The sequence below is a fragment of the Arachis ipaensis genome, chromosome B6 (assembly GCF_059453495.1).
Source record: "Arachis ipaensis isolate K30076 ecotype BB chromosome B6, ASM5945349v1, whole genome shotgun sequence".
Lineage (NCBI taxonomy): Eukaryota > Viridiplantae > Streptophyta > Magnoliopsida > Fabales > Fabaceae > Arachis > Arachis ipaensis.
Window position 1 is genome coordinate 146,641,649 of NC_142441.1, and position 144,179 is coordinate 146,785,827.

A 144,179-nucleotide genomic window follows, 5' to 3' on the forward strand; every position below is an offset into this window, starting at 1 on the left:
AACCGAAACGAATGACAACCTTACACCATAATCCCCTAATAAAAGATTTAAAAAATATACATATAACAATGCTTTCTAGAATGACATCCCAACTTCATTCAAAATTGACATGGAAATGAAAAAATAATCCAATCTCAGTAACCATCAATGAGCTATCAAAGCAGTATGGAGGGGGAGAAAATATAAAAAAAATGAAAAAAATCTCTGCAATCAAAGAGATACAATGTCATCATTGACATTATATAGATACAACTTAACAGAAAGGATTAGAAGAAAATAAAATATTGAATTATATGCACTATTATGCAATCCAACAGGAGTAACAAAGCCTTATTCTACTAGGCAGGTCGGTTATATCATGTAATCCGACAATGACCAAAAAACAAATCATCATGAATTATGTCATTTCAGAAGCCAATCCTATTTTGCAATCCCTGGTTTCTGCTTTATTCTTTCTGTTTGTGATTGATATTCTCTTATAATTTTCAATATGTAGACAACAATTACAAGGCCATGAAATTCCTCAAAATGTTTTCAGTTGGAGAAATAATACTATTCTTCCCCATAAGAAGCTTTTCAGTTAGTTGCGGAATACTTCCTAACATCTTACCAAAGCCTATTTCTCACACAATCTCCACATAAAAACAATTCAAATTTGAAATATGATGATCCTTCTCCCATAAATAATACTAAGCATGTCTTAGCTGACCTAACCTAACTGGAGTCTTATCAGTAACTCATATTGCTTCTTCAAAGAAATCTCAGGTAGTACTAAAGACAGCAGCATCAAATTATAATACAAGGAAACATGAACCTAAGCATTTGTCAACTAATCACAATTATCCAGTCAGTAATAGTTATTCTAAGGTCAATCACATGCACCCCATGTTTCCATACATGCGTCTCCAAAGCTTTGTTACTATCATTTCCACCACAAGAATACTTGTAAAAACATCTCTCAAGTTATGAATGGGAAAATTATCATTTCAACTTTGCAAGACAAAAAACACTTAATTTTCCTAGCAAAAGTAAAATGCAAATCTAGCATTTAATTACTAACGAAAGCAGAAGCATCATGCAAAGAAACTGGAGTATAAGCACAGTCTTACTTACCTGTCTTAGAGGAGGAGGAAGCCTTAAAAAATATGTAATAGACAAAACAGAAGCATTATATAATATATATGCTTCTAAACAACAACAAACTCTAAGTAAGAACACTCAAAATTGCTCCATGTCATGTAGTTTTGGAACACGCCGACGAAACAATGGTTCAAGTTGAAATGATGGAACATCAAATTGCCACCCATCATACATCTCATTCCATGCTGCACTATCTCGTCAATTTTGAACCCTGTGATTATTAAAATTTAAAAATGTGTTCTTAGTGCCCTGAAATAATTGAGACTCAAAATGGATGTGAGATGTAAACATGATGAATCATATTTTTGAATTACATACCTCCAAGTGCTGATGTATTAGAACTATGATTCTTTATCATGACACCTATGTCGGTCGAAGAAGCTCCAGCTAGTTCAAACTTTTCAACAGCAACCTCCAAGCATTCCTCCCATGTGGGTAGGCCTAGCTTATATTCCACAACAGAGCGCTCATACAACAACGTTCCCCATAAAAGATATACCTGTAACCTCATCTTTGAAGCCTGCTCTTCGGCTTCCTCCGGAGAAACATCCCGGAAAAGATTATGCAAATCCATTTTCTCTAACTGTTCTTTATGTTTGTTGAATTTGGATAATCCATTCAAACGCTGCTCCTCAATCTCTTCCCACATCAACATGCCTTTCTCCATGCTATCCTCTGCCTTGTTATAGTACTGCAAAACCTCTTCAGAAGCACCAATGTCCAGGTCCTTATTGGTTGCCACCGAATAACACCAATGAAGCTTTGCTTGCTCAAACTGCTGATACCCGAGTGCAAGAAGTCCTTCATAGAAGTCGGGTTTGATTCTCACAGCCTCTTCGTATCTCGTTTCTGCTTTTGTGTACTCATTTTGAGCCCAGTCATATGCAGACTTGATACTCTCCAAAGACTCTCTTGATCCATCCTCTGCAGAGGATACACGCTTCCTCGCCCTAGACATGTGAACATTCCCCCAATTAAACAATGCCAAAGCTGCCATTTCTTGAAATTTATCTGCTGCAATTTCAAACAGTTCTTGAGCATCATCATCCGATGCAGTATCCTCCATTGCTTCGGAATATAGCTTCATTCCAACCTCGTGAATATCTAGATATGCATCAGAGTCAAACCCAACATGGTTCTTGAACAGCCTTGCAAACTGGACAAGCCAGTCCTCCACAGTAATCACCCGGTTTGCTACCGGTTCGGCTCTTTGCCTAGCTACATTCTCTATATCCTCACCTGATTTGCTAACATAAGTTGGCACCCCACTCACCATGGTTTTATCATCATAAGATGGTTCCTGTGAAGGATCCACTTCTGTAATATAAAGTCGAATTGATCCCAGCACATTACCGGAACTTTCAGCTAGCCTTAAATCAGCAACATTGGTTATTGTAACAAAATCACCTTCTCCATCCTTATACTTCACAAGAACACCCTTCAATTGTGGAAACCGATCCTTTATTGTATCCCTTATCATCCTCAAACTACAATTCACCGGCAGCTGCGCCCATCTTATATCCTCTCCAAATATGAACTTCACTGTCCTTGTAACCGGCTTTTCTCGCCGCTTAACAGGTCTTGCTTCCAAATTGTCTTTCTCGATTGTGTTCTTGACCACTTCCTTATCCTTATCCTTAACATGACTCTTCACATTCTCCTGCACATGATCCTTTTGCACCACCTCCTTGTGCACAACCTCCTTATCCTCCTCCATCTTCTCGTCACTTTTCTGGTGATGACCTTTCTTCTTCTTTAGCTTCTCCCTCACCACTTTTCGCAACCGGGCACCTAGAGGCTCTGCGATTGTAGCCAAAGCAATCTCAGTCTCATCTATAGTGATACCCTTTTCTTCCATTGTAATTCTCAGACTATCCTGGATCTCCAATGCTGTAAGGTTATTAGGCTCCCAATTCAAAACAATCCTAACATCCCTCATTGCCAAATCCAACCGATTCAACGCTGCATAGCACTTTGCCCTCTTCAACAGAGCCCTGCTATATCTAGGCGAGACTTCTAACGCCATATTGCATTCGTTGATGGCATGAGGGTACTCCCCTAGTCCCATTTGCATGTAACAGACGGCCATACTTGTGTGAAGGTGTGCAGCATCAATGTGATTCTTCGGTAGGAGCTTCAAAGCCTTCTCAAACTTCAACATGGCAGCTTCATGATCCTTCTTCTGATATAGCCTGTTGCCTTCTTCCTTGAGCTCTTGTGCCATGTTGATGAACATGGCAGTGTCTTCATCAAGGACCTTTGAGGCGCTACGGTCCATAGTCTTATTAGTAGCAGGAACCTTAGCTTCTTTTTCCTTGGGACTTTCATGATCTTTCTTTTTCCCTGTTGGCTTCCCCATAATTGGTCACTCAAAAACCAGTAAAAAAGCAAAAAATAATCTGAGAGTGCACATTCCAGCTAAAAGTTTCTTGGCAGGTTAATTTCTTATCCATTCTCTGCTTTTTTGTGCCTCTTGAATCAAATATTGGTGACTCCATTTAGTCTCATATTGATTAGTTAATTATGGTGTATGAGTGGAAGGGATTCATCCTCTTTTACTTAAATGTTAATGGTTTGATCTTCTTTTTGGAAGTTGTATTTCTCTCCTTAACGATTGATGTTAATGCAGGGAATAGTTCATGCAAAATTGCCGCATCATTGTGTCATTATGATGAAAATGATGATGATGATTGTGTGAGTATTTCTGGTCTGAGCATGCATGTTGCTGCCAAGAGTGCTTCATCAAGTGTCTTCTCTAGTCCAGTCACTAGTCCACATGGATCAAACAACAATGCACAACATTTCTTTGATCATCACACCATCAATAATTTCCTTCAACAATTCAATGACAATGATTTGAATTTGGATCATCATCATCATCACCACCACCTACCACAAGCTAATAATAACAAAAATAATGTTCATTTTTGCCCTGCTAGCTTAAGTACTGCTTATTCTTCTAATCCCAAAAATAACCATGTTGATGCACATCCCTTGCCACTTCCTCCTAGAGTTTCATCATCAATGAAAGGCCAATGGCAGAAGGGGAAGCTAATTGGTCGCAGCACCTTTGGAAGTGTTTATCATGCAACCAACCTGTATACAATTCTCTGCTCATTCTTCATCTTCATACAATCCACTAATATGCTTGATTTTATAGCTATTAATGTGTACGATTTTATAGAGAAACTGGAGCTTCTTGTGCAATGAAGAAAGTGGATATAATTCCTGATGATCCTACATCTGCTGAGTGCATAAAGCAACTAGAACAGGTAAATTACATTAACCTCTCTACACACTACTGCTTAATATTTAAGTTATATGACATTCGCTGTCCTTGTGTAATCTATAAATTGTGTGACCGTGCAAAGCTTTCTATGCATCAAAATTAAACTCGTACCGTTATACTTAAAAATATATCAGAGAATCAACTCCACATAGCACTATCTATTTGGGCCCTGACTATGGCAATTGACATTACAGGAGATATGAACTATGCCATAAATATTCATAAAAACAGCTTCAAATAGTGTAGTTAATTTTTTGACATGTTTTAGCTTATTCCATCTTTGTCTCAGGAAATCAAAATCCTTCATCAACTACACCACCCAAATATAGTGCAGTATTATGGAAGTGAAATAGTGAGTGACTTCATTAATTTTTTCTTTATTTGTTCCAAGCTTGTGGTAACACCACACATCCAGGATAATTAATATTAAGGATAATTAATATTTTGTGAATTTGTGATCATTTGTACATATATATTTAGTATGTTCATCCAGGATCAGTTAATAAATTTATTAGGGAGCATTGTGGAGTTATGACAGAATCTGTAGTTCGAAATTTCACAAGAAACATTCTATCTGGATTGGCCTACTTACATAGCACCAAGACTATCCACAGGTCATGACATTCTTTGTTCAAAACAATTTTTGTTTGTGTTGTGTTGAATGAAATCAATGTGATGTGTTTAATGAGTAAAATGTCATTTTGATTTTCAAGAAATTTTACATCGAACAATTTAGTTATTCGGATAATTAATACTCTCCTACATGTGTATCAATTCTGATAAATAGTACAAGACAAATTTCTTGTTTTAAAATTTTGATAGATTATTTTGATGTAATTGACAAGTGATTTATAAGCTGAATCTTCCTATAAAGTAAAATTGATTTTATTTTTTTATTTTTTATTTTTATAATAAAGTCTAAATTGGAACTTGTTGACTTGTTCTTTAGGGATATCAAAGGTGCAAACTTGCTTGTTAATGAATCTGGCATTGTCAAGCTTGCAGATTTTGGGATGGCCAAAATTGTGAGTTTCTTTATATACATTGTAACTTCTTTTTTGGTTTTTAGTTGTGATTGTGGTGGTCATGATATCTGAAGAACAATAATGTAATGTGCTATTTGCAGCTTTCAGGGAATTCATATGAACTTTCTTTGAAGGGAAGTCCTTATTGGATGGCTCCTGAGGTATTTCATTCATTACTCTCATCATCATCAACTATATAATATAGTGATTTAGATTAATAATAAATACAATAAATACCCCCTTTTGAATTAATTGAAGGTGATGAAAGCTGCCATTAAGAATGAATCAAATCCTGATGTATGGAGCTTAGGCTGCACCATCATTGAAATGTTGTCAAGGAAAGCCTCCTTGGAGTGACCTTGAAAGGGTAACCAAACTACCTTACTATATATAACGCAATAATTATTTACGTGAAGATGATAACTGAAATCGTGGATAAGTTACTTAACATAAATATGTGTACGTCTTAACTATCAAATACATTTTTATAAGATCAAGTATTATTTTGGTCTCTAACGTTTGAGCTGAATCCTAATTTGGTCTCTAACGTTTCAAACATTCTATTTCAATTCTAAAAACTTTCAAACGTCTTATTTCAATCCCAAAAAAAGCGTTTAAGTGAGTTCAATGTTGTCCCACCATTGAATTTGACACAAACAATTTGCATATTGAAGAGCCAGTAGCATTTGACTTCAGTATGCAAGTGATTGTCAGTAAAATCAGAATTTGGTGTTTTGTACAAAAAGGAAATTGAAGAGAAGTATTACAAGAAAGTTTTAGTTATGTTTTTCTAACACATGAAAAAAGATATAACTTAACCAGTAATGTTATTAACGTCCACATCACTTATTCCGTTCACTATTAGTATCAAATTTAATGATAGCACCACAATGAACCTCTTTAAAACTTTTTGAAATAAAATAAAATGTTTGAAACGTTATAAATCAAATCAGAATTCGACCCAAATATTGGAACCAAAATAGTACTTTATCCAATTTTCATATTAGTATTCATCTAATAACATATAGTTTTTGGATTTTTGTATTTGATGAGTAGCCATCAGCAATGTTCAAGGTACTACAGAGCACACCACCAATACCAGAGAGTTTATCAACAGTGGGAATGGATTTCCTGCAGCAATGTTTCAGAAGGGACCCTGCTGATAGACCTTCGGCAGCAATGCTTCCTAACCATCCCTTTCTCCACAATTTTCATGATCGAGATAATCCTCTAATTCATCCTCATTTAAATTTGTGTCACAAAGGAGACCAAGGAGTAAGTGCTAATCACACTTCAATTCATCATCATTCATTCATTCATAATTTATTACATTTTCAATGGAATAACAACTATATTCAATTATTTGTAGGATACTTCGTCTAGTCCCAAAGATAATACCAAAAATAGACATGATGTATTGCCAGCCTCCATGAGCACAAAGATTTTCAACAAAACTCATGATAGAAGCTTAGTGTCTATTAAGCTAGTTTGTAAAACTGTTTCAAAAGAGAAGCAATGCAATGATTTTGCAAATAGGTTCAGGGAAGTTTGTTACTTATTATTTTGTTTCCCTTACAAGTGATTTACAGCATATCATTGTTGTTAAGTTAATGTACCTGAAAATATGTTAAGCCAGTTTGTTTCTGTAAATAAGTATCAAGTCACAGAATTAGTTTGTAGGCAACTGCATCAAACATTGGTACATTAAAATGCCTTATTTTCACAAATATACTATATTAACATTGTCACACAAGAAATGTTAGTTGAGCACCCATTTTACATTACCACTACCCATATCTTCAAAGTAGGTAATACAGATTACAAAGATTTTGAATATGTTAATGCAAGTTTGAAGGCATTGTAGATTGCTGTAGGATTCTTTGTCTTAGTGTTCAATAAAACTGTTTTTAATTTTGTACCTGGTAATGTCGGTTTTGATGTGATGACAAATTTTTGAGCACTCACTATTCAACTATAAGCTGTTGCTTGAATTTATTAAAAAGGTATCATACTTTTTGTAAGAAAAAAATGTGTATACATCTTAGTAATTGTGCTTATTTTGATTGATCTTGAATTATATATAGGCTATCATCAAGCCTCAGTATGTTGACCACATTCCAAAAGCAGTGCAAGGAAATGTGGGGCAGGTGCTTGATCAGAAAGATGAGAGAGATAAGAAGGCAGAGCTTTGTGCTGATCTAGAGCTTAACCAAGTTATAGATAGTAATGTTGGTGATCTTCCTGGTGGAGAGCTCTAAAGGTTTGCCATTGCAGTTGTTGCCATCCAAAATGCAGAGATATATATGTTTGATGAACCCTCTAGTTACCTTGATGTGAACCAGAGACTAAAATCTTGTTTAGGTTTTTAGGATTCCTTTCTTGTTATAAAAAGCCAAGGCCCTCAAGATACCAATTTAACATGTCTGGAGGAATTTAATATGGAATAGATTTACACTGTTTGGGTATGCTAAATTTATCGTCATAGTTGAAGAATGATAAGACATTCTAACTTCTACCTACTTTGTAACTTTTTGATTTGTCAAGGGAAATTCTGCAATTCCTTATAAACTGAATTCAATTCTCTTGAATACATCACTAAATAAAGCAGGTGATACAGCTGATATTGTATAGTGGAACAAAATTTATCAGTACTAAACTTATAAACTGAATTCAATAACTGCACTGTAAAGTACAGTAAAGTAACGTCCCATTAAAAAAATAAGGAACAACCTCTTGCTCAGGTTCCTGCCAATTCAGAGAACTGTTCCACTACCAATGCTCTCTAACAATAGTTTGCTATGAGAAGATCAACCCTTATGAAAGATCAAAAGGTAACATCAGATCAATGAAACTCTAGATCAAACATAGATAGATAGAGATAAATATAAACTAACCTTTTTTAAATGTTTTAAATGTCTAATCCTTCCACATATAAGTTAAATAAAGGAGTATTACTAAAAAAAACGAAAATAAAATAAGTTTAAAATAATAAGGAAAAAATTATAAATTAATTAGCACTTACTATGAATCATTGATACTATGTGCTGTCCCACAAATTGTATTCGTGAGCTCTATGGATGGTGACATGATTTCGTAATGCTGTACAAATAGCTCTTGAATCTTCAGAAGTGAGTTTGGCTGCAAATATATATATATATATATATATAATTAATTAATTAATTAATATATAATAAAAAAATCAAATAACATAAAATTTTAATTACCTTTTCATTTTGGATTTCCAGGAAATCTAAATGTTGCATGCAGTTTTTATAAACTCGTCAGGATATTTGTCTTTTGCATGATTGTAGACCGTAGACATCGCTGGATGTATATTTTCTTTAAATACCCATTGTCCAAATGCAGAGACAATATAATTATAAGTCAGCTTGGAAAGAAATCCATTTCTATAAACCAGCTAATACACATTGTTCAAAATTCTGATTCTCTTGGTGAGGCTCCAAAACAAAACTGAATTCAGCGTTCATCTTAGTGTTAAGCCGGTTACATGGTTCCTAAATTGAAATAATTTCTGTTAAAAAAAAACAATCATAAAAAAAATCATAGAAGGCAAAAAAAAATTATACCGGTTTCTATATCTTTAAAAGAGAAAATCAAGTTGATGATAGCATAGCTTCTCAACTTCAACATTGTCAGGCTTGTCAATAAATGGACAATTAATGACTTGTGAAATTATTGGTCTCAGAGTCTGGACATCATGCATTTGTTTTTCATTAATATTAGTGGCATTCTGTCTTTCTATATCGTCAAAATACCACGAAACTGCCTAAAGCGGGATAATTCAACTTTAATGAAATCGATATTTAAATTACCATGGTATTCCCCTCCATGAACATCTTTTTCAAAACCGCCAAAACATGTTTGAAGATCAGTATAAATTCCACCCTTATGTACAACCACCAATCTGTTGCTGTTTGCTTCTGGAATTTCTCTTCCATCCAAATACTTAAAGCTCTGTTTATAATAGCCCGTGATTGCCTTTCCTTTGAAGAGATGCAAAAAATGCATTCGGAGGCAATTTTCATAGTTGATATTGCAGAAAATTTGTCTTTGATACCATCTTTTAACGGTATCAAAGTCAGCATTTTCACCAAATTCATGAACCACTCCCTTTTTCCTTCCACAAAAAGCAGTGGTTCATGGATTTGGTAAAAATGCTGACTTTGATACTGTTAAAAGATGGTATCAAAGATAAATTTTCTACAATACCAACTATAAAAATTGTCTTAGAAGGCATTGTCTGCATCTCTCCGAAAGAAAGGCAATCACGGACTATTATAAACAGAGCTTAAGTATTTGATTGGAAGAGAAATTCCAGAAACAACCAGCAACATGGTTGTACATAAGGGAGGAATTTATACTGATTTCAAACGTGTTTTGGCGGTTTTGAAAAAGATGTTCATGGAGGAGAATACCATGGTAATTTGAATATCGATTCCATTAAAGTTGAATTATCCCGCTTTAGGCAGTTTCGTGATATTTTGACGAATATGGAAAGCCAGAATGCCACTAATATTAATGAAAAACAAATGCATAATGTCCAGAATTTGAGACCAATAATTTCACAAGTCATTAACTGTTCATTTACAGACAAGCCTGACAATGTTGAAGTTGAGAAGTTATGCTATCATCAACTTGATTTCCTCTTTCAAAGATATAGAAACTGGTATAATTTTTTGCCTTTTATGATTTTTTTTTTTTTTATGATTGTTTTTTTTAACTAAAATTATTTCAATTTAAGAACACTGTAACCGGCTTAACACTAAGATGGACACTGAATCCAGTTTTGTTTTGAAGCCTTACCGAGAGGATCAGATTTTTCGACAATGTGTATTGGCCAACTTACAAAAATGGATTTCTCCCCAAGCTGACTTATAGTTATGTTCCTGGGTCGATGCTCGCTGGCGTGGCTAGGCGCGGCTGCTGGGAAGAACGCTGCTGGCTGCTGGGTCGGTGCTCGCTGGGAACTAGGAAGAAGTCTTCGGTGCTGGTGGCTGGTGGGAACTGAGAAGTGTAAAAGGCTTCGAGAAGAGCCTAAGAGCAGCAAATTGTATAAGCTTCAACTGACATCAAACTGCATAAACGAATACATTGAAAAACAAAATAAATTTAACACCAATTTACAAAATCAAGATCCTGATTACAAAATCAAGCAATTTACAAAATCAAGATCCTGTTTACAAAATCAAGCAATTTACCAAATCATTAAACAACCAGCAACAATACCAACAATAACTTAATTCAACAAAACTAATTCAACAATATCCTGTTTCTCGTAACATATACTAAATCATTCAACAATATCCTGTTTCAACAGAACAGCAAAACAAAACACAACAGAGACAGTTTCAGTAATTCAACGGAATAAAACAAACCAGAAGCAGTTGAAGTAATTGGAGATGAAGTAATGAACAACAAACAGAACAGCAATTTCAGTCAAGTTACATACCTGACTCGGTGGCTCGGGCTCCATAGACTTGAAACGGTGCTCTGTGTCCGCTGGGTGAGTGGGTGGTGCTGGGTGCGACTTGCGAGGATGGTGCTGGGTGGCGGGTGCTCTGTGCTACTGCTGGGTGCGACTTGTGAGGGAGGTCCTGGGCTGCTGGGCGCTGACTGTGGCTGGGTGTGTGCGGAGCTGCTCTGTCCACAAGGAGGTCCTGGAAGCAGTGGAAGGGTGGCGCTGCGAGGAAGGTCGGCGGCGCTGCAACGTGGTGGGAGGAACGGTCCCTCACCGGCGCTGGGAGGTGCAGAGAGCGAGGCTTTGAGACCTAGGGAGAGAGCGGCTAGGTTTCGTTCTTCGTTTGGGGGTGGGGCTTGGGGGTAAATGGGGTTAGGGTAGGCTAGGTTACGTTCATTTGGGGGTGGGATGGGCTTGGTAGGCTAGAGAGGCCGCTGCCTGTGTGGCTGTGTGGGTACGTGCTTCTGTGAGAGTGACAGACTGACTGAAGACGAGCACAGACTGGCGGCACACAGACAACACAGAGGCGCCCGCGAGAGGCGCGAAGAAGTGGCAGCGACCGTGCGGTGGCCGTGAGTGAGGTTCAAATTCAATTGAGATTTGAGAGGGAGAGCCGTGTTGTGGGAGTGACATGACTAGGGTTTTCGAGTTCCGGTTCGAGAGGTTCCTGGGTCTGATTTTCAAAAGTATGGGTTTTCGGGTTTTTCCATTTTTTTTATAATGAGAAATATAATCAGTTAAGATGGTAAGATGTTTAATTTCTTGTGTCAAATGGTTATATAACTCATGACTTGTGGCTTCAAAATTTAAAGTGAAAATTTTATTTTTAATAATTTTTAATGGATTGTCAATGTAGAAAAATAATTTATATATGATTTTTGTTATTATTATACGGTAATTGATTCAAATAATTTTGTTGAAGGATTGTGAGATGAGAATTTGTGGAGCAAGTATGGATTGTTGATATTTAATTTCTTCTCTTTTTTTATTTCATTTGGCTAATAAGTCCTTTTTTTTTGTATTTGTTCACTAACTTCTTTTAACAAGAAAGAAAATAATGATCCAAGGAGATAGAGACAGAAAGCAAGAGAGATTGTTAGAGAACGAGTCATAAACAAAGGGAGAAAGCATCCAAAAAAAATGAGACTGAGGTAGTAATAAGGGGTTGTGGTAATGGGTCTAAACGACAATAGAGGGGTCGCAGTAGTGGGGTGGAATGGGTTAGGACTTAGGATGGGAGAATGTTGGTGGGTAATTATGAAAATGGAAAGAGAGATATAGTGAAAGGGTAATTTAGTAATTTTATAACCGAATGTGAGGGTCATTTTGGTGTTATTATTTTTTGAAAATAGTTTTTGTTAAAATTTGAATCTTTTGGGTGTCAAAATGATTATTTACTTTTAATTTTATTATGAAGGAACAAAGATGATTAGTTTGGTTTCATGAGTTTTCAGTCGAAGAATAATTTGTATAGCTCAATCACAAACAGGGACAAAGAATTTCTTGTCCTTGTGGTCTCCCTTTAGAAAAGGCAAAATACAAAAATGAATTAACACCATGTTGGTAACTCTCAGTATGTTTTGGTAAATTAGTCCACCTTTTGTCCATTACTTTGTCAACTAAAATAAAAAACACGGCCATATGTTTTAGACTAACTATAAGTGATTTTTCCAATCAAAAGCTTATTACTTCTAAAGGATTTCTAGAAGTCATCCACAAATGTTTAAAAGAGAACATCTCAACCAATCATAAAACTAACAATTTGTATCTAACAAATTATGCAAAGAAGCTTAAGCAATCAATCAATCACTAAATATTCTTAACAATTAAATCTTCAAACAAATTTAAAAAAATAATATATTAAATGATTTACCGTAGTGCAACTCAATGTCTAAGATAGTGGCAGCTACCGAGAGACGCACTATTTGATTCCCTTTTTTCTGGTTTTAAAGAGACAAACTACAACAGCAACAAAGAATAAAAATATAAGCAATTCATAACCATAACTCTAATACTAATGTTACTATCACTTCCATGACTACACACTAGCATTAGCACCTATAAATCAAACAAAACCCACCAAAGACACTAGTTATCACGTAACAAAAGCACCTTCAACCTATCTACCGGCACAAATAGACAAATTCACTATACTTAGTGAACCAAAACACTTTTCTGATTTATGACATCCAAAAATTAACAACAAAATCAAACTTATTTGCATTGAACTGTTCAAGGAGACTCAAAATAATAGCACATGAGTAGAAGCCACCAAACCAATCAACCATATACAAATCTTCATAATTGTGGTAATATTTTTCTATTTTAAATCAATGACCAAAACAAAGCAATGACCAAAATCAATATTAAAAACAACACAAAATCAGAACAGCATTTTTAGATAACCAATTACCAAATCAAAATCAGAATAGCACTACACCAAATCAATATTAAAATCAAAATAGCATTTCCAGAGAACCAATTTCCAAATCAAAATCACAGAGTAAATCAATATAAAATTAATATTAAAATCAAAACAAAACCAGAACATTTTCAGAGAACTAATCATCAAGGTTCTGAAAACCGGATCAGTCATTAAACCGCTTTAGTCACTGGTTCATTGGTCCAATCGGTCCAACCGGAAAAACCATTTTAGAATAAAATAATAAATAAATTATAAAGGACCAAAGATGAGGGTACTCCAAGAACTCCTATTAGATGCAACAGCATTCAACATTATCACATATTCTCACACACACATACAAAGCCTTAACTCAAAGACCAACCACAGCAAGTGACTTGGAAAGAAAATGTAAACACCGAAACAATCACAAGCATACAGAACATGTGAATATTATTATAGCAAACATAATAATAAAATAGCTCTTCTAATGCGTCTCCGAAAATATACCAAATCAAGAAAACTACCTAATCTGATCCACTTGATTCAGAAAGCTACATATATTAGAAAAATTAAGAATCAGCTAAAAGAAAAAGAAAAGGAAGGCCTGGTTGATTCGATTCAATTGCCTGAGATGAAGAATCAAACAGGGCTGAGAAGCTGAGAGTTTAAATGTTAAACCTCAATATTCAAATAACATGACTCCATTATTGTTATTATTACACCATTCTAATGTCACAAACTCAATATATATTATAGTCCGTTGACACTTGTGTATTCACAACTTGGCTTCATCATTCTGATTCATACCTTAAGTAGAAGAAAAAGTCCCAATCAGCTTTCGTTACAATTTTATCCAGAGAGTTGGGGTTTTGGTTCGGAGTTCATGCCAATGATAATGACAAGAGGGATGAATCCGTGAATCAGTCACATAGGCAGGGCAAATTTTAACAAAGTTCATCACAATGATTAACAACAACAAAAAGCACCGAAGGAACACTCAGTAATATAGGTAGTGCAAATTTTAACAAAGCTCATCACAATGATTAACAACAACAAAAAGCACTAAAAGAACAGTGAATCAGTAACATAGGCAGTGCAAATTTAAAATTTAAAAGTTATCCATTTAAAATTTATCATCAAATACAATCAGTGAGCAAAGCCAATCAATCAAGCACTGACTGAGCATTCTGTTCTGATTCTGTGACTGGGAAGCAACAAATTCAGCAACAAATTTAACAAATCCTAGTAAAGTCCCGATTTACAGCAAAAAGGCAAATTTATTGATTACCAATTCAGCAATCAGAGTAAGTATTACTGACTAACAGAGCAATCAGAGTATAGTGAATACAAGACAGAGCAATCAGAAGTTCAGAACCATACATACAAATTTGCAAAATTCAAAATTTGTAACATTTCCACCATTAACCACCATCAAATACAAGGGAATACCAAACTGGAAACCAAGACGGAAGACCAAAGAAGAAGAATTGAAGAACCAAACTTCAAAGTTCAAACCAAGACCGAAGAAGAATTGAAGAAAAATGGAATAAAAATTGAAGAAGAAGACCGAAGATGAAGACGAGCCACTTACCTGGTTCCGTGCCGAGAAGCCAGCGAAGATGAAGAGTACCTGCCGAGTTACTGGGTTAGCGTTCGACGACCTGGGGACGGCGGCGGCGCTGACGACCTGGGGACGGCGGCAGCGCTGACGACCTGGGAACGGCGGCTTCCGATGGAGGGCTAGGGTTCCTTCGCTTTCAGAGTTCTCCAATCTCCAGTACAGGGAGTATAGTGACAAATGATGAAATGAATGAATGATTGGGGGAAGGGGTTGGTTCACGCGTGGTTCCCTCAAGGTTCTGAGAACCGGACCGGTCAATAAACCGGTAGAAGTACTGGTTCAACGGTTTAATGGTTAACCGTGGTTGAACCAGTTTAATTAAATATTAAAATAAATATATTAAAATTTTTAACTTGGTGATCACTGTCTCGTTATTCCATCTTCAAAATAAAAAATTCCTGAATAATTTTACTCAGCAACAAGTCAATAACTAATAAAGTCACCAAAAAGTCAATAACTAATAAATTAATTTAGCATCAGAACAAATACCAAGTCAGACAATAATAGTCCAAAAATCAGAACAACAACACAAAAATAACTCAGAACATTATATATAATTAACAATAATAGTCCAAAAGTCAGATCAAATACCAACAATCCAGCTCTCTTCACAACAACAATGAACAATGAAAAAACTTAAGTCACATAACAAGCATATAACCCAGAAAAACAACGATTCACGATCAACATATTCCAGAAAAACAGCAATCAACTCCCAGAAATCAAACTGAAGAAGCACTGGAGGAGCTTACCGTTGACGACGTCGAAGAAGCAAGCAACGAAAAATGGAGAGGCAACGATGGACAGAGAAACCCTAATCCCCAAATCAATTTGGTCACTCGACAGTGATCGAGGCGATCGTTCACCGCCGTTTATCGGATTTTTTTCCGCGACTGAGCGCCACCAATTCGAACCTTTCGTCTCGCCTGTAACCTAGTTCAGTTCGATCAATACCCTTTCTTCTTCACTTTCCAGTCGCCACCTCCAGTCCGCCACACTCCCAGAAGGCCAACACCGTCCCGTTCTGCAGAAGCCACCAGCGTCCAGTTCTTCTCTAGACTCCGCCGTCCTTTCTGTTCCGTCGTGATCGTCTCCCTCATCTCCGACGGTGCATGCGCTTCCTCTCCCAGAGATTGAAGCTGCGAGTTCCTCTGTCCCCCACTATGTGAGCTCTATCGTCGTCTTCTGCCTCTCGCCGCCTTCTCCTTCAGCGCGACTTTGGTGTGTGTTAGCAAGGTTTTGGCTTTAGGGTTGGATTTTGGTGAGAGAGAGAGAGAGAAGGGAAAGGGGGGTGTCTATCTCTCTGCCCGTTTGGGCTTTCTTTTCAGTTTTCCCCAATTTTTATTAATCAAAACGGTGCAGTTTTGGTTAGAAATAGCAAACCGGCACTCCTGAAAACCGAACTGGTTCACCCGGTTTACCGGTTAACCACCGGTTTGACCGGTTTTTTGCATATCGGTTTTTTGCCATCAACTGGACCGGTAAGAGGGCCGGTTTCCGGTTAATCCGGTCGAATCGGCCGGTCCAGTCCGGTTCTCAAAACACTGGGTTCCCTTTTTTTTTTACAAATTTAAAAACGATCTCGTTTTATCCGAATCGGCCAGTTACCGGTCCGGTCCAACCGACCGGTTCTCGGCCGGTTCGGCGATTCCTCAGCGGTTTTTTCAGGAGCAATTATGGGTGGAGGACCGGACTGTTTGCATCGTCGGTTTCTGATTGAACTGGTTCAACCGGCCGGTCCGGTCTATTTTTTAGAACTATACTAATCATAGTTGTCAGAATCGAACCGGTTAGATTATTGGGTCACTAGATTACTGGTTCAACTGGTGGGTCACTGGTTGAACCAGTCCCACATAAGTAAAACATATAAAATAGCTAAAAGCTTAAAAATTAACAGTTAAAAACATATCTCCAATAACATTTTAATAAACATTAAGTCTCAAATCCTAAATATAAGTAATATGAAAATAAACATACAATTTGTTAGTACTATTATATAAACAAATCAATTTAACACAATGAAAATAACAATTCATGGATTATATTCAAGGAGTAATTTCAAAGTCTGGATATCTTTCTTTATCAGACAAATCTGGAGCTACATCCTGATTGGTTTCATTCTAATTTGTATTTTCCACAGATCTTCAATGTTTTGATTGAATTGGTGTCTCACCACACCTGGCACCTTTCGACATGCCTCAATATCTCCGCTTTTTCCAGCCAAATGATGCTTAACCCGGTTAATTCCTCCACCCCTAATAAGCTTCTCGCAATAAATACATAGCAGAACAGTTTTTCCTTTATCCACAACTTGTTTACAATGGCCCCATGCAGGATCAGTTTTTCCTCTATTACTAATTTTTTTGGGTTCCAATTGTTGGATCAGGAGTTGATTCTTGTTCCTGAGAAGTTGGTGTTTCTAATGGTGTATTTGATGAAGCCATCCTAAATTCCTAATCAACCAAGACTAAATGACTAATCTCCAGGAATAATGTACAACAACAATCCACTAACAACTAAGAATAATATACAACAGCAACCAACATATATAACAGATAATCAACAATCAACAATCTAACAACAATGGATAATCAACAAACTGAACAGAAATCAAACATAAATCAATAATCAAGAGAAATCAAACAAAAATCAACATATATAACAAATTAACAACAATATGTTACAAAAAACTGAACAATCAACAATCTAAATTCTAACATAAATCAGACAGAAATCAACATACATAATGAATATCATTAATCAATTAATTCTAACTAAAGTATTAAATGATTGAAAATTTGTAATCCTGACTAACTTAAAAAAAATTAAAAATACATACCTGGAGGCTGGAGGGACGAGCAGAGAAGAGGGAGATCGGAGGTGACGAACAGTAGCAATATCAGTAGGCTGGTAGCAGTAGGCAACGAGCAGTAGGCGATAAGCAGTAGCAGTAGCAGGAGGCGACTTGAATCTTCGATGGAAGTGCTTCTTGGCTGTGGTGGGTGGCGCACTGGTGCGGTTGCCTCCTGTGAGCACGGTGAGCCGGGCGAGGTGGCGCTGCCGCGCTGGCTGAATGGGTCTCCCTCACAGCCTCACACTCTCTGTTTCAGGCTCTCAGCTCTCAGCTCTCAGGTGGTCTCTCATGGCCAAAAGGTTTGGGAAGGGAAACAGGGAAAGGGGATGGACTGATCGAGGCGTTAGGATTTCAGGTTTAGCAGCTCAGTTTACTGAGTTTGTTTTTTTTTTTTTAATTTTAATCGAAACGACGTCGTTTCAAGGAAGGAGAAAAAAAGAAAAAAAAAAAGAGTTCGAACCGGTCCGGATTAAATGAAACCGCCGGTTCACCGGGTTTGGCCAAACTCGACCGGTTCAAATCGGGTCTTTTTGGTTCAATTCCTTATCCGGTCAAAAAGCTCACTCGGACCGATTTTGTCACCGGTTCACCGATTTTCCGTTGTCTAAACTTATCTAAGAGAATGGTTTTAAGGCATTGTAAAATTTGGCGTTGCTAAAGGCCATATTTGTTGTAGTGGTAATACTTGAAACCAAGGTGGATTTGGGCCTAGAAGTAAGGTCTGGACTCATTTGGATGAAGAATCTGACTTGTTCTCTGGGATGGTGGATGTTCCAGCATCCTCGCTTAGACGGTGGTAGGAGTACTTGTAAAGAATTTTGATACTTAAGTTAGCACATGTTTAAAGCAGGTTTAAGTGAATTGAGATTAATACCTTATTTTGATGGGGTTATTTATAGAAATAGGTGATGACTTGGCTATCACTCCTAATTCTTTCCACTCATAATAGTGGGCAGTTTCTTCCTCGGTATATGGGGATTTATCCCACGTTGAGGTAGTGATTTAGCAGTGAATAATATCTGAAGTAGTGTTTGACATGGTCTTACTTGCCATGCAAATTGGGTGGGATTCGGGTTATGGCGCTCGTGTCCAAGTAGATTGGGTAGGTGGACCTATACGTCTAACTGGACTAGTATGGTTAGATCTGTTTGGCTCCTATGGATCCTTTGTGGAGTTGGATTAGTAAAATTGGGCCATGACTTTTCTTTTGGGTCATGGTATGAATAGTGCCCCTACTCATGAATGAGTTTATTGAAGTTGGATCTCGAGCAAAGAAGTTTGTCGAGCTATTACTTTAAGTCCGTTGAGAAGCCGTACAGGAGCAACACGTCTTACTTGAGTAGGTCGGTATTCTCGACGTGATTTCAAACAACGTAGATAGACAATTCGATGTTATTTAATTAGACTGGCGTTTTATTTTTCCATAACTGTTCGCGCGTCTTTTCAATTTTTTTGTAACCATAGACAACATTTAGAAAGGGTAGAGTTACCCTTTTACCCCTACTAATAGTTATATATACATAGTCTCATTCTTTTTCTTTCTTTTTCTTCCATTTCCCTTTTTTTTCTGTAAAAACTCCATATTTTTCTTTGATTTCTCCTTCTATCAAAGTTTCTAGAAGCACTCGTCCTTTTCATTCTTGTCTTGGTATTTTAGGTTGGCGTTTTTTCTTAGAACATCTTCTTTGATTTCTTATTTTTCTATGCATTTTATTGTTATTGTGCATGTGTTTGAATCCTAAAGTTAAGTTATTGATATTGTAGCCTTAAATTTTTTATGTTTTTCTTCTGAAAATGTAGATTTTTTATGATATTTTTGTCTTGTGTAAAATCTATAAAATAAATAAATAATTAGTCAATAAATTAATTATTATTTAAAAAATAAAAAATTAAATTTTATAAATTAAAAAAAATAATTAAAATATAAATTTTGGCTTAAAATTTGGTTAAACAAGACAAACCGATTGAACCGGGCCTATAATGAGCCCAAAGTCTAACTCAAACCCCATTTTAATGAAGAGCTCAGCTATTTCTTCTCCCAAAACCTAAGATTCTATTGTGACTCAAGAATATAATCTTAAGCTAAACGAGCGTAATTAGGGGAGAAAAAATTTATAAATGGATTACTCCTTATATAAATTGAGCTATTATTTTTTTATTGTACTTTGTTAGAACTATAACTTAATTATAATGTTGACTGCAAATTTGAATTCAAATTCTACTATAATCTGTCGTGTTCTTTTTTTCTTCAGTCATAAATCTGGCATGGTCACACTATGTAAAGGAGGTTCTATGCTTTTTATATTCCTAATTGGTTGTGTTAGTTTTACTTTTTTATATTTGAATTTGAATCTTTAATTTTGTTGTTTGTCTTGGGGCATTACTTTCAATGTAGTTTTCTTTATACACCAGTTTGGCGAATAAAATATAGATCATACTTTATGATTTGTTAATTATAGTATGCCATTAGTTATACATAATGATTATTATCAAATTCATCTTGCTTCTGACTTCTTTTGTATAGTATCACTTTTATTTTTCAATATTTTTACAATGGTCAATTAGTAATGTTTTGTTCAGTAATGTAATCGTAATTGTAGATCTTGCAATAATGACCAGAGTGTTCAGGAGTGGACTTCATCAATCTAGCTTTAATTTTGATAATAGATCGACTAACTTTAATAAAGTTGATATGTAACTAAAGCTGCACTAATAAAATTGATATGTAGTTGATTAACTATTGTATATTATCTCGTTCAAAATAATCTTTCATTTGGATAAATTGATATCTATTAATCTGAAAAACTCTTACCTGAATGCCATATATAATTCTCTTAGAATTGTGAGTTTTCTTTTTAGATTAATGATGAAAATGATGTCCATATTTCTATAGGTTTTTATAATTTTGTTGATAGATCCAGGCTAAAAGTTACTATATGTTAGGATAATGTTTAAGTTTAGGGATTGAATTTTATGTAATGTAAAAAATAGAAGTTTTATTATTTTTGTTATGGTTTTTAAAGAGTTTTGTATTTTGACTTTTGAACTTTTGTTTTGTGTTGGTTATTTATAAAAAAAATTTGTTTTATTTCATTGAGAATATAAAATATAGAGTACAGTACATAAATTAAAATAAATAAGAATAAATAAAAAAATTTAAAAAAGTAAGATGTTTAAAAGAAATTCATCTTTTTAGAGAATATTGATATTTATTTTTAATAAGATATTTATTTTTTGTTAAAATAAAAATTGGTAGTTATCTTAGATTAATGTCTTAAATTTAAATTATGCACGTCTAATATAAATTATAGTTGTTAAATAACGAATATTATACTGTTATATGCTTGAGTTTTTTCTATTACTATATCAATAATTTTTATATTATTGTAATTTTTTATTTTTTTTAATCATATTTCTTTACTAAACATCGTATTTCAAATTATATATACAATTTTTACTTGATATTATTTAATATAACTCAGATTTTTTTTAAAATTAATCTTATCCTTTTTAAATTTAAACAATAACATATGTTGTTGTACATTGCACAGACTACTCTATTATTAATATGAACTATTGTGGACCCCACGCGATGCGCGCGACTGTGTATCTAATCTATCTTATTATATTATTGTATGGTACATTTATAAAATGGGTAAAATATATTGAAATTACACTTGAATATTTTGTAATGCATTCGAATTTTAATATTGACAAAAAATATTTTTAAATAATTAAAAAATATAATAAAAATAATTAAAAATAATATTATTTATTTGTAAGTGATAAATAATTTTGCATTTAACGAACTGTTTATATATTTGATCTAAAATTTTATAAAAAATATTTAGATAACTTTAAAATATACATATATAAAATGGGATAAAATTTTGATCTCTCATTTTTATTTTATCTTTTAAATTTATTTTTGGATATTGATAAAAAAATCACCAAAAAAAATATAGACATAAAAATTATAAAATTTTAGGGATAAAAATATATCTTTTTTTAGTTATGCTTGCAAAAAAACGTATCAATATTTATTCTCTAAAGTATGTTTTGAGAATATATATTTAATGTTGGTAATTTTTGTTGCTTTTTTAGTTATTTAAAAAAATTTTGTCGATAATAAAATTTAAACGTATTTTTATCAACGATAAAATTATTAAGGTACATTTTTTATGGTTTATCTTTAAAAGAATTTGTAATATATTTTTTTAAAGGGCTAATTTACAAAGTATACATGTAATATATTAAAAAAATAAACCCGTTTGTTATATCGATATAATTTGTTAAAAAATAAATTTTATGTTTGATTAATTGAAATAGGATTATTCAACACCTTTATGTCCCTGAAAAATAAAATATATAAAAAAAAGACAAAATAAGAATTTGCATAATTGTAAATGGAAAATTGATTAATTTTAGTATCATTTTATTTTTTTTTTATTTGTATAATTTTATTTGTTAAAGTTAAGTTGCATAATTTTTCTTGTTGTCTAATTAATGACAATTTGTCAAATTAAAATCAATTTAGAGTAATACATATCATAAAATAAATATTAAGTACTGTTGTAAAATAAAAGAGATATATAAAATAAAGATGTATAAATAGATGACTCTAGTATTAAAATAATTAGTTCAATAATAATTTATATATATATAATAATATTATATGTTGTATTGTGTATATATATACAAAGATAGAAAGAAGTATTAAAAATAAAGAAAGAGAGAATCGCATTTGTTTATTGTTACAATCTCAATATAATAAAGATGATTAATATTGCTATTAATATTATATGTAAAGAGTAATAGAAAATAGAATTTAAAATACTTATAAAATAAAAGAAGAGAAAGAACTGTAGTAGAAATATAAAGAGAAGAGTATTTGATTGTAACATAAAGAGAGAGTATTTGATTTTTTATTATTGTTGTGTATATTCTCTTGCCTCAGATCATGCTTTTATAGGCAAAGAGAAGTTTACTTTTCAAACTACATTTATTTCTTTCATCCTAAGAACTTGTTCTCTTCAACGTAGAAAATGGGTTGCCCATTAAATGAACATCCATTCTTATCCTTTCCTAGTCACAACACTCCCCCTTGGATGTCCATTTAGGATTATTGCCTCGTTAAAACCTTACTGAAGGAAAACCCTGTGGGAAAAACCTTAGTGAAGGAAAAAGAGTACAATATCCTTTGTAATGGGGACTGCCTCATTAAAAACCTTGTCAAGAAAAACCCAATGGGAAAAAAACCTGACCAAGGGAAAAAGAGTACAGTCTCCCCCTCTTGCCGACATCATTTAATGTCTCGAAATCGGCGCATCCCAATCTCATGTACCAATCTTTCAAAGGAGGATTTTGGGAGTGACTTTGTAAATAAATCTGCCAAATTGTCACTTGAGCGGATCTGTTGGACATCAATTGTCCCTTGATTTTGAAGGTCATGAGTGAAGAAGAATTTGGGAGAAATATGCTTTGTTCTATCACCTTTGATGTATCCACCCTTAAGTTGAGCAATGCATGCTGCATTATCTTCAAACAGGACAGTTGGAGCTATCTTATGATCAATCAGTCCACATGATGATAGAATATATTGAATCAGACTCCTCAGCCAAAAACACTCGCGACTAGCTTCATGAATCGCCAGTATTTCAGCATGATTAGAGGATGTTGCAGCAATCGTCTGTTTCGTGGACCTCCAAGATATAGCTGTACCACCATATGTGAACAGGTATCCTGTTTGAGATCTCCCTTTATGTGGATCAGACAAGTATCCGGCATCTGCATAGCCAACTAGTTGTGACTTGGATCCATAGGGATAAAACAATCCCATATCAACCGTTCCATGAAGATATCGAAAAATTTGTTTGATTCCACTCCAATGTCTTCTGGTTGGAGAGGAACTATACCTTGCTAGTAAATTCACCGCGAATGATATGTCAGGTCGCGTATTATTAGCAAGATACATTAGCGCTCCAATGGCACTAAGATATGGTACTTCAGGACCAATGATATCATCATTTTCTTCTTTAGGACGGAATTGATCCTTTTTCACATCCAAAGATCTTACGATCATTGGTGTACTTAATGGATGTGACTTGTCCATATAAAATCTTTTCAAGATTCTTTCTGTGTATGTTGTTTGATGAATAAAGATCCCACCTTTTATATGCTCGATCTGCAGGCCGAGACAAAACTTAGTCTTTCCAAGATCTTTCATCTCGAACTCTTCTTTTAGAGTTTTTATAATTGTTGGAATCTCTTCAGGAGTCCCAATGATATTTAAATCATCAACGTACACAGCAATTATAATGAATCTAGAAGCAGTTTTCTTTATGAAAACACACGGGCATATATCATCATTCTTGAAACCGTTTTTGGCCAGATACTCAGTAAGACGATTATACCACATTCGTTCACATTGCTTTAGACCATATAAAGATCTTTGCAATTTGACTGAGTATAACCCTTGCGAATATTCATTGGATGGTTTAGATATCTTTAGTCCTTCGGGGACTTTCATATAGATATCCCGATCTAATGAGCCGTATAAATACGCTGTTACCACATCCATTAAATGCATATGCAGTTTATGATATGCAGATAAACTGACCAAATAACGCAATGTTATCGCATCCACTACTGAGGAATACGTTTCTTCATAATCTATACCGGGCCTTTGTGAAAAACCTTGTGCCACAAGTCGGGCTTTATAGCGCACAACTTCATTTTTCTCATTTCGTTTTCTCACAAATACCCATTTGTATCCAACAGGTTTTACATCTGCAGGTGTACGGACTACAGGTCCAAAGACTTCACGTTTTGCAAGTGAGTCTAATTCAGCCTTCATGGCTGCTTCCCATTTTGGCCAATCATTTCTTTGTCGACATTCTTCGACTGATCTTGGCTCAAGATCCTTACTTTCATGCATGATATCTAATGCCACATTATATGCAAATATTTCATTGACAATTGTCTTATTTCGGTCCCATTTCTCTCCTGTAAAGACATAATTTATCGAGATCTCGTCATTTTCACAATTTTCAGGTACCTGAACGTCTTCTGGCGTTATATCAGAATTTTGGACAACTGCAGGTGTCTTTACTATGTCTTTTTCAACAGGAATCATATTTACCTCTTTTCTCTTTCGAGGATTTTTGTCTTTGGAACCGACAGGCCTGCCACGCTTCTGGCGTGTATTTGCTTCAGTGGCTACTTGTCCTACTGGGACATCAATTCGAATTGGGACATTTTCCGCCCTGCCACGCTTCTGGCGTGAATTCGCTTCAGTAGCTACTTGTCCTACTGGGACATCAATTCGAATTGGGGCATTTTCCGCTGGTATATAAGATTTGGTTATCCTCTTTGTATCGGAAAATACATCAGGCAATTCATTTGCTATTCTTTGCAAATGTATAATCTTTTGAACTTCTAGTTCACATTGCGCTGATCGAGGATCTAAATGCATCAACGATGATGCATTCCAATTAAGTTCCTTTTCAGGAAGCTTATTCTCTCCCCCTAATGTTGGAAATTTTGATTCATCAAAATGACAATCCGCAAACCGGGCTTTAAACACATCACCAGTTTGTATCTCAAGATACCTCACTATAGAGGGAGAATCATATCCAACATATATCCCCAATTTTCTTTGGGGTCCCATTTTGGTGCGATTAGGTGGTGCAATGGGAACATATATTGCACACCCAAATATTCTTAAATGGGAAATATTTGGCTGCTGGCCAAAAGCTAATTGTATAGGAGAGAATTGATGATAACTCGTTGGCCTCAAACGAATAAGTGCTGCGGCATGTAAAATAGCATGCCCCAAACCGAGGTTGGGAGATTTGTTCTCATAAGCAAGGGTCTAGCAATTAATTGGAGGCGCTTAATAAGTGATTCTGCTAACCCATTTTGTGTATGAACATAAGCTACTGGATGTTCAACACTTATTCCATTAGCCATACAATAAGCATCAAAAGCTTGGGAAGTAAATTCACCAGCATTATCAAGACGAATTGCTTTAATTGGGTTTTCTGGAAATTGTGCTTTTAATCGAATAATTTGAGCCAATAATCTCGCAAACGCCAGGTTGCGAGAAGATAATAAGCACACATGTGACCATCTCGAAGATGCGTCTATTAAGACCATAAAATATCTAAAAGATCCACATGGTGGATGAATAGGTCCACATATATCACCTTGAATCCTTTCTAGGAATTCAGGAGACTCAAATCCAATCTTTACTGGTGATGGCCTTAAAATTAACTTCCCTTGAGAACATGCAGCACAACAAAATTCACTAGTTTTAAGAATCTTCTGGTTCTTTAGTGAATGTCCATGAGAGTTTTCAATGATTCTCCTCATCATGGTTGTTCCCGGATGACCCAATCGATCGTGCCAAGTTATGAATTCATTTGGGCTAATAAACTTCTGGTTTACAGTGGCATGTGATTCAATTGCACTAATCTTGGTATAATACAACCCAGATGAAAGAGAGGGTAATTTCTCTAATATAACTTTCTTATTTGAATCATGAGTTGTGATATATAAATACTCATGATCTCCCTCATTCATAATCTCAATATGATATCCATTTCGGCGAATATCTTTAAAGCTCAACAAGTTTCTTCGAGACTTGGTAGATAACAGTGCATTATTTATTATAAATTTTGTTCCTCCAGGAAACAAAATTATAGCTCTTCCGGAGCCTTCTATCACATTGCCTGAGCCAATAATAGTGTTAACATATTCCTCTTTTGGCACAAGATGGGTAAAATATATATCACTTTTGAGAATAGTGTGTGAACTCGCACTATCCGCAAGGCATACATCTTCATTACATATCCTTGCCATTCTTCAAAAACAAATAATAATAAAATGAGTAGTATGCACAGTTAAATTGAATACTTGATCAGAATTATTTTTCTAAGAAACACTGTACATAAAATAATGTCATATACTGAAATTTTATTTTAAAATTTGACACATTTAATAATTTCAAAATTTATTAATATTTTATTATTTATGTACATCACATTTGAAACTTAAATACATAGAAAATAAAACTTAACAATAAGTTTTTTTTTACATTATTTATTTACATATATACTTCACAATCCCACATATTAAACTATTCCATCATTGATCAAATGACCAATATTTCCTTCAGGGTCCTCAAAGAAATCAGATACATCATAATGAGTGGTGGAGTTCTCAGCATCATTTGAAACAAAATTTGTTTCCTTTCCTTTGTCGTTCTTTTTCAAAGATGCCTGGTAAAGATCGACTAGGTGCCTTGGGGTACGACAGGTACGTGACCAATGGCCCTTTCCACCACAGCGGAAACACTTCTCCTCGGTTGATTTATTCTGCCCGATATTCTTTTCTTTGTCCCACTTCTGGTGAGATCCTCTCTTTTGAACATAATTCTTTTTCCTTCCATAATTTTTCTTGTTATTAAAAGCTTGCCATTTACCTCTTCTGGGGTAATGATTTGCCGCATTTACTTCAGAAAATGGGGCGGCGCCAGCTGGGCGCGCTTCATGATTTTTCAATAACAACTCATTGTTGCGTTCGGCAACAAGAAGGCAAGAAATTAACTCAGAATATTTCTTAAACCCTTTCTCTCGATACTGCTGCTGCAGGAGCACATTTGAGGCATGGAAGGTTGAGAAAGTTTTCTCCAACATATCATGATCAGTTATTTTTTCCCCACACAATTTCATTCGTGAGGTGATTCGAAACATTGCAGAATTATATTCATTTATAGATTTAAAATCTTGTAAACGCAAATGCGTCCATTCATACCGGGCTTGAGGAAGTATCACCGTTTTCTGATGATTGTACCTTTCTTCAAGGTCTTTCCAAAGATCTGCAGGATCTTTTAATGTAAGATATTCATTTTTCAATCCTTCGTCAAGATGACGACGGAGAAAAATCATGGCTTTAGCTTTATCCTTCTGGGATGCATTATTTTCAGCCTTAATGGTATCTCCAAGATCCATTGAATCAAGATGGATTTCAGCATCTAATATCCATAATAAATAATTGTTTCCAGATATATCAAGAGCATTGAATTCAAGATGAGAGAGCTTCGACATAATGAAAATTTGTTACCTGAGTCTTCCTAAAAATTTGATCAGAGTCTCGTGCTGATAACGTGTTGTAAAATAAAAGAGATATATAAAATAAAGATGTATAAATAGATGACTCTAGTATTAAAATAATTAGCTCAATAATAATTTATATATATATAATAATATTATATGTTGTATTGTGTATATATATACAAAGATAGAAAGAAGTATTAAAAATAAAGAAAGAGAGAATCGCATTTGTTTATTGTTACAATCTCAATATAATAAAGATGATTAATATTGCTATTAATATTATATGTAAAGAGTAATAGAAAATAGAATTTAAAATACTTATAAAATAAAAGAAGAGAAAGAACTGTAGTAGAAATATAAAGAAAAGAGTATTTGATTGTAACATAAAGAGAGAGTATTTGATTTTTTATTATTGTTGTGTATATTCTCTTGTCTCAGATCATGCTTTTATAGGCAAAGAGAAGTTTACTTTTCAAACTACATTTATTTCTTTCATCCTAAAAACTTGTTCTCTTCAACGTAGAAAATAGATTGCCCATTAAATGGACATCCATTCTTATCCTTTCCTAGTCACAACAAGTACTGGATCAAATATATTCACGCGTATGATTATAATACAAAATAATAAACAAATAATTAAATACTTAGCTATTTAATAAATTTTGACAACAATGTCTTAAAATCTAACAATATTTAAATAATTATAACAATTTCATTGGGATGTTTTAATGGAATCTAAGACTGCATTAATAAATTTTGTTATTCAAATTTTACTTACAAATTTAACTTCTCTATTACTTTTGTTCATAGCATTGGGACCTCCTGAAGGAGCCACATGCCATGTGATGTGTCAATTTCTCACATTGCGTCTCAACACTTGTCTCCACATCAAAGAGACACTTTTAGTATTTTTTCACTCATCTAACCTTTTATAAATTCAGCAACTGAAAGCAAAAAACAGTAAACGCTAATTATTTATCAAGTAATTTGTAAAACTTCTTTTTAGTGTTCTTCTTTGTGAAACTTTCTTTATCATCAAGTGATTTGTGAAACTTGTTTTTAGTGTTCTTCTTTAATGGACTTGTTTTTAAAGAGGAAAAAGTTCAAGCTTCCATGTTTACGTTGAGTGGTGGATAACTTTACTATTTTAATATATCAAAAGTTAGTTTTTAAAAAACTGAAGGTCTGAATTTAAATTATACTCACCAACACCAACCACTCATGAACCATGACTCATCCTACATCTACCAAGGGCATTATTTTCAGATTCATCCATAACAAATGAATTGTGAAAACAGATCTGAAATGATCCTAAAGAACAAACCACTTATACAACACCAGAAAGATATTAGATCATGTAACCATGGACTCTTCCACTCTGCTTGATGGATCTCAGCATTAATTGATCCCAGATGAGCCCAATCATGTCTTAGCGATTATTCATATCTGATTCCTTGTTAATTAAGATCATGTTTTTGTTGTATTGGAATATTCTTTGTTAATTAATCTCACTTCAATGGTTGTCTTTTATTCATCTACTCACATGCATATCTTGTTAACATTTTCCTTTTTTTTTGGGGCCTTATAGGGTTATTATCTTGCTTCATTTCGGGAGTTAACTTGAGTGGATCAAATTACCAAAGAACCTGTTATTCATCACTTTTCCGAAAGCATTTTGGGGGGTCATGACAGTCCGAGCATTCAGAAAGCATAGAAGATTTACCGAAGAGAACATGTACATAAAAGGGTGAATGCTAATTTAAGCATGGATTTCCACAACTATATTTCCAATGAGTGGTTGCGCTTACGCTTTTAGAATTGCTTGGAAGTTTGGTTTTCTGCATTTCCGCCATGTACATGATCCTCTTACCAAGCAAGATCATAAAGCCAGGTAAGCGAAAACCTCTAAAAGCCTAAATTTTAGTTTTATATTCTTGTTGTTATTGCATTCACTTTGTTCACATTCCCCATTTATTGGTTTCAGGATCAAAGTTGGAAACGGACCGAATACTCAAGCTGGTCCCAGAGTGGCCTAAAAGCGTAAGTTTCTATAATTTGATAAATATACCACGATATACAGGCCATTAGAATTACTATAAGTTTTCTGATCTGATAGTTCCAATGTATAATAGGTTCAAGACTGGAGCTTCTTAATCTTAATTGAACCACTGGTTGGCAAGATATTTGAAAATCTATCAAATGCAACCGTTGTGAAACTCTTGATTTATATATGTGAAGACCTAGCAAATGTTGCTGATCTAGTATTGCATCATGTTATGTTGCATGTTAGAGAACAGACAGAGTTAGTATATCTATATCTATAATATCTATCTTTTTATCTAGGCAAAGTATTTATGCATGATATTCCTCTATACTCTAAAGACCTTTCTTATGTGCCATATTTTTTTTAATTTGGATAACCTTTTACTTGATGAGTTTAACCATCCAGTGAAACTCTTAAAATCTCCCAAAAGGGTATCTAAGAAAGACATGATGGGAGATAGGAAAAAGAGAAAATTTGATATTAAGATTGTCATGTTACTATATAGCTAGTTACATGAATTATTTTAGTTATTACTGATGTGAAAATATTTTCGTGTGAAAAAATGTCATTCATTCTGAAATTTTTGGCGGAGCTATGTATATCTCTGATTAACCACTGTTATGTCTGCTTTGAAAACAGTGGTACTGCACAGGACATGTAAAATTTGTCTCCGATTTTTTTTATATTTTTGTCAAGTTTTTTGGACCAAGCCTCTACTTTTATTGTCAATACTATTTTGCAGCAGCCAAATATGCACTTAGATTAAACTATTTTAAGGCTTGAATTTTAGTTGTGCTTGGAAGTATTATACTGAATTTATGATTGAATTTGCTTTTTACCTTATCTGTAATATTATTCATGATTAGTGTTGTATCACCATGGTTGTTTATGGTATTTACTATTACTATTATTATTATTATTATTATTATTCAGTTCTCGTTTGAATCATGTACAGGTTCCTTCATCAAGGATCAAACGGCTGGATTCACTTTCCCTCACATTCAAGGGAAGGATATATTTATCTGCCAGTTAATCTGACTTTGAGTTTGAATGATTTTCTCTATATTTATCATAAAAAAATAAAATTCCCTAAACAAATTCATTTCATCCATTGCAATTTTTGTTTTCAGTTATTGAAATGTATTAAATTACATGACACCTTTAAAATATTAGTCATTGGTATTGATGCGACTTAGTTCGTTGGATAAGACATAACGCAATAGGATTAAAATGCCATGTTTTTTTTTTCTACTTTTCTGATTTTATTGATCGTGTTGTTTGTGTTGTGTTTCTTGGTTGCTAACAAAAAATGGTCAGCCCTATTTCATTGAATTATATTGTAAATGTGTTTTATAAGTGCAAACTTAGATAATAAGTGCAGACTTCTCTAATGTGTTATTCTCTCTACTTAATCCTAATTGATAAATCATGCATCTATTAGTAGTTTTTTATTTTATTTTTGTGTTGAGAGATAACTTGAGTCGCCAAGAATTTAACCACATCTAGCTATTTAGCTTGTGAATTCCATTATAGTTTAACAACTCAATTGATAGACAAAAGATATTTTCTTGATGCATTTTGTCCTGCTTTCTCCTTGTTTTACTATGATATTTTTTTGATGCATTTTGTCCTTCTTTCTCCTTATTTTACTAATGCTACTTTACTGGTATATAATTAGTATCGTGAACTATAATGGGATCCTTTTAATGTAACATTATTCCTAGATAATCACTTATGAATTGATTTTTTCTCTACTAATATTCTTGATATATGATATTCTATTTCTTAAATTTGTCACCTTTTTCATATCCTTTCTTCACTGGCAGAGGTGAGTTATTGGTTAGCAGAGTTGGATTATTGGCAGAGTTGGATTATTCAAAACTGACCTGCACTATACATCAATTATAATTCACCAGTTTACTCCCCCAAAGCTCTCAGGATGGCAGGTACTAAATACACACCATTTATAGTTCGTGGTTTACATTAATTTATATCGGTAAATTTATCATCGTGTTCTATCCATAATATACTTTCCTTTAGGATTACAATTGTGCAAGATATATAATGCTTTGTTTTATATGTTAAGTATTGACAATTTGTCTAAAATAAAGCCTATGCAGTGTAATTAGAAACCTGAAAAAACTTTGTTCAATATATTAGCTTATCCACAGGAGAAACAATGAGAAAGTCTAACATCTTTTCCCTATACTATGAATAATCCATTAAAATACTACTATCTAATCTCAGTAAAATACACGTCTTCCACTTGATTGAGCATCTGTTCTGATTGAAATTCCCTGTCCTTCTTTAATGACCACCTTTTATTCATTTATGCAACAAAGCTATTTGTTTGTACATTGCACGAAAACTCGTACACTCCTTCTTATCGTTTCAGAATATAATAACACCAGGTAATTAGTCCCTGTTATTGTAAGGTTCATTACATGATAGACTGTGTCTATTATTAATAATAGTAGTTCTTGTCACAATTAAGCATCTGATGATAATATAGGTGAGATATTTGAATTCTTTTACCATGTTTATGTTTTCTTTTTCTTTTTCTTGTGTTGTGCTTTTATGTCAGGCAGTTGTTCTCTATTTTTCTGATTTAGGGTTTCTGATTTGCTAGTTCAGTAATAATATTTGGTTTTGTGTTTTGTTTGATTTTGCTGAAATAATAGTGTTTGTGTGTGACTGGCTTGTGCATGAGTTGTAGCATTCTCATTTAGAGCCTGAACCCACCTCCTCCTCCTCCTCCTCTTTATTGTTTTTGGGCATTTTCTGGCTTTTCCAATATCAATGGGTAATCCAATTAGAAGTCACTTGAATTCAGAACAAATGGAAGTGCTGGGATAGCGAGTACATCTGGTATAACGGTAAGGTGGTGGGGCTTTTATTAAATGTTTTCCCTTTCATGCCATTGAGTGCTGCTGCAATTCCTTTGTCAAATTGTTTAAAGTAACACTTCTTGCATGTTATGTAGTGTTTAGTAAGAAATGGAAATCACAATAACTTATGTTCATTGGCGTTTTATCTCGATCTAATTGTAACACATGTTTAGGAATTTATGTCATTATCTTTTAGTTACTGCTGCAAAGAACCTTGGTTTTTTCTTTTATAGACTTTTAGTGATTTCAAGTGTAAGGAATATGCCTTTTTTTTTTAATTAAAAAAAATATATATTATTGTTCATCATTTCGTATCACCTAGATTGTTTTTGTAAAAGTTTTGACTACAGGGCTTCATCAATTTTATTATTCAACACTCTAATTTTTGACATAGATATTGATCATGGTTTTGGGGATACAAGAGTATATCTATTTTACCACTTGTTAACTGCTATCTTTCCCTTTTTTTTTCTCTGGATTTTCTTCTTAATGAACAAAATAACAAAAGAGTAGCAACATAAAACTTAGTAGTTTCCAACCACAGAGTATTTTTCCCTGGAATCAGTTCAATTCACTGTCATGTATGATTCACTCTTGGATTCCAGGTCACTGGCTATTTTATTTTATTTTTTATATTTTTCTTCGAGATTTTGAAAATTGTATGCATATAGATGCATTTAATGGGTAGTGCTAGATATCATGGTTGTTTCATGCAAGTGCTCTCAATTTCTCACTAATTTGCCCCTCAATGTTGAAATCTTTTCAACACTTTAGTTTGTTTGCTGTCTTTGAACTCCAATTTTTTTCATCAACTATCTAAGATTCTGAGTACCTTTTAACACTCATATTCAAATTTTTCCAGGTCTTATTTTTCTATCCTCCATAAAAAAGTGGCCTCTTAAATGCATGGATCTTCTCTCTTTTTGCTTCCCTGGAATATTGGAGGTTAGGTTTCAGTATTTTTGGCTTCAATTATGGTCCATTGAGTGAACCCCTTCCATGAGTGAGTTGAATGAAATTGTGCTATGCAAATACTTACATTAGTTTTAGTTTTAGAACAACTTTTAGCTTTTAGTTGGATGTTTATCTAAGTGGTTAAACATTGATAACAAGTGCTCTGCTGTATATTGCAGGAATGCATCAAACAAAGGGATCTATTATTTGTGTTCAGGTTACAGGTATGTGAAGCTATCTTATTTTAACAAAGGCCGCCTTTTCCAACCATGTTTTAAAACTATATGTAGCAATTTATTCTACTATATTACTCTTATGAATTATAAATATTATTTTTATATGCACAATTAAAAATAAACAAAAAGAATTTTGTGAACAAAAAGAAAAAGCAAAAATAAAGAGATTAAGACTGACAGTCAATAAAATCCAGTTTGGTAAATCTTTTGAGAGTACTTCACCTTGTGTTTGATAGTAAAAAGGATATGAGATTGTAATTTTAGCCTTGAAAGGCTGTTGGTGCTTTTGAAATTAATTATAAAAATACTTTCCCAAACTAGCATGTGTTTTTGAAAGTTAAAAAGTCTAACCTAATCTTATATCTTAATGAATTTATAACATTATACATTAATGAATATTTGTATCTATTTTAATTTCGTGTATATAATAATTTATTAGTTAATAATACCAACGACGGTTCTGCTATCCAACAGCAGCAACAGATTCAGTCTCCCTTTCTTTTCCCTGCACTCTGCTTCCCTTTTTTTTCCCTTCCTTCTTCCTTGATTCCCCCCGCTCTGTTCTCCCTTTCTTTCCCGTGTCCGTGTGTTGTGTTGTGTTGTTTTCTTTTTTTTTAAGGGAATGGCTGTTAGGCTAAAAAGGGTTAGGGTTTTCCATTTGAAAATTAGGATTTATTTTTGAGAAAAATATGAAATTAAGTATTTTCGGATAAATTAAAATTTAGTCATTTTAATTAAATTAGGATATAAAGTATTAATTAGTGTTCTAATTTAATTCTTTAAAATTATTTTAAAAATATTATTTGATTATTAATTTATTAATTAATTTTTAATAAAGTATTTTAATTTAAAATTAGAGATAATATAATAAATTTTTTTGTTTATAAAAATTAAAGTATTAAATTTCAAAATCTCAATTATTTAAACCAAATCATATAAATTTTTTATTATTTTATATTTGCTAAACTTTTATAATTTAAATATAAAAAATAAGTTGAAAATTATAAAATCAGATAAAATCTTAAATTATTTTAAACTCAATTAATCGAAATTTGCTATAATTATTTTTAATAAAATAATTTTTGAGTTTAAAGTACTTAATGAATGAATAAATCAAATTAGTTCTTAATAATTATTTTTAATAAAATAATTTCTGGGTCTTACAATATTTAGGTCTTTCTGTAATATTAAATAAAAATTGTTTTTTATTTTTACTAAATTATAAGGGTGATTTAGTAAAAGTATTGATTGATATGTATTTAAAAAAAAATTTAATTACTGACGTGAAAAATATAATTTATGTATGGTGTTTTAATTTGTCCATATTTTTATTGTATCGATACATAAAAATTTATCATCATACCAAAGTAAACACCATTAAAATATATAAATAATTAATAACAACCATATTTTTTTACGAGGATTAAAAGTGTTTGATGAATGGCTAATATTTTTCTTCAATTTTAATGATGCATAATAATTAAAAGCAATTATATATAAGAAAATTTATTAAATTACTCTTTTATCTTAGGCCTTAGTCCATGACAACAATAAAAAAAGTCTCGTGACTCATAATTCAGCCCAATAAAATACATGAATTTAGTTCTAATTTTAGTATTTATTATTTTATCTTATCTTTATATTATCTTCTTATCTTATCTTTATTTTTATCTTTGGTAAACAATGCTCTATATATATTTAGTTTTACCTTCACAATTCAATCAATCAACAATAAATAAAAATTTCTTCCTCTTCTCTTTTTTTTTTTTTCCTTTTTCTATTCTTTCACAATTTTATCAAAATTTATTTACGACAGAAGGAGAAAAGGTTCAAAATCTCATTTTAATTATTTTGATCTTATCAATCAACTTACATTCTCTCTTAAGACATCGATTATATTAATCAAGCCATTGGATACATGTATCTAACATAGTTGAACAATGGGCAAGTATAATTTTCTTCTTTTCTTATACGACTATTTTATCATGAAATCCTTAGTAAGTAGTGCTGATGATGCTGATAGGAATCTTCACATTGTATACATGGGATCACTCCCAAAGCATAATTATTCTCCAACATCTCACCATCTTAGTATGCTGCAACAAATTACTAATGATAACGATGCAACAAATCACATGGTTAGAAGTTATTATAAGAGCTTTAATGGTTTTGCTGCAATGATCACTAACCAAGAAAGAGAGAAGCTGAAAAAGATGGAAGGAGTGGTTTCTGTTTTTCCAAGCAAATCACTCAAACCACAAACTACAAGGTCTTGGGACTTCATGGGATTCAAAGAATCGATACAGAGAAACAAAACCGCTGAGAGTGATGTTATAATCGGAGTTATAGACACCGGAATCTGGCCGGAGTCAGAGAGCTTCAACGATCATGGTTTCGGTCCAATTCCCAAAAAGTGGAAAGGCGCATGCAAAGGTGGTAAAAACTTCAGATGCAACAATAAAATAATCGGTGCAAGATACTATCTAAAAGATCAACCTTCCGCAAGAGACATTATTGGGCATGGAACTCACACAGCATCAGTTGCAGCAGGGAATAAAGTTGTGGGAGCAAGCTTCAATGGAATCGCCGAAGGAGTTGCAAGAGGAGGTGTCCCATCAGCAAGAATTGCTGCTTATAATGTGTGTAATGAAGAACAAGGGTGCAGACCTGATGCCATATTGGCTGCTTTTGATGATGCCATTGCCGATGGTGTGGATCTTATCACAATTTCAATTGGGCAACCTGCGCAAATGACCTTTGATAAAGACACCATAGCAATTGGATCGTTTCATGCAATGAAAAAAGGAATCCTCACTATAAACTCTACAGGTAACGATGGTCCTAACAATGCAACATCTAGTGTATCACCTTGGTTGTTCACTGTTGCAGCTACCACTATGGATCGTAGAAACATTGATAACGTTTTGCTTGGCAATGGATTAATGCCTTCGGGGAAGTCAATAAATGGGTCTGCATCAAATAGTGCTGAAATACTGAGTAGTGCAGGCTTCATAAACAATAGTGCTCCAATTGTTGCTGAATTCTCTTCTGTAGGACCCAATATGCAAATCAGAGAAATCATGAAGCCAGATGTTAGTGCTCCTGGTGTAGAAATTTTGGCTGCTTACTCACCTCTTGCACCACCTTCTCCTGATAAAAGAGATGAAAGATCTGTGAAATACAACATACTCTCTGGAACCTCAATGGCATGCCCCCATGTTGCTGGTGCAGCTGCATATGTTAAGACTTTTCATCCTGATTGGTCTCCGGCAGCTATAAAGTCTTCTCTTATGACCACTGCAAAACCAATGAATGGAAGTGAACTCGCAGAATTCTCCTATGGATCAGGGTTTTTGGACCCAGTTAGAGCCATAAATCCTGGTCTAGTTTTTGATGCTTCCAAAAAGGACTATGTGAATTTGCTTTGCAGAATTGGGTATGATACAATGGAAGTTCGAAAAATCTCAGGAGACAAAAGTGTTTGCCCTTCATCATCGTCTCATCATCATCTACCAATGGCAAAAGATTTTAATTATCCTGCAATTGCGGCTGAGATTGAACCAAATAAACCATTTAGGATTAATTTCACAAGAACAGTTACAAATGTTGGATTCGCTAACTCTACCTATAAGGCTTACATCCAACAACATTCTGGCATCAACATCACTGTTGTGCCTAACATACTCGAGTTTAAATCTCTCAAGGAGAAACAATCTTTTGTTGTTCATGTTGTTGGAGGGAAATTTAGTGACAACAGTGTAGTTTCATCGTCACTGTTGTGGAGCGATGGAACACATAGTGTAAGGAGTCCAATTGTTTTACGTGTTATAAAAGGAAAATGCTACTTGTACAACAAGATTTAGTCTTTGGTCAGTCTTGTTATTGTTTCTTTATTTTACTCTTTCTCTATAACACGGTTTTCTTCTATTTTATTAATGATTTTTGGTGTTCATGTTAGTAACACAATTTCATTAAAAAGGGTCTTGTTCCATGTACAAAAATAATAGCCAATACTAGTCAAGTAATTGCTAATTGGTAGTCAGTGATGAACAAATTTCTTTCCAACCAAATTTCCCTTTCCGTTTTTTTTTTCTCACTCTTGCCTTATGTTCTGCATTTAACTTTTTTTGTTTAATTTTATTTCCCTCTGTCGCCCACTTACCAGTTACTACCATGTCTTTTCCCCTTGCCTTTTCTGCGTTTTTTATTTTTATAATTCTATTTCTCTTTAAAAAAGATATTCATGTTCAGAATGACTATGTTAGTTTTAAAAAGAGTTGAATGCTGGCCAACGTACCTACTGAGGAGTTAATCATTGTTTAAGATAATTTGTGGGAGAGATGCAAGACTCTGTTTACCCCAGCTGCAGTTAAGGGATATCCATTATACATATATTGACAACTCACATTTCTATTTATATTATCTTAAAAGGTGGATATCTTCTTAACAATACAGGGCTTCTTGGTATTGTTTGCTTATGCCACTCTTGCCACATGTCAGTTCTTAAGTTTTGTGAGGTAGGTAAATACTTTTACCGCATATGCTACACTATTTTGTTGAAAATTAGCCTCGCCAATTGGCCTCCTTGAAGAGTTAACTTAGTTTCCTATCACGCAAATTTTATACTTAATTTGTTCATTTGATCCAATTTTGCAGCATGCAGGGTTATATGGCATCAACCCAGGGGATGCTGTTCATATGGAAAATGGTGAGACCATTGCACAATGGACCTATTAAAGTTTGGGGTAAGGTGATGTTATACAATTTAATGGTTGATGAGGCATTATGCAGAGTTTTTATATGGCCTGCTCTATCTTTTGCTTATTAATGTTGGATAAGTTTTCGGTTCTCAGTAAAACAGTCCTTTCTTTGCTGGTTTTGATTTTTCAGTTTTGAATATTTTGCACATATTCATGACTGAAAATGAGTAAATAAAGTTTTACGTTTTTATTTCCCCCTTTTTTCGTCGTTCCCCCTTCCTTCCTTTTTGAATTTCGTTTTACTATGATGCAAAAGAACTAATTGTATATCCCTTATTTACAACAGTCGCTTCAGTAGCCTTCTGATTTGATGCATCTTTTTTACTGCTATTTCCTTTCACTTTGCATATCTCTCTTCTCTCTTTCATTTTGCTTTATTTTTTTTTTTTTTTTTACAAAAGTGAATGCTGTATTTGTTCCATAAAATTTTATTCACTAGCTTGAAGCATATATCTTTTTTACCTTACATCCTGAACTTAATATCATGTATAATAAACTTGGTGAGCATTAACATCTATCTTACTTTTGCCTTCCTCTTTGGCCATGCTTTTGAGAACCATTCTATATTGTTCTGTTTGGCTAGAAGACAGTTGAGCTTATCGCCTGCTTGGTTTTTCTGTGGCTTGAAAACCTGACTACTAAAGGAAAAAAAAAAGTGATTTTTATGAGTTCTATTTTTTATATAAATGAAATAGGTAAAAGCTGACTTTTCTCCAGAGATACTCTTTATCAGCTTCTAAAGATGAAGAATCTGAATTTTTTATTTTTTTTTGTTTTCTGTTTTTGGGGGATATTCTGACAATTCATCTTAAAATTATTTGTCCTTGCACTGCAGTTTTTGACTTTGGTTACTCTTACTGAGAATATCTGCCATGTACATTGTCTTGGAGGAGGGTAGCAACCACAAACAACCAACCTAACTTAGGACATTCCAAATATTCTCATCTTACAAGCCTACTATTAACTATGAAGTTATTATTATTAGTTCATTCATCAGGTACATGTTACCTTTGACAGTGACATTTATTTATGAGGTCTAGCTAGCTTATAGGGAGAGAAAAATGTTATTGAGTTGTGTATTTGCTCTTACGATATATTGTATAATCTTCTTTGGCATCCTACCTTTACTATTGGCCTTGAGAGTTGTATTTCTTATTTGCATGTATTTGAACTTCGAAGCAGAACTTTGGATGGTGATACTTTTATGGTGATACTCCTTTTCTGCGTTTTTTTTTCTATAATTCTATTTCTCTTTAAAAAAGATATTCATGTTCAGAATGACTAAGTTTTAAAAAAATTTCTATTATTTTAGAAAATAACTCTTTAAAAACTTAAAATGTAACTACAAAAATACTTGTTCATTTAACATTTTTTATAATTTTATATGCTATAGCATTGTTGATTACTGTGTCAAGTCTCAAATAAGTATAATTTTGAAGGAGAGAAAAAAAATTCAATCCAAAATAAGTGTCCGGCTATTTTTTTTTGTTATGCTTTTGAAGAACGTATTATGTATAGATATGGATGATGAGTGTGTTTTTAAATAATATGAAAATAATTTTTTTTTAATTTAAAAATACAAATTGGAGACAATTTTTCAAAAGTATAAAAACCTGAGGCTTCGATTTATGGAATGACAAATTTAAATTTGATGGGTTGAAAGTTGGAACCTCCGATTTGAGGTTTTTTTTTTTCTTTATTTTTAAGGTTGGAAAATTGGAGGGTTAGTTTTGAGGTTTTAAAGACCCTCCGATTTGTGGCCTCCTTAGATCATATGGTCTAATTTGTTTCTAACCGTTTTTCAAATTTCACACCCCAAGATAACACACAATGAGCCAATAACTACGTATAAGTATAACACTAACGTTTCCTCAATATGTAAATTTAAAAGTGGAAAAAGAGAGTATATAATAAGTTAGTAACAAAAGAATACAGGATGAAAATACATACTTTTTGCTATATGACAATCATATAATGTTACAAAATGGCAATTTGACAACCAAAATAATCAGCAAACCTCAGCTGACCAACACACTGAACAATCATTTTATTGGTTTTTTCCTTTTTCCAACTGAAAAATTCAAGTCACCTCACTACCTTGCCAATAAATGAAATCATATACTGCTATTACAACCGAAAAGAATGACAACCTTACACTATAATACCCTAATAAAAGATTTAAAAAATATACATATAACAATGCTTTCTAGAATGACATCCCAACTTCATTCAAAATTGACATGGAAATGAAAAAATAATCCAATCTCAGCAACCATCAATGAGCTATTCAAAGCAGCATGGAGGGGGAGAAAATAAAAAAAAAATGAAAAAAATCCCTGCAATCAAAGAGATACAATGTCATCATTGACATTATATAAATACAACTTAACTGAAAGGATTAGAAGAAAATAAAATATTGAATTATATGCACTATCATGCAATCCAACAGCAGTAACAAAGTTTTATTCTACTAGGCAAGGTCAGTTATATCATGGAATCTGACAATGACCAAAAATCAAATCATCATGAAGAATTATGTCATTTCAGAAGCCAATCCTATTTTGCACATAACTATGAGATGCAATCCCTGGTTTCTGCTTTACTCTTTCTGTTTGTGATTGATATTCTCTTATAATTTTCAATATATAGACAACAATTACAAGGCCATGAAATCCCTCAAAATGTTTTCAGTTGGAGAAATAATACTATTTTTCCCCATAAGAAGCTTTTCAGTTAGTTGCGGAATACTTCCTAACATCTTACCAAAGCCTATTTCTCACACAATCTCCACATAAAAACAATTCAGATTTGAAATATGATGATCCTTCTCCCATAAATAATACTAAGCATGTCTTAGCTGACCTAACCTAACTGGAGTCTTGTCAATAACTCATATTGCTTCTTCAAAGAAATCTCAAGTAGTACTAAAGACAGCAGCATCAAATTATAATACAAGGAAACATGAACCTAAGCATTTGTCAACTAATCACAATTATCCAGTCAGTAATAGTTATTCTAAGGTCAATCACATGCACCCCATGTTTCCATACATGCGTCTCCAAAGCTTCGTTACTATCATTTCCACCACAAGAATACTTGTAAAAACAGCTCTCAAGTTATGAATGGGAAAATTATCATTTCAACTTTGCAAGACAAACAACAGAAAGGAATAAAGGATCATTCATGTCGGAAGAGTCGAGACAAAAAACACTTAATTTTCCTAGCAAAAGTAAAATGCAAATCTAGCATTTAATTACTAATGAAATCAGAAGCATCATGCAAAGAAACTGGAGTATAAGCACAGTCTACTTACCTGTCTTAGAGGAGGAGGAAGCCTTCAAAAATATGTAATAGACAAAACAGAAGCATTATATATGCTTCTAAAGAACAACAAACTCTAAGTAAGAACACTCAAAATTGCTCCAAGATGTCATGTAGTTTTGGAACACGCCGACGAAACAACGGTTCAAGTCGAAATGATGGAACATCAAATTGCCACCCATCATACATCTCATTCCATGCTTGCACTATCTCGTCAATTTTGAACCCTGTGATTATTAAAATTTAAAAATGTGTTCTTAGTGCCCTGAAATAATTGAGACTCAAAATGGATGTGAGATGTAAACATGATGAATCATATTTTTCAATTACATACCTCCAAGTGCTGTTGTATTAGAACTGTGATTCTTTATCATGACACCAATGTCGGTCGAAGAAGCTCCAGCTAGTTCAAACTTTTCAACAGCAACCTCCAAGCATTCCTCCCATGTGGGTAGGCCTAGCTTATATTCCACAACAGAGCGCTCATACAACAACGTTCCCCATAAAAGATATACCTGTAACCTCATCTTTGAAGCCTGCTCTTCGGCTTCCTCCGGAGAAACATCCCGGAAAAGATTATGCAAATCCATTTTCTCTAACTGTTCTTTATATTTGTCGAATTTGGATAATCCATTCAAACGCTGCTCCTCAATCTCTTCCCACATCAACATGCCTTTCTCCATGCTATCCTCTGCCTTGTTATAGTACTGCAAAACCTCTTCAGAAGCACCAATGTCCAGGTCCTTATTGGTTGCCACCGAATAACACCAATGAAGCTTTGCTTGCTCAAACTGCTGATACCCGAGTGCAAGAAGTCCTTCATAGAAGTCGGGTTTGATTCTCACGGCCTCTTCGTATCTCGTTTCTGCTTTTGTGTACTCATTTTGAGCCCAGTCATATGCAGACTTGATACTCTCCAAAGACTCTCTTGATCCATCCTCTGCAGAGGATACACGCTTCCTCGCCCTAGACATGTGAACATTCCCCCAATTAAACAATGCCAAAGCTGCCATTTCTTGAAATTTATCTGCTGCAATTTCAAACAGTTCTTGAGCATCATCATCCGATGCAGTATCCTCCATTGCTTCGGAATATAGCTTCATTCCAACCTCGTGAATATCTAGATATGCATCAGAGTCAAACCCAACATGGTTCTTGAACAGCCTTGCAAACTGGACAAGCCAGTCCTCCACAGTAATCACCCGGTTTGCTACCGGTTCGGCTCTTTGCCTAGCTACATTCTCTATATCCTCACCTGATTTGCTAACATAAGTTGGCACCCCACTCACCATGGTTTTATCATCATAAGATGGTTCCTGTGAAGGATCCACTTCTGTAATATAAAGTCGAATTGATCCCAGCACATTACCGGAACTTTCAGCTAGCCTTAAATCAGCAACATTGGTTATTGTAACAAAATCACCTTCTCGATCCTTATACTTCACAAGAACACCCTTCAATTGTGGAAACCGATCCTTTATTGTATCCCTTATCATCCTCAAACTACAATTCACCGGCAGCTGCGCCCATCTTATATCCTCTCCAAATATGAACTTCACTGTCCTTGTAACCGGCTTTTCTCGCCGCTTAACAGGTCTTGCTTCCAAATTGTCTTTCTCGATTGTGTTCTTGACCACTTCCTTATCCTTATCCTTAACATGACTCTTCACATTCTCCTGCACATGATCCTTTTGCACCACCTCCTTGTGCACAACCTCCTTATCCTCCTCCATCTTCTCGTCACTTTTCTGGTGATGACCTTTCTTCTTCTTTAGCTTCTCCCTCACCACTTTTCGCAACCGGGCACCTGGAGGCTCTGCAATTGTAGCCAAAGCAATCTCAGTCTCATCTATAGTGATACCCTTTTCTTCCATTGTAATTCTCAGACTATCCTGGATCTCCAATGCTGTAAGGTTATTAGGCTCCCAATTCAAAACAATCCTAACATCCCTCATCGCCAAATCCAACCGATTCAAGGCCGCATAGCACTTTGCCCTCTTCAACAGAGCCCTGCTATATCTAGGCGAGACTTCTAACGCCATATTGCATTCGTTGATGGCATGAGGGTACTCCCCTAGTCCCATTTGCATGTAACAGACGGCCATACTTGTGTGAAGGTGTGCAGCATCAATGTGATTCTTCGGTAGGAGCTTCAAAGCCTTCTCAAACTTCAACATGGCAGCTTCATGATCCTTCTTCTGATATAGCCTGTTGCCTTCTTCCTTGAGCTCTTGTGCCATGTTGATGAACATGGCAGTGTCATCATCAAGGGCCTTTGAGGCGCTACGGTCCATAGTCTTGGTAGTAGCAGGAACCTTAGCATCTTTTGCCTTGGGACTTTCATGATCTTTCTTTTTCCCTGTTGGCTTCCCCATAATTGGTCACTCAAAAACCAGTAAAAAATTTCCAATATTGGTCCCTACAAATCAATCCAATTTCCAATAAAAGTTGTGAATTGTTATTGCAATCAAAGAACACAACAAAGCAACATAAGTGAAACAAACTAAAAAAATATATATATAACTTCAAAGCAATACGAGAACTTGGATAGAAATTCTTATTTCCTGATGCTTAATCGTATGACAATTGATTCAGAAAAAGGGTAAAAATTAAGAAAGGATTAGGGATAGGAATATACAATTACGTGTGATATTGAATTGAATTGGATTGGATTCCAACAAGATGATGATTGGTGGTGATATTGATTTTTGTGGCTCTTTCTGTCTTTCTTGTTTTCTTCTTTCCCCCTATGGCCAAGGGATTGTGTTGTGTTTCCCTCAGGTCAACGTTGAAAGAAGGAGGATGAAGGAGAAGAAGAATTTATTATGGGGTGACCTAAAATTAAAGTAATTATTTGTTCTAATTGAGAGTGATTGGAAAAGAAACAGAGAAGGTAAAAGAGGAAGGAAAAAAAAAGAACAAAAAAAGGTTGGAGTGTTGTGTGTGGGGTTGACAAAGACAGGGTTCAAATATGGAGGCTAAAAAATAGGGGGATTTAGGATTTACTGTGTAATCTGGCCCCAACATCTGGGTGGGAAGCATATTCGGGGAGAAAAGGTTCCTTTTACTTCTCTATCCTTCCATTGCTCTTCATTTGGAACACTCAAACACGTGGTGCATCTTTCTATATTTGTGTCAGGGTACAAAGTACAAACAATCTACACAGGATGTGAGGGTAATCATATAATACCTTTTACAGTATTATATTTAAACTAATTAATAATTAAACCATTTCTGATAATTTTGACAAAAACTTTTTTAATGATTCTTCTAAAAATAAAATATTTCATACTGTCCTTAATTAGAATTATTATTATTATACAACTTTATACAATTATTGACTAAATATTGTCTAATACACCACTCTCAACACATATAATGAAAATGATGCACATTTCTCATATATTCTTGTGCATACGAGTTCCAGTAAAATAGAATCCCACTGAATCCTACTTTCGTTTCTAAATAGTACAAATTCTCATATTTTTCGCAAGTATTCTTTCCCAATATAGTGAAATTTGTTGACATTAAAATTCTCCAAATACAAATATTATGGAACAAGAAACAGAGAATTGGCATGGTTACCAACTAACAAAGCTGAGGTCAGGTCAGTTACTATTTAGTATTTACAGGGGAAAAGGTGTTCCACATATCACGGGTTTCCACAACCAAAAACCTCTCTATAAAGATGTGTGAGTTATGATTTCATATGGAAAAGCAGAGAAGAGGAGGGTTTGGTAAAAAAGGAAAAAAATGAACCAAACTTTGAAACTTTAAGTCCTTCCCTTCCCTCCCTCATTTTTCCACCAAAATCAGAACTCTTTTTTAGTGCCACTGACCATTTCAGTGCCAATTCCACACATTGATTCTACAACATATTAGTTTTGATATTTTCCAGGCTATCAAAATATTCTCTCTGCTTCTTTTATTTGTTATTGTGAAAATGTGGTACACCATAACAAAAACATTGATCAAAATGTGTACCGCATATTTTCATGGTGACAAATAAAGAGAAACAGAGGGGGTTAAAGTTTAGTTTAGTACCCAATCTGTCTTGTATAAGGGTACCGCAAACTCAGATTATCTAAAACAACCGAAAGCGTGATAGATTATCCGTACAGTTCCAGCAACAAGACAAGAAACCAAAGATTCCTGCCTCCACAGGCTGTACAATGTCCCTTTCTCGCTTGTGTAACACTCTCACAAACTCATCTGCGCTTAGGTTTCTGTCCCAATTTGCATCAAACAAATGGAAAACAATGTCAACTACGTTGTCAGAGAGAGAGATGCCACATACCTGAAATCAAAACAGAGGAACAAAATTTAGATTTCATAGTCCAAGGTTTACAATATATGTCAACATAAATTCTTAATTGTTCTCCTTAACCATCAATATTTACTTAAGCAAACAAAAATATCAAAGAAAAATGCCGTACTTGTGATGCAGCTCGCTGAAAATCATCTCTGGTTAATAGACCATTTACTTTTCCACAACTGAAAAGCGCCAATGAAAATGGTAACAATTTTTTGCGTAGCTCTGCAAAGTTTTTAAACTCTTCAAATGTGATGCGTACATTCTTGAGACGTTGATCATTGTCCAACTGATCAACCCGGTCAAGCAACTTGTCTAGATGACTTATGTCAGCAGAAGCAACCATGGAGAGTCCAAAATCCTTGGCTGATATGGTTTTTTGAGATTTGTAGTCATAATGAGAAAACTCCAGCCTCACGATCTGCATATACAAAAGGGGAATTAAGAAAGAACTCACCAATACAAAGAAGAGCATACAGTTCATTTGGAGAATGAGGAATCTTCCCACAGACTCGATCAAAACTCAAAATGGCTTATGCAGAAAATGAAGCAACTGGAAACTTACTTCCTCATGTAAATCTCTCAAAAACTGTACGAATTTGTCATGCTGGAGACATTCATTTCCATCTTTACCAAAGAAATACTCCAACATCCCTCCATTTTCCACAGAATCAATCACCTTTAGGCCAATTCGCAATCCATCTCTGTGCTGAACACCTTGTCGATGATGAGATCGCATCAATGCCATCACTTTTTTGAATTCTTCCTTGTTTATCTCCCTGTAGACGGGGAATAATTAGTATGACCTAGAGAGAAAAATACTTAGAGCAAGCACCTACAGGTTGGCAAATCCAATTCAAAATGTATAATCAAATTTTATTAGCAATAAACTATTCGCGATGTCTTCATGGTCAAAGATGACTAGTTATTGTATTGGTTAAAATTAAGTAAAAGTAGAATATATGGTAGAATAAATAATGAATCATATTGATTTTAGGGAAAGATAGAAATCCACATTTACAATGTAGCGACTCAAGCTTCCACTAGCATAATACATTGGACCTACCAAGAGATAAGAACACATCATAGAAGTAGCATGAGCACTCACCCATTATTGTCCACATCAAACATTTTAAATGCTATAGAAAAGCTCGACTCTGGAATGCTGAGTAGTGTTACAAAAAAGATATACCTGCTCCAGAAGTCAATAAATAGTCATTATACACAAATAAAAGCAGACAAGTCTTCTAGAAGTAGAAGCATAGAAGGTTAGTATAACATGTCTTCTCCCACTAGGCGCGTAGTCACCGTAAAGAGCAAACAATGTCATAAACAAATAGAAAAGAAAAGTAAAGAGAAGAGAAGCTAATAGTTAATACATCCTACTCTATCAAAATAATCTTCAAAGATGACATAATAGTTATAAGGAATACAGATGACTCACTCTTTGAAAGATATAAGCCCATCACCATTTACATCAAAAAGCATAAAAAATTCCGAAGGAGCACACCGTAAATGACCGGGACTTCTTTCTCCTTTCAGGTACCCATCTCTTACAAGATGGGATTCAGATGGGGGGAAAACAGGAACCACTGCTCGCATTAGATCCGCTGGTTTCATAAGTAGTTCTCCTTCTGGGGTACGATAAGAAGCAAAGTATTCAAAAACCTTAAAAACGAGAGAAGAGATTGTCAATGCAGTGATCACTCTCCAATGGAGGGACTTAGACCCTTAACCAAATTTACTCTACGGTTAACAACAGGGAGATATTTAACATTTTAAGTACCAGTAAGACATGTTAACAAAAGTAATGCTAGGGAGACAATAACACAAAATTATTTTATTTAACTTAACATCTATAATTACATGTTTATTACATCTAATATTATCCATTTATTTCAGCAATAATTAAGGAATAAAAAATAAGAAAACGAATGCATTAAAAGAAGCCCAAAAAAAAAAAAGTTATGGCTTCCTATGGTTCCCAAACTATGGCTCCCAAACATTAACAACGTATGCAATGGATGAATGTGCAATATATGTAATGTCAGTGTTCAGTGTTCACGGTTCAGTAATCAGCATACTTAATCTTTCACTCAAAACTCAACCAGATAGGTAAATAAATAAAGGAAGAAAACAATCAAAGTTTGATCGAATTTTATCAGTGTTCATTGCTACTATCCTGATACTAAAAAGGAAGCTTAATATTGTAGATTTAGTCAAAGGATTAAAACCATTCATTGAATTTATCATAAATGTGAATAGAGATACTATTACTTTACAGATTAGTTACTGAATATGAACAAGTTCATATGCCTTTCCAAAAAACAAAAAATAGTAATGTACCTTTTCGGGTGGGCTTCGCAACCGTATCCGCTTCTCATAGTTGAAAAACACCTTTCTTCTGTACGCATCTAAATCAAATCAAAATCAAATAGTGATCAAGTAAGTGTTAGCACAGTGTAAGAAATGATAGATATTCAGAGAACATTTCTCATCTAACAATCAATATAATCTGATCCACTAACATTAGCAAAAACAGATATCAACCCACCCTACGACATCAATAAAGAAAAATAAAACAAAATTATGGACAGAAATTTATTAAAAAAATTACCTCCAAAAAGGAAGAAACTAGAACTTTCTGGAAGGGACAGTTTTGTAAACAACGACGGTGTGGACCGACGGTCAGACTCAACTTCGTTGCCAGGAGGAGTTGACCACGAGTCAACAAAAGGCAGTAATTTCGATAAGAACGGAGAGTCGAATTGGGAATTGGGCTTAGCGAGGTAATGCAGGAGAACCCCAAGGCCTGAGCCCGCGGCAAGGGCCCAAGCCCAATTAGGACCGAGACCGGAGCCCCGCGGAGGAGTGTAGTGCGGGTTGGTGCTACTGCTGCTACGATTCAGGAGAGACGGTGCCGAAGGGGAGGAGGAGGACGATGGTGAGGTTGTTGAAGAGTTGCGGATCTTGAAGGACCGTTGGATTGGGAAACGGTAGATTAACGGTGAGGATTTTCTGAGAGTGAAGAAGGACGACATGGAAAGTTATGGTGTGCTGAGTGACGGAGAGGAAAATGACACAAGAAATGACCAAACCAGCTGAGACCTGAGAGGAGCGAAAGCCAGCAATGGAAAATTTTCCTTTTTCTTTTTATTACCAGTAAAATCTTTTTCGGCCCCTGTTTTTTGTTTTTTGTTTTTCAATTTTGACCGGACACCCCTCAACGAAGTATAAAATGTCCATTCCTTCTTTCTCCTTTATTTTTGTTAGACGTATGAGTCTGGATTTTTGGTAAAAGATGACAAAAACAGATGTGTGATACATAATCATCAACACGATATTTCAATTAAATAGTTATTATCCCTTTCTAACGTTATTTTGATAATTGTATAAGTAATAAACTGTTCCAATTAAATAATTATCAAGCATGTAAAATAAATAAAGATCAAATATCACATCATACAAATTAATTTCACATATAAGCATTTTCTATTATTTTTTGTCGAAGATTCTTATAAAAGGGTTATGCATGAAAAAAAATAAAATACAGATTGTCATTTTCTAATGAGTAAAGCGTAAATTATTTAAATTAAAAAAATTACTCTCTTATTATTTAGAAAAGAAAAGATGGTGGTGCTGGACAAGGAAACTTAACAGCGAAGGAATGTTTTTGGTTGAGTTTGCAGTGGTTTTGAAGATCAGCTGTAACTGGGTAACCAAAATCGCAAGAATAAAAAACCGCCGTTGGACTACCAAACCAGCCGAGAATCGGTCGGTCGAACCGAACTGTAAACCGGCTGATTTTTGAGAATTTATCAAAACGCCGCTGTTTGGATGCACTGAACCCCCATTTCCCCAACTCCCCAAGCATTAGTGCATTACGCCATTACCCAACCACCCAAACCTGGAACCCTAACTCAGCAACGGCGTAGCTGTCTCCCTCCCTTCACCCTCGAGCTCGTCCTTCCTGTCAACGCCGGCGAGCTGTCTCCGTCACCTCCGTCCAGCCACTGGACCGCTCCCGTCGCCGTCGCAAGTTGGAGCTTCGAAGATTACAGTCGCGGTCGTGCAGCTCTCCACCATCGTCGTCGTTTTAGCTCTGGAAGCACCATCGCCGGGCTCGCCTCCTGCCTCCGTCGCGCACCTCTGTTCCACCGTCGCCGGCCTCAGCTCGGTTCCACAGGTCAGTTCTGTTCACCAGTTCCCCCTCTGTTTTATGCTTCTAGTTCTAGGTTTTATTTTTTTAGACAATAATTGTTGAATAATAATTGTTGAATAATGTATTAACTTGTTATGGGTTGAATAATTGTTAATTAATCTGTGAAGAGGAGAGCGTGAGAGAGAGGGGGTGAGGATTAAGCCGGGAGCGTTTTTGGTATTCCAGAAAAAAAAAGAGTAAATTAGAGAAGGATAGTGCATTTTGGGTTTCTATTTGTTCACTGCTTGGAACTTTGTTGCTGAGAATTGTACATGTCTAAAGATGTGCCTTCTGATATAATGATTTGCTAAACTTTATGACTTCTGTAACAGTCTAACTACATTGAGTAGCATTATGCTAGACTATCATTTTTTGGTTTCAACTTTCAAGTTTTCTAAAAGAGGATTTACTTGAGTGATAATCCTTGTTAATCTTTGAAAAAGTTTGTTAATTTTTGTTAAAATTGTGATTGGTATACTGTGTACTGAAAATATTACTATGTTTTGTTAAATGATGCTGATTTGTTCAATGTAATCAGTCTTTTATCAGGGAAAGAATAAATTGGTTAATTCAATGATGACTATTTTGATGAGTTCAATGATAATCAACCTTGCTGTAAGTTGAATTTATTGTTGAAAATATCATTGAGCTAATTTGTTGGTTGATGGAAATTATCAATAGAGTTGAATTTGTTGCTAATTATCATTAGTGGACCTTGAATTTGTTGTTGTCTTACTGAAAGAATCACTTGGCTAAATTTTTTATTATTGTAAATTATCTTTAGAGCTAAATTTTTTGTTGATGAAAATTAGGATAGTTGAATTTGGTGTTAAAAATTATTAGTAAGTTGAATTTGTTGCTGTAAGTTTAGTATTTGATTCTTAGTATTGATGAAAATTATCATAATTGAATTTGTTTTTAATTCAATAAAAGAATATATGAATTAAATTAACTCAATTAATTAGATAAGTAGATGATTGAATATTTATTATTGGTTTGATTAATTCAATGAATTTTTTTTATTTCTTGTAACGGGGATATAATGATGAATGAGTGATAAATTGTTATTAATTGATAAGATCAAAGGTTATATTAGATTTTGGTGTGTTTTAAATTTGGAAGATATTTTAAAGTTTATATTAGGCTATAATTATGTTTTAGGATGTTTATTAATAATTTATTTGTTATTTATTATAAAACGATTTTTTCGGTTAGACCACGGTTAAACTGGTTGGACTAATAAACCAGTAAATCAGTGATTAGAGTGATTCAATAATCGGTTTGATTTTCAGAACCTTGGTTTTAATTTTGTCAATTTAATTCTTAATTTGACGTTTATTTAATATAATAATTGAAATTTTAATTTATTTTTTATTACTTTTTTATTTTAATTTATTTTTTAAAAAGTCCTTAAAATTCTTTGGTGAACTTATATTTAGAGTTTTAAATATTTTTTATTTTCATTTTTTATTAACTAATCTTAATTTTTTTAGGTTATTCACAGTATTTTTTTAATCCGACAAATTAAGGACTAATTCGTCGCAGATCTGAGCTCCATTTAAAAATTTATCGTTGGCCTAGATTATTATATATACAAAACAGGACTCTCAACACTTGCTTAAATGAATTTTTTTAAGTTTTGTTGTGTTTAATATAAATAAATAGTTAAAAATATAAACCAAGAGTAATTTATTCTTATAAAAAATACTTTAATAAATTGGTCCAATAAATTTAATAGCCTTTTTTATCTATAATTTAATTTTTTAATTAATAAATTTTACAAAAAATTTAAATCTAACCCTTTTAATAAAATGAGCCGAGCCACGAACTCCGACGGTAGCTCGGCGCACTTCCACCCCGAGTTTCCAGTGGCTTTGTATCTGATATTCAAATACAAAGGCACCCCTAAGGCCCTAACTGTCTTCCTCTCTCCCTCACACTCGCCTCTCGGCATTGTCTATCTAGCAAGTAGAAACCCTCACTTCCTCTCTCGCAACAGTCACCTTTCAACCGTTGCCAGCCGCCTCAGACAAAGTCAGTCACCACTCACCATCCTCCACTCAATCCGTCAGTCTCGCCGCTCCCATATGTGGTTGTAGCTTCTTACTGCTCTGCCTCATTTCTCAAGGCTAGAATATGTCTATGTAGCTGTAGCTTCTATAAATCGTATCTATGTGTAGGTTGTCTTCTGTAAAACGATACCGTTAATTATTTCAGGTAGTACCATTTATTCTGATTAGTGATTATCGTTAATTTTGAATGTTTGGTAAAGTTGTTTGCTTTTCTGACTGCTTTTCTTGGTTCTGTATTCAACTTTAGTCTCAGGTAACATGTCTGAGAATCCACTGCAGGCTCTCTTTCATAACTTTGAGCATGTCTCCAATTTCGTTCAACGCCATCTCTCTAATCTCATAGGCCTTCATCCTCATCCTCAATCATCAGGACCCTCACCCTTTGTTAGACCTCCCCTTTTCTCCATCTCTTCCTCCTCCAAAAATCCACTGGCAAAAACTAGTAATCCTGTACAACTACGTGATTCGGCTCTCGAGGTATCGGTCTTCAACGCCTAGCAATGTTAAATTTTCAATGTTGTTTCTTTCAGCTTCTAGGTTGGAAAATTAGAATATGTAATTTTTTGTTCTACTGGAATTTAAGTAATTTTCCTTTTTCCTGACCCAAAAAAAGAGGGAAAAAATGCGTTTTATTCATATGTATATTTTAGAGCTGTGATTTACTTGTTAATTTGTTTTTTTTTTCTTTCTGTAAGGCAAAGCTTGCTTCCCCAGTGTCTAAAGAAGATCTTGGAAGGGCCACTTGGACTTTTCTTCACACTCTTGCTGCCCAGGTTTTGTCACTGTAATTGTACTGATAACATTGATCCCCAATTTGTTTCAGCTATCAGAGTTTTTAGGTTTTTGGTTTTGGTGTGCACCAAATTCTACTTGCCTATCACTTAAGTGTCAAATTGTTTCTTGTGTTGGAAGATTTGGCACATTTCGTACTATCTCCATTCGACAATGTGACTACAAGTGTGTTGAATTTCCATAGTGATAGATATCGCAGAGCCTAGGGAGTAATTACTAGATGGTTATGGTGTAGGCAATATTATCCACCATAAAGAAACAGTTTTGTGGGCTTTTTCTCTTGTTTGCTTCTCCTGGTCTTCTCCTATCCATATTGAAATGCCTATCTTTAAATATTTTGCTTTTTGAATTGCCACAACTAGGACAACAGATTGGTAGTTTTTGTGTTGCTGCCTTTCAGTTTCTTGATTCTTTGCCTGCTGTTACTTTTATCTAGATTTTTATTTTTATTCTGCATTTTCTTTTTTAATTGTGTTAAAAAAACTGAAAGAAATTATCAAAAGAGATTCAAGTATAAATGGGTTTAATACATATATGATTCAGGATAAGGCTAGTGAGATAAGGCTATGTCTTTGTTGTTGTTTTTGTTTGCATTTAACCATGTCATACTCCTAATATTTCTATAAACCAAATGCATTGCAAAATATTAGTTTTTCCATAGTATGCATTTTGTACATGAAGATTGTTTCACAAAGAATAAGGTGGTTAATCTTTATCTGATTTATATGGTAGATAAAGGCTTGTCATCTTATCAAACCATTAAAGCAAAATGAAAGATAATCTGAAATATATTGTTCTGAATGATCTAATTCTCTTTTCAGTATCCAGATAATCCTACAAGACAGCAAAAGAAGGATGTAAAAGACCTGGTAATTTTATTTCCCTCCTTTATTCCTTGAAATAACTGGTAGAATTCATCTAAATTAGAAGTCAGGGCATTCTATAGTTGTATTTTAGCCTTTGCTGTAAATGATAGGACGAAGTCTTGTAGAAAAAATAACATCATGATCTGATTATAATGTTGATAAGGCTAAATGATGCTGACAAACATCGTGTGGTATAAATGTTCAAGTTTCTATTTGTTTTTCTGTCCTTAAACTAAGACTTTTGATTATATAGTCAAATAAAAAGCGATCTATATGAAAATAGTCTGAATTCATATAAACTCTGTTTTATGTCCTAAAGCATATACTCCCTCCATTCTTAATTAACTTTGTGCTTTTAAATTTTCACTTGGATTAAGAAAATGATAGGAATTTCAAAAATTTTACGGTGTTTACAAAATTATCCTTGATATCAATAATTATTCTCTTTAATTACTTCACTAATTTGTTCTCTCTCATTCATTAATTAGGGTTATGACTGGAAAAAAATAATTGATGTTATTTTGATTTGCTAAGCTGACAATTTTTGTACAAAAATAAAATTTTAGAAGTTGACAGTTAATTAAAAATGGAGGATCTAATATACTGTGTCAACATTTCCATTTCATATGCTAGTAGGGCTTTGTGTTGATTTCAGAGTATGACGAAGTTGTAACCATATGTGATTTGGATCACAGGTACAGATCTTAACTCGATTATACCCTTGCAAGGAATGTGCAGATCATTTTAAAGAAGTTATCAGGTATATTATCTTTCTCATTATCAAGCACTTGCTCCTCAGTGATTACAATTGTGTGCGAGGCTTAGTTTTTATTTCCTTTCCTTCTCTTTCTTTGACTTTTACTTTGACAAATTATATGTTATTATGAATACGAGCAAAGTACCAAATTGGATTGAAATTATTAATTCATGATGGATGTTAATAAATCTAATGAAAGTTCAATATTTTGGTTTACCGTTAGAGTGCAATTTTTGTTTGTCAACATTGAAGATAGACTTCTTGTCTTCGCTTCACCTTTCAAAATAGTTTATTGCCTCGAGTAAACTAAAAAAAAAAATCTAGCAAGTGTATTAGATTGACCTGCAAAGTTGATTTTACTTTATCCTTGCTTTCCTACAAGTTTTCTTTGGAACATTTAAAAAATGTAGTAGGATACTTTGCAAATCCAAGTGTACATGAGGATAGGTGCATATCTAGATTCATGTGAAATATCTTCTAAATCCTAAGTTGCATACTGATTCTATTCATGTAAAGTAGCTTACCATACCGTCTTCCATAAAAATTGGAGTAAACATCCAATTTCATCCCTGATAAAAAATATGACGGATAAAGTAGCTTTAAAGATTTGAAAGTGACATATTTGTCCCTCGCCATTTTCTTATCGAACTAGTTTCTTACTAGTTGTCCCTTCTATAGTATAGATTTTCTACAAAAAGACTAACCTGTCATCTTTTACAAATATTGAGGGATGGATTGTCATTTTTAAATCTCGAAGGGCAACTTTGTCTTAAGTTGTTTTGGTCAGGGATGAAATTGGGAGTATACTCGAAGTTATTTGATCTGGCTCATGATCAGACTGTTTGATTAGTGTATATTTCCTTTATCATCTCTAATTCTCCAAATAGTTGTTCTCATGGACCAAATTCCAAAACGCACTTTGGTAAATGAACCATTTGATATGCATATGTTTCAGAAGAACATTTTATCTCACTACTTTAGCATTCATTTACATGAGCAGAGCAAATCCGGTACAGGCCGGGTCACACGCGGAGTTTTCACAGTGGTTATGTCATGTGCATAATGTTGTTAATAGAAGGTGAGTTCTATCTGCTATGCTTTTTAATGTTTGATTTAGACTCAAATCAAAATTTTGGTTAACAAATATCCTAAATCACATTTCACTTCAGACATCTTCTTTTCTTAGATGGGAGAACCACTTTTTGTTTATTAATAAGTTTCTCTTGTTAAAAAATAAAACTTCTAAGCTAGATTTGAAGCTATTCTTGAATCTCTACCTATCTGCTTAAGTTTATCAGAGTTGGTCTTTAGCGCTGGATTAGCGCTTTTATGAGCAAGTGTTTTACACTTAGCTTTCATATAGCAACTTAAGAGTTAAGACACAGTTTACGTAAAAGTAGCTGCTGTTTTAGACTTAGCAAACTAAGGTTGTATCTGGTTCTGCTAGAGTTAATTAGAATTTAGAGTAAATGAAGCACGAACAACATTGTGATAAATAAATATCAACCATCCTGCAAGCTTAAACTGTTAGATTGGGATTCAAGAATAGACCGTAGCCAGAAAGACATTTCTAAAAGTGATAATGACAGAAAGTAAAAGTCTTTCACTTCTAAAAATCATTTTGTAGATGCCATCATTTAGTTTTCATAGGATTAACATCTTTTAGATTTTTATTTTTTTATTTTTATAATTCTACAGCCTGGGTAAACCAGTTTTTCCATGTGAACGAGTTGATGCAAGGTGGGGTAAACTGGACTGTGAGCAGAAAGCATGTGAAGTTATTGGAAGTACATCAATTTTTGGATAGATATAGCGCAGAATTATTTATTTATTTAGAAATGACAGCTACATTTTGATGCATCCGAAAAGGTTCATAAAGTAAGAAATAGTTTAATCGTTTTTAAATCAAATTAATGGAATTCATAAATGATGGATAAATTCAACGATGATTAATTACTCAATTTATTATTTTACCAATTGTTTTCAGTGATTTTTTTACATGTTATATCAAATTTAGACCTTTTGATAAAAAAGATTTATAAACATCCAACATAGTTTTTGTCAATTTTTTGAAAGACAATGCGATTTGTGTCTAAAGAAAAAGAGGAACAAATCAGTCTATAACTTTTGTCATTATGAGATGTTATGATATTCTCCTCTGTCATTATTTGTGATAAAAGTTAGTGATGTGGCACAATAGCTTATTGAGTTGGCTCTTAAGTGTCACGCTAGCCATGTTGGAATAGTTAAGCATCTAATGGTCTCTATTCGTCCAAATTAAAACGTTATAATCAAATATTAAATCGTTTTTCGTCTATTTATTTTTGAGACAAAAAAGTCTCTTAATTATTTTAAAATGCTAGCCATGTTAAGTAGTTAATTTTTATTTTTATTTTTTTTTGATAAATATTTATTTCTCTAAGATATTAGTAGATTGAAAATAAAGATCTAGCTACCCATGTTGGAAATGATTAGAGTTCAATTGTCTCAAATTAAATTTTAAGAGATGGTTCAACATGAAACGACATTGTTTTATTTTAAGTGAACATGACAATTCGATTCCTATTCAATCTAACATGGTCAATGTTAATTTTGTTCATTTTTAATCTAACAGAGATACATTGTCCTTTGAAAAAATATACCGGGATCGAAAATGAATTGGGTGTTCACTCAAAAAAATTGTATATGCAATAGTAAGATTCTCTCCTGTTATACTTATCTTGATGATTTATATGAAATTTCGGACATAGATTTTGTTTATTTTTCATACTTTATACATATGTGGATTGCTTTAGCTTTTCGTACCTATAAAAATCTAATAATTATTGCAACCTAAAAAAGAAAAAGATGCACTGTCACACAGATGTTATTACGGAAGATAATATGCTTTTCGCAAAATGAAAACAAAATCTTTTTACAACTTGCAAAAGAGTAAAAAATAAATAAAAAATCCTTTTTTTTTTGGTGACTTGGAAAGATATGTGACTTGAACCCACAATCTCTTAATTGAGTATGGAGAGTCTATGCAATTTGAACTATAACTCATTGGCAATAAAAAAAAAAAAAAATCCTTTCGCAACCCCGAAAAAAGAAAACAATTAGATATATAAAACTCTCGCAACTTAAAAAGGAAAAAATTGTTCTGTGCCTCACACTGATTACCCTGTGAATTTCTGACATGAACATGTCACGCTAATTGACTACACAATACTGTGTATCATTCGCTTTTCCAAAATGAGCCAACCAGCTGTACTCACAATCTACGGTTCACGACAATCTCATCCCAAATCCAACGGTTCAAAGCTCTCTGACGTCAACTTTATGTGTCAGTTTGCTGTCAGTTTTTGGCTTTGGATTACTCCAGAGTCCTTTCCACCCCTCACCGTTATGTCAGATCTAAGGAGAGCTCAAATAATACAAATAAAAATTTCATATAAGTTTCCTACTTATATTCAAAAGTTAGTAGTATTATTAATTAAAGTAATTTAAAAAAAATAATCATTTTTTAAAATTTAAAGATCATAAAAAATGTTAGATAATTATCATCAAAAAGTTTTAGAAGATTAGATTTTAACGATCTACTTTATGGGTTTAATTAAGAAATGAAACTTTTTATTTTTAATTTAGTGATTGTGAATTTTTTTTTTTACGATCTTACTTTTCTAGAGATAAAAAAATGTTTTTAGAAAATGACAAAATAAATTTAGAGTTCAAATTTTGTGTATCTTTAAAGTATTTATTTAAATATTTTTATAAAACTGATAAAATGTAAAAATAGGTAAATGTAAAAGTCTTTTGATTTACAAAACTATATTTTATTATTATTATTATTATTATTATTATTATTATTATTATTATTATTATTATTATTATTATTATTATTATTATTATTATTATTATTAATTTTTATGCTTTTTAATTTTAAAGTTGATTAAACTATCAAAACGATATTTAAAAATTTAAATACTGACAAAGAATATCATTGATACTACAAATGTAATCTTAAAAGAATTTATGAATAAAACAAAAATAATCATATTCACAAAAACTTACATCAAATTAATTTTAAAAATCTTTTTGAGTATAACATATATATAATATTTAGATATTTTAATCACATTTTTAAATTAATACAAATTAAATATTAAAAATAAAACTAATACAAACTGGATATAAAAAAATTTTTAAAAAAATTACGAGTAAAAAAATACTTTATCCTAAAATAGTTCAATTATTGGATTGCAAAAATTATAAAATCTTAAAAATAAAAAATATTTAATAATATTATTCATATTGTAAATATTTCTAATATTCATACAAAATTATTATTATTAAATTTATACATAAATAATTTTTTAATTAACAAAATAAAAAATAACCATGCTAAATATAAAATTTAATTTTGATGCATTATTAGTGTAAAATGGTTTTACACGTGTATCCAATTATATAACGTCACATCAATAAAAGTAACTATCTTTCATATTGATTACATAAATTGTCATCCAAATAACCGATAAGATTGCTTAACTGTGTAAAATGTTTTCCACTGTGAGTGCATCAAAATTAAACTTACTAAATATATACTAAAATCAGTCACAAAAAATAACTATTAATATAAAATTAAAAATATTATTTACGTATTAAAATTAGGCACTATATATTTGTTTATAAATATATGTATAATTTAACTTATATCTAATATATATTTTATATTTTTATGTATATTTTATATTAATAATTAATTTTAATAACTAATTTTAATATACATCTAATATAATTAATATAAAATATATATTATAATATAAAATATACGTTAAAAATGAACTAAATAATATATATATATTATAATTGAGTTTTATTATTGAATTTAGTGTATAAATAATAATTTTTTATTAAAAATATCTAAGGAGTTAATTACAATTTAAACTAATTTAAGTCAATTTTTTGTATTTCTAATTTTAAATTTTAAAAAATTAAGATAATAAAAAAATATTTTTTATAACAAATTTTTTATTTTTTAGCTAGTTAGTTTTAGGGTAAAGTACTAAATTGGTCCTCTATGTTTGGGCGTAATTCTGTTTTGATCCTTAAGGTTTAAAGTGTTCTATTTGAATCCAAAAAAATTTCATTTAGCATCAATTTAGTCCCCCAGTGAGGTCAAACTTAAATAATTAATGGAATGTCCTACATAACAACATACAAGAACAAAATCGATCATCTGGAGAACAAGTAAGGCACAAAATCAACCATTAATGCATCAATACATTTATTTATTATTTTTTGAGTAATTACCCAAATCAGTCCCCGAGAATTTTAGAATTGGACATTTTAGTCCCTAAGGAAAATTAATACACGGATCAGTCCCCAATGTTTTACTCCGGCAGACAAATCAGTCCCCAGTTCATTTTCCGGCAGAGTAATTACCCAGATCAGTCCCCAAAGATTTTAAAAACGGACATTTTAGTCCCCAAGAAAAACTAATGTACAAATCAATCCCCAACATTTCTCTCTGGTAGACATAATAGTCCCCCATCCAAAAATAAATAAAATAAAATAATTATTATTATTAATTGCACAATAATATTGTACTATATTTTTTGTATTTTTTAGACAAAAATAATAATAAATTTATTCATTAAATTCTTATATATATATATATATAGTCACTCAATAATAATAATAATAATAATAATAATAATAATAATAATTAGAGATTATTTTACAAAAAATTTAAAGTTAAAATCATTTGATATTTTTGTATTTAATATAATCAAAAGATGTCTTAGGTAAAAAAAATTATATATGTTTATATTAAAAAATATGTATTAAAACAAAATATTTTAATTTGAATTTATATTAAATATATATTTTTTTAATACAAACATATTTTTTAAAATAGTACATCTTTTGATTATATTAAATACAAAAATATCAAATAATTTTAACCTTGATTTTTTTATAAAATAATCTCTAATAATTTTATTTATTATTATTATTATTAATACATAATAATATTATACCATAATTTTTTGTATTTTCTAGATAAAAATAATGATAAATTTATTCATTATATATATATAAGAATTTAATGAATAAATTTATCATTATTTTTGTCTAAAAAATACAAAAAATATAGTACAATATTATTGTGCAATTAATAATAATAATTATTTTATTTTATTTTATTTTTGGAGGGAGGACTATTATGTCTAACAGAGAGAAACGTTGGGGATTGATTTGTACATTAGTTTTTTTTGGGGACTAAAATGTCCGTTTTTAAAATCTTTGGGGACTGATATGGGTAATTACTCTGCCGGAAAATAAATTGGGGATTGATTTGTCTGCCGGAGTAAAACTTTGGGGACTGATCTGTGTATTAATTTTTCTTGGGGACTAAAATGTCTGATTCTAAAATCCTCGGGGACTGATTTGGGTAATTACTCTTATTTTTTTTATAAATAAATAAAATATTTTCTATAGAACTAAAGAGAATGATAAATAAATATATTGATGCATTAACGATTGATTTTGTACCTCTGGAGCTTGTACTTGTTCTCCAAATTATTGATTTTGTTCTTGTACTGTTATTATGTAGGACATTTCGTTAATTATTTAACTTTGACTTCACAGTGGAACTAAATTGATGCTAAATAAAACTTTTTTGGATTCAAATAGAACACTTTAAACCTTAAGAATCAAAACAGAATTACGCCCAAACATAAAGACCAATTTAATACTTTACCCTTAGTTTTAATTGACTACCTCATGGCAAGTGAATAACAAAATAATGAAATATAGCGGAATTGAAAACTTATTATATTAGCGCTACAACATCACGAAGGTGGTGGATAAAGTGAGTAAGCATGCAATAACTTTACTACCCATCCCATGAATACTGTACTCTCAGGTGCTGTGCTGCTCCTCACTCCTCTCTCTGCTCTGCAACTCTCTCTTCCCTCCTTTTAAAAAGTTTTTGCAGTCTCCACACTCCGTTTCTTCGATTTCTCTCTCTTCACTGTTTCACCCAGTGGTTTCGTTTCCAACTCTCATCGCTGCCATTTTTCGCTTAATCTTTTTCTTCGGTGACTTCCCCCCTTTCTTGTTATCTTTTCTTTTTCCTTCCTCTCTTGGATTAATGTTAGGGTTTTGAGCTCCGTTTCAGCCATCCACATCTTTGACGGTAACAACGATCTATTACTCGATCATGCTTTCTTTCTTTTCAGATTTTTAATTTTGCTTCCATCTTTTTTTCCCTTTTTGGTTTGCCTTTTGCTATCTGTGTGTTCCGGTGCGAATGTTTGTTTCATGGATCTTCTTTATGTGGAATGCATTTTGTCGGTGGTTTTTTCAGTCTGCATTGTTGTTCATGCAGTGCATGGCTGCATGGTTCAATGCAAAGGAAGTTTAATGCAAGTAATTGGAACTTTCTTCCGACGTTTTGTTTTCTTTGAATCAATCATTTATGGTTATTTCTTATTACTGTTATTCTTATTATTAATGCTATTAAAAAGACTTAAGGAGTGTGATATACAGCGGAAATGCATTCGTGCATGTTATCTATCGGAGTTTTGAGTGCTTTGAATACGCATCCGTGGCATAATGATATTAATATGCTTCTTGTGTGGAGACTGTTGTTTAGTATAGTAGTATTCAGCTAGTAATAAGAAAATAGTAGCTTCAAAGACTCTTATTAGCATCATGATAATTATTTTAGAGAAATATCCATTTTATCACTGAATTATAGGTCATCTGTACTTTAGCTTCAGATTTTACTGAAGCATGACAATCAAACGCTTAATCCTTTTTAAATTTGCGATTTGATTACTTAACTATTTTGTTAAGTTTTACCTTAACAAAATGGTTAACATGAAAAATTGTTTGTTGTCTGGGTTGCACTTGTTTTTTGGTGGTGGTGATTTTTTTTTTTTTTTGGGGGGGGGGGGGGGTTCAAGGACTAGAGGGATCACAATCTTAGTTTGGGGTGAAATGTACTAAATTTCCGTTAAAAATGAATGGAAACTTAATACATGGGTTAATGTCTACATTCACAAAAGTCTTGGGTTCATATTGGTCATTATAAAATTATAGGGGTAAATATTGGGGATTATCAATTAACTGTGACTTCAGACGTATGATTTCTGCTTTTTTGATATATCATTTCATATTCTAGAACCTTGTGTTGCTGTGTCTCCGAAGAATGGTTTTAGAGTGAATGCAAAAGTCAATGTTTTATGTTAGTATTCGTTCCCCCCTGCTTGTTAATATAGATGGAGTTGAATGCAGGCCAACGTACCTACTGAGGAGTTACTCATTGTTTAAGATAATTTGTGGGAGAGATGCAAGACTCTGTTTACCCCAGCTGCAGTTATTCAGCTGACCATGGTGATGCTGGAAACTCATTTGTGGCTCTCCTTTATGGCCCTCCATCCCTGTTGCAGTATGATTTCAAAGAGTTGTCTGATCAGAAACTTTGTACCCCATCTGGTAGTTGTACTGCTGCAAGTGGGAACTTTGTTGTTGATTGTAGTGATAGTGGAACCTTCCCAACATCTAGTGGTGGAATCTTTATTGAAAATTTAAATAGTCATAACCTGCGAAGCAGGCAAGATACGGTTCTTGATAGTTCTTCCAGGGCAATGGTTGGTCTGAGGGATAGTGTTCATTCTGTATTTCATGATATTCAGAGTAATAATACTGCTGCACAGTCCACAGTCCCTGGTGGCAAAAAGGCAAGGGAACCTTTTTCTTCTAGGAGCCAATGGTGTAGTACAAACCCTGCATCCAGTCTAAATGTTTGTGCTACAGATAATCAAACTACGCCAAATATGGTTCCAGAACAATGCTCTTCCAACCTTAATTCTCTTTTAATGAGTGGATGCCCTCGTGTGTTCTGCATGGAAAAAAGTGAGCACTAGAGTTACATATTTTCCATATTGGTTAAGGGATATCCATTATACATATATTGACAACTCACATTTGTATTTATATTATCTTAAAAGGTGGATATCTTCTTCTCAGCAATACAGGGCTTCTTGGTATTGTTTGCTTATGCCACTCTTGCCACATGTCAGTTCTTAAGTTTTGTGAGGTAGGTAAATACTTTTACCGCATATGCTACACTATTTTGTTTAAAATTAGCCTCGCCAATTGGCCTCCTTGAAGAGTTAACTTAGTTTCCTATCATGCAAATTTTATACTTAATTTGTTCATTTGATCCAATTTTGCAGCATGCAGGGTTATATGGCATCAACCCAGGGGATGCTGTTCATATGGAAAATGGTGAGACCATTGCACAATGGAAGAATTTATACCTATTAGAGTTTGGGGTAAGGTGATGTTATACAATTTAATGGTTGATGAGGCATTATGCAGAGTTTTTATATGGCCTGCTCTATCTTTTGCTTATTAATGTTGGATAAGTTTTCGGTTCTCAGTAAAACAGTCCTTTCTTTGCTGGTTTTGATTTTTCAGTTTTGAATATTTTGCATATATTAAATGACTGAAAATGAGTAAATAATAGTTTTACGTTTTTATTTCCCCCTTTTTTCGTCGTTCCCCCTTCCTTCCTTTCTTGAATTTCGTTTTACTATGATGCAAAAGAACTAATTGTATATCCCTTATTCACAACAGTCGCTTCAGTAGCCTCCTGATTTGATGCATCTTTTTTACTGCTATTTCCTTTCACTTTGCATATCTCTCTTCTCTCTTTCATTTTGCTTTATTTTTTTTTTACAAAAGTGAATGCTGTATGTTTTGTTCCATAAAATTTTATTCACTAGCTTGAAGCATATATCTTTTTTACCTTACATCCTGAACTTAATATCATGTAGAATAAACTTGGTGAGCATTAACATCTATCTTACTTTTGCCTTCCTCTGATGGTATGGTAAACTGTGGTCTTGGCCATGCTTTTGAGAACCATTCTATATTGTTCTGTTTGGCTAGAAGACAGTTGAGCTGATCGCCTGCTTGGTTTGTTTGTGGCTTGAAAACCTGACTACTGAAAACTGACTGGAATTGGGGATAAACTACATGGTTTTGGTAGAAATCAGTGTTGAAACAGATCGACGTGGCTCAGGTTGCTGCTCTCTGTGCTTTGCTGTGGCAGCTCGTCAGCTGACGCTTCCTTGCATGCATTTAGTTACAATTTGACAAAGCATCATAATACAAGTTGTAAAAGAGCAAGATTATCAATGAATAATGTGAAGCTGCAAATATAATGTTCTAAGAGCGTGTTTGCTTTAAATTTTGAAGAAAAAAAAAATAGTGATTTTTATGACTTCTATTTTTTATATAAATGAAATAGCTAAAAGCTGACTTTTCTCCAGAGATACTCTTTATCGGCTTCTAAAGATGAAGAATTTGAATTTTTTTTTTTGTTTTCTGTTTTTGGGGGATATTCTGACAATTCATCTTAAAATTATTTGTCCCTGCACTGCAGTTTTTGACTTTGGTTACTCTTACTGAGAATATCTGCCATGTACATTGTCTTGGAGGGTAGCAACCACAAACAACCAACCTAACTTCGGACATTCCAAATATTCTCATTTTACAAGCGTATTAACTATGAAGTTATTATTATTAGTTCATTCATCAGGGCATTGCCATACATGTTGTTGCCTTTGACAGTGACATTTATTTATGAGGTCTAGCTAGCTTATAGGGAGAGAAAAATGTTATTGACTTGTGTATTTGCTCTTGCGATATATTGTATAATCTTCTTTGGCGTCCTACCTTTACTATTGGCCTTGAGAGTTGTATTTCTTATTTGCATGTATTTGAACTTCGAAGCAACAAGAACTTTGGATGGTGATACTTTTATGGTGCTTTAGATTAGGTCTCTGGGCAATGAGAGTGAATGGGACTGGCCAGAAGTATTATCAACAACAGGAAGTCTGATGAGATCCAATTCATCTTCATCCAGTATGTCAAAGAGTGATTTATCTCAAATATTGAGTTCATCTGCAGTCAGATTAAGGTCTGCAAAGCCTTGTGATTATGTTCCATTTCCAAAGGCCACCAGCACAGACCCCAGTTTACTTAGTGGTGTATTTCCCAAAGAACAACCAAATACAATCCAGGAAAGTGGCAAAATTCCGCTCAAAGGTTTTGTTGGAACATGTACAACAACAAACATTGTTGGAATTCAAGGGGATGATGGTTGTCAACCTGTACCACCTTTCCTTGATTCCCTTAAACAAAATGACAATTTTTCAGTTGCCCACTCTCCTTCACAAATTCCAACAAGCCTTCCAATAGATCATGAATGCATAAAAAACAATAATGAAAAAGATGTGCTTATAGGCAAAGATGCAGCATCGTCTAATATTGAGCTGAGGCTTGGACAACCACCTCAGAAAGGAAATCCAGTTCCATCATTTATAGGACATCCATTGTTTAATGCCCTTGTCAGCCCTCCAAATTTGCATCTTGCAAAGCCAATGATTAATAGTACGTTAAATTAATGTTTACCTTAGCTGATTGTTGATAATGCTATAGTGCTATTTATTCAACTGTTTATTGATGTTATTCAGTGTTTACTTATGTCGCTTGTCATTTTGAATAAAAACTCATAAGAATGGATTTTGTTAATTGGATGCAGTGCATAGCAGTGAGGGGAAATTGCAGAATAATTTTTGCCATGGTTATGGTTCCTTCAAAATGGTTGATCAACCTCAGCCTAAAATCAAGAACTATATGCCTGGTGTTAGCAATGCTTTTGGTGGTGCAGCTAGATCAAAACCTGACAGTGCAGCCAACAGTTTGTTGTTTTCACCACTTCCACAGTTAAATCTTCAGCCAGAGGGAAAGACAAAAGCTAGTGAAATTTTGATGAATGATAGTGGACCTGACATATCCAAGAAACATTATGAATTTAATGGCATGCAGTTTGCTCCTATTAATGTTCCCTGGAAAAATAATGGTCACACGGGAAGGCAATTGGATTGTTCAGCAGTGGGATCTATTAAAGGTTTGGACAATGATAAAGGTGTTAACTTTGCTAAAGATCCTTGTGCTAAATTAAACTCTGGATTTGGAATTAGTAATCTAGTGAAATATCCAAGTTCCATCAGAGGAGCTGTTGGTGGCAATGGTAGTTGTGTTTCAACTGTTAAAGGAAAGATATACGAGTCATATAATGAATCAAGGTTGCCGTTCAATACATCTGGTGGTGTAAATTTTCTCTGTGATTCTAAAAATGTGTCTTCTGTTGGACAAAAGAATCATTTCACCTCAGGGACGACAATTCCATTAGAAGGAATTCTGAAGGGCTTTCCCTTTCTTGTACCAAATTCTACATCAAATCAGACTACTACTTCACCACAGCAACAGGGCATTAACTTGGACAGACCTTTGCTTGATGAAAATATGAGGTTGCTTGCAGTGACACAGATACTGGAGTTATCTAAGCAACGACATGCATTGCATTTTCATAAAATGAATCAAAAGCACAAGAGATCCAGCAACACTTCAGAAGTTCAGCCCGACGTATATGAGGCTTTGACATCTGAACAGTTCTCTTTTGGCGCTACATTTAAATTGCCACAAAAAAGAGGTCCTTGTGGGAGTCCTGATACCATTGATGATTTAGAGAAGCTGGCTTCACTCACAGGCATGCACAATGGCTATCTGATCTCCCCTTTTAACTGTTTTGATTTTGCAAGGATTCTGGAACTTTATTCTTTGTACTATGTGCATGCTCAATAGTGGTTATCTTTCATACAGGTTTGAATAGATACTGTTTCTCTGGCTTGACACAATTACCTTTACATTCTAAAGAAAAGAAATCGCAATGTAAACAGGCCTACAATCTTCAAAATGAAGGCCAATCGTTGAGGTGATTGCGACCATTATCAGCTTACGTTATAAGGATAATATTACTTGCATTTTGCTTTGGGATAACTTTTGTGACTTGTTGCCATTAGAATCATGCAGCATATTCAGTTCAGCTTATTTCTAAGGCATCTGTAGGTATTGGTTTTCCTTTATTAAGTTTTTTTTTCAAGTTCAGGCCTTCAGGGTCAGGGTTATTGGTGGCTATTATACCCTCTAAAACTGTTACCTAGTTGCAAATATTTTTAAACCTAGTGAATCAAACATGTGAGAATTTTGGGAGGGACAAAAGAAAAGGAGTACATGACTGTTAGGAAGGAACATCAGCCATTGACATAATCAAGGTATAATTATTAAAATGGTAGTTGCATGTTTGTGGCCTCTTAGAACTGAACAGAGACCTAGTTTTTGAGTTCAAAGTTAATGTACATATTTTTTTTTTGTCAAAAATAGTGGGACAAAGTTAGAAAACCATGGGAGTTTTAGTTATTGTGGTATCATCTGTCTTGGGAGGACCTGTTCATGATGGCTGGTGTCATTTTTTATCCACTCATTTGTTCTGTATCCAAAAACTTAGCCTGTGTTAGTTAGATAAAAGAAAATGGGTTGTATTTGATAGTTGAGAACTGATGTAAACTTTGTTGAAAGTTTATGGGTGTGTATATTGATTGTGTTTATACTGGCTGCACTGGATTCTCTCCCTAAGCAACACGCTATATGGCCTTTAGTAGAGTGTCAAATTATTTATAATGGGATGCAATGATGTTTGATTCATGTTGCCAACTTCACATTGTGGGAAAATACTTTGATATTGATACTGTCTGATATCTCTATTTCCAGAGGACATGTGTACTTTGTATTCTTTACTTTGGATACATTTTTATGTTTTGTTGTCTTAATTGTAGTGTTGTTTTTTTACCTATTACTTGACACTTTAGATGAAACTACTACAGTCTTGTTTTACTTGAAGTTCCTTTTTTCAAGCATATTTATTAGTTGTCTCAATCCCAAAGCATGTATATGTTGGTTTCCAACGTCTCTAGAAAAAGTTTATTTTAAGCGTGTCACAGAAAGTGAATGAAAAATTATGTTTCCAAACATGTAGAGTTTTACAGGTGAAATCATCTGGTAAAGGTTGGATGAGTGAATGTGTTTGAACATTTAATTATATTTCAAGAAATAATGAGTAATGAAGCTTCAGGTTTTCTCTTACCTAAGAAATTGGATGCTACAGTTTCTGCAATGATGCTTGTCACTTGATTTTCTGATGCAGAAATTATTTATTCTATATTTTATGATCAAAATTCTTAGTTCCATAACTAATTACTTTTTCTCTTCCTCAATTTTATATTTCAGCCTTGGAATAAACAATGACAATACACTGTTTCAGAGATCAAGTGCATCCAACAATTTCACTGAGAAACCAGTGGATACGAATTTGGGAAGATACACTTTTGCTGCAGGGCAAAACCGTTCTAGAACCAATTTTTTTTTGGGAAATGGATCAACTTATAATTTTAAACAATTTGCAAAATCTAGTGGTGAAACTCCTTTGAAGATAATTTCAAAGGATGAAAGTACTCATCAATGGAGAGGTGTACCAAGTAAGCTATGGAAAGCAGATTGTGATGCAAAATCTTTAGATCCAATAGCAGCGGAAGGACAAGATGATGTTCAAAGTGTAAATACTTCTGCTAAACGCTTCAAAAGGAATTTTAATATGGAAGACCTGTTGAAAGTGCAAGAAAAGTCTAATGTCTCGACCGGGTCTTGTGCACCTATGGTCACTCAAGCTTCCATGGAGTTCAATAAGATTGATTCTTGCATTATTGATGGTGGGGACGCTACTGATTCCAACAATCTTGTACTTGATGAGGGCTCAGTAATCAATAAAGGTTGGTCACCTGATGCAGTTGAAAGTGAAAGAAGTTCTGAGTTTCTAGGCTCCACATGTGAGAGTTACTTGAACAAAGGTCATTTGAGAGTCATAAATGATCAAGATAAACCATGTCGTAGTCTCCTTGATGAGCTTAAGCTGTTAGATTCTATGACAAGGAAAAAAAGCCAGGACCAAAGTCATATACTTTCTGGTCATTTTAAAGCCAATCAATCTCAAAATGTCAAGGACTTAAAAGGAAAAAAGAAAAGGAGAAATAGGCTGAAGAATTTAGATGCCTCATTGCCTTCACCTTTCTTATTGCATAACAAGAACGATGAAAGGCAAATGTACTTTCCATCAACCCAGCGAAAATCATCTGCTAATGCCAAGCATAAACACACTGCTTTGTCACCCAAATTTCCAGGTAACCATTTTCTGAGTGCACGTCATAGTGACAAAGAAGATAGTTATGTGTCGGAATCAAGTTCAGATGACGAGTTTCGTAGCTTACATGACGTTCCTAGAAGAAAGAAACAAAGAGCAGATTTCCCTTCTGATTGTGTTGGGCATTTTCAAATGCAAGATCCAGATTTGGAGGAAACTGAAATTGGCAAGGTTGAGTCAATGTTTACCAGGGGGACAAATGCCAATAGAATCACAAGGCCAATAGTATGTGGAGAATATGGTGAAATATGCAGTGAACAATTGGCTGGAGAATTGCCAAAAATTCCAAAATTTGTTTCTCTCAGTAAGGTTCTTAAAAGTGCCAAAAGATGTAAGGTACCTAGATTAACTTCGAAAAAGAAATTGAAGAGATTGAGCTTTGGAAGTAATGAACACTGCTGTGGTCAACCCGGTTTGGAGAGGGGCAACACGTCACTTGTTATTTTCAAAGGAAAGAGAGAATCCAAAGCTATACATGGTAATAGTATTGTAAACATAGCTCCATTGAAGCTGAAGAACAAGGAAATTAGGAAAGTACGCAGTATTAATGAACTGACTGCTAAAGGTGAATCTGATTTTCTTTTTATTAAAGAATGCTTTTGATGGTTTAACGCTTTTGATGCCTTGGTCTGTTCTGTTATAGTTACTATCTATGTGTGATGGATTATTTTTCTAAGTAGTTCCGTCTTACAATGGTTTTGAAATGAATGGCAGAAACCAAAGTGAAGGATATTGTGGTGGAGTATGGTGAAGATAAGGAGCATGGTTGGTGTAACACCAAAAGCAGAAAGTGAGCAGATTTGAAGTTCTGTTGCTTATTTAGTACTAACCTACTAGGTCCATTTAAGTGCTCATGGTTTCTCTAGGGGTGCATATTTTTCTTATGGTACATATGCACTTGCAGCTTTGTTCAAGAATGCATGGGAATCTCCATCCAAAATTCAGACGCATTCTGCTCTGTGTGCCAAAACTCAAGCAATGATGACATTAACTGTTTGTTGGAGTGTAGTCGCTGTCTAATTAGAGTATGTAAATGTTTCGAATAAGGTTTATCATTTTAATTGTTCATATATATTGTATGAGACAAGTCTAATGCTGTCTGCATTTTGTTTTATTTCAGGTTCATCAGGCTTGCTATGGAATCTCCACATTACCTAAAAAAGGCCGTTGGTGTTGTAGACCATGCCGAACAAACTCAAAAGATATTGTATGTTTATTCATATTTTGGTTGAATAAGCTTTTTCATTTTTCCTTTTTTTTTTTTCTGTATTGATCTTTGGTACTGTTGCTCATGATCTTTGCTTTGAAATTTCGCATAATGTCATTTTGACTCATTGATAGGCTCTCTCCAAATGCCATAATTTCAATCATCTCTTGATCATTTATTGCCTTTGGGAATTAATTACTGCTTCTACTTAGCTATTATCAATTTTGCAGTTTGAGATACAAACTTTCCAATATGCCTTACCCAACTTGAGCTTAATTTAAACTACTTTTCTTCTTTTGGCATGTTGCGGGTCAAACATCAAGGCTTGTGTCCTGTGTGGTTATGGAGGTGGAGCCATGACTCGAGCAACACAGAATCGCACAATGGTGAAAAGCCTCTTAAAAGCGTGGAGTATTGAAAAAGGTGGCATGTCTAAGCATAGTACTACACCTGAACTTTTTGAGAAGGAAACAGATGTATTTGATTCCACAAAATCTGAACTAAAATTTGACCAAACATGTGGTTTGAAGTCTGGGAATGTTGAGATCTCAAGATCAGACCAGTTGAAAGTTGAGATGTCAACAAATCAAATGCAAAATGTTCCTTACAATATTTTAAAGGTTCATAACAGCATTACAGCAGGAGTTCATGATACATCTGTAAAGCAGTGGATTCATATGGTTTGTGGGCTTTGGACTCCTGGAACAAGATGCCCGAATGTTAATACAATGAGTGCTTTTGATGTATCTGGTGTTGCAGTTCCCAGAGAAGATGTGGTGAGTTCCTAACCGAAATACTTGGTTGCATTTTATATCAATTTTTATGTCAATCCATCAACCTCTAGAATATATATTTTTTGACAAAATAATTTCGTTAACATAGAGAGAAGAATAATACAATATAGAGATAAGAGTTGCACCTATACAGGAGCCAAAACAAACCAGAAGAACTTGACATTATTGTTCTTTACATATACTGTCATCTAGATGCTATTGTCTATTGGGCGTTCTATATGTTGAATACATTCTCAAATCTGTCCAGCATATTCGATATACTGACATTGTTATTCCTATGATAGCAGTGTCTGTATATGGTACTATGCATAGCTTCTATTGGATTATTGCTACTGTTTTAAGTTCTATATTTATATATGGGTCCTACAATGATTACCTGATGAAATGAAATACGGACTTGCGTCCTTTTTTCTTAAAATGGATAATTACATTGGAGTTCTATATTATTTTTCTTTGTTGCATTTGATTGAGTTCAGCCGGTGTTGAATAAAGTTAAGCATCTCTCTTCTATGCTTTCATGAAGTCAAATTGTGTTGCATTTGTTTGTTCTAATCATATTTGGACCAAGTTTCTTTGATTTTTATATTCAGGACTCGGAAGCATATAGTAAGCCTTGGTTGAGTATTTGGTCTAATGAATGGACTTAGTATCTGCTAGAAAATCGTAATCCTTTAAGGGGTTAACACTGGACATCAAATCCTTTCAGTGTGATGTTATGGTCTGTATAAAGGAAATTGTTTTATCAGTTATAAATTCTGGTTAAAAGATACATGTAAATTCAAGGTGACACTCCCCAAATGTTGACTATTGTCACCTTTTCCAGGTTTGTTCCATCTGCAACCGCTGGGGTGGTTCTTGTATAGAGTGCAGGATTGTCAATTGTTTGGTCAAGTTTCATCCTTGGTGTGCTCATCAAAAGGTATTTTTTGTTAGATATGTTGGTGTTTGCATCATACAATTTTCTGGCTTTGATATGGTAGCTTCAATTGAAAAATGCTTCTATTTATCGATTTTATCTTTTAAGAAAGTTCCATCTTATGTGGCAATTATTACTATCCTAATAATTGAAGCATTTGTGATATTTAGTCATATTGGCCTAGTACAAAATGAGTACCATCCGCCTGAAAGATCTGTCCTTTCTGACAGTGGCAGAGCTTCATCCCCGGCCCCCCCCCCCCCCCCCCCCCCCACACAAAAAAAAAAACCCTAAAAACCAAAGACTATAAAACTAGTAGCATAGACACTTACTAAGTGACGCTGCTTCAAATCCCAATTGAACAATTGAATTTTGCTTTGTTATGCTTCTTGTCTCCGTGAAATTCTAAAAGGTCTGATTGCTTACAAATATTGACATAAAAAGTTACTAATTTCAATAAAATATATTTTCATCGTATTACTAAATTTTTTTGTGGTTAAAAGATTTCTTCTTTTAGTATTTGTTGCAATAATTTATTCTAATAAAAAATAGACATTTGTATAAAATAGTCCATTAGGAAATCGTCATACCAGTATGAAAAGGTTATTTTATTTGTATTTTATATCTTTACTTATATATAATTGTAACTACCACTTTGGTCACATTTTTTATTTCCAACATACCTTTACTTAAATAATTGGAGAATTTACGAGAAACTGCAAAATATCAAAATGAATAAGAGAGAAGTTAAGGAAAGTTATTCACTAAACTATCATATAATTAGAAAATAGGAAACTTGTTAGCAAAAACACTTACCAAAGCCAAATTATTTCCTCTTCCTTTCCTTTGCTTTTAACTCAGGCTGGCTGGTGGTTCTGGTTTCCATTCTGTTGATCTTGCTAAATTTCAACTTCTGTTGTGGATCAATCAGATGCCCTCTAGCATTGTTTTCAATTTTTTTTTTTTTTTTTTTTTTTTTTTTTTTGCAGAACCTGTTGCAATGTGAGACTGAAGGCGATGATGACGAGAACGTTGGATTTTATGGAAGATGTATGCTTCATGCTGTTGACCCTAGATATCAGTCCAAGTATGATCCTGTTGATGATATAGATAGCTTAGAAGAAAGGGAATTCACCTGTGCCAGGACAGAGGTATTTTCTTCCTTTCCTGACATTTTCGGATTAACAATTAGTTTAAGTGAATGGTTATCTGAGTGTTGTTTGATATGTTTCTTGTGATTTGATGTCTTTGGAGCATTTTAGGGTTACAAGGGCTGTAAACGGGATGGTTTCCATAGATATTGTTACAGTGCCTTAAAGGGAAAGGGAGGAAGTGGATGCCTTGTTCCTGAAGAACAGTTAAATGCTTGGATTCACATTAATGGGCAGAAATCGTGTCCACAAAGACTCCCTAAACACGCATCAGATATTGAGCATGATTGTCGGGTATGTTCAAGTTATATCTATAGCCCGCAATTTTTGTGTGGATATTACGTTTACTAATTGGTTTTGAAATAACTGAACTAAAATTATATTTACCAGTCAGTTGTTTGTTGATTGATGTTTTGGATTATCCTTCCTTTGATCTATGTGGCTTGTATAAGACACCTTGTTTATGTCAAGAAGATCAGTTTTATATAGTTTTCTCAACCTTGTGCTAATTATGGACTTTTTACTTGACCTAGACAGGGACTTCAGCTTTTCAGAAACAAGCAATTTTAAGTGGAAAGATATATTTACATACCTAGTTGCCATACTTATTTTTTGGGTAAAATTCAGCCTATTGTCTTGAATATCTAACTCGTATATGCAGAAGGAATATGCTCGGTACAAGCTAGCAAAGGGCTGGAAACACCTTGTTGTTTACAAATCTGGAATTCATGCCCTTGGTCTTTACACTTCTCGATTCATTTCCCGTGGTGAAATGGTTTGATGCTAGCCTTTAGTTTTCATATTTTCTCTTTACTGTGGTTGCATATATGATGTTTCTGATGCTTGGATAGGTTGTTGAGTATGTTGGCGAAATTGTGGGGTCACGGGTAGCTGATAAGAGAGAGATTGAATATCAATCTGAAAGAAAACTTCAGTACAAGGGTGCTTGCTACTTCTTCAGGATTGACAAAGAACATATTATTGATGCCACAAAGAAAGGGGGCATAGCCCGTTTTGTTAATCACTCGTGCTTGGTATTACCTTTGAAAAACTGACTTGACTTCTTTTTTTTAGTTTCTGTTTTGTTCATTAGATATTAGTTATAAAGTAGTTTTGGGTCAGGCTCTCAAGTTTTGATGTCTTGGGTGTTATACCCAAAAATTCATGTGAATGAACAAGCTGGAGATCCGGGCCTTCTTACCCTTCTCTATGAACACTTATTTCATTTATCTTTTTGCTTGAGATAACTAAGAACTGTGACCATTATCAATGTGATTGTTATAACAAATCTTATCCGTCTTTTTTTTACTTGCAACAATTGTGCATTGTAACTAATGTTTTTCTTTACATGGCCAGCCGAATTGCGTGGCGAAAGTGGTTACTATAAGGCATGAGAAGAAGGTAATCTTCCACTCACTCCACGTTAAATTTAGAGTTAAAATAAAATACTCCAAGATACATAGAGGCGGCACAAACTAATTGTTGATGGACATGATTATGACAAGGTTATTATGTTGTATCTTTAGGCATACGGCATACGGCATATGTCTTATTAAAATGTATTATTTAGAAATGATTTTAAGATATAATATTGGACCTTCGTTGGCTGGGTTGACAGTAGATAAATACTTGCATGTATATAATACATACATTTAATGTATAAGAAATTAAGAATATCTGCAGCTAGTCATTTTTAATTTACAATGTTTAAAGGGTTTTTATATTATAAGAGTTTCATTTTGTTACACAGTGTAGAGTTTTAACCATGTGCCTTTTGGTTTTTGAAGGTTGTCTTTTTTGCAGAGAGGGACATATATCCTGGTGAAGAAATAACATATGATTACCACTTTAACAACGAAGATGAAGGAAAGAAGATTCCATGTTATTGCAATTCCAAAAATTGCAGGCGCTATCTTAACTGATTATAGCGATTGTTGATAACATGTATGATTCGTGAGAATGTATTTAATTATGACTCTTGAAATTGTCACTTGTTTGTGGATTGCTAGTACTGGGAGAAAGGTTGGGGGAGAAATATTCTCTTTTTCAAGGTTGAAAGGATAGAGTAGTTTCAATCGCAATGTTAAGAAATTAAAGAAACCATTTTATGACAACCATTGCATGTCATTAGCAGTCACATACGTATGTGCCCAAGCTTTGCACCCATGCTAGGTTCCCATGGCATTAGAGAATCAGATCCGTGGTCCTTGTTACAGATTTTTCTTTTTTACTAACATGTCCTTTTCCCCAGAAGTCCACAAGGATTAATGACATCTCAAGGTACAGCGGGCTTAAATTAGTATTTCGAAACATGTAAATTACACAGCAGCTATGTATAAACTACACAACAGTTATGAGTGATGTGTACGTTGCCCATATTTGGCATAGGCAAGTTGTGAACCACCTTCAGAGAGGCTTCTATGACCACCAGTTCGGAATATTTGCTGTGGCTTCATTTACCATTTTGACAAGGGTCACCTGTACAGTAATGATAACTGAATTGTTCATGGTCCTCCAAATGGTTTGTTCTTAAACATATTTATTCATGAAGAAAATTTCTTGGGGTGTAGTTTAGGAGGTTGAAAGTCCAATTAAACACCAAAGCATATAACATAAAAAATGGAGGCCCTCAGCTCTAATGCTCTTAAAAGTTAAAACACTAAACCCTAAGCTTATTAACTGAAACCATAAGCGCAATTAAATAATTGTCTAAAGATAACTAGTTCATTGATTACGTGATTTTAATTCCAGTTTCTTCTAATTTTAATACGTTGGACCATCTTATAGTGTGCGTAAATTCCCCCAAAATAACTTATTTTCTATTCTAAATAATTTATGATCAAAATTACAAAGGGAGAGGAAACGTACCACACTTTCGGGAACACCAGGTGGTGGCAATGTCAAGTTTTTGGGGGGAGCAACATGATCATAAGATCTTTTGTCAAATCTCCACTCTCCAATCTTTCCATACGTCAGCTCACCCTGAATATATACATGTTATTCTGAGTGAAAAAAGATCTACCTTTCTAACTTCAATAGACATAAGAAAGGTGTGTTCGAGCTCAATTTTCAGCACAGTACCTTCATATTATAGTCACATCCATAAGTGTAGTGAATTATGTATGTATTCCCAATTTTTTTGTCCCATGGAGGCTGCCAAACATAAATGATGAATAAGTATAAAGCAGGAAAACTACTTAATGTACTATATTCTTATGAGTTATGGCATGGAACTTGTGTTTCTCGATGGGCATTTTTGCATGCATTTATTTCAATCTTTTTTTGACAAAAAAATCAGCTCTTTTAACAAAAAGCACTTTTCATATATATGTATACACACACACATAAATCATAATTATATTAGGTATTATTACCAGAGGAACCTTATTAATTCATGACAGGGGAAAATCCATTAAAAAAAAAAAGTTGAACCTGAATCATGAATTCCTTGTGTAGAATGTTACCAACACCATGAAGTGCAGATGAAACGGCATAAGCATACCTGTATCAGTGATGTAAAAAACATTACAAGCCTAGTTGGAGAAAGATTTGGAAAGCATAATGAGTGTAGAGAAGGACAATTATTACATTTCAAGCACCCATCCAAAAGCTTTATCTGTTTCAGGATCCTTCTTCATTGCCAGGGAAACATTCATCCAAGTGGGAGCAATCTTCTTCAGGGATTCCTGACATACGTTACATATATAGTTAAAGGGTGGCCCAAAATCAAGAGACTATTCCATAAATACTACTACTTTCATCCAAGAATATGTGTCTTTTTACCAAAACTTAAAAAGAAAATAAAAATTGTATTCAACACAACTTTTCTCTCTTATCTCAACACATTTCTGTCTTATCTCTGTCATCTATCTCTATATACTTATCAAACACAACCTAGAAGACACTTAGTTTTGGACGGAAACAAATTGAAAGATACCTTGGCAACAATAACAGGTGAATTGCCAATTGGGTCTATATTGGTTATTGGTCCTTTCTCCTCAGGGAAGTACTTCCTTAGCACCTTCTCATACTTCTTTGGCTCAATATAAAAGAAAGGGAATGCAGCTCCAAGACCATCTCTAGCTAAGTTTGGTATAGGCTTGACAATTATATGATCTGGCTCTGACATCAATATGTAACTGAAAATATGCAACACAAATGACACTAACAAAAGTCAAAACCCAAAATTCTTTTAACAAAATAATGATCAAAGTATAGCACTTAGAATTTGAAGTTGAAAATAATCCCATACTCTTCTTTGATATCTGCTTGCTGTAGCCATTGCACAAATGCCCCTGGCCTGTTAAGGACAATGTAACCCTGCCATAGAAAAGAGTCAAGTAAGATTACATAAAACAACTTTGGTCACTGAAAATTAACATTGCTTATAATTTAGTCCTCGAATTATCGCACATTGTTAAGCAGGTACTAGAAGTTCATAATCATATTCAGGAACTAAATTGGCTACATTTCCAAGAACAAACCTCCATTTACTATGAGACATACTTGCATGCTCTTGCTTCTTGGAGCATGTATTTGCTCTCGGAGAACATTTGAAAAACGCTTTAGGAACATTTACAATCACTTATTCTTAATTTTTTTACAATAACTTTTAAATACCTTAAAAGAAAAATAGTATATGCATTTACAATTTTCTTTACTTTCTTTTTGAAATCAGATAGTAACCAGGACGAATGAAATCCAAAGCATTTTACCCAAAGAAAAAGTGCAAGGCATAGCACTTAAAATACCATACTTCAAGAACAAGCGCAAGGCATAACATTTATACAAATTATTCACAAATTGAAGCACACATTTCCTAGTTATCTAATTCTATAATAACACAACATAATGGACAGAACCTAATAGTAACTTGTAACAGAACAAACACACACACTTCATAGGAGGAAGGAATGAAAACCAAATCATAGCATTAACATTTGTGTACACTCTTTCCTCCTAATAACCAACTTAAAATCTTCAGAATTCAAATCCTCACTCACAATAATGTCATGAATTCTAAATGTAAAGCATCAGTTTTTCCCAGAAAACCAAAGCACCCAACACCAATTTCCTTTTCATAAGAGAAACACAATTCAAAACCCCAAAAAATTAAAACTAAACCAAAAAAAGGGAAAAACCTGAACCTGATCCACGCCAGCTGGCAAAGGCTGAGCCACGAAGGTAGGGATCTCATCCATGAACTGATCAGGCTTTCCAGAATGAAGAATCCTGGTGAAGCCTCCCATGGCGGATTCAGGTCCTCCCTGATCCCTCAACTTCTTGAACCAGTAATACATCACTCTGCACTGCCACGTGTTATACACAGAATCCGAAGCAGTTACTGCAGTGTGGAAGAGTCGCTTGTTGGAATTGGAATGTGTTGATCTGTGAAGTGGCATCTTAATCAGCGGGTCAACGGAGATTGAAGGGAGTCTTGTAGAAGGTCCTGGAAAGTCTTGCTTCAATGGCGCATTTGCTGAGATTAGGATGTTGTATGTGATCAGTGCCACTGAGAATGTCACTAGAATTGTGAAGAACATGTTCCCACACCCCATTTTTTTCTTCTTCGCTCTTCTTCTTTCTCTTTTGAGTCTAATCAGGTTTTTTATTTCACTCCATGTGCAGAACAAGAATAATGATTGGGTCACTCAGTGAAGAAAAATAGTATACAACAGGATGAAACACCAAATAACTATTATAATTTATAAGCTCAATAATCCTTTCAATAATCACCAAAACCCTCCTTAATCTTTTATTTTATTTTACATATTAATATTCAATTGACTTTTAGCAAAAAAGAAACAATTATCATTTCTCTCGTGATTTAATTAAAAACGTAACCGTTTTTAAGAATTTTTAAAATTTTTATATTAATTTTTAATATGAAATCTGATTTATCTAATAAAATAAAAATTTAAAAATTAATTTAAAATTAAAATTTATAAAAATTAAAGTATTCTACTAAAAATTTTTTGAGATTAATTTGGAGTATTACTCATAATTGTACCGAAGCGAGCGTAATTTTTTAATTATTTATTATTAGAATTTAATTTTAATTTGTTAACGGTGTATAAATTTTTGTGTTTAAATAATTTTTAAATAATACATTTAAAAGTTAAATGATTTTTTTTTTAAAGTGACAATATATACACCGTTTGTTATCGGTGTAATAACCTTTTTTATATTAACGATTTATGAAAATTAAATTGTTATTATTGAGTTATAACTTTTCTTGTTTATAGTATCATATAAAGAAAAATTATGTTGTAACTTGAGAGATATTAATATATATGAGATAAGTCTCAATGTAGTCTCTGAAGTTACACTTGAGTCTTATAGTAGTCCCTAAATTTAAAAGTTTTTCAGAGTCATTCCCGAACTTGCACTCCGGGACTCAAAGTTGTCCTTCTGGCAATTTCTGGACACCTGGCGCAACCAGAAAACTTAGCTGGCAGCGTTCGTGACACGTGGGACTTACAACGGCTAGCTGATGTGGCAGAGTAAACTCTCCCGCATCAATTTGGTCCCTCAGGTGAAGTTAAAACTCTAATCCCCAAATTTGAAGGCCACATTGCTCACTCTATTCTCTTCTCGTCGGTGCTATGTTCTTGTCTTCTCCCTCTTTGAAACCCGACGGTTATGGCAAGCACGAGCAATGCAGTTGGGAGCTCGAACAACCCACGATCATTTGGAAGCATCATGAGGAGAATGAACAGAAACAGAGAAGCTCGTTTGCCAGAATGGTGTGCCTGCGGGTCGAGACCGGTGCTGCGGTGGTCAGGGACGGATTCTAATCCAAGAAGACCGTTCTTGAGTTGCCCAAACTACAATGTAAGTATTATTGTTGTTGATTGCTGTATTTATGGATATAAATTTTGCTGATTGAATTTTTTTTGGATGTGCAGACTGTGGGTAAGAAATGATGTGGATTGTTTTTGTGGGTTGATAAAGTTTTGGAAGATGTCATGCCATGTGATGATAGAACAAGACATTCAGTTGATGATGAAAAAATAGAAGATGAAGATGGCTTAAAAATTTGGTAAATTAGAAGCTGTTACAGAACATTATGCAGAACAGGATAAATAAGTAATAATAGATTGACAGAACATTATGCAGCATGTAATCAGTCCAGGATTAATTCTGCATATATAGACAGCAACCCAGTGTATAAACATCATATAGGTAACTAATAAGTAATAATAGATAGATTGACACTAAATAACTTAGAACTATTAAGTCACAACCAGTGTATAAATAAGTCACAATAGATTAATTCAGCATATATAGACAGCAGCCCAGTATATAAACATCATATTGAAACACACCCAATAGGTAACTAATAAGTAACAACCAGTGACTTGTTATAAGTAAGAACTATTAAGTCACAACCAGTGTATAAACATCATTTTAAGTCACAATAGATTAATTCAGCATATATAATCAGCAGCCCAGTATATAAACATCATTTTAAGTCACAACCAATAAATATTGCATACCTTCTGCATATCTGAGATAAACACAACTTGTTCTTCTTATAATCCCCCAGGTCTTGATGAAGTAATTCCAAGAACCATCTCCAGTTTTCAGTGTTCTCAACAGGGACAATTGCATAGGCAATAACATATATATGGTTGTTTGCATCTTGACTAATAGCAGACAATATCTGACCACCATGCTGGATCTTCAGAAAAGCTCCATCCAAGCCTATGAGGGGTCTGCAACCAGCCAGAAATCCTTTTTTACATCCCTCCAAACAAACATACATCTTCTCAAAAATTGGATCATCATCAGGGTTTGGTTGAGGTATAACCCCAACTGTGACAGTGGATCCTGGATTGCTCTTCAGCAGTGTCAGCCCATAATCCCTCACCATGCCATATTGGGCAGCTGCATCACCGTACACAACAGATCTAACATCTCCTAAGGCCCTAGTCAGTGAAGACTTGTTTAGTTCCAGATCACATTTAGTCTTAAAATATTGTGCAGTCTCGGAGTGTCTCAGATTCGAATATTTTCTTAGCTTCTTCACCAATTTGTAGGCTAGCCACTTCCTATTAGCTAGTCTGTTTTTGGTCTCTCTTGCACAAGTGTGGTCATCCATGAATGTCTTGATCTGCCAGCAATTGTTCTTAGTATTATTAGAAGCATACACAAGCCAGCCACAACTCTCATCCTTACACACAGCTCTCATCCTCACGTTATCGTTCTTCTTAAACCAAATCCTTCTACCCTCTTGTATACAATATTCACGCATAGCCTCCTTGAACTCTATCTTTGTAGTGAAGGTCATTCCAACCTCAAGCCTAAGCTCTCCAAACCTCCCTCCTTCTCTAAACGCAGGGAAGATGTCATCTGAATCAACTTCCTCCAATTCATCCTTCGAGTTCGGAGGAGTCTTCATTTCTTCCGAGTGCCATGAGTCTCCACCATCAGAATCATTATAAGCATCATCCTGCACATCATGATAAGGAGCAACTGATGATCCAAACTTAGGAATCGGTCCAAAAATGATTTCATCATCCTCAGAATCTGAGTCTGCACAAACAGGACCATCATCTTCAACCATAACAAACTTCTTTCCTTTTGTAAGTTTCTTCTCTGGCCTACTTCTCAATTTCACATTAGTCTTTGCTGCTGATCTATCCAGAGGCAAGTCTTCTTCACTGGACACCTCATCACCACCAGGCCTATATGCTTCATTCTCTGCACTATCATCACTGTCATGGCTGTCTGAGGATTCCTCTGAACTAGACAAAGCAACAAAGGCTATCTTGGGCTGTTTTCCCTTACCAATTGTTCTTACAATATTTTCAGTAGCAGCAGCTCTTGTCAGTGGCCTCCTTCCACATGCTGCTGCTATTTTTACATTCTTATAGCCTCTCTTTGGTTTAGCCTTCTTGGTTTCTTTTCCTTTGGACCAAGGTTTCGGAATTGCAGTGGGTTGGGGCATTTTTTTGTGGGATTTTGGGCTTGCTTTTACTGAGTTGGGCCATTATTTTTTGTGGTAGATTGGGCTTAGGTCCAAGACTTGCAGTGGGTTGGGGGGAAATTTTTTCTGGTATGTTTCAGTTACCAGCAGAAAATGAAGTAGGTGGTTCCTTTAGTTTTGCGGATTCAGTAGCATTCTTTGGTTCAGAAGTTGAAGTGCATGGTGTTGTGCTAGGAATTGGTTCAGTTGTGGCATTGGTGGTGGATTTTGGGGTGGAAAAAATAGTTGGTATCAGCATCAGCTCCTTGCCAGAAATCACTAGTTCTGCTTCCTCAATATACACAGGTTCAGATACCCCATATTCGTAGTACACATGGATAACCCCATTGTTCTGCTAAGCCAAGTAACACATCTCCATGAGCTCCTTATCATCTGTTATTGCTCTTAAACCAGTTTGTAGAGGCTTATTAGACACCAGCCACTAAGTTTGGCTAACCTTGTCATACCTAATTTTCTTGTGATAGTCTCGGACGAAAAATACATCTAATGTGTCTGTATCAATGTCCGGCAACTCACAAATCTCTCCATCGAGGTAAGACATACTTCCATCAACCTCTGTCATAAACGACCCTCCATAGTGAAAGATGATGGTAATCAACGGATCACCCATCTGCAATTTAAGAAAAAAAAGGTTCATTGATCAAATTCATTGTCCTGAAACACATTAACAATTTGAAAATTCTAGTACTAACTGCAGTAAACCCTAACACATAAAGAACAACTTTTCATATCATCAAAACACAAGAAACGCTCTCAGTCTATAATTTTGTTGGTCAAACCACTAACAAACCTAGTAACTGATCAAACCCTAGCACAGAGCACAAAACAGAGGCGTTCATAGCCACAGATTACATTCGAAAGAAACGGCCTGAACTTTGGTGAATGTTAAATTAATAACAACATCAAAACACAGAGAAAGCACATTTTTTTTCATTTTCGGCTTACCTGTGTCAGAGAAACTAGCCTTCCCAACTCTATGTATGAAGGAGATGACAACAGCGATGCTCCAGGGCCTGAGTTTTCGACTGAAATCGGTGCGGTTAATGCAATCGCACATGCACCATTGGTGACTGTCTCGGAGAAGAAGAAACCTCAATCTCTATTGTGTTTGTTTTGTGTTTTGAGAGGAGGGAGATCATACGTAGAGTTACGTTGAGGGAAGGAGGATTTCAGCATGAAACGACGTCGTTTCATTTCATTTTGGCGCCACAGCCAAAACGGCGTCGTTTCAGTAAGTCCCACGTGTCACGAACGCTGCCAGCTAAGCTTTTCAGTTGCGCCAGGTGTCCAGAAATTGCCGGAAGGACAACTTTGAGTCCCGAAGTGCAAGTTCGGGGATGACTCTGAGGAACTTTTAAGTTCAGGGACTACTATGAGGCTCGAGTGCAACTTCATGAACTACATTGAGGCTTATCTCACAAACACTAATTACGTTTAAGTTTGTTAAAAGTTAGTAAAAGCTATTTTTAATTGTTATTCGACAATTATAAAGTATCACATTATATATTTTTTAAACTTGGAAAAATAATTTTAAACTAAAATTATAGAAGATATTATGGTGTTCACTAAATTATAGAACATTAAAGGTTACTCTTCTCTTATAGTGTTTACATATAAATTAAGCCAATAAATAATAGCTTAAATAGTAAAGTAGTCTTTCTATACTTACTTAAAAGTTGCAAATTTAAGTCTCATTCTTACTTTAAAAAAATTACATAAAAATCAAGTTTATAAAATTATTTTTAGTCATTTGTTCTCCAACAAATTATTTAAAATATAATTAGGATTGGCCATTTGGTATGGATGATTTACATGAGATTCTTTTATAATTTTTTTAAGAATAAAGTATATTTTTTATTTTATTTTTAAAGTTTTCGACTTATATCAAATATATATCTTTGATAGCTAAATTTTAAAAAATTTAGAACTAGTTTAGTAATAATACATATTAACTATATTTAATTTGTTTATGTTAAAAATTATTTTTGTAAAATTATTATTAAATTAGTGTTAAATTTTTAAAATAAAATTAAAATAAAATAAAATTTAAGAATATTTTTAAAATTTTTTTAATAAATTTTAAAGAGAACAATTACAGTTTATCTTTTTTTTTTTAAAAAAAAAGTATTGTATAGATTCCATGAGATAGAATAGAGAGAGAGTGGTTGGAGTTTGGACAATGTGGCGGCTCAGATCGTATTGTCTCCAGTTGTAGAAACTTGAAAGATGAAACTACCTCAAGTCGTCAATTTATTTTATTTCAACTTGTCAACATGTTTTATTTTTTTTTCATATTAGATGTTAATTATATTATTAAACTCAATTTTCGCATAAACCTAACGCAAAAATAAAAAAATAAACATAACAGTAGATAAAATATCTAAAAGTATTTAAATAAAAATATTATGTATTTAAAAAATTAATAATCAAATCAGGTATTATATATTTATATATTTTATATAAATAATTTTTTTAATAATTAATGTTTTGTATACACCTAAGATGATATTAAAATATGGTAATTGCTTTAGTTTTTGTAAATATTAGGAGATAAACTACTTCTTATTTTATATAATTATAAGATAAATTTAAGAGTAAATTATCATTTCTACCTACAAAAGTTTTGAATGTTGACAAATTTATCCATAAAAAAAAATATCATTTCTATTTATAAAAGATGATTCCGAACGACAAAATTATTCCAACACTAAAAAATGACCTAAAAATTTTAAATTATTCTTTTCCTAACCCTAATCTTAACGCCCCTTCTCCCAAATCTCAACCTTCTATTTATTCTTTTTATAGATTTCACCACCTCTTTTACTAACACCACCACCATCACCAACCGTAAGCTCCACCTTTGGAGATAGAGGAAACTTCGGCGGCGCACCACCTGCTGCCAGGGACTAGATCCCGTCTTCCATGCTTTCCTGCGTCGCCTCCTGGTAAAAAGCAAGCATGTCACGTGCACCACCTGAAAAAATCCACAATTCTTCACAGCTTTGAATGCGTCGTGCACGGTGACAAAGGCCTGAAGGAGTCGGTGACAGCCTAATGAAGAGTGCGTGGCTAAGCGAGGACACATTTGTGTCGGAAATCGCTATTTTCGATGCAAAGCTTGAGCTCGTCGCGGTCGTTGCCTTGAAGGCATGCTGTGAAGCTTCCTTCAATGAGAGGAAAAAATATGGTATAGCCGATCTGGTTACTCTCGTCGCTGTCGTCAAATTCGAAGTAGAAACCGTCCTTGATCTCAACGAGAAGGCGCTGAATTTCTAATAGAATGTCTCTTCCTTTGTTTCCCATCTTTTGAGCCATCTACCATAGCTTGAAGCTGAAATAGGAAGGTGGGACTTACAGTTGGTGGAGATGGTGGTATTGATGAAGGAGACGATGAAATCTATGAAAAAAAGATTGAGATTTGGAAAAGAGGTGTTGAGATTAGGGTTAGAAAAATGATGATTTATAATTTTTAGGTTATTTTTCTACTGTGTTTGGATAATTTTATCGTACGAAATTATTTGTTATGGATAAAAATGATATTTTTTTTTTTTTGGTAGATTTGTTAAAATTTTGGTGTGTAGAAATAATAGTTTATTTTAAATTTAATTGTATTTTTCTTTTATTTTTTCTCTAGATGAAGAGAAAGAAAAAGAGAGAAGGAAGTAGTGTAATCGTGTTAAAAAATAGAATAAAAATAAAAAGAAAAAATTTAAAAAGATAGAATAAATAAAGGGTAATTTTTGAAATGTCTAGGCGTAATAAAATAAAATTTAAGTGTAGAACTAAAATTAAATACAAATATTAGGAGTATAATTGAAATGTATTTTTTCTATATTTAAACAAAACAATAACATCTTACTTGTATTAGGGAAAGATATATTAAAGGCCGATGTTATGTTATAATGTTTTTATTTATTATCTAATTTATTTTTTATAATAAATTTTAAATATTTTAAATTTATTAACTTTTTTATTTTAAATAAAATATTAATTATTTAATTTTTTTAATGATTAAGTATCAATTTTTAAACGCTATTACAAATTCTTATGTTAAAAAAGTTTTGCAATTTATTATATATTTAAATATTTTTATCAATTAAAATTAATAATTAAGTTAGTTTAAATTAAACAAAAATTACTCACTTAAGATGCATATAAATCACATATCTTTTTTCTTATTTTTTTAGTATGTTTTTTTTTCTTTGTCGTTCTTCTATTATTATTGTTGTTGCTATACTTTTTTATTTTTTCTCCACTTTTTTCTGTTTTTTCTTCTTTTGGTGTTATTATAATATTTATTTTATTTTTATTCTTTTTAAGAAGATAAAAACAAAAAAAAATATTAAAAAGTGAAATAAGAAAGAAAAGAAAAAGATGATGACTATGGTAAATAAGAGGAAGAATAGAATTTTAAATTGTGTATAATTTATCAGAAAAAATAGCACGGACATTTTTTAAACTTGACACATGAAATTTCTAAATTTTGACACCAAAATTTTTAACAGTAACATAGAAAATTTTTTAACTAATTAAAAATTATCAAAAAAAAATAACACTAAAATTTCTCAACCTTAACACCGAAATTTTTTTTACCATGTGTTCTTCTTCTACTTCTTTTTCGTTATATTTTTTTTCTTTTTTTTTTCTCTCAACATATTATACTTCTTTTTTATTGTTTTTATTGATACAACATTTTTTTTATGTATTTTCTTATGTTTTACTTTAAACATAGCTAGTGAATTTTATTTAAACAAATTTATTTTAAAATTGAATTATATACTTTTAAATCCTAAACAATTATAAACTGTCTTGCAATGTAGTGTAGAGAACTGGAGATCAATTTAAATTTTATATTTATTGTGATAAAATTTTTGTATTTTATATAACAAATTCTGATATCATTTCTCTTTTATTTTTGTGTTATATAAAAATTTTTGGTGTCATTCTTTTTCATCAGTATTATTACTACTACTATCACTATTATCATCATCATCATTTTTTATGTTTTATTTTTTTATTCTTCTTTTTCATAAAATTTTTAAAAATAAATAAATAAATAAATAAATAATGATAATAATAATGAAAAAATAAAAGAAAAAAAGTAAAAATTAAATAACAAAAAGAAAGAACAAAAAAGAGAGAGAAAGAAGACGAACAAATTAAAAAAAAAAAAAGGCGTATATATCTTGTTTAGAATTAATGACACTAAAATAGCCACCCCAACCTTATCCATAGATTAACCCACGAGCCACGAAGAGAAACAAAATAGATACCCATGGGCTAAGAAACTAATTGGACTAAACTAAATTACTTTTTAGTTATTGACTTATTTCCCAACAACAAAAGATTCAATTTAAATCGTGTGGTAGATTGGATATTTTATCCGTCAATGCTTAAATTTACACATAGCAACACGTTTTTTCACGCAAAATTCGCAACCACGCTTATTACACTCATTATATTTAGGACTTTTCCAACTCAATAACTCACATTCATCTCCTAAAATAATATTACTATATATTAATATTAATATTAATTCACACAATTCACACCTCCCCACCAACAATAATAATTCTCTCTCTTTCTCACACCCAAAAATCTCACAAAATTCTTGTTTTGTCTTCATCTCACCAATAAAAGTATCATCATCATCATCATTATTATTATTAGTGATAATAATGCAAGGTGGGATGCATCATCAATCTACCCTAAGAGAGAAATTCAAATCTTCAATATGTTGCTTCATGGGCACGGCACATGAATCATTAGACCATGGTGATTTATGTAATTATGATAAGTTGAATATTAACACGTCTAGGACGCCAAAGTCTTCGGCATCACCCACCACCCCATCCAGCTCGGCATCGTGGTTCAAAAAACCGTGGACGGCAGCCGGGGAGCACGTGACTGCCGAGCTGCTGCCACGTGTCCGTGGACATAGCCAAAGGAGTCGTTTACGTAGGCATAATAATAATAACAACAACAACCACCACCACCACGGCCATCGCCAAACGCAATCTGCGGATTTTAGCTACGATGCTTCCAGCTATGCTCTCAATTTTGAGAATGAGGATTCCGGAGAGTTCCCGCTTAGGAACTTTAGTGCCCGGTTGCCGGTTTCGCCGAGAACTCCGTCCGTACCATTGAAGTATCCTGATGAATTGGCTGTGTCCACGGCGGCGCCAAAAGAAATTGTTGGGTATAGTTAAACCACAATTATATTGTTATTATTGAATAAGACAAATGAAATTTTTATTAACCAACATAATAGATAATTGCATAACTCTCTTTTTATCAATGTTGATGTTATTGAGATATACAAAATGTCCATTAATTAATAGTTTTGTTTTGGTTTTATATATATATATCCCCAGTTTTCTATTTTGTCTGGGTAATGCTTAATTTTTTATCCAAGTTTGTTAATATTAATTTTAAGGGTTTCATTTCGTTTCTCATTTATAATTAAATAGTCTTGTTTCAACCCCTCAAAGGCATGTTTTCCTCATAACTAAACAATAAACATGAGTGCTTCAATAAAAGATTATCTTCTATCTCGAATTTCAATTCCACACACACATATATATATATTCAACTTATAATAATAATAATAATAATAATAATAATAATAATAATAATAATAATAATAATAATAATAAAAGGAATATAATGACGTGAATGAGGTTTATATTTCTAAGTAAGGTTTTAAATTACAAAAATGGTGGTGTTATGGTTGTTGCAGGGGTGTTGCCAGTGGTGGAGCTTAGTTCAGACAAGGGGTGGCCATGGCCCCCCCAAACTTTTTATAAAAAACTTAGTAGTACTTTTTCAAAAGATAAAAAATAGTTCACTTTACTTAAATACTTTACTATGATTTAAAGTATCTAATAAGTTCAATAAACAATACTCTCTCTATCTTTAGGTTCAAATATAAAAAATTAGATATTTTTTATTTATTTAATTTAATATTATTTTATATTTTACTATTTATTTAATTTAATTTTTTATATGATAAAAAATAATAGAATATTCAATAAGTATTAATATTATTGTATTTGTATAAATTGATTAAAAAAATTCAATAAATATTATAAATTTTAATATTTGTCCTTCTAACTTCTTCTTTATATATTTTACAGGATATATATTCAAATTTTTATATAAAATAATAATGAAAAATCAAAGAATTGATACATTTTTTAAGAGGAAGGCTAATATTTAAGAAGGAGAACATATAACTTTTACAATATCAACACATGTAGATAGTTCTTCTACTTTAATGAATCACGAAGAAAGTGAGATATAACCTTCAAAAGTTCAAAAAGTTATATCTGATGACTTTAACTTTAACTTTTTGGAACGAGATCTTGAAAAATGGCTTTAAATTTGGCAGTATCACCCAAATCAAAGAGATGAGATTAGACGAGCTTATCTTAAATGAGGTCCATATAAAAAAATATTTTGACAATTATTTTCTATTTGGCCCCCCAAAATTTTGTTTCAAGTTCCGCCACTGGGTGTTGCAAATTAAGTTGAATTGATCAGAATATATCAGATGTTCCAAATCATCATCATGGGGGTTCAAATAAATGCATGCACAGCATAACACTTTGAAGAACCCTAATTCATCATCAATTCCCTCCGGATCCCCCAAGAAAGAATACGTATACATAATGGAAAATTGTGCATGTTGTTGGAGGCCTTGTCGTTGGAGAATTATGTATGTATATGTAACATGGGTTGGTTGGTCAAATGTAGTCAAACTTACACTGTTTAGTTTCTTGAATGTTAGATCACGATTTCCATGATACCGATGAGATCATTGATCCTTGAATTAGGGATTTATCTCAAAATGACAATGACGATTAGTTTTATAGTTATCAGAACCGAATCAATAATTAATTCGATTAGATTATTGGTTCATCAGATTATTAGTTTAATTGTTGAATTACAGATTAAACCGGTTAATCAGTTATAATAAAATGATTATATAAAATTTAATTTTGTTATAATAATTTTTTTTATATTAAATCAACCTATTTTAAGATTTCAATAATTCATTAATTAATTATATTAATAAAATATATGTTAAAAAAAGTTAATATTAATAAATATTATATAATTATTAATAATAAAAATATGATATAATTAATAAAAATATTTTTTTATCTTTTTAATTTAAAAAAATTTAACAACATTTAATGTTTTTTTAATAATAATAATGTAAAATTAAAAAAATAATTAACTTAAGTGAGTAAATATAAAATAAAAAATTCAATTAAATTAAATATAAAAACTACTCATTAGAATAAAAAGAAAAAAGAATAAAGAGATTTTAAATTTTTTATAGTTAAAAAAAATTAATAAGATGAAATTATTAATTAGGATAGTCTGATAAGTTATAATATATTTATAAAGATGCACATATATTATCAAAGAACATCTTAATTTGGTGGTTGCAAGGACTCTTTTATTCTAGTTCGAACCTCATCAATGCCAATTTTTTGAAATGGGTACCGGCTGATCAGTTCAATTATTTGTACGGATCGGTTCAATTATTTGTACGGTTTGAATGTTATTCTGATTGGTTAAGAGTTCGATTTATTGAATTTTTAATTGAATTAGTCGGTTTGGTCCGAATTTGATAACTATGGTTGTGATATCTTAATTATAAAGTGTTTTATTTTTTTCAAAAACAGAGAAATTTAAACTCGCGACGTCTAAATAAGTATGTAGAGACTATGTCATTTAACTTATAGCTCATTGATTATAAAGTGTGTTTGAACTAATAACAAATATGAAATAATAATATGATTTGACTTGGAAATTAACTAATTAAGGGATAGTGAAGATTTTCTCCATAGTAAGAATTTTTTGCCATTGTTAAAGTGGAGGAGGCTACGTTGAGGTTAGGAAGGAGTGACGCCTATATAGCAGAGATACTCCGTACTTTAGTAGCACAAATATTGCCACGTGTAACGAGCTGAATACATAACTTTGTTGATGAGTTTGTGAGTTCATCGCAAAGAGATTTTTTTGGTGGTGACAGCCACCACCACCACCATAGAATGGCGTACTAAACTAAATTTAAATAATCACAAAAGAGAAAAAGAAAAATAGAGAATATATACCTAATTATTATAGTTAACATTCAACTTAATTATAATTATAAGCACTATATATATCAGGGAATAATTTATCTTTTATTTTAAAGAAGGTATGATAACATTCACCTTATAATAATATAATAATATTAGAATAATCATTCTTCTATTATTTGGGTTTCTATGATGCCTTGTTTGTGTGCCTAAGCTATTCATAGGCTTTGGACTTTGGATTTTTTTTTTAACTTGCACGTGGCACGTAGCTTGTTGACTTAGCTTGTTGAGAGTTTTTTTCATCATTCTTAATTAATAGTTGGTTTAGAAGGATTAGTACTTTTTGCAGTAGACTGAAGGTTAGCCACTGCTACAACAAAAAGAAATAATTGCTTTTGTACTTTAAATCAAGAAAAATAAACATGCTAGAATAATAAATTTTTAAATAAATGTAAAGCAGGACTGTTTAATTTTATTTTGAAAATAATACATGCTTTTTTTGTCTTTTTAAAGTGATAATCAAATATTGATATGGTAAAATATATCAGGTAAGTATTCACGTCTAAAAGTCTAATGCACATTTAATTGAATAAACTAAGGACAATGATTAAAAAAAAAAATTGAAAATAGACAATTTTGAAATGAAAAAATTTAGGTAGCCAATAATTATTTTATTATCTAAAAAATTATACAATTATACTTTGTATATTATATACATTAAAAAACAGCCATTAAAAATATTTGCTAAGCCACCTGTACCAAAGAAAGTCTGAATCTGAATCACGTTTGACTCATGATATATAGAATATTTGTTGATAAATCTTTTATTTTATGAAATATTATTGTGTTAACCTTATAGCATAATTTGTTAGATGTTATTGTATCTAATTAAAAATTAGAACACTGATGATATAATATTATATATAGATCAAGAATAAAATGTATTTGTGAACGCAACTCATGAATTTTTTTCGGCTTTGCCAAACAAAGAAAAGACACGTCAACTTTTGTAAACGTGAATTTCATTCATGTAAGTCTCTTGAAACTACATTACCGTGTGAAATCAACATCAAAAGCGCACAGACATGGATACTTTAAGAACAAAAGAACTCCCCTTTTGTTCTATCTGATCTCCTATACCAAAAGTAGTCACGTTAAGTCGTTAATGGAGCAATAACCATCAAAAGATTAAGATAAAAGATTAAGATAAAACATAGTAACATATGTAGTCTTATTCATAAAAAAGCTTAGGTTACATCAGATATTATTTAAACAATTTCCTTACATGTTTATATTTATAGTAAATATTATTTTGATATTAATACTTTTTTAATAACTAACACGTATTTTTTTATTTTGTTGATTAAAATATAATTTAAATATATAATTAATTAATAATAATTCTATTTTTATATATACGAATATTAAGACTATTTAAAATATAATTAGTATTATTATTATTTAAATAATTTATTACATAATTTAATTACTTATTGTTTGCATCAAATTATTGATTTCATTTCTTCCTCCAATGTTTCGAGTGTTACCTCAAACGTTGATTTGGGGCTGAATGTAAGGTCTAGATCCCTTCTGGAATAGCGTCCAACTTGTTCTTGCGCCAAGGTGCCCCCATCCGAGTTCCTCGTGAGTAGGTGGGGGTGGTACCTGCAAGAGATTCTAATATTTAAGTTAGCAAGGATTTTAGGCAGATTTTAGTAGAGTAGAACGTGAATATACTTGAGGGGTATCAGTGTACTTATAATAAAGTCAATTCCATCTTTATTGATAGATAGTTGTTTCCTTTGTTTTGGGAGTTTGTTAAGATTTATCTTTTAACGGAGATAGAAATAATTGACGAGATTCACAGAGACAGTTATTTGCTTGAACAAGTAGAACAGAGCTCCTTTTGGTGGTGTCCGACCTCTTCAAAGAAGTCGGATACACTATAGAAGCCACCTCTTTAGATTGGACCTTTTATTCTTATTGGATTTGACTTTATTTGTTTGAACAGTGTATGACCAGTTAGGAATCGATCTGAAGTGAAGCATAATAGCAAAACCTGAAAAAAATGGCAACTAAATTTAAGAGGACAAAATACTAAATTTAACAAGTAAAGAAAAATCTCAAGCCTTGCTAGTGACAGTATAGTTTAAAATTCATGTTGCACTCTTTTCTACTCTATATGATTTGTGTTTGATTTGTTTTCGACTCTCTAGATTTTTATTTGAATAATTATTTTCTGTTGTTCAACAAAGAAGCAATTCAAGTCCCCCATTTCCAATACAGCCTAGCTCTCCTTTGGTTTTCTTAGAATTCTCTTGTGCATACTTTTTCTTTTCTTTTCTTTTTTTTTGGGGGTTTATTTCTTCTACTCCCAATTTTTCTATCCATATATAGAGTATTTGATGAATTTCTCCACTTAGCTAAAGTTTTAATTTTAGCCCTTCAAATTATTTTTTAAGTTATATATATTTTGGGTGGGGGGGCTAGAAGGTTGTTTTCTTTTTTCCTTTTTTGTTTTTGTTCAAAGAAGGTTGTTTTCCTGTAATATATCCGTTATTTTTGTATTGTCTTGTATATATCCCTATATCTAGTTTCTCTCTTTTTTCCATTTAACATCAGGCCTAATAAGCCCAAAAGAGTTGAGACAGATAAAACAAAAACTGGTTTCCATTTTGACGAAAAATATTTAACAGGGCTGCATTAAAATAAGAAAGCCCAATAAAAAGGAAGGAGTCAAGACCAAAAACAATTAAAAAAGAAATAAAGGTATGCCTATACTTATATTAATTTATTTTTGATGCACTCTCAGTATAATAAAAGGTATACCTATACCTGTACCTATATTACACGTGCATCTAATTATATAATGTCATATCAGTAAAAATAATTATCTTTCACGTTGACCCATAAATAGTCATCTAAAAAAATAAATATGATTGCGGTGTAAAACTCAAAATAAAATAGAGGAAGTATATGGAGTCAATACATGTTCCGTACAATGCATACAATGGGGTTAATTTCAAATTAAAATTAAAGTATCGAATGTTTATTTAAAGGGATTCAGTAGGATATCAGATGTTTATTATCCCTGATATTCGGATGGTTATTCCGGATAGTATGGATGTATTGTGTTTGATAAATTAGTAGTATTTTACCCTGGATGTTCGAACCTGTACGATAACGGATGGTTACTTCTTTTTATTGGGTCAAAGAATCAGCCTATTGTACATATTGTATACTTATTCCATTGGCTCCCTAGCGGAACTCTATAAAATATTTTACACTGTCAAACATTAAAATTAAACTCTACTATACCTATATATGGTATTTCTTTTGGTGTGTATACCTATACCTATAGTATAATATGTCTATATATATTATATAGGCTCAACATTTCAGTTTCACAATTCATTTAGGAAAGAAAAATGGCTCATTTTAAGTGAATATGTTTTCTTTGACTGAACTATATATCACGAATGATTTTCAGCTAAGATGTGGAAGCACTTGACCAAGCAACTAACAATAATAAGAAATAAATCACCTCAACTCTACTCTTTGTAACTGAGAAATGTTATGCTAACAAGTAAAATTTGATGAATATTTAACCAAATGAGAAGAAGAAGAAGAGAGTAAAAAAGAAAAGGTAAAAAACAACACCAACAACTACAAAGCAACACGTTTCTGAGGTTAATTCAGATTTCATTAAATTTCAATTGTACGCCTAGTTTTACGTGGAAATTCCTCACCCTATTTCTGATTTTTTTTTTTATTTCATATGGATCTGTCAAATAATGATAAATAATTCATTTATAAGTGCCTTGCATGCATGCGGCCAAAACGTGATTATCAGTTTCACTATTTGGTATGATACAAATCTCATGTGCTACTTTAGTAACATATATTATAACATTTTAAAAAAAATTAAAGTAAAAAAGGTTTGCATCTTAAGGAGGTCAATTTAATAATAATAATAATAATAATAATAATAATAATAATAATAATAATAATAATAATAATAATGATGATGATGATGATGATGATGTAAGCTGAAACATGTGTATATTTTATCTTGGGGGAAAAAATTATTATAACACATTTTCTTGTGGATATCAAAGTGAGCCACCACCATTATCAAAATATCAATAATCATTTGCCGATGGGATCATTTTGTTGATAGGTAATAATGAATAATGATCCATGAAATATTCAATTTTAAATTTAAAAATTGTTCCAAAACCTAAATCCAAGGCCCAATGGTTGTCTTTCAAACAAGTTGGTATATGATTTCATTTATTTAAAATAACAACCAACCACGATATATACACCTCAAATATAATGTAGTATTTGTATAAAATATAGTAAGAGTTTTAAATGTGCCAAAACACCGATATTTCAGTTGTTTTAAATGTTAATCTGAATTATAAAATATATATAATATATATTAATTAAAATCAACGGTTAAAACAATTAAGACATCGGTATTCCTGATATACTTAAAATTTTTTCTAAAATATATACTATAAAATAAAATAAACATTAAAAATCTATAAAATAATATATATAAATATATAATCATTGATTTTTTTTCATATATTTTTTATTAAAATATGTGCAATGCATATTATATTGGTGTTTATTACCCGCACTCTTCAAATATCTATACCTGACAAAGATCCCAAAGGGACAGAAACCGAAGATTCTGTTAATTGTTAAATAGAAAATAAAATATCACTTAACTTTTCCCATATATGGTGTCTATTCCACCTAAAATTTTCCACACTATGAATCCATCGGCAAGTCAAATCATAAAAGCAACATACTAATATTGATTTAATTAAAGATTTAACAGTTGTGTATCCCTAAGAGCACATGTAACATATTAAGATCATCACTAAACAAAAAATTTTAAATATTTAAATTAATAAATACATTTAAAAACTCAATTTTACGTTTTTTTAATAAAAATGTTTTAATTTATATTTTTAAAACACATATTAATTAAATTCTTTAATTTATTACATTAATTAAATACTTGAATAAAATATAAACATAATATATATCTATATATATGACTATGCTATGTGTACATCAAAATAAACCATCAATAAATAATATAAAATATATATCAAAATATAAATATACATTAAAAATAAATTAAACCATACACACAATATATTTATATACAAATATATTGATAACTGATTTTAGTGGACAAATAACATTCTTATATAAAATATTAAACAAAAATAAATACAAATAATTTATTGACAATTGCTTTTTATTTCTCTAAAATTAGAGAATAAACTATTGTCTTTATATTATTGCATAATAGATTTGTTTTTACATTTTTTAATATAAAATAGTTATACATTTAACTAATTCAACATATAGTTAAATTTTGAATAAAAATAAATTTCTGAAGCATATATTAAATATATTGTGAAATTAAACAATTATTTTTCAAAATTTATAATATCATAAAAATAAAAATAATGCAATAAATTAATTATTTAGAATTTAACTCATATATAATATTTTACATTCAAATAAAATATATAAGAAGATTTATTTCAAATGTTTAATCCGCATACATTTATTATAAAACAATATACCTCTAATTTCGGAAAAATATAAAAATAAATATGGTCGAAATTTTAAGACAAGCACCACCAACGCATTGACAACTAAACCATAATAACTAAAAAAAAAAAAGCATAAACTTATGATATACCATTTCTACAACAAATTGTCATCTACATCCCAAATAACAATTTTAAGAAGAAAAAATATAAAAATTAGTATGTTTATAAGAGAAAAAAAAATGCACAGCTTATTACTGTACACCCACGACAACCCCTCAGTATATATATTTCACAAGCATTCAAATGTAAACAAAATTCAAAATCCTATTCAATATACCCCATATGGTTTCGGTATATAAAATTCCTAATTATATAGGTTCACAAGCCCTAAAAGAACCCATCTTCATCAGGCCTTCAAGCAGATATAGCTTAAAATGATTCACAATATTAGCACCTTTTGTATTAATTACCATTCTTCAATAGAAACAAATGTGGTTCTTCCTCAATGTCTTCTTCTCTTGAATCCCTTTCAATGCAACATTATTAGCCAGAAAATGTTTTCTGACTTTGCTCCATTTACATATACCGATCAGCATTGTTATCACCTGCATTGTTTCTTTTTAAAAACTAAGGTTGGTTCCAAAGCTCATGCAAAATTTTAATAAAAAATAAATGAGAAAATTACCCTACTCTTTCATAAAGTGAGGTAATTAGGTGATATTACACATTAAATAAAAGAGGATTTGGCGTGTATTTTTACAAATATAAGGATGCTATATGTAATTTCGCTTAATTTCAGGAGAGGTCAGTGTAATTTACCATAAAATAAAAATGAAGTACTTTAATTAAGAAAATACCTTTTGCGCTTGCTCTTCAAGACAGTAGAAGAAGAAGGATTGCTGTGCCAATTCCTCTTCCTCTGATTGATAAACCAATTATTAATCTGCTTTAATTGCAGACCAGTTTCCTGCACCAGCCTTGCCTTATCTTCCTCCTGAAGAAATCACATAAATGTTCAGCAATCTTTATAGAATATCCAATGTGAAGGTGGGAAAAAACACATATCAATAATTTAAGAGTTTCCCCCAGAAAAAGATGTAATGGCATTATTAAGTTCTCATTTATCAAACTTACTGTGGGGTAAGGCCATTTGGAATGGGATTGCCACCAAGCTTTAAGGACAGAGGTCGTGTCGCCGGGGAGTTTTCCTGCCCGTCTCTTGCGCAAAATTTCTTCTCTTATGTCAACAATTTTCTCCTTGTAACCCTACATAACAAAATCCAAAAAATTATACTAAAAAGAATAAAAGGATTTTAACCATATGTGAAGATATTTAAAATTAAGGTACATTAAAAAGCAAAAATCATTCCCTTACATTTTTCAATTCATGCTTTAATTCTTGTCTTACACGCTCCATGAGGGACCTCTCGTTCTCTGTCGGAATAAGAGGGCCAAACCCCATGCTATCTGTTCCATCCAAACTACCGTCAAACAGATTGGCCTCACTATCAACTTGATCATCTTCGTCGTCGGACATTGTAGCCCCTGTACCTTCTCCGGGTGAAACTCCTGTTCTCATACAGCAAGTGAGAACAATTATCAGTTTAGTACTCATAAAAAACATTTACTTTTGCTGTTTATTTTCTTGTTTTCTGCAAATGAAGTCTTTTGGCTAATTAAATCAAAAGATCAAAGAACATGCTAAGAATTTGGACAACTGGCCAATGAATTATGAATTGTTTAACACTTTTGTCAAAGTTCAAACACATGAAAATGTCATTTATCTGTTACAAACCTGTAATGCATGTGGAATTAAGAAATCCAAACCCATAACTGTCTTAGAGAGAAATAACTGTCTTACAAGCATAACTTGGTTTCATTCTTGTAAGTAAATTTTAGCTTTTTCCAGAGACATTTAACTTGTATTATGAGACAGATTTTGGCACCTGTTAAACTTTGTAAGGATTGCTCGATCTCCCAACAAGCCATTACTGCTTCCATTGCGTGGACGCGGACATGCTGCTGCAATTGTTCTTTGAAGGAGCAAAGAAGCAAAACGTAGTGCGACTGCAACAAGAAGCACGAAAAAACACCCACCCGGTAAGAATAAACCAAGAAAGAAGCAAACTACCATTGCCATCAAAGAATAAATCAAGAATCAAACATATTGCAGCACTTCAAAGATGAATCATCAAAACTGCATGTATTCATTCAATTGCTGAATTCGGCGTCGAACAAAACTAAAAAATCATCTCTAAAAGTCAAATTTGATCCACTTGCTTCCATAACCCGTCAGTTTTACATCCTATAAACAAGCAAACTTCATTCTCTTCATTTCCTCTGTTCGGCTAAACAAAACCTCTGGATCAAATCCCTAATTTAATTCCCAAAAGCCCTAAAATCATAGCAAGTAATTCATTTCAGCTGCAATCTGAAATATCTTTCATCGTCCGATCCCATAATCAAAGCCAAAACAGTAATAGTAACAATCATAATTATTAAAACCATGAAGTCACTAATTTGAACGCGATAAACTCAATTAAATCCGAAAAAAGAGGAAGAATTCCGTACGAATTAATAAACCAATCAAATAACTGCAAAAACTGGAAGTCTGTTTTACTGTACAAGCATTTAAGAAAAATAAGATTCGGTATCATAAAGTCTAAACAAACAAATACGGTTATTACGTGAGTTAGAAAGAGAAGAGAAGAGAGCACTTCTGTTAAGGGCGTGTTTGCCTGGACACAGCTTTAGAGGGAGGAAAAAAAAAATAAAAGCTTCACCACGTAATTTGCTTTCCAAAACTTTGGAAGCAAAAGAAGCAAAAGAAAATGTTCTGGAAAGTTCAGAGTCCATAGTTACCGTACTCTTCAAAACAGTGAGAGGGAGAGTTACCATGAACTGGTCGAGTTCTTTGTCATCTCCAACGCCATGGCCGAAGGCAGAGTACTTGGAGACTACATTCTGTGACTGTGCCAGCTGTGCGTCGATCCTCGGCAGCTGGTCCACCGGCGTGGCGATCCTCAGGCACGCCACGTGTGCCGACAGCAGCTGTTCGTACAGAGGGTGCGCCAGTATCTCCGCCTTCCATCTTCCAACCTGCCAATTCACCATCCCTCCTCCTCCGCCGTCACCTCCGCCACCATCTCCGACGACGGCGGCCGTCACGTCCCCCTTGGCGTTGGCAATTCCGGTCTTCAAATCGACCGGTTCGAAGTTGACACCGGTAGCGTCGAGCCACGGAGATGGCTGGGATGCGGCGGAGTCGGAGGCCGTGTGGAGATTGAGGAAATTGGAGTTGGCGTTGGTGTTATTAGCGTTGGAAGTGGCGGTGGTGTTGGTGGTGTCGGTGAAGTTGGTTCGGAGGAGTGCGTTGTTGAGCCAGCTGGGAGCGGTGGTTTGGAGAGGATCGGAGTTAGGTTTGGAGTTAGGGTGGGGAGGAGAGGAAGGGAAGGTGTTGGATTGGTGGGTGAAATGGTGAAGAGGAAGGTCGTCGTGTGAGTCAGAGACAGAGAGAGGGTTGTGGTTGTGGTAAGCCATAGAGAGAGAGAAAAGAGAGAAAGAGAGAGGAAAATGATGATGATGGTGTGTGTATGTAATTGGTGAGGGTTACTATAAACGTTTATATTTAATGGTTGGAATAAGGACACCGGAGAGACAAATGGATGAGGTACTGCCCTTTTGTCTTTGTCACAGTGCTTTTCTCGGACTCGTTAATTTTCTTCTGCTACTCACCCTGCTACTGTGATTTTCCTTTCCTTTCTTTTGGCTTCCAACCTTCACTGCCGTGTAATTAATACAAAACCTTTTCTATTTTATTTTTATGTACTTATCCTCAACAATAAAAATAATAAACATATTTAATTTTGTATTGCCGATAACAAAAATAATTCATTTTTAAATTTTAAAAATCATTTTGTTACCGTACGTAAACCGTAGTCTTATTATTATAAATATAGAGAAAAAAAAATTAGACATAACAATGAATATCGTATTAGGGCAGGAGTTAGATAAAAGATTAAAAGGAAATCAAAAATATTTATATAATAAAATAAAATTAAAATAAAATTTTGAGAGAGATTAAATTGAAATTTACATATAATTTATATATAAAAAATTAAAATTAGGAGGTCATTGTCCTAGTGGTAGAGCTTAGTTCAGACAAGGGTCATGACCCTCCCCAAATTTTTTATAAAAAATTTAGTAATATTTTTTCAAAAGATAAAAAATAATTCAATTGACTTAAATATGATTGTTTGGAATATTAGGGGTGCTTCTAATAAGTTAGCCCGTGTGCATTGCAAGGAACTTGTTAGGAAATTTAGACCTGTTTTTTTTATTGTGGTTGAAACTCACTCCCCTTTTCAGCATTTAAAATTATTCTGGGAAAAATTGGGGTATCACTCTGTTGGTATAGTAGAAGCAGAGGGGCATAAGGGAGGTATTTGGTTTCTATCCTCTATGAAGGGTGTTTGTTGTAAGTTCATTGATGCTTTTGATCAGGGTGTTACTGTTGAGGTTCACTTTGATAATTTAATTTGGAGGTGTAGTGGTATTTATGGCAGTCCTCAATTTAATAAAAGGGTTCTCCTTTGGGATTATCTTGTTGCACAATCCATGGTTTTTCAAGGACCTTGGATTGTTCTTGGTGATTTTAATGAAGTCAAATTCTCTCATGAATCTAAGGGCTGTCAGTTTTCTCATCAAAGAGTAGACATGTTTGCTACTTCATTAGGGGATAGTGGTTTGTTTGATCTGAAGACTATTGGGAGGCAGTTTTCTTGGTACAGGAGGGTGAAAAATTATATTGACGTGGCAAAAAAGCTTGATCGAGTCTGTATAAATAATAGTTGGTTATCTATCTTTCCAGAGGCTTATGCAGAAGTTTTAAATAGGCTTCAGTCTGATCATTGCCCTATTCTGGTGCGTTGTAAAGGTCGTCCTCAGCCTAAAGGGAATCGACCTTTCCGATTTGTTGCTGCTTGGGCTACTCATCCTGGGTATAGGGATATTGTGAACCAGTCATGGTGGTCTGGTAATAGAGGAATTCATGGCAAGCTTTCGGAAGTACAGAAGAATTCACTAGAGTTTAACTCGAAGGTATTTGGTAACATTTTTGTTAAGAAATGTGAATTAGAGCAGCAGATTAATTATTTACAAAAGCGTTTGGAAGTGGTGGATAGTATTTATTTGCGTCAGAAAGAGCGACAGTTGCTTGATGATTATAATAATACTCTAGTGCAAGAAGAGCTCCTATGGTTCCAAAAGTCCAGAGAGCAGTGGGTAAGGTTCGGGGATAGGAATACAAGATTCTTTCATATTCAAACTCTTGCGCGAAGGAAGCATAATAAGATTCATGGCCTTTTTCTCAAGGATGGAGTGTGGGAAACTGATCCAGAGGTTCTGAGTCAAGAAGTAGAGTCTATCTATAAAAGCTTATTCTGTCATTTAGATGATGTTGATTTGGGTTGCCTTGGTGATGTGCCTCTTCCTTCTCTAAACGAGGAAGCTTGCAATAACCTTACGGCACCAGTTACTATGGAGGAAGTCAAAGCAGCGGTTTTTCACATGAACTCTTTTAAAGCTCCGGGTCCTGATGGGTTTCAAGCTTTCTTCTTCAAAGAATATTGGGAGATCATTGGTCTTGATGTTTGGAAGATGGTTAAGCAGGCATTCTCCGGTGTTCCTCTTGATCCGAGAATGTTGGAGACTTTACTAGTTCTCATTCCAAAGGTTGAATCACCGGTATCTATGAAAGATTTCAGGCCGATTAGTCTCTGCAATGTAGTTTACAAGATCATCACGAAGGTCCTTGTTAATAGGCTTCGTCCTCATCTTGCGGAGATTGTTGGCCCGCTTCAAGGAGGATTTATTCCGGGACGAGGAACTCCTGACAACATCATTATTGCCCAAGAAGTCCTCCACTTTATGAAGAAGACTAAATCAAAGAAAGGCACACTGGCATTTAAGATTGATCTGGAGAAAGCTTATGACAGAGTTGACTGGAGGTTTTTAGCTCATACCCTTAAAAGCTTTGGTTTTTCTATTCCTACACTTAATTTGATTATGAATTGTGTCACTGGTTACTCCAAAAAAATATGGAGGTTTAGGGATTAGAGATCCTTATTGTGTAAATATTGCTCTTCTTGGGAAGCTAGTTTGGACTTTCTTCCAGCAGCCAAACAAGCTATGGGTCCAATTGTTGGATGCCAAATACCGATCATCTCTATATGACTGTTTTAGTTATCCTAAGAACAAGGACTCTCCCATTTGGAGGTGTCTTTGCAAGGCTTGGGAAGTGTTGAAGGATGGGTTTGCTTGGTGTATTGGAGATTTGAACCAGAATTTTTGGTTTTCTAGCTGGAGGAAAGAAGGACGGTTATCTAATGAGATCGATTATGTTCACATTTCTGATTCGAATCTCCGAATTCAGGATATTTGGTCGGTTAGTAGGTGGCATTTGGATACTCTTTATTCTCCTTTATCTCAAAATCTGAAAGATAATATTCTTTCTTACAATCCAGATGAACAAGCAGGTCCGGAAGTGGGTTGGTATTGGAGTGGGTCTGCTGCCAAAGTCTATAACTCTCGCAATGGTTACTTGTGGTTGTGTAAGCAGCTGTTTGGTTGGGAGGAGCGGGAGAATTGGCTTTGGCTTTGGCGCCAGCTTGTTCCGGAAAAGCATAAATTTTTGGCTTGGTTGTGTCTTAAGGAGGCTCTTCCTACTGCAAGTTTTCGCTTTAGAAGAGGGATGTCGTCGTCGGATAAGTGTCCAAGATGTCTTTCTAGCCAGGAATCGGTTTTACATTGTATTCGGGATTGTCCCAAAGCTCAGCTTGTCTGGCATAGGTTGGATATTTCTTGTCATCCTTTGGATTTGAAGAACGGGTTCTTGTATCATAGCAGAGAGCATCCGTTCAAGTTCTTTTCGAGACTTTGGTGGATATGGCGAGCAAGGAATAATGACATCTTTAATCCCGATGAAACTTGGCCTCCGGAAAAAGTGATTTCTGGCATTAACTTCAAAAAAGGAGCTTAGGAATATCTTTGAATTACAACGTATGTCCCTTCCCTCTACTCTAAATGGTTTTTGGAATCCCACATCCATTGGTACTTTTAAGATTAATTGTGATGCTAGTTATTTTGGTTCGGGTGATAGTGTTGGTTTTGCTTGTGTTATTAGAGATTGTAATGGGAGCTGGCAAAGGGGGTGTTTGGGAATGATTGAGAGTAATAGTATTCTTCAAGGAGAATTGTTTGCTATTTGGAGAGGATATCTCTTAGCTTGGGATGTGGGTCAACGAGATGTTATTTGTGAGACGGATTGTGTGGAAGCATTTAATCTTGTTACTCAAGATGGTTTTGGGTTTATTGATCCACTGGTGCTCAAAATAAGAGATATCATGCATTGGAATTGGTGGGTTGACTTTCGTTTGATTATGAGAGATGCAAACACGGTGGCAGATACTATGGCAAAGATGGCGATGAAGTTACAACTTTCGCATGTGGAGCTTCTTTCACCTTGGGAAGAGTTTAAGAGTAGTCTTAAACGGGACTGTCCCTCTATTTAGGCAGTTCCTTGTTTTGTTTGTTTTGTTTTTCTTTGTTTAATTTATTTCGGTCACCAAAAAAATACTTTACTATGACTTAAAATATCTAATAAGTTCAATAAATAACACTCTCTCTATCTTTAAGTTCAAATATAAAAAATTAGATATTTTTATTTATTTAATTTAATATTATTTTATATTTTATTATTTATTTAATTTAATTTTTTATATGATAAAAAATAATAGAACATTCAATAAGTATTAATATTATTGTATTTATATAAATTGATAAAAAAAATTCAATAAATATTATAAATTTTAATATTTATCCTTCTAACTTCTTCTTTACATATTTTTCAGGATATATATTCAAATTTTTATATAAAATAATAATGAAAAATCAAAGAATTGATATATTTTTTTAAGAGGAAGGCTAATATTTAAGAAGGAGAACATATAACTTTTACAATATCAACACATGTAGATAGTTCTTCTACTTTAATGAATCACGAAGAAAGTGAGATATAAGTAACCTTCAAAAGTTCAAAAAGTTACATATGACTTTAACCTTAACTTTTTGGAACGAGATCTTGAGAAACGGCTTTAAATTTGGTAATATCACCCAAACCAGAGATATGAGATTAGAGGAGCTTATCTTAAATGGAGTCCATATAAAAAATATTTTGACAATTATTTTCTATCTGGCCCCTCAAAATTTTATTTCAAGTTTCGCCACTAATTGCCCCTTTAGCTACAATGTAGCTCCGCCCCTGATTGTATTCTGTCTTTTTTTTTTTCATTTTTATTATGGATATTCATTTAATTATCTCTATAAAAAAGGGTAGAATTTATTCATGGATATTTTTAAAAAATAAAAAATAATAAAAAAATATAATAATTATAAAATAAATCAATCCAACACAATCTAAAATAATTTAACATAATTTAATATAATTTATAACATATTTATTATAAAAAATAATAATTTAAAAAAGGAATATAAAATATTTTTTAATATAATAACATAATATAATTCTTGAGAGCAAGGCCAAGTGATGGAGTTAAAAAACAGAAAACTGACGAGTGAAAATATAGAAGAAAGAAGAAGAATTCTAATTAAAAATATGAATATAATTATTAAACAAACAGATTTAATATATATAAATTCGATAGTTTAGTAATTTTATATTAGCAGAAATTTAATGAGTCATAAATACTTATAATTTCATCCTATTTTTATTTATTTGTAGAATAAATTTTATTTCCGTAAGTATTTCATAAATTTTCATCTAATTTTTAATACTAAAGTTTTAAAAATCGAACTGATCATTAAACTATTTCAATTATTAGGTTACAGTTTTATTAGTTTAATTGATTTAACTGTGGTTCAACTAAAATAATCATTTTCTCTCTCATATTTATTCTTAGTTCTATTTATAAAATTAATAATAAAAAATCATATTTTATTTACTCAATTATTAAAAAAAATTAAAATGATACATTCTCGTTATGGAGTCGGTTGCTGCCTCTAGAAATGTTTCCTATGCATATATGATATGTCCACGATTACTATTTTTGGTACCTTTGCAAAATTTTCCAGCATTTTTCATCTGATGCAAATTTTCACCATGATTTCTCAACAACCACGGTGGTAGAAGTAGTGTTCTTGCTCTATGGCCTTGCATATGAATAGTCATCTACTTCAAAGAGTCTTGGAAGATGCCCGAAACAATTTTATATGCCGATTCCATGTTTTCCTTAAATCATATATAGTTCTACAATAATCAACAAATTGACATTACCATAGATGTGTCAGTATCAAATTAGTGGGCCATTAAATGTTAAATTTTCAAATATTTTATTTTTAATTACTCAATAATAACATGACAAATTATAAGCTTATTTTGGGAGGAAAGATTTTTTATTACTCCAAAAAGATAAAGATGTAAGGCAACTAGGTAATTTTTGTTTTTCAAAATTAGCAGCACCCTATTATGCTCAAATACACACTTATTACTAAACAAGCACAAGATTTCAGCTGAACAACTTATCATATTAAGATGAACAGCATGAACAATTCATCAAATTAAGATAACAAGATGAATAATTTAATAAAGAGGTAATGACCAAATCAGTACTCGAAAGATTCAAACGCTGACATTTTGGTACCTCACTATTGTTATTGACAAAATGGTCCTTAAAAGATTTTAAAATTTGACAAGCGTACCCACGAGTTCACCGGAGCACATTTCCGACAAGCATAATGCTGACATGGCCACTGCGTTTTGATGACATGGCAAATACCCTTCCCCACCCTAATTCTTCTCCTTCTCCTTCCCCCTCCCCAACGCACTCCCCCCTTCCCCTTCCTGAATGCATTCTCCCCCTCCCCAACCCTAATCCTTCCCTCCCCCTCCCTAATCCTAATCCCCCATCTCCAACGCACTTCCCCCTCCTCAATCCAAAATCCCCTTTCTGAACCCTAATCCCTTTCCTTTACCCCTTTGAATTCTAATCCCCTTCCCAACCCAGTGTCTCACACTCTCAACTCTCTCTCCCCTTCGTCTTCACTGCTGTCGCCAACCAGAATTATGAGACTAAATCTTCATCTTTTGTCAGAGAATCCTCATCATAAATTATCCAAAACCCAAATTTAACTACCCCGAATAAAAAAAAGGCAAGACTTTTGAAGTAAAAAACAGCACTTTGCAACAATCAGCATTCCTCAGGAAAGAAAGCACTTTTGGCATAAAAGAAGCAAAAGTTAAAGGCTTTTCCCACACCCCAAAACATTGAAATGAGAATTGGAATAAAGAAAGGTTTTTTGACTGACTTTAGGTGAAGGGTGGCCAAGCTTGCCGGAAAAGGCCATCTGGGACTCAAGATCAGTGGAAGTCCGGCGAGCAGAAGGGGAGAATTCATCGGAGTTGTTGGTCTAAGGAACCTCTCAAAGATGGCCATGAGAAGGAACATGGAGATGAGGATGGCAGTGGCCACAAAGCCAAAGAAGACAGCGTTGACTGAACTCTCAAAGTTGGTCCAATGGGAGTCATTTCTGCTATGCACATTCACATTCATTGGAGACCCTATTGGTGCCCACCCACCATTGTTGTTGTTGCTGTTGTTCTCTTCAACCACCATTTCTTCCAAAACTACTCTGATGCTGTAGTATTCTTCTGTTATGCTATGCTTTCAGCATGTTGGTTTTTAATTAATTCTGGTAAAGGTAATAGCTTGTCTTGGTTTTAGTGGAGAATTAGTTAAGGAAGGGGATTAGGGTTCAGAAAGGGGGATTTTGGATTGAGGAGGGGGAAGTGCGTTGGAGATGGGGGATTAGGATTAGGGAGGGGAGGGAAGGATTAGGGTTGGGGAGGGGGAGAATGCATTCAGGAAGGGGAAAGGGGGAGTGCGTTGGGGAGGGGGAAGGAGAAGGAGAAGAATTAGGGTGGGGAAGGGTATTTGCCATGTCATCAAAACGCAGTGGCCATGTCAGTACTGTGCTTGCCGGAAATATGCTCCGGTGAACTCGTGGGTACGCTTGTCAAATTTTAAAATCTTTTAAGGACCATTTTGTCAATAACAATAGTGAGGTACCAAAATGTCAGCGTTTGAATCTTTCGGGTACTGATTTGGTCATTACCTCTTTAATAAATTAAGAATAAGGAAAATCAAAATACAACAACAATTAAACTTTGAAATACAAAAAACCAATAACAAAATAAGAACTGGAATAATTTAACAAATCAAGAACCGGGAAAATCAAAATACAACAACAATTAAAACTTTGAAATACAAAAAACTAACAACAAAATAAGAACTGAAATAACATACTAATCATTAAAACAGTAACTGAATAATTAGATTGGAGTATGTTTTGAATACTAAGGTTGCGTTTGTTTACAACGACAGGATACTAAGATAAAGATACAGAGACACAAAATTATACTTGACAGAGAAGATATGGACAATATGTCCAGAAATACTGAATTAATGTATTTTATGTCCATCCTAACAGGAAAGACACGAAGACACTAACAAGAGACACAACTTATTTTTTATTTTTTCTTTTATTATTCTTATTAATTTTTATAATTATATTTTTTATTATTATATTTTTCGTCTCAAATTTTTTGAATAAAAAAATGAATAAATTAGATTTCTATAATTTATTCTAGTTTATCACCAAACAGGATACAAGAACACAAAATTTTATATCTCTGTCCTTTATGTCTTGTTCTCAGTGTCTTGTCTTGTCCTATTCTCAAAAACAAATGCAGCCTAATAGAACAGGGAGAGGGAGCTGGACAGGGCACGACCGAATGGCTGACGCGGTGGAACAGAGCTGGCGACGGCGGGACAGTGGCTGCGCAACGGAGGCAGGAGACGAGGCCAACGACGGTGGTTTCGAACCTCAAACGGTGGCTGCACAATGGAGGAGAATGACGTTACGATGGTGGCTTCGAAGCTCTAAGTTGCAACGACAGCGGTAGCTTGTTGGTGGCTGGACGGAAGTGAGGGAGGAGCTCAATGACGATGAGAGGAAGGAGAAGCTCGAGGAGGTCGAGGATGATGGCCTGATGGTAGTGCTGCGCGTTTGTCGTTTAGGAGAGTTAGGGTTGCATAATGGTTAGGGTTCCCCAATCCAACGGTGCCGTTTTAGAAAAATTCAGAAAACCAGCCGAGTCGCTGGTCAGTTCGACCGACTAGTTTGACGGTCAAATGACGATTTTTTAAATTTCCAATTTTAACATCTGTTTAAACCGTTTTTTCTATCGATTCGATTAGCTAGTTCGAACCGGTTTTTAGAATCTTGTCCAATATAGATAATTTAAATTACAAGAAACATCACAAGTCTTAAATTTAAGATTAACTAAAGAAAATAAAACTAATACTACAAGGAGAAAATGTAAAAATTTATAGGAAAAGAATATTTAAACATCCGAAAATTTATTTTATCTTCTTATTAGCACTGACAAAACTTAAAAAACATATTTGAGAATTTTGCAAAATTAATGAATCAAAGTAGAACACGTAAATCAATTTAAGTTGGTCGAGTAATCAGTTTACTCGTTTGCTTAAACAAGTATCGATGATTCGAATCCTGTCTTGTGCATGTAGTAATCTATTGGCTAATAATAAACCCTTAAATAGAACTCAAATTCACGATAAATTAATCATTGACTTATCGAGATAGGAGATATCATAAGAAAAAAAAAATAGAACACATAAATGATAAAAAAAAAAAAAAGGATCTATACCGCCACCAATTAAATTTGATGATTAGTCAGTCTTCTAATTGCAGAAGAATTACAATATCACAATTACTGCTGCACAATGGATACAAAACATTTTAAAGGGCACAAATAAATTAACCCACAAAGGTACAAAACATTAACCCAAACAGGTACATAAAAACAACCCAACAAAAGTACAAATCAATGCATAAAAGCATCAAATTATTCCAATTTGAGTTTCAAGCTCAAATCAAAAAGGAGAAAAATACCAAGTCATATAATAGACACTAAAATTAGGACAAAATAATTATAATTATTTCAGTAAAATACACATAATAAGACAATATTTCTATCTCATTACAAGTAGAGTTTGGTCTTTTTAATTTAATCGGTTTCTATTTTGCGATACCATTATCCCTCTATTTGAAATTATCATTAGCAGTGAATAGTAATTCGACCAATTTTTGTTACATCATATTCTATTGAGTGAATATTTTTTTCTGTCCTGATAATTACCTCGAAAGGACTACTAGGTCCACAAAAAAAATATCTAACTTAGTCCTTGATGTTTTTTAGGCTGATTAATTTTTATGTAAAAAAAATAACATTAATTTTTTTTGCAAAGAGACTAATTAGTCCTATAAAAATAAAGCTCAGAGGTTAGGTTAAATTTTTTTTGTTGAGGACTTCGTTGTCTTTTGAAATAATTCAAAAGTTCCTATTCTTCTATTTCTCTATTTTCTCTTTCTTCCATATTGATGTCTTAACCAAACTCAAAATTTGATATCAGCATATTATCTATAAAAAGAAAGTATTTTTTTTTTGTTTGGTATTAATACGGGACATTAAGCCCAAGAGAAAAAACTACGAATTTGAATTTTCTAAAGTTTGAATTTTACTTTAGAGAGTAAAGTGTGATCTCTCACCATTTATTTTATAAGTGGGATCAAAAATAAATATAAAAAAAAAAATCATTTAAAAATAGAAGATCACACTTTACCCTCTAAAATACAAATTTAAAATTTAGAGAATCCAAATTCAAAAACTACAACTAAGGAGATCAATTCGGTTTATACCCCCTTCAAGAGCAATTCAGTTTAATCCACCATGCCTGACTTAACTTCAGGCACAATTTTTCAAGAAACCAATTGATTTATACCATTCAAAAGACTACTCTGTTTCTTAATTTATAAATATTTCAGACAATAATAAACATTGAGCAATCATAGTTTTTTCTCTGAATTTAGATTCTCTTAATTTTAAATTTATATTTTAGAGAATAAAGTATGATCTTTTATTTTTAAATAATTTCTCTCTCATATTTATTTTTGATCCCACCTATAAAATAAATGGTGAAAGATCACACTTTACTCTCTAAAGTAAAATTTAAACTTTAGAAAATCCAAATCCTTTTTCTCTAGCCTCAATAACTTTACATCTTTCCACTCATTAAATATAATCCATGGTGTGATATATATATATTTTTAAAAAAGTTGATCTTTTTTGAGAAATTGATATCTTAATCCATTTTAGAAAATAAAATAAGAAAATAATAATCTGACAAAGGGTTATATATATATATTACAATTTTCCATCATGACTTTTTACATGAGAAAAATATAAGATTTACAGTTTAAATTTTAGAGTAACAGAAAAGACATATTACCTCAATTGAATTTAAACTATTCAATTTACAGAATCTTTGATATTCAATCTTTTGATATGAACAAGTCATACAATGATCTATTTCTACTTTAGAAGAGGCAATGCCTTTTCCATAATTTTAATTTTCTTTAAAAATGGGATTTAGTATTTCTTAAAATATTATTTATACAATAAAAATAACTATTAAAATCAATTATTAATATATTTATATATAAATATATATATATAGTTTAATTTATTTTTAATATGTATTTATATTTCAATATATATTTTATAGTAATAACTAATTATAGTGACTAATTTTAATATACCGTAACATGATTAATTATTTTTTAGTGTACTTTTTTAATACCTCAAAAAAAAGTAGCTGATAAATATATTTTTAAGGATGAAATATCCAACAGAAAGTATCTTCCCTCCTATGAATTAGTATCACATATCTCAATAATGTTGATTAATTGATCAATTTTTATATTTTTCATATTTAATAGGAATCTATGTCACTTTGACAACCATTTCCAATTCTTAAATTTTTTGATATTATTTGAATGGTTTAATTAGAGGTGTACATGAGTCGAGTCACATCAGGTTTGGCTTAATCTAGACCTGATTCGAAATATAGACCGGATCTAATCCGATTCTAGACCCGATAAAATCTACGCACCTTTAAGTTGAGTAAAAACCGGATAAAAACCGGATGAAAACCGAACTTTTAACATGTAAAAATCACTTAATCTCCAATAATTATTTCACAATTCACATAGTAAAATTCACTTAAAAAAATATAACAAGAACCAACTCTTCTCTAAAATTAAAGCATAACCATAATCAATACTAATATTGTCTAATAACACCAAATATTTAAATCAATACAAATAACACAATATTATGTATTAGTCTAAAGTCTTATGCATTTTAAATATAAAACATTAACTTATAATCTTATAATGACTAATAACACAAAATATTAAGGTTTACAATATTTAAATTCCACATAAGAATAGCCATCATCCATCACTAATAACACAAAATATTAATTGTGTATGATGACCGGACCACCGGATCGAGTTCGAATGACCCGAGTTATGGCCCGGACCCGACCTAAAATAATGATCGGGTCTATTTTTGAGACATTTACCTAGTTTTAAACCCAATAAAATCATACTAAATTAATCTCTAAAGTGTTCGGGGTCGAACCGGATATTCAGATCGGGCCGGCCATGTACACCCCTAGGTTTTGTGTATTTTTTATTTATTGCCATAATGTAGGTAGCGCAAGAGTCCAAGCAATGAGTCGGAATAATCTGGGGGTGCATGGACATATATGCTATGATGAAGTAGCCCGTACAGAGCCACTATGGCAACACAAATAATTGAGATCACTAAATAAACATGGTCTCCCTTCACCGGCCACAATGATCACACTAGAGATTAGAGAAGGCAACCTTAACCGACTTTACAAATGTCACACACTCATATGCTTTCTCTAGCTGGTACACAATCCCATATGTAAAAGACAATACTGCCCCTAGCCTTGGACCTCTCTAACTAGAGATCATCATGAATACGAAGAAATATATATGTTACTGGAAGAATATTTTAACAAAAATTATGTTTGGACATATTATACATTGGGCAAAATGATATTTATTAAGCATGCATTTAATTAATGGGAATATAACATTGGAGCAAGTAGTTGCCTTTATTAATGAAAATGTAAGCTAAGGTCTCAAATTATATACACTTTAAATTTTTCTTTAATTGTTATTTCATTTTTATATACCGCTAAAAATATGTACACATACATATATATAGTTATATTGCGCTAACATAAATGAGACCTCATTTTGTCAGTTATAATTTATTCTGATCTGTAGAATTTGCATGAGCAAGGGGTTAGGAATATTTGTGGATCCACAAACATAGGTCCACTTGGATTGTGTCGAAATAATATGGACCGATGCGTCAAGAATGTGTTATTTCACACAACCATGCTGTCGTTGAAAGTTGAAACTTGAAACCATTAATCAATAGCTCAGTGCTCTCTCTACTAGTCTCTAAGAAATATCCAGAAGCAAATGTGACACATGCATCATGCATGCGGATATCTTCACCATTTGCAAAGCATTCTAAATGGTTAGTTAGCTTCTAGCTGTTATATATATGATTGCAACAAAATTTCTATCGAAAATATTTATTAACAAAAATAAAAAATAAAAAATTATCAAATTTATCTTATTTAATATTTATTAATTATTATAAGAGTAAAGTATCGTTTTTGTCCCAACGTTTGTGATAAGTCTCAATGTTGTCCCTAACGTTTCAATCGTCCTATTTAAATCCCTAACATTTCAAAACTGACTCAATGTTGTCTACCATTAGGGATCCGTTAACAGAATTGACGGCGGAACAAAATTGAGACGATTTTGAAACGTTAGGGACTTAAATAGGATGAAAACGTTGGGGACAAAAATGATACATAGAAATAAATTTTAATTTTATCCTTCAATAATATCAATTTTTTACTATACATAGTATTCAATTATTTTTTAATCACATTTAAATAAATTACACTTAATTATATTACTTTCATTTTAAATAAATTAATTTTTTTATAATTTTACTCTTAAAGATTTTTAGTTATCATGAAATGTTTGTAGAATGACTAGTATATAAACTTGTAAAAAAGAAAAAAGTAATATATATACAATAAAATATAAAGTATACATTTTGTCTCCAATGTATTAAAATTCTTTAAAATTATAAAAAAATAAATTTATTTAAAATAAAAGTAATGCGATTAAGTGTAATTTATTTATATGTAATTAAAAAATAATTGAATATTATGTAAGTTAAAAATTAATATTATTGAAAGATAAAATTAAATTAAAATTTATTTTTATGCATCGTTTTTGTCCCTAACGTTTTCGTCTTATTTAAGTCCCTAACGTTTTAAAATCGTCTCAATTTTGTCCCACCGTCAATTCTGTTAACGGATCCCTAACGGCAGGACAACATTGAGTCAATTTTGAAACGTTAGGGGCTTAAATAGGACGATTGAAACGTTAGGGACAACTTTGAAACTTACCCCAAACGTTGGGGATAAAAACAATACTTTACTCTTGTTATAATAATTACTGAATATTAAATAAGACAAATTTTTTATTTTTTTTTGTCTTCCTAATATTATCAATTTCCTAAATATGTTATATATAATTTATTTTTAGTCTAAATAAAAATGTTAGAAGTATATGTGTCGAATTCTTAATGATAAATTTAAAGTTGATTTATATCGGTGTGTATTGTATAGTTGATCTCATTTATTGTTATAATATGCTAATAGAATAAGTCATTACTTTTGATTTACAATTAAATGAGAGTAAAAATATATAGACTATTTTATTTGGACTTTAGGGTTTATTAATAAGTGTTACACTCAAATATAAATAACGGCTTCAGAGTTTTAATCTCCAACACACTAAAGGCATCTTCATACCTCTTTTTTCATCAGAAGAGTTGTGATTCAACTCTATCAAAGATACAAAAAAATTTTGTTGAAGAAGATCAAAGAACCAAACTCTTTTAATTATACTCACAATTCTTAATGATTTAACATGAATGTAATATTGGGATTAAGAAAAATTTATAATTTTCAATAAGTGGTATCAGAGCCATGAACCATCCATAATTCAGTCATTGAGAATTTTTGTATCTTCTTTGATATTTGAATCTTTTTGTCATGTATTCAATTTTGGATTAAACAAAGAAATTAGCAATTTTTGTATGCAAATATATGTATAACTAAAGAGGTTACACAATATTATGTGGTTGTTATATATTGTAACAAATTGTTTTATTATTTTTATGCTATATAAGTATTTAATGTTGTTACATAAGAAAATTAGTAACAATATAATACCCATCTATTTTTTATAAAATTTTAGTTATAGAATAAATTAATTGAACATTATGCTGTCAAAGTATCTACTTTTGTGAAAATTGATTTATTTTAGAATATTAAGAATATGGTGACATGTAATTAATGTAAATATTAATTGGCCAAAAAGAAGGTCTATAATTGACAGAGTTACATATGCATACCATTAATATTTATATATTTGGATAGCTAATTAAAAATAAATCAATGTTTACTATTTATGTGAACGATAATCGGTCCAAAAAAAATTATTCGTTTGGCTAAATAATAAACATTGAACCTTATGTTTATTTTTTACTTAATTATACAACAACTAATCGGTCCAAAAGAATGTTGATGTTTGGTCAATTGTTAAAAAAGATATCCCGTAAGAAATAAATATAATTCTCATGTTTTTATTTGAACAATGAGTTGATTCAAATATAGACTTATTGTTTGACAGAATTTTTTTTGAGAATATTTAGTAAGCCGCAATAAATAAATTTATGTGTACGTAATTTATGTAGGTATAGATCAGCTCAAAGGAAGTTCTGTACTTGGCCAAATTATTTGCGCATTTGTGGTAATAAATATGCGATACTTATTTGATTCTATATGAACAATAAGTTTGTCCAAAGATAGACTTATTGTTTGACATGATTTATTTTCAATGTTTGATTACTGTACTAAAAATATCGCTTACAAATTAATATTTATGTCCAAAGACTAAATATTAATGTCATGCTAGGTATTTGTGATGGAATCCACTGTCATATGAATTTTGTTCATATGATGTGTAACTTAGATGAATATATGGTTTTGTTTTAAAGTTAAGTTTACTAATGTATGTATCTAAATTTTATATTAAAGATTGAATAAGTCATTCTCTATGGATAAAGTCTCAAATAGTAAAACTGAACTTTAAGAAGTGGGATTGTTCAAATTGCAGAAGTCTTATGATCATAAAATATGAGATTCCAAAAGACTTAAAGAAAACTTTCTATCAGTAGTATTTCATAATTCATCAAATTACTATCTCATATGATTTTTTGAAATAAAAATAATTGATGGTTGTATATCAATTCAGTGGAAGTAAATATATTTTTATTATTTTTGTATTTTAGTGTTGTTAGAGAATTATTAGAATCAATTTAGATCAATTAGTATTGTCTAGTATATCTGTATATTAATTGTAGGATTCTATGCCTTTATTGCACCTTTATTGCTCTGATTCATTTAGCACCTATAAATACCCCCTTGTATATTGTACCTTCAACACACTCAATAATACACTTTTCATATTACTCTCTCAGTCTCTTGTTTCTAACATGGTATCAAGAGCCTAAAGTTTTTTTCAACGAACTTTTGTTCATAGCCCTTCTTGTTTTTCTCCTCTGACCGTGCCTCTTTTCTCTCGTTTTTCGATCTGTTTTCGATGCTTTGGTTCGTCACCTCTAGCATCATCGTGTTCTTCTCTTCGTCAGCTTTCCAACGCCGCCGAGATCGCCGCCATCCGCCACCGGACGCGCCGTCACGCGCCGTCGGAAGTTCGCTGTCCACCTCCATTGTTTCTCCTTCCAGAAGCTTCAGGAACCGTTAGATCTCGGCGCTGATCGGACGTTCCTCCCGCTGCCACGTGTCGCACGAAGCTCCTTGGTTGATTTGCGCGCACCCCGGCCCGACCCGCGCGACTGGCCCGACCCGACGTTGACCCGCGTCCAGCTCACTGCCAGCGTGTCTCTCCTGCTCCTCTCCGGTGCCGCCACGTGTCTTCGGCTCTCTGACGTGGCGCTGTCGTGGCGCTGACGTGGCAGACAAGTGGGACCATCCCTAAGGTTTTTTGGTGAGCTCTTTCCGATTCTGCACTTCGATTTCTCATTTTCTGCTCCGAAATTGCCGTTTTCTCTCTTCTCTTTGATCTTTGTGACTACTATCATGGAAAAGCTAGGTGTTTTTACTGCCACCGACAAAAAGGGTAAATTCTGTCGAAACTGTAACCGTTCTGGGCACCTCTTCTCTGACTGTCCTTCTGTTGAATGTCGCACATGCCACCAGAAAGGTCGTATTAGCTACCATTGTTCACAGCTGTTCTGCCGTTACTGCAAGTTCTCGGGCCATTTAATTACTGCCTGTCCTACTCGCCTACCACGTCCTAGCCCACTCAACTCGTCTCCTGTCTCTCTTTCTGATATTGCATCTCTTCTTCAGCGTCTTCTCTCTGTTTCTTGTAATACCCCTGTTGCTTTTTTCCACCCCTCCAGGTAATTCTAAATGGTACTTTGACTCGGGTTGCTTTAATCACATGTCTCCGTTGCGTAATATTTTCTCGTCCATGTCTACCGCTACAAATGGACCTTCTGTCAATACTGCAAATGGCTCCCTCTTGCACGCAACACACAAGGGTTCTATATTCCAGTCAACTCTTAATCTTCCTGATACTTATTATATTCCCAAATTAAACTTCAATCTTATTTCTGTTGGTCAACTTGTTGATTTGGGTTTTGAAGTCACTTTTTCTGTTTCTGGTTGTCGTGTACAGGATCCTCGGACGGGACAAATCATCGGGACTGGACGTAAGGTCGGAAGGTTATTTGAACTCGAGAATCTTCATATTCCTCCTGTACCAAATCTCTGTGCTGCTTCTTCTCCCTCTACTCTCCACTTATGGCATCAGCGTCTTGCCCACACCTCCTTAGGAAAACTGCGTCCTCTTGTGTCTCAAGGTGTTTTAGGTCAGGTTCTAACTGAATCTTTTGATTGCATTTCTTGTCAAACTGCCAAACAACCTGCTTTATCTTTTCACAATAATTCATCTCTTGCTTGCTCTCCTTTTGATCTCATTCACTCTGATGTTTGGGGCCCCGCTCCCACTGCCTCTATGGGCGGAGCTCGATACTTTGTCATTTTCATTGATGATTATTCCCGTTTTACTTGGGTTTATTTGATGACTAATCGCCATGAGTTACCTCAGATCTATATCAACTTTGCTACTATGATTAAAACTCAGTTTTCCAAGGTCATTAAGATTTTCCGACGTGATAATGCTATGGAATACCGTGATTCCAAACTCTTAGCCTTTCTTGCAGAACAGGGTACTTTGTCTGAGTTTTCTTGTCCTGGTACATCTCAACAAAATGGTAGAGCTGAACGCAAACACCGTCACATTCTTGACTCCGTCCGTGCAATACTCTTTTCTTCTTCGTGTCCTGAGCGTACTTGGGGTGAAGTTGTTCTTACTGCTGTTCATGTTATCAATAGACTCCCTTCTTCTGTTCTTGGTAATGTTACTCCCTTTGAGCGTCTTTATCATACCTCCCCAGATTATAGTTCTCTTTGAGTTTTCGGTTGTGTATGTTTTGTTCTTCTTCAGCCTCATGAACATAGTAAACTTGAACCTCGGGCTCGTATGTGTTGTTTTCTTGGTTATGGCACTGAACACAAGGGTTATCGTTGTTGGGATCCTCTCTCTAAATGTATTCGTATATCTCGTCATGTTGTTTTCTGGAAGCACCACATGTTTTCTCGATTCTCATCCTTTGAGTCCATTCTTACTACTCAGTCACCTTTGTTTACTAACCCCAATGTTGATCTTTTTCCTAGTGATGATTCTATAGATTTTATCTCGAGTGACCCTCCACAGCCTCCTATTCTTCCGCCTTCTCCATCTCCCGATGATTCCAGACCGGACGATGATCCTGCTCCTACCGTCATGGCTCCTCTTCCCGCTCGTTCTTCTAGGGTAAGGAATCCACCTCCTCATCTTCTTGATTACCATTGCTTTTCTACTATTCTTCATCAACATGAACCTAAGACATTCAGAGAAGCCTCCTCAAACCCAAATTGGCAACAAGCAATGCAAGAAGAAATACAGGCACTTGAAAAAGCACGGGATTTGGTTGATCCTCCATCTGATCAGGAAGTTGTGGGCAGTAGATGGGTATACAAGATCAAGACTCGCTCTGATGGCTCTATTGACCGTTATAAGGCCCGCTTGGTTGCTCAAGGTTGTACGCAAGAGTATGGTATTGATTATGAAGAGACTTTTGTCCCTGTCGCTCGTCTTACGTCTGTTAGAGCTCTTCTTGCCATTGCCGCGGTTAAAAAATGGTCTCTCAGTCAGATGGATGTGAAGAATGCATTTCTTAATGGGATTTGAAAAAGAAAGTCTATATGAAACCACCTCCGGGATATCCTTGTCCTTCTAATAAGATTTGTCTCCTTTGCAAGGCACTTTATGGACTTAAGCAAGCTCCTCGTGAATGGTTTGACAGGTTCAGCACTACCATATGCAGTCTTGGTTTTACTTCTAGCCCTCATGAGAATGCCCTCTTTATTCGTAAAAGCGAACGTGGAGTTGTTCTTCTACTCTTGTATGTTGATGACATGATCATTACTGGGGATGATGTTGATGGTATCTCTGATCTCAAGGCCTCACTTCACCGTACCTTTGAGATGAAAGATCTTGGTTTTCTCAGCTATTTTCTTGGTCTCGAGGTCATCTCCACCGATGATGGCATCTATCTCTCTCAGGCTAAGTATGCTTCAGATCTTCTTGCTCGCGCTGGGATTACAGATAGTCGCAATGAGTCTACTCCTCTTGAGCCTAATGTTCGATTTACCCCTATGGATGGCACTGTCTTGGATAATCTGACACTCTATCGATAGTTAGTTGGCGGTCTCGTCTACTTGACCGTCACCCAACCAGACATCGCCTATCCGGTTCATGTACTTAGCAAGTTCTTGTCAGCTCCTCGTACTACTCACTATGCGGCAGTTCTTCGCATTCTTCGCTACATCAAAGATACTCTATTTCATGGCCTTTATTTTTCTGCCCATTCCTCTTTTTCTCTTCAGGCTTACTCCGATGCTGATTGGGCTGGTGATCCCACTGATCGTTGTTCTACTACTGGTTACTGTTTGTTTCTTGGCGATGCTCTCATTTCTTGGCGTGCTAAGAAGCAAACGTTCACTGCTCGCTCAAGCACAGAAGCTGAGTACCGTGCCCTCGCTGACACCACTGCTGAAGTTATCTCGGTTCGTTGGCTTCTTGAAGATTTGGGTGCTCCTTAGTCGTCCCCTACTGATGTTTTTTGTGATAAACGCAGTGCTATTCAGATCGTCCATAATAACGTGTTTCATGAACGCACCAAACACATTGAGATTGATTGTCACTTTGTTCGGCAACGTATCCTTATTGATGTTGTTCGTCTCATTGCTGTTGGAACTCTAGATCAGACTGATGATATCTTCACGAAAGCTCATCACCCGACTCGTTTCCGGACTTTGTTATCCAAACTCAAGTTGGTATCCTTAGCTCCCACTTGAGTTTGAGGGGGGATGTTAGAGAATCATTAGAATCAATTTAGATCAATTAGTATCGTCTAGTATATCTGTATATTAATTGTAGGATTCTATGCCTTTATTGCGCCTTTATTGCTCTGATTCATTTAGCACCTATAAATACCCCTTGTATATTGTTCCTTCAACACACTCAATAATACACTTTTCATATTACTCTCTCAGTCTCTTGTTTCTAACAAGTGTCATGCAAAATTGTAAATAAAATTATATACTCAATCTTAAGGGAGACAAGTATAGTCTCTAGGTGCCTCAAGAAAGTTATAAAGTTCAAAAATATATAAGGTTTATTGTGCTTCAACAGTAGTCTGATCGATAACGAATTTATATACTTACAGTTATTGTATACTTTATTAGTATCTTTGGCAAAAATTTGAATAAGTTAACAATGGATTACTAAATAGTTCCAAACAAATTTTGTTATAACAACATTACATGTTCACATATATAAAGTTAGAAAATAAAGTTAGAGATCATTTGGTATTCAAGTTCTGATTTTATTAGATGTCTAAATAATTTTTGATCCACTGTAAGTATATTCATATGTTCATTGAAAGAGTTCTTTAGAAAGGTGTTAAGAAGATACTTATTACTCTTTTTACTAAAGCACTTGGATATAAAACATCTTTTGAAGGCATCCATTTTGGTGACTACAAATACTTGTAACAAATTATGAAAATAAATTTAAAAGACCACTTGAGTTATTTTGTAGCAATGTGTTAGTAATCTAATATTTTAAATTTTTTGTTAAACAAGAGAGTTTAGAGTGTTTAAATGTCTCGTAAACAAGTTAGTACAAACTCCACAAATGCATGCATATTTGATTAGTAAAAAACAAACACTCAATATCTTTCATGTGGATACTATTTATATAGGTGTCTTATCATTTTATGATATATTGTTTTGGGAGTGTGCTTATGAATGCTTATATAGTTTAGACAAATTTATGAATATAGACATTTTTATTTTGACTCATGATCTCATAAATTTTATTAAAGTTAGACCAGTTAAAAATAGGCATGCATGAGATTAGTTTCGCATGTAATTTCTGATTTTTTTTAATTCAAATTTGATCTATGCCGTTGAGTATATTAGTTTAGTGATCATCGTGGTTTCGTTACGACACTAATGTGATAAAAATTATAATAATTCCATAATTGATATATGAGACATACCAGATTGTTAGAGTAATCAAGAAAATAGCATTCAGTTGAGCGCATAAAGTTTGTAAGATGTGATTACCTCAGAAAAATATATGTATAGCTCAAGTGGGAGATTGCTAAAAAATATAATTTCTTAATCTATTTATGGGTAATACATATACAATGGATCATAACCACATTAACTATTTCATATTATATGACTTATATAGTTGAACTTATTTATTGTTATAAATGTTAATGGAATAAGTCATTATTACTTTTAATTTTGTATTAAATGAGAATAAAAATAAATACAGTCATGCTACACATCCATGTAAAATGTGTATCCAAGTTATCCAAGTTGACCCAAACCCAAATTCACTCACACGCATTAATGAAGCGTGATTCCACGCGCCAAAGACACACGAAACGTCTCGTTGCTTCATTCGCGCTTCATTATAAAAAAACGTTACTTCTTCTTCAACACGAAACCGCTCATTCTCTTCGAATCTCTCTCAAAATCACTCAAACTTCACTCACGTTCTCTGCGAAAACCACTAGTGGAGAAGAACCGCGAAAAGATTTCGCAAGGAACAAGAAAAAATGAATGAAAATAGCAACAGAGACTGACAAAGGTATGAGAAAAACAACTGTTCATTTACAATCTTGCAATGTAGCATTTTTCCTAATTGCATTTTAAGTTTACTGGATTGATTTGCTTCGTTTAGTAGATCGACATATTCTGATTATATTTTTACAATGTAACTAGGAATTTGAATGAAATTTGTTCTTATTTTTATTCAGTTCAGTGGATAGTGTAACTAGGGCTTTGAACTTGATCGTTACTCTGTTCAGTGGACTTTCAGTTCAGAGGATAGTGTAACTAGGGCTTTGAACTTGATTGTTACTCTGTTCAGTGGACTTCTTTTGCATGGAGAAATACTATTCTTGATGATTAAAAGACTATAACGATTTATTTACCACATGAATGTTGTTCGGTTCGGTGGGCTTGGTGATTTTCATTCACTTGATATTTAGTATGTTCAGGGTTATTCTGATTGTATTTTTACAGTGTAACTAGGGCATTGAATGAAATTTGTTCTTATTTTCATTCAGTTCAGTGGATAGTGTAACTAGGGCTTTGAACTTGATTGTTACTCTGTTCAATGAACTTCTTTTGCATGGAGAAATACTATTTTTTATGATTGAAAGATTATAACGATTTATTCACCACATAAATGTTGTTCGGTTCGGTGGGCTTAGTGATTTTTATTCACTTGATATTTAGTGTGTTCAGAGTTTAGGGTTATTCTGATTGCATTTTTACAGTATAACTAGGACTTTGAACTTGATTGTTATTCTGTTCAGTGGACTTCTTTTGCATAGAAAAATACTATTCTTGGTGATTGAAAGTTTATAACGATTTATTCACCACGTGAATGTTGTTCGGTTCGGTGGGCTTGGTGATTTTCATTCACTTGATATTTAGAGTGTTTAGGGTTTAGGGTTATTCTGATTGCATTTTTACAGTATAATTAGGGTTTTGAACTTGATCGTTATTCTATTCAGTGGACTTCTTTTGTATGGAGAAACACTATTTTTGATGATTGAGAGTTTATAACGATTTATTCACCACATGAATATTGTTCAATTCGGTGTGTTTGGTGATTTTCATTCACTTGATATTTAGTGTGTTCAGGGTTTAGGGTTATTCTGATTGTATTTTTACAGTGTAACTAGGGCTGTGAATGAAAGTTGTTCTTATTTTTATTCTGTTCAGTTGACTTCTTTTGCATGGATAAATACTATTCTTGACGATTGAAAGTTTATAATGATTTATTCACCACATGAATCGTGTTCGGTTCGGTGGGTTTGGTGATTTTCATTCACTTGATATTTATTTAGTGTGTTCAAGGTTTAGGGTTATTCTGATTGCATGCAGCAATACTTTTTTAGCTGTCTCATTATTTATCATGTTTTATTCAGTGGGCTGGGACATTTTAATTGACTTAATTAAGATAGGCATGCATGTGCTTGTCAGTGTATTGAGTGAAGTATTAACCAATTTTTTTCATTACAACAAAACTCAAGAAGACAATGGTGACAAAAAACGAGAAGTCGCGCTATAACATAATCACATTAAATATATTTATCTGCTTTTATTCGAATAATATCTATTTTGTATTATAAATATATCATCACGTTCTATTTCAAAACTTGCAGAAAATTCACGATTGTAGATGTCAAACAAAGGCAATAGCAACAGTGTTCAAGAATATGAGTTAGGAAAAGAAAGATATAGTTGAAGAAATAGGATTTGGTGTCCTGGCACATGTCTCAGAAATAAATGTCTCTCACGCCCTCTTGAGAGAATTGATTGATTGCTATGATGAGTATGATGATTCCTGAAAACTCTTCAGGAAAAAATATACATAACTCATCGTAAGGTAGCAGCTACACTGGACATAAGCAACGGCGGTAATACACTTTTCACTTCCTGCTTAATTTCGGTTCATTGATTCCTTTAATTTCGGTTCATTGGGGTTGGATTTGGGTCTAAGCATACAACTGTTGGACCAACTGAAATAGAAGAGGTTAAGTCCATAAGTGATGGATCATGTGAGGAAGTGAAAGGTACCAATGCTGCTGAAGAAGAAGAAGAAGAAGAGGTGAGTGAAACCTCTGACGATGATGACTATGAACCTAGGGGGAGTGAAAGTTCATGGAGTTCTGATTCAATTGTTGGTTATGCATAAGACCACAATATTGGAAGTCTTGATTTTGGTGACAGTGATGAAATTACAAGAGGACATTTTGCAAATTAGGATTTTCAAAGCTATTTTAATTATTTTTTATTTTTATTCAAAATTTACTAACGGTCATCAGGGCATGGTTTGCCACAGTGGACAATAACATTCACGTAGGCAGTTTTGTTAGTGTTCCATCAGTGTAGATAACAGGAGGATAATATTGAATCAATTTTTAAACGTTTGGGACATAAACATGACGATTTAAATGTTAGGGACAACTTTAGGACTTACTCCAAACGTTATTCAAAGATATAATTACAAGAGGACATTTTGCAAATTAGGATTTTCAAAGCTATTTTAATTAAAATTTCTTTTTATTTATTTATTTTTATTCAAAAATTACTAACGGTCATCGAACATGGTTTGCCACAGTGGATAATAGCGTTCACATAGGCAGTTCTGTTAGTGTTCCGTCAATGTAGATAACGGAAGAATAACATTGAATTAATTTTTAAATGTTGGAAACATAAATAGGATGATTTAAATATCAGGGACAACTTTAGGACTTATCCCAAACGTTAGAGACAAAAACGATTCTTTACTCTATCTAGTAAATATAAATGGCACTCAATGTTATGTGTCCATATATGATCTTGTACATCCCAACTTTATAGTCACTACAAACTTAAAAATTGTGGTAACTTAAAAAATTGTAAAATTTTTTTTACAAAAAGTTTAATTATTATATTTAAACAATAAGTAGAACTAAGATGTAATTAATTTCATGTAAAATTGATGGATGAAAGTCGCTAACACTGTATTTAGATCAAAAGAAGTTAAAAGAAAAGAAAATATAGAAAAAAATTGAATGAAAAACTTAATTTTTCTTTAATTGGATGAGAAGACTAGAAGAGAAATTAGGTGAAAAGAAAAAAAAAATGACGTGGGACCCATGTCGAACTTTTTACTCCATAGGTACAAAGAAAACTAAGGAAAATTTGTAAATAAGGGTAAGATTACAAATTGAGTGTTTACCATTTTGGTTTTTAAAGAATTTTGGATCAGACACTTTAGTCCCTAACTAAAATTAATTACTCAATTGGTTCCTAACAATTAACTCCGTCAGTTACTTAGGTCCTTTGCTCCGTCAATTTTAACGGAGAACAAAATAGTATCTGACAACTCTAATAAGGGACAAAATAGTCTGTGGTCTCCTCTGTTCGAAAACGACAATGTTCTCTCCCAATTTCCATCATATCTCGCATAACACTAACAGTCTAACACTGTAACTTCAAGCTACACAATGCACACTTTGCAACTTCAATGTTCACAAGAAAAAAATTCTCAACTTGTTCTCAACCAATTCATACCTAGAAAACTAATGACTATGTCTCTCAAGTACTTGTCATTTTCGATGGATCCCATGAATCTAGACAGCAAGTCTGATTTGTTAAGACCTGTCGTCGTCGTCGCCATCTCCCTCCTCCCCTGTCCTATCATCTCCATGACCACATTGTCCACCACTCCAATCGCTTCCTTCAACTTATTCTCCGAACCAATGTTCGGTAGTCGCTTCAGTTTCCATATGAGCGGCAACGACAACATTGCTCGTTGTACTGATAGCTTGGATGCGAGGTCGAAACTGTCTGCCAACTTGGACTCCGAAAAAGAAGGAATGAAGCACTCGGAGTTTATTTCAAATGAGAATTTGCATATGATATTGAATGAGAATTTTTTCATGATGTTCTAATGTCCAACAATCTATATTGTTTGCCGGAGAGTGGAGAAAGGTGTGCCCTTGGAGTAGTTGTGGAACTTGGTCTTGAGAATGTGTTGGACGTTGTCGGGGTTAGAGGTGATGCTGTTATCGAGGACGTGGAAGTGGACGCTTCTGGTGGGTGTACCAGTCACAAAGTGTAATCCGTGACTTGATCTTGGAGCTGAAGAGGAGGAAGGAAAAGATAGAAAAGAAGACTGTGAAGGTGAAGAATGAGAGTACGAATGTTAGAGTTATACGAGATATGATGAAAATTGGGGAAGAACAATGTCATTTTCGAACAAAGGAGTTAGGGATCATTTTGTCTCCTGTTAAAGTTGTCAGGGATCATTTTGTCCCCTGTTAGAGTTGTCAAGGATCATTTTGTCTTCCATTAGAGTTGACAGAGCCGAGGACCAAAGTAACTGACGGAATTAATTATTAGGGACTAATCGAGTAATTAATTTTAGTTGGAGATTAAAGTGTCTAATCCGAAATTCTTTGGGTTATATTAATATATTATAATTTATATATAATATAGATAAGGGTATTAATGTCATTTTATTCTGTTATAATTTTTTTTTATTTATTTTTTCTTCATCTAAATAATATATAATTTTTTTATTTTTTATTTTGTATCCAAATATAGTGTAAATAAATTGATAAGTTTCACTAAATTAAAGCGCCAAGGGGAAGAGATGATCAAGATATGGCTAAAAAAATAAAGAAGTGATAAAAAATTTTAGAAATAGAAAAATATAATAAATGAATGTCACATTTAATTAGATGGGCAAATAATTTTTTTCAATATAAATACATTTTCTCTTTGATTTCACTTTTATGACGACTTTAATTACTGATGAATAGTCAATACAACTATTAGAAGGGGACCATGGACTCTGGAGTGTGGTTGCGTCGCTACCTTCTCCGTTTACTCGCGGGAAACAGATCCTTGACACGTGGCGAGATACGGTGCTTTGGAGTTTGGACCACGTTGGTTCGGAAACGAAGGAGAGGCACGGGACCACCGCAAGCACGCGTTGAACTGTTGGAATATAGCTCATGAACTGGGTCCAACTGGAGCCTATGGGGACCACCATCATTTTTCCACAAACAAAAATCAATTTTAAAAACGTTAAAAATATCTATTAAGGTTATTAAACAGGTAAATAAACTCGCACTTTTCATTTTTTGATATTAGGTTGATAAATGTTTTTTTTTTAATTATGAGTTATTAAAATGTTAATCTCAAATATGATATTGTTTGAATTGGAATATAAAAAATTAGATCTTTTGATTTTTTTTAATGTCTGATATTTTAATTTTTAAAAGATATAGAAATTAGATTTTTCAATTTTTATTTCAAAAAAAAAATATTTGATTTTTATTTTTTTTAATTTTAAAAAACACCAAAAATTATAGTATTGGAGCATATCACTTGTTTTACTTTCATAAAAAAAATAATTAGCCAAATAAACTATGGAATGTTTTGAAAAGTAAATCTAAAATATGTCATCAAAATATTTAAGCCAAGTATATTTTTATCGTTAAAATTTAGTGATTTTATGTTAAATATTTTTTTTATTTTTTAAATAATAAAAATATTTTTTAAACAATAAAAATTTTAAAAATCAAATTTTATTCCGATACTTATATACACCTTTTAAATATTTATCTAATTGTTTCTTTAAAATTTGGATTAAATATATAATTCATTTGTCACATATAAAAATTATTTGCCATTTATAAATTTTTTGTATGCTTTTATTGCATTTTAAAATTTTTGGGATATTATTTTAATCTTAAAAATATTTATTAATACCTAAAAATTTTCGATTTTTTTTTTTTTGGGTTCTCTCAATTAAAATGTGAAAACTATTCTCTGCAAGTAGTTAATAACCTGCGCGGCCTATTTTTGACAATCTACAAAAACGGTAAAACATCTCAACCGAATCAAGGAGAAATTCTCCACATACAAATCATACAAGTCATTTATTTCTTCTTCTTTTTTCTTTCTTCATGCCTCCTCTTTTTCTTCTCCTTCTTCTTCTTTTTCCGTGCCTCCTCTTCTTCTTCTTCTTCTTCTTCTTCTTCTTCTTCTTCTTCTTCTTCTTCTTCTTCTTCTTCATTTACGTGCTTTTTTCTCTGTTTTCTTTCTTTGTTATTCTCGATGTCCATTGTTTTTTGACATCAAACTCTGAAATCGTTTTTGAAGAAGAAGAAACAGCAGAAGATGAAGAGGAGAAAGAGAAAGAGTTCTGCATAAGGTGTACTTCAACAAATTTTTGGTGTATTTCTTAAATCATTTGGGTGTATTTTCGTAATCCGTTGGGTGTATTTCTGTAATTCTTTGGGTGTATTTTTATAATCGTTTGGGTGAATTCCTGTAACCATTTGGGTGTATTTCTGTAATTCTTTGGGTGTATTTATGTAATTGTTCGGGTGTATTTCTGTAATCGTTTGGGTGTATTTCTGAAGTTCCATTATCTTCAAAACGATTTCAAAGCTTGATTTCAGAAACCATGAAAATCGAAAAAAAAAACGAAGCAAGAATACCAGTGATAAACACTGATAAAACAACGAATGAAAAGACAAAGAGAGAACGCACAAAGGAGATCAAATTTGACAAGAAATTCGTTTTCATGAAAGAAGAAGAGTAGGAGAAGAAGAAGGAGAAGAAGAAGGAAGAGGAGAAGAAGAAGAAGGAGAAGGAGAAGAAGAAGGAGGAGCACGTCATGGAAATCGTATATGGGTCATATGGGTCAGCGTGTTTTTTGTTAAGTTTATTCCAACTTGTATGATGACTTGTAAACCAAATGACTTGTATGTGTAGCACTTCTCTTAATTGTTTTCCCCCTAAGTCTGTGTACCCAATAAACAACTATCCGTACTAACAAAATATTCTTAACTCTTAAGCATCCGTACTAACAAAACTAAGGTGGTAAGTATTCTGTTTAAGTAAATGTTAGGGATTGAATTTTATTTTAAATATATAATAATTCATTGATTATTGACAATCTTTAAATAAAACTTTAATCCACAACAAATTAATTCTTAATCTGTCAGATTAAAAAAATACCGTAATAGAAAACTAAAAAGCAAACTAATAACAAAATATTCTACATGCATGGTTGGATAAATAAAAAGACATGGTGTCATGATGAAGCCGCAAATCTTATTCATGAGCATAGTAGAATTTTGGGGGAGGGGGAGGGGGAGGGGGAGGGAGGTTTTTTTATTTTCTATCAATTACTTTAAAGAAAGCGTACAAAAAAATACATAAAAATAGTAAATATGTCATTCTTCTAAAAAAAATAAGTGACACTTTTTCATTTAGTGGGTGCATATATAAAAATGGTACGTACTACAATGGCTGCCTTGAACACCTACCATAATAATTGCTTCCTTTTTCCTCTGTCTTGTTCTTTTCCCTTCCTTTTAGCTAGTACTTCTCTTATTGTTACACTTGTTTGTTAGTACTTCAGGTAACTCATGAATTGAATTAAATAAAAGTTTTAATGTGTAATTCGGAAAGATCGTTCAACATACGTCTAAGAAAGTGTATCTCATTGCATGGGTTAGTTCATTAAACTTTCATGGTGGTGTTTTTCTCTTCCCTTATTGAGTGTGTACCTTTTGAGCTTTTGTTGTCATGAAATAAAATAAAATAATAACGGGTAATGCTAGGTAATTATTTATTTTTAGTTAATATTAATTAATTTCTTTATTTATTTAAAATTTTAGATCGTAAATTATAAATATTTAATTATAAATTTAAATATTAAAATTAACTAATATTAACTAACTAAAAAATAATTTTTTATTAACTTTTAATACAATTATGGTTCTAACTTATACCAAAATCAGTTATTAGTATAAAATACATATTTAAAATATAAAATATATATTAAAAATAAATTAAATAATATATATATATATATATATATATTTATACATAAATATATAATAATTTATTTTATTGCACAAACAATATTTTTGTTCTTAATAATATAGGAAGGTTATCAGGTGTACCGGGAACATCGGTGTTCCAGTTGTTTTAACCGTTGATCTTAATTATAAAAGATATATATAATATATATTAATTAAAATCAACGGTTAAAACAACTGGAACACCGATGTTCTCCGGTACACCTGATAATTTTCCAATAATATAATATACTTCAAGCATCCATGTCTTTTTAGTTATCTAAATATCTATTGGCTTGGTTGAATGTGGACATATATATGAAAAAACATATAAAATCAAAATTGATTTAAATAATGTTGAAATTTTATTGTTGATCGAAAAAATATTATTCGATGAAAGCAAATCGATTCGGAGTGAGTCAGAGATAGTTTCTTGAGATGATGCATGCGTAGGCAAGGATCGAAAACAATGAGCGCTAGTTGGATTTTGAATGATTTGTTATTCGATTAATCCTTCTCGAGAGGGGGAATCGAATTGAGTATTCGAATGGGAGATCGAACAGTCACGGTAGCGGAGCGGATAAAAGCTTTTATCACGTGAGGAAATCATGGGAAACGTCTCCAATCAAATGGCGGGAGCAGTTACCAAGGAAAAAATATTTGAAAAGTTTAAATTTGTAATTAATTATTTGTAATTAATTGTAATTAATTATAATTAATTGTTAGTTACTAAAGGCAGACTATAAATATTAGAAAACCTTAGGAAATCAGGGTTGGAACTTTTACTCAGAAAACACTCAAGCACACTCACATCTCAGAAAATTTATGAGTCTGCAATCGAGTAACTTTTCTGTAGGGTTCCTTCCATCTTTTCATTCTTTCAGTTTATCTTTCTGTAAACTTTATGTTTCAAGTAAATTTATTTTCCAAGTATTCTTTATCTTCATCTTTGTCCAATTTACATTTTTGCATTGTTGATTTCTAATTCAAAATCCTTTGATCTAGTCAAAGGCATTTTATCGCTTTTCTTTAATTTTAACACAAACTTTTCTGTTTTCAATATGTTTTCTTTTTGAAAACCTTCCTTTTATTCTTTTCTTTGATTTATTAATTTTAATTTATTTTTATTCCCAATCCCGATCTAATCGAAAACGCTTTGATGCACTTTTAGAAAACTAGTACCTACAAAGAGGAGTATATTTCGCTCCCAGACCACTAGATGTCAAACCACCATCGATTTGCTAAAAATCGACAAAACACTTATATATTAAACTACCCTTATTTTTTTAAAAAATACTTTAATTAGAAATGCAAAATCACATTTATTTAGGATACAATTTATGATTCAAATTTAAATTTCACATATATAGAAAGATTATCCAGGTGTTTGAGAAACAAACCCCTTCCTCAAATATTAACATCTATAATAAATTTACAAGCAAATAATTTATAAACCCTAATTAAGTAATTATTCATGCGGAAAATACATTGACGAGAACATTGAGACTTGAGAGTAGTGTGTGATTGTCTCACTCCGCTGAAGGCGTCAATCTCTTTTTGTAATGCACGCGTGATTCTTCTGTCATTCATATATATAATATTCACACGCACAATAAAAGTCTTCTATTATTCCCAGTTCAACCCTAACTTCTCTTACACGTTAGGTTCTACGTTTAATTTACATGTAAATTGTTATTTTTTATTATTATATATATTCAAAGTTCAAACCAAAGTCCACCATAAAATTAAATTAAATTAAGTACATGATCATATGAGCGATGCCGTTGCCAAACTTGTCATTTGTCAAATCTCTCTTGCCTGTTGCAAAATAATTAATGATCTCAATACGTTTATGCGCTGTTCCTAAATCACGCCAACATATAGTGGAGTTTTTATTTTAATATCGGAAAATTAACTGTGTTTTGCCATGATATTACAAAAGACGGTGTTTTATAATATTTTAGGGTATTGTTTTGTGCAAGCATAATACATAAAAAGCGTAGTGTGTACATGCATGACATACAGTTAATTCGTGTAGACAGAGGCAGAGTTTAGTTAAAACAATGAGATCATAGTTTTCTAAACTTTTTATAAAAAAACAGTTTAATTTGTTTAAATATTTTATTATGATTTAAAGCATTTGAATTTTTGTTGTTTTTCACAATATATCAAAATTAAAAAATCAAATCAAATCAAATAAAAAAATTATCTAATAAAAAAAATAAGAATAAAAAAAATCATGTAACAATCAAGTCAAATAAAAAAATTATTTAAAAAAAAATAAAAAAAATTATCTAACAAAATTTTTATGTTAAATTTTTGACACTTCCAAAATTTTATTTCAACATCCACCACCGCATGCAGGTTTGTAAATACGTACAACACTCTTTTTCTCTTTAAATGAAACGATGAATAGCCTCTCATTCATCTTACACACCAAAACTCTCTTCTTTAATTTTTACATTCAATCTAATTCTCCTTTTTTTCATTTATTAAGTTTTTTTATTTTTCATTCAATTTGCAGTACTAATCCCATCGCTCAACCACTTTTTTTTCTCAGTATATATATTAAATAAATAAGTTATTTAATGATAACAATATAATTAGTAGATTAATTGTATATTTTTCTTATTTTTAAACCTAAAGTAGAATAATTATAATATATAATTAGAGAATATACTTATATTATATGTTTAGATGTATGATATTATTATTAATTAGGAATTATAGTATTAGTTAAAATATATTTGAATTTATATTCAAAATGTGCATGAAAAAAAGCTCTCCAAAAAGATGTTGGATCGCTAGTACATTTGTCATATTTACAATGTCAAGCTCAATTATTATATCATCTTCATCCACTTCTTCAATTGGACTAACAATATGATAAGAGCTCACAAATTTTTCTTCGTTTTCAGTGTTATAAATTGTCCAATCAATGTTAGACTCCGATAAATCAATCTCATCAATTAATTATTCAAACTCAACATACAACTAGATAACAAACACTTGTGGACACTTGTGCCTGTGTTTGCTGGTAGATCAAAAACATCCCTTGCATACTTGCGTTGTCGACCATATATATACATTATTTTATATTGAACAAAACCACCAAATACTAACACAAGCTGTCTATGAAGAATATTTGACTCGCTTTAATATTTGATTATCAATATATTGACAAAGTATACTCTTAAATTCTCAATTTTTATATGTTATTACAAAAAGAATAACATCACATGAATTTTCACATACAAAATTTACACTTTTAGATATTTAGAAAAAGATTTAACCATTATAATATATTTTTAAACTAATACCTCTCTCTATTTTTATACTCTTACACTCTCAAAAAAATAAAACACTCTTACACTTTCAATCAACCTAACAAATCCATTGCTCTTTTTATAATACTATAATAATATTTTTTTTAATAAAAAAATTACAATACGTCTTTCGTATATTATGAGTTTAATATTAAAATAATAAAATACAACATCCGTGCCTTTAAAATATCTAAAAAAGTAATCCGCTCCCGAGCATTACTGATGGTGAATTTAAAAACAAAATTCCTGCTCCAGCAATTTGTCCCTTTCGAATTTTACTATCCCAAAATTTTACAAAATACCGTAGTTTCTAATATTAAAGTATTACACTAAACTTTGTCCAATATTTAAAAAATGAGTCACCTATATATAGTGTGTAAGATAATAATAATAATAATAATAATAATAATAATAATAATAATTAATAATTATTATTATTATTATTATTATTATTATTATTTATTTTTTAAAAAATAAATCATTAAAAATACACCTATAAAACTATATTAAAATAATTTTTTTGGGTATCAATTATCACCGAATTTAAAATTGAAAATCTGATCGTAATAATTGGGATCTATTTTGTTCAAGGTGACTTTTTTCATCGAAAAAGTTTGTTTTGCGACAGATCTAAAAATCTAATGGTCATAGTTCTCTATTGAGACCTTTTTTTGGTCGAATTCGATTCGACGATAAATATGATAGTAACATACATATTTGTTATAGTAATTTCAAAATTCATATAATGGAAAAATATAAATACAACCATTCAAATGTTAGGGAGGAAAAAAAAATAGTCAGAACTTGTCTTATTTAACATTTATTAATTATCGCAACAATTAATTAATGCTAAATAAGATAAGTTATGGCTGTTTTTGGCTAATTTTTTTTTGTTACCAAACATTTCCGCAAATGTTATTATAAATAGTCGTTCTATATTATTCTTAATGTATTCAATTAAATCCGTGAAAATTAAAGAACTACTTAATTAAAGATATCATCTTATCCAAAAATATAAATCTAAAAATCTGATGTAATCAATATATTTAGTAGGGGTGTTCATAGTCTGATCCGGCTCGAAGACCCGGCTCGGTTCCGAATTTTTTAGGGACTAATTTAGTGTGATTTTATCGGGTTTAAGATCGGATAAGGGTCTAAAAAATAGACCTGTCATTATTTCGGGTCGAGTTTGGGCCATAAGTCGGACCACCCGAACTCGGTCCGATGGTCCAGTTATCATACACAATTAAAGTAGCCCGGTTTTTATCCGGTATAATTGTGGCTCGAAAATGTGTAAGTTTCATCGGATCTAGAATTGGATTTGAATCTAACAAATAGGTCCAATATATATTTCGATTCGAATCTGAATCACATCAAACCTGATTTTACTGGACACATGAACACCCCTAATATTTAGAACTACCATTCAGAGATGTGGACAACCAATAATTCTCCTACAGGAGAGGAATGGAGTGGCACAAAAAATGATTGAGATTCATATCTTCCGTACAAGAAAACCAAAGGAGAAAAGAGAAGGATCCCGGAGCCAAACAATTAGTGCCAAGTATATAGGCATGGATATTCAAACATTCAATTATTCAATGTGGATAAAGTAATGAACTCATGATGTTCGTTTTTAACAGTAAAAATTAATGATAAGTTATTACTTAAATGCATTCCTCAATTGATGTTTTAATAAAAGTGATACTACAAGTTTAGATTTTTTATGTATATATATTGAAATTGAAAATATCAAAAAATTTTGATATTGGATACTTTAAACTATTTCTTTTTCCACAAAACATAATCTAAGAAAAAAAAAAAAAGAAATATCTTAGGCATATATATCTGAATTAGTTGGCGAAATTAATTAGGCAAATCTTTTATGTTGAAAATAAGTTATAGCCATTTAACTTCATCTTCAATACTTTACAAATTAAATAACCTTTGTTTCCTTTTCAATATTTAAGAGTAGTGTTAATTTTATTTTTAATACTTTTCATAACAGCATCCAAATTTGGAGCTGAAAGTGAGTCAAGTCAGTTCATGAGCCAATTCGAATTCGACTCATTAATAGCTCGATAAGATGAACTTGTGAACTGGTGAGTTGAGTTTGAGTTTGGATTTGAGCTCATAAATTAAATGAGCCAAGTTTGAGCTTGGATAAGCTCAGCTCATTAGCTCGTGAGTTAGCTCGATTATATATATAATATTAAAAGTATAGATTAAACGCATATAAGATATGTGTATTATATATATATATATATATATATATATATATATATATATATATATATATATATATGTTCTTAATTGTTTAAAAATTTATAGTCATTTTTTATATATACTTTTGATTTAGAATATAAATAAAAAATTTATAATTGATATAGATAGACAATATATTAAATTTATTTTTTTAAATATTTTTTAATATATATAAATTATAATTTATTGATATAAAATTATAGATTATGTTTCTATTATTTGAGCCGACTCGTGAGCTTTCGTTGAGTCGAGTTTGAGCTTACGAAATAGGCTCGATTGTTAATTAATCGAACCGTGAGCTAAGCTTAATTTTCGTGAGCCGAACTTGAATTTGGTCTAACTCGACTCAACTCGACTCACTTCTAGCCCTATCCAAATTCAAAAAAATAACAAAAATACTATATACACACCAAAAATTAACTACCAAATTAGTTATGTATATATATATATCTATCTGTTGTTTAATTTATTTTTAATATATATTTTATATTTTAATATATCTTTTATGTTAGTAATAATTTAGTAACTGAATATAATACACCTAGCATGGTTTAAAAAATAATATTAATAAAGTTATTTTATGATGTTAAACATGTAAGCACACCAACATTTGGGATTGTTTATTGCTCAATTCATCAAGCGAATACAAAGCTGGACAAGAGAAATAATGAACATATCTTTGCCAATGAGTGAATTCAAAGAAGTGAGTATTTATTGATTTTGTTAACATGTATATACAATGTTCTATCTACTTGCATTGTATTGAACTACTTCTTTTTAACAAAAATACCTCAAATTAGAATAAAATATTAAAAATAAATTATACCGAAACTTAAGAATTATCTATAATATATATATTAAAGTCGTATAATGTTACATACAGTATTTGAAACCTAGTGAATATCGAGCGAAAGGAATGGACAAGGGAAGGTTATTATTATTAGGATGAAGTAATGACTTATAAATATAAACTCATTTCTGACGTTCTTCTCTTTTATTTTGTCCTTTTTCATGATTTTTGTGTTTTTATTAAACCAGAAAAATAACAAAGACTGAGCATCAGTCATAGATAATTAGCTTATTATTATTAGCCACCTAAAATATTTAGCGAGCGATAATAATAATAATATAATTGGTAAGGTTTCGCGGAACATGAGGGCATGAGGCAGCTATATATGCATGGGGTATGTGTGGATTGAGAATGAATTCTTTTAATTTTTATTTTTAATTGAGAGAATAAAATATAATTTTTAATTTTTTAATATTTTTTATGTTTTTTTAATTTTATTTATCAAATATATAGTAAAAAAATTTAATTTTATTTTAGAATTTTTTATTTAAATAAATTAAATAAATATTTTATTTATTGAAATAAATCATTATAAAAATTATTATAAAAATATATCTATCAGTCTTATTTCGTTTACAATGTGAAAGGTATCAGATCATAGAGTGTGATCTTGAAGAAGAATAAGAGAAGAGATTGGAAGAGAGAGAGAACAGAGAGAATAGAGAAGGTAAGGAAGATAAGTGGTTCCATTGAATGAATGAGAGTTGTGTTGCAGAAAGCTGCATTGTAAGGTGATGAGGAGGATTATTTATAAGCAACCAAACTGAGTAGTGAATTGAGCAAGGAAGCTTCCAACATCTTCTAGCAACTAACTGACTCACTAGAAAGGTAAGGACTTAACAGAACTAATTGCTAACTGCCTAACAGTATTAACAGCAAACACATGTCATCCTAATAGAATTGACAGCAAGCACACAAGGCACAATACTCATTCTCAACGTGCAGAATTCTAACTATGCCATGACTCCTATCATCATCTCTAGTTGTCCATCTTTGTTGATTGTGAAATACTTTGTTGGCTGCTAGACACCATAACTTCAAGCATCACGACTGCCTTCAGTTGTTGTCATCTGAACCAGTTGTGGACTAGTGATTTGCTGCTGATTGTGAACACTTAACTTGCCCCGAAAGTGAAGAAAGCTCTCAGAAGGTATTGCCTTTGTGAGGATATCCGCTACTTGAATTGATCCTGGAATGTGACTGACCTGAATTGCCTTGCTGTTAACAAAGTTACGGACAAAATGTAAATATATTTCAAAATGCTTGGACTTAGAGTGCAGAATGGGATTAGCAGCAAGTAGGACAGCACTCAAATTGTCATAGTATAGCATTGGTGCTTTTGGTAGAGGATGCAACAGCTCCTTCATCATAGTCTTTATCCAAGTCAGCTCTGCCACTGCCTCTGCCATGCTCCTGTACTCAGCTTCAGTGCTGGATCTAACTACCACTGTCTGCTTCTTTGATGCCCAGGAGATGAGGTTTGTCCCAAGAAAAATACAATAGCCACTGGTGGATTTTCTATCATCTGGGTCTCCAGCCCAGTCCGAATCACTATAAGTAGTTATTCCTAAGGAAGTTTCCCATTTTAGATGTAAGCCATAGCTGGATGTGCCACTGAGGTACCTTAGTACTCGTTTGACTAGCTTCCAATGAGACTCTAGAGGAGCTTGGACAAACTGTGACAGTTTATTGACACTATAGCATATTTCAGGCCTGGTTATTGTTAAGTATTGCAAGCTACCAATGATTGACCTGTACAGCTGTGGGTCATAGAAGCTGGAACCTCCAAGGGCTGTGATCTTTACTGTGGAGGGCAAGGGAGTATGGCAGGGTGCACAGCCCACCATGCCAGCTTTCTTTAGAAGTTCATGAATGTACTTTTGTTGAGTAAGTATCAGCCCTTCATCACAAGTTTTGTTTACCTGGATTCCAAGAAAATAGTGAAGATCTCCCATGTCCTTCAAAGCAAACTTAACATTCAGCTTTGCTATAACCTCTTTCACAAGCTCTGTTGACTCCCCGGTTACTATGATGTCATCAACATACACAAGCACATAGGTCTTTAGTCCACTGTGATTCTGAGTGAAGACTGAGATATCAAACTTTGTAGCTTCAAAGCCAATCTCCTTTAAACCATTGGCCAGCTTATGATACCACTCTCTTAGGGCTTGCTTCAATCTATAGAGAGCTTTGGTGAGCTTACACACCAGTGAGGGATCTCCTTGCTCATAGCCAGGAGGCTGTTTCATGTATACTTCTTCTGTTAAATCACCATAAAGAAAAGCATTGTTGACATCTAGCTGTTTAATTGTCCAGGACTTTGATATAGCAATAGAGAGTATAAGTCTGATAGAAACCGGTTTCACTACAGGGCTATAAGTTTCAGTGAAATCAGAACCAGGCTTTTGAGCATACTCTTGAGCAACCAGCCTTGCTTTATGCTTTTGTAAGGAGCCATCTGCATTGTACTTTAGTCTAAAAACCCACCTGCTGCCAATTGCTTCTTTATTTGGTGGAAGCCTCATTAATTTCCATGTTCTATTCTTGATCAAGGCAGTATATTCTACATCCATGGCTGCCTTCCATTCTGAAGACTTGAGGGCTTGTGTTACAGTTCTTGGCTCAACATTTGCAAGGAAGACCTTTGGTTTAACTATGCCAGCCTTACCCCTGGTTATCATTGGGTGAGAATTGACTGCTGTAGGGGGTGGACAGGATCTGGATCCATAGGCATTGGTAATAGAATCTCAATATCATTGATAGGAATTGAAGTTGGATTTGCGGAGCTCACTGTTGGCAATTCAGTCCTGACTAGAGAATTAGTGGAAGGGGTGTCTATTGGCTGCTGAGGCACTGTGGAGTTACTTTGAGAGAAGGTATGACTAGCAAGGTGCTGATTTAAAGCAGCTTCCCTTGGTGCTGATTCAGGTCTTAAGGAGGTCAGTCTTGGAATGGTTGGGATGAGTGGGGCAGTAGGTGATGCATTATTGCTATGAGTGTGATCTGTTGCTTGCTTAAAGGGGAACTGGTCCTCAAAGAACACCACATGAGGGGTGATAATGACTCTTCCATCTTGAGTGAGGCATTTATACCCTTTATGAGAGGTTCCATATCCAATGAAGGTGCAGGGAGAAGACCTGAAGTCCAGCTTATGCTTGTTGTAAGCTCTATGATGAGAGAAACACAAGCAACCAAAAACTCTAAGCTGCTCATAGGAAGGTTTCTTGCCGAACAATTTTTCCATAGGAGATAGGCCATCCAGGACTGGTGTTGGCAGCATATTTATCAGCTTTGTAGTAGTAGTGAAGGCCTCACTCCAAAATTTTGTAGGCATGGATGCACCTGCAAGTAAGGTAAGTCTCATTTCAACCACATGGCGATGTTTCCTCTCAGCAGCTCCATTCTGCTGATGTACATGGGGCATGAGAACCTGCAAATAACTCCTGTGGCCTGTAACAACTTAGATAAACTCACATACTCAGCAGCATTGTCACATTGTAACATCTTCAATTTCTTGTTTAATTGTAACTCAGCAGTTTGTTGGAAATGATTAAATACTGATTTTAGTTGAGCTCTAGATTTGATTAGGTAAAGCCATGTGAATTTAGAGAAGGCATCAATGAAGTTGACAAAATACCAATGTCCATTATTATCTACAATAGGAGCTGGTCCCCAAATATCAGAATGTACAAGTTCTAGAGGGTGTTTGTATACAGTTTGTGATAAAGTGAAAGGTAAATGATGAGATTTGCCAATACAACAGGCTGAATAATCTAATTTGGTTACAGGAAGGGAAATTTGACAAATTTTTAGTACTTTTGACACAACACTATGGTTGGGATGTCCTAATCTAGCATGCCAAGTCAGCAGATCATCTTTGTTTCTTATTGATGCAGTGAAAACTTCTGGTGAGCTTTGAAGGACTGGAAATTCGTAAAGGCCTTGGTGAACAATGCCTTGAAGTACTAACTGCTGAGTATCTTTTGTTTTTATGCAACACCTATCATCATAGAATTCAAAAAAGACATGGTTGTCACAGCAGAATTGATATACACTTAATAAGTTCTTTGTAATCTCAGGCACACACAACAGTTTCTTGAGGTATAGTATTCTAGAGCTCAAATCAGATTTAATGCATGAATTACCAACAAAAGAGATTTGAAAACCTGTTCCATTACCAACTATTACTTGTTCATTTCCACAACACTCCTCATTCTCTAGCAGATTCTGCTCATTATGTGTCATGTGATGACTGGCTCCTGAATCAGGATACCAGCTTGGATCCTGAACTGTGGCAGGTGTTGCCAAGACATTGGAAAAATTGGCATGAGGCTGAGAGATCTGCTGAGAGACCTGGTTGCTGTAACCTGAGTTGTTTCCATCTCTACTGTATCCTTCATGTCCATAGTCTCCTTCATAAAATTCTTCACTATACCTATACCAGCAAGTCCTTGCTGTATGGCCTAACTTGTTGCAAAGTTGGCACTGAGGTCTGTCTCTTGTGTTTTGCATTCTTCCTCCTCTATTGAACTGACCTCTACCAGCTTGAAACTGTCCATTGTTTGACTGTTCCTGTGTCCAAGATTCTTGAGAAGATCTTCCTCCATTGAAGGCACCTCTGCCTCCTCTAGACATCCTTCCGCCTCTTCCTCGAAAGCTGCCTCTTCTTTCAAATTGAGCAATATTGGCCTGGACAAACGCCTCTGGCTTTCTAAATCTAGAAAGCATACTCTCATGTGCAAGCAATAATGCCTCTAGCTCGGCCACTGTTATGCTTTGAGCTCTTGGTAGTATAGAGGTATATACTGAAGAATACTTCTCAGTTAGGCCATGCAAGATTGCATTTACATGATCACTCTCATTGATTGACTCTCAAATAGAAACTAGTGCATCAATTGTACCTTTAATCAAAAGCACATAATCTGTTACTGATGCTCCGATCTGAAGTGTGCTGAGTTTGTGCTTCGGTTGCATTACTTTTGCCTTGATTTGAGAAGCAAAATGATCCTCCAATCTCTTCCACACCTGATGCGTATAGATGCAACTAACCATTCTTGTAGTAAATGACTTGCTCATTGAGGCTAAGAGCCAGGATTTGAGTAACGCATCCTGCCTTTTCCACTGTTGATATTGTGGATTCAATACTACATCTTCATCATTTGTACCTAGATACTGTTGAGGAATTCCCTTTCCTGTGATGTGACTCAGCATACATTTCCTTCAATTGTTGAGAATGCTTGATCTTTCCACTGCAAGAAATTGTCTTCATCCAACTTCATTGAAATTGCCGTTGCTGTGAATCCCTGAGCCATTGTTCGTGTGCCTTTGATTTTCTTGTTCTTGTGATTTGGATCTTGCGGAAGCTATGGCACCATATGCTCTGATACCATGAAAGGTACCAGATCATAGAGTGTGATCTTGAAGAAGAATCAGAGAAGAGATTGAAAGAGAGAGAGAGAACAGAGAAAACAGAGAAAGTAAGGAAGAGAAGTGGTTCCATTGAATGAATGAGAGTTGTGTTGCAGGAAGTTACATTGTAAGGTGATGAGGATGATTATTTATAAGCAATCAAACTGAGTAGTGAATTGAGCAAGGAAGCTTCCAGCATCTTCTAGCAACTAACTGACTCACTAGAAAGGTAAGGACTTAATAGAACTAACTGCTAACTGCCTAGCAGTATTAACAGCAAGCACATGTCATCCTAACAGATTTGACAGCAAGCACACAAGGCACAATACTCATTCTAAATCAGAATTCTAACTATGCCATGACTCCTATCACAATGTAAATGAAATACATTTATAATTATTTCGTTTACAGTGTAAACGAGATATGTGTATTTTTTAAATTTAATTATAAACGAAATAAGATTATGAAATAAGATTATGAGACGTATTTTTGTAATAATTTTTATAATTATTTATTTTAATAAATAAAATATTTATTTAAATAAAAAATTCATTTATTCTCTTAAGAAAAAAAATTAGAGATCCAAATGGATGGGTACACAACCACGCATTCCGTCCTTCCTCTTTTTCTTTTCAAATGTCATTGAATGGGTCCCACACGTTTTACACGAGCTTCTTTGTTCTTTGTTCTTTCCCTTCAGGCTTGTCTCGTTTCAATGTTTCACGAAACTTTCTGCCCTCTTTTAATTTATTTCTTTTCTTTTTCTTTTGACATATTATGAACCAAATAATTAGGCCTAATAAAGTAACCGTGACGGGTGAAAGTAAAAGATTAATTAATGTTAATGAGGGAGGGGACCCAATTCAATCTTCACATTTTATTGTCAGATCTTAGAATCTCTTCTTTCTACTAAATAGAGAGAAGACAAAACCAAACATTTACCTCATCCACGCTAGAAGAGATAAATAAATTGAATGCAAAAGTAAGTCCAATGATAC

General features: G+C 33.0%; 8 protein-coding genes, 1 long non-coding RNA gene, 1 other non-coding gene and 1 pseudogene across 30 annotated transcripts; 5 read left to right on the top strand and 6 right to left on the bottom strand.

The window, feature by feature from the left end:
* Positions 1-1,218: 1,218 nt before the first annotated feature.
* LOC107605382 (protein PHOX1) lies at positions 1,219-3,524 on the bottom strand. Its single transcript, XR_015886031.1, has 2 exons — positions 1,459-3,524; positions 1,219-1,351 (listed from the first exon to the last, which is right to left on the bottom strand). It is a non-coding gene; the product is annotated as a protein PHOX1 (transcript).
* On the top strand, positions 3,440-7,943 carry LOC107605394 (mitogen-activated protein kinase kinase kinase 5-like; annotated as a pseudogene). Its single transcript, XR_015886032.1, has 10 exons — positions 3,440-3,576; positions 3,770-4,238; positions 4,325-4,412; positions 4,719-4,785; positions 4,884-5,043; positions 5,379-5,454; positions 5,556-5,615; positions 5,713-5,821; positions 6,511-6,729; positions 6,824-7,943. The product of XR_015886032.1 is annotated as a mitogen-activated protein kinase kinase kinase 5-like (transcript).
* Positions 7,944-7,963: 20 nt separating this feature from the next.
* Positions 7,964-11,649, bottom strand: LOC107605393 (uncharacterized). The gene is made up of 4 exons (XR_015886033.1): positions 10,925-11,649; positions 8,679-10,549; positions 8,477-8,592; positions 7,964-8,267 (listed from the first exon to the last, which is right to left on the bottom strand). It is a non-coding gene; the product is annotated as an uncharacterized LOC107605393 (long non-coding RNA).
* A 17,239-nt stretch (positions 11,650-28,888) lies between these two features.
* LOC107605384 (subtilisin-like protease SBT4.8) lies at positions 28,889-38,084 on the top strand. 13 transcript variants are annotated; one of them, XM_088491517.1, is made up of 8 exons: positions 28,889-29,821; positions 29,915-29,970; positions 30,063-30,232; positions 30,930-31,920; positions 32,656-32,850; positions 33,725-33,807; positions 33,996-34,040; positions 36,051-38,084. In XM_088491517.1, the coding sequence occupies exons 6-8, from the start codon at positions 33,765-33,767 to the stop codon at positions 37,913-37,915; spliced, it is 1,953 nt and encodes a 650-aa protein (XP_088347643.1). In that variant the 5' UTR covers positions 28,889-29,821; positions 29,915-29,970; positions 30,063-30,232; positions 30,930-31,920; positions 32,656-32,850; positions 33,725-33,764; the 3' UTR covers positions 37,916-38,084. The 13 variants fall into 13 exon arrangements, with proteins under 13 accessions (XP_088347643.1, XP_088347642.1, XP_088347645.1 ...); XM_088491516.1 differs by having other exon boundaries at positions 32,691-32,850; XM_088491519.1 differs by having other exon boundaries at positions 32,791-32,850.
* Positions 38,085-40,746: 2,662 nt separating this feature from the next.
* LOC107605390 (protein PHOX1-like) lies at positions 40,747-45,277 on the bottom strand. 4 transcript variants are annotated; one of them, XR_001612506.3, is made up of 4 exons: positions 44,772-45,277; positions 42,468-44,552; positions 42,126-42,360; positions 40,747-41,148 (listed from the first exon to the last, which is right to left on the bottom strand). XR_001612506.3 is itself a non-coding variant. In XM_088491529.1 (3 exons), the coding sequence occupies exons 2-3, from the start codon at positions 44,506-44,508 to the stop codon at positions 42,224-42,226; spliced, it is 2,178 nt and encodes a 725-aa protein (XP_088347655.1). In that variant the 5' UTR covers positions 44,509-44,552; positions 44,772-45,166; the 3' UTR covers positions 40,747-42,223. The 4 variants fall into 4 exon arrangements, 2 of the variants coding, with proteins under 2 accessions (XP_088347655.1, XP_088347656.1); XR_015886034.1 differs by having other exon boundaries at positions 44,778-45,074; XM_088491529.1 differs by having other exon boundaries at positions 40,747-42,360; positions 44,772-45,166.
* A 339-nt stretch (positions 45,278-45,616) lies between these two features.
* LOC107605385 (calcium uptake protein, mitochondrial) lies at positions 45,617-49,768 on the bottom strand. The gene is made up of 7 exons (XM_016307262.3): positions 49,063-49,768; positions 48,792-48,859; positions 47,890-48,113; positions 47,554-47,637; positions 47,011-47,224; positions 46,570-46,866; positions 45,617-46,430 (listed from the first exon to the last, which is right to left on the bottom strand). The coding sequence occupies exons 1-7, from the start codon at positions 49,484-49,486 to the stop codon at positions 46,218-46,220; spliced, it is 1,524 nt and encodes a 507-aa protein (XP_016162748.1). The 5' UTR covers positions 49,487-49,768; the 3' UTR covers positions 45,617-46,217.
* A 404-nt stretch (positions 49,769-50,172) lies between these two features.
* ERV1 (Erv1/Alr family protein) lies at positions 50,173-57,119 on the top strand. 2 transcript variants are annotated; one of them, XM_016307266.3, is made up of 7 exons: positions 50,173-50,631; positions 52,966-53,195; positions 53,414-53,491; positions 54,332-54,379; positions 55,072-55,136; positions 56,134-56,211; positions 56,832-57,119. In XM_016307266.3, the coding sequence occupies exons 2-7, from the start codon at positions 52,977-52,979 to the stop codon at positions 56,938-56,940; spliced, it is 597 nt and encodes a 198-aa protein (XP_016162752.1). In that variant the 5' UTR covers positions 50,173-50,631; positions 52,966-52,976; the 3' UTR covers positions 56,941-57,119. The 2 variants fall into 2 exon arrangements, with proteins under 2 accessions (XP_016162752.1, XP_016162753.1); XM_016307267.3 differs by lacking the exon at positions 50,173-50,631 and adding an exon at positions 52,485-52,863.
* A 4,859-nt stretch (positions 57,120-61,978) lies between these two features.
* On the top strand, positions 61,979-76,498 carry LOC107605381 (uncharacterized). 2 transcript variants are annotated; one of them, XM_016307255.3, is made up of 19 exons: positions 61,979-62,316; positions 63,420-64,040; positions 64,136-64,224; positions 64,364-64,462; positions 65,969-66,587; positions 66,739-67,749; positions 67,863-67,974; positions 69,327-70,858; positions 71,008-71,083; positions 71,198-71,318; positions 71,414-71,500; positions 71,824-72,276; positions 73,118-73,213; positions 74,200-74,361; positions 74,473-74,655; positions 75,023-75,136; positions 75,213-75,395; positions 75,718-75,762; positions 76,149-76,498. In XM_016307255.3, exons 2-19 carry the CDS (start codon positions 63,473-63,475, stop codon positions 76,281-76,283), a joined length of 5,685 nt encoding a protein of 1,894 aa, XP_016162741.1. In that variant the 5' UTR covers positions 61,979-62,316; positions 63,420-63,472; the 3' UTR covers positions 76,284-76,498. The 2 variants fall into 2 exon arrangements, with proteins under 2 accessions (XP_016162741.1, XP_016162742.1); XM_016307256.3 differs by having other exon boundaries at positions 61,980-62,316; positions 65,928-66,587.
* Positions 76,445-80,078, bottom strand: LOC107605386 (Hyp O-arabinosyltransferase-like protein). 2 transcript variants are annotated; one of them, XM_016307264.3, is made up of 8 exons: positions 79,509-80,078; positions 78,614-78,681; positions 78,299-78,500; positions 77,950-78,047; positions 77,794-77,863; positions 77,443-77,514; positions 77,230-77,343; positions 76,445-76,839 (listed from the first exon to the last, which is right to left on the bottom strand). In XM_016307264.3, the coding sequence occupies exons 1-8, from the start codon at positions 79,917-79,919 to the stop codon at positions 76,780-76,782; spliced, it is 1,095 nt and encodes a 364-aa protein (XP_016162750.1). In that variant the 5' UTR covers positions 79,920-80,078; the 3' UTR covers positions 76,445-76,779. The 2 variants fall into 2 exon arrangements, with proteins under 2 accessions (XP_016162750.1, XP_016162749.1); XM_016307263.3 differs by having other exon boundaries at positions 79,503-80,078.
* Positions 80,079-88,926: 8,848 nt separating this feature from the next.
* Positions 88,927-89,718, top strand: LOC107647653 (uncharacterized). The gene has a single exon (XM_016351713.2). The coding sequence runs from the start codon at positions 89,032-89,034 to the stop codon at positions 89,560-89,562; it is 531 nt and encodes a 176-aa protein (XP_016207199.1). The 5' UTR covers positions 88,927-89,031; the 3' UTR covers positions 89,563-89,718.
* Positions 89,719-98,158: 8,440 nt separating this feature from the next.
* LOC107605395 (homeobox protein knotted-1-like 3) lies at positions 98,159-101,833 on the bottom strand. Of its 2 annotated transcripts, none has more exons than XM_088489846.1 (6): positions 100,929-101,833; positions 99,980-100,100; positions 99,409-99,602; positions 99,168-99,299; positions 98,891-99,027; positions 98,159-98,638 (listed from the first exon to the last, which is right to left on the bottom strand). In XM_088489846.1, the coding sequence occupies exons 1-6, from the start codon at positions 101,571-101,573 to the stop codon at positions 98,635-98,637; spliced, it is 1,233 nt and encodes a 410-aa protein (XP_088345972.1). In that variant the 5' UTR covers positions 101,574-101,833; the 3' UTR covers positions 98,159-98,634. The 2 variants fall into 2 exon arrangements, with proteins under 2 accessions (XP_088345972.1, XP_016162755.1); XM_016307269.3 differs by having other exon boundaries at positions 98,159-98,649; positions 100,929-101,800.
* Positions 101,834-144,179: the final 42,346 nt, after the last annotated feature.

Bases quoted from the DNA above. Each gene is read 5' to 3' on its own strand.
- LOC107605386 (XM_016307263.3), bottom strand. From the start codon at position 79,919: ATGGGGTGTGGGAACATGTTCTTCACAATTCTAGTGACATTCTCAGTG. The intron at 77,515-77,793 runs GTTCAACTTTTT...TATGTTTGGCAG, and splicing joins ACAAGGAATTCATGATTCAG to CCTCCATGGGACAAAAAAAT. The intron at 77,344-77,442 runs GTACTGTGCTGA...GTATATATTCAG, and splicing joins GATGTGACTATAATATGAAG to GGTGAGCTGACGTATGGAAA.
- LOC107605390 (XM_088491529.1), bottom strand. From the start codon at position 44,508: ATGGGGAAGCCAACAGGGAAAAAGAAAGATCATGAAAGTCCCAAGGCA. The intron at 42,361-42,467 runs GTATGTAATTGA...TAATAATCACAG, and splicing joins TAATACAACAGCACTTGGAG to GGTTCAAAATTGACGAGATA.
- ERV1 (XM_016307266.3), top strand. From the start codon at position 52,977: ATGTCTGAGAATCCACTGCAGGCTCTCTTTCATAACTTTGAGCATGTC. The intron at 53,196-53,413 runs GTATCGGTCTTC...TCTTTCTGTAAG, and splicing joins TACGTGATTCGGCTCTCGAG to GCAAAGCTTGCTTCCCCAGT. The intron at 54,380-55,071 runs GTAATTTTATTT...TTTGGATCACAG, and splicing joins AGAAGGATGTAAAAGACCTG to GTACAGATCTTAACTCGATT.
- LOC107605385 (XM_016307262.3), bottom strand. From the start codon at position 49,486: ATGTCGTCCTTCTTCACTCTCAGAAAATCCTCACCGTTAATCTACCGT. The intron at 46,867-47,010 runs GTAAGTTTCCAG...TTGTATATGCAG, and splicing joins TGAGAGATTTACATGAGGAA to ATCGTGAGGCTGGAGTTTTC. The intron at 46,431-46,569 runs GTACGGCATTTT...TTTTGATTTCAG, and splicing joins TTCAGCGAGCTGCATCACAA to GTATGTGGCATCTCTCTCTC.
- LOC107605381 (XM_016307255.3), top strand. From the start codon at position 63,473: ATGCAAGACTCTGTTTACCCCAGCTGCAGTTATTCAGCTGACCATGGT. The intron at 64,225-64,363 runs GTAGGTAAATAC...CCAATTTTGCAG, and splicing joins CAGTTCTTAAGTTTTGTGAG to CATGCAGGGTTATATGGCAT. The intron at 75,137-75,212 runs GTTTGATGCTAG...ATGCTTGGATAG, and splicing joins TCATTTCCCGTGGTGAAATG to GTTGTTGAGTATGTTGGCGA.
- LOC107647653 (XM_016351713.2), top strand. From the start codon at position 89,032: ATGCAAGGTGGGATGCATCATCAATCTACCCTAAGAGAGAAATTCAAA.
- LOC107605395 (XM_016307269.3), bottom strand. From the start codon at position 101,573: ATGGCTTACCACAACCACAACCCTCTCTCTGTCTCTGACTCACACGAC. The intron at 99,603-99,979 runs GTGCCAAAATCT...GTATGAGAACAG, and splicing joins ATCCTTACAAAGTTTAACAG to GAGTTTCACCCGGAGAAGGT. The intron at 99,300-99,408 runs GTAAGGGAATGA...TTTGTTATGTAG, and splicing joins TAAAGCATGAATTGAAAAAT to GGTTACAAGGAGAAAATTGT.
- LOC107605384 (XM_088491527.1), top strand. From the start codon at position 32,285: ATGACCACCTTTTATTCATTTATGCAACAAAGCTATTTGTTTGTACAT. The intron at 32,386-33,995 runs GTAATTAGTCCC...TGTATATTGCAG, and splicing joins TCAGAATATAATAACACCAG to GAATGCATCAAACAAAGGGA. The intron at 34,041-36,075 runs GTATGTGAAGCT...TGATGCTGATAG, and splicing joins TATTTGTGTTCAGGTTACAG to GAATCTTCACATTGTATACA.